We start from the raw sequence: 107,092 nt of genomic DNA on the forward strand, positions 1-107,092 counted from the left end.
GCATTGAATTTGTAGAAGAAGCCGAGAAGAAAGTTCATATTATTCAGCAGAATATGAAAGCGGCCCAATCACGTCAGAAAAGCTATGCAGACAAAAGAAGGAGACCCCTTGCGTTTGAAGTTGGTGACTATGTTTATCTGAAAGTCACGCCAATGAAGAAGAAAAAGTTTGGAATCCGAAGAAAGCTTGCCGTGAGATTCGTAGGACCATACAAGATCTTGGAACAAAGAGGTCTGGTAGCCTACAAGTTAGAGTTACCTGAGACAATGAGTACCGTTTTCCCAGTTTTCCATGTATCACATCTCAAGAAATGTTTGCGTGTTCCGGAGGAAAGAACAGAACCTCGAGGTATCCAACTCAAATCAGATTTGGTGTATCGTGAGCAACCAATCCGGGTGTTAGACATGAAGGAACGTGCTACTCAGAATAGTGTGGTGAAAACATACAAGATACAGTGGGATCATCATGATGAGGGAGATGCAACTTGGGAAACAGGAGAGTGTCTACAAAAAGGTTATGAAGAATTTTATAACAAATGGTTCATAACCCAAATCTCGGGACGAGATTTTTATAAGGGGGGAGGGCTGTAACACCCCGGTGTTATGCCTGCATTTAGGCACTGCAAATCATGCATATCATGCATCATCAAGCATCCAAATCATACATGCTTAATCATGTGAATAACAATTGAAACATTGCTTTGAAACATCTGAAACATGTGTGAAACCTGAATGTTGCATACACCTGTTTAAGAATTGTTTTGCCCTGAATTTTTCTTGCTAGGTTAGTAAAACATGTTTGGCTACTATTGTAAATCATCTAGCAATGTTTAGTTCAATTTTTGGAGCAATGTTTGTATTCAAATTAATTCAAAATTTGGCTTCAAAAATAAATTCCCAAAATTAGGGTTTTGAGCTAAACGTGGACTTTGATCTTACACTTCAAAATCTAGAAAGAATTTGGCTGTGGTCATAAAAGCAAAGTTGTAGAGAATTAAATTTTAGACAACTTTCATTTTTGGTACATTTTCAAAAGAGGTCATTTTCTTGCTCAAAATAATATTTGAAAGATGGCATTTAAAAATTCCTTGAAAATATATTTGGAAAAAAAGATTTTTTCTCCTTCGCGGGCCGCCGCCTTGCTTCTGGCCCGCCTGCCGAAGCCGGCCCAACATCCAGCCAGCCTCCCGCACGCCTCGCCTCGGCCTAGCCCAGCGCCGCGCTGGCCTGCCTCCGCGCGCCTGCTCGCTGTCGCGCCGCGCCGCGCGCCCGACCGCGATAGAGCTCGCCCGCCACGTGGCGGCCATGCGCCGTCGACGCCGCCGCGCGTCGTAGCCGGCCTACGCCCGCGCCCACGCGCCCGCCTACACCTACTGGTGCCCGTGCGCTCGCTCACTCCTGCCCGCGCTGCCTTCCCTCTCCTCCAGAGCCGAGAGCCCCAAGCTTTGTCCCTCGCCGCGCCTACGCACCCGCCGGCGCAATTCGCCGCGGCTCCTCCACCTCGGCCGGAAATCGCGCGCCCGCAGCTCCGCCTCGCCCTCCTTCAAGTCGCGCTCACGCTTGCGCCGCCTTCCGAGCTCAGGTTGAGCCTCCCCGAGCCTCGCCACCGACGGCCATGGCGCCGCCGTGCTCGGCCGCCATGGAAGTCGACTTCCTTCTCTTCTCCAGCCCCGCCTAGCTACCCTACCACACTCGCCGTCTTCTCGCGCATCACGTGTGCTCGCCAGCTCGCCCTGCCATGGCTAGAGATGGCCGCTGGCCTCGTGGCCGAGCCGCGCCGCCGCGCCAGCGCAAGCACCGGCGAGGCACTCTGCCTCAGCCAGCCAGGCCGACCAGGCCGAGCGGCAGTGGGCTGACGCCCTGCTGGGCCGTCTTCCCCTCCCTTGCGCTCGGGCCGCGCAGGCCAAAAACGGCCGTGGGCCAGCTGATTTCCAGCGGGCTGGCCCAGTAACGTTCAAATGAATTGTTTTCCATTTATTCTTTATTATTTGAAATCTGAAATGGTTTGAAAAATGTTTGGGTACTCAAGTTTGCTCCAAATTTGTTGAAACAAAATTTTCTAGGTTCCTTATCATCAGATCTACTTGGGAAAAATTGTGCATGTCATTTTTGAGATACTTTGTTGTAGAATTTATTTAATCATGAATATTGCTGATAACTTGAAAAATATGTAGAAAAATCTATAGTCTGCAGAAAAATATGGTTCTAAGTTTGTTAATCTTCTTATGTCATGTATTTCCTAGGAAAAATATGTTTCATGCATGTGCTGTGGGAAAATTTTTAGGTGTAGTTCAAGTACCTGTAATAGCTGATTTTTGTTATTTTAGCTAGAGAGCAAATTTTGTATAAAACATGCATGTGACAATTTTTGTACAGTCATTATATGCTATGAAGAACCTAGGAAAAATATTAATTCTGTTGTTTGACACTTTTCACAGTTCAAAGTATTTTTATGTACAAAATCATGCCATAGCTTGTGATTTTTGTGTAGGCTAATCCACTCATTCAAACACCATGAAAATCTGATGGTAGTCTAATTAGAGTAGTACCATGCTACTGTAATTTTCTCAGATTTTTATAAGCACCAGAAATATAGATTGCTGTTGTAGCCCTAATTTAAAAGGAAATAAAATAATCATCTTTAATACAAGATTAGTTAATAATAATAGTTTTGGTGTATCTTTGAAGCATTTGATAAGGTGTGTTGACTTAAACATATTAGTAGTAGAAGAGAATGCAGTAGATAACATGTGCTTGTAGTATAATTTCTTGGATGATGTTGACTACCTTGCATTTAAACATATCCATTGCATTCATCTCCTTCGATGCACCGTTTGCATAATCACTTACGCGCATTGCATCATACAGGATCGCAAACCGAGAACCCAGTCATCATACCCGAGGAGCCCGAGGAGCAGTTCGAGGTGCAGCCGCAGGAAGTGCCAGAAGCCGACGAGGAGGACGTTGAGGAACTTCCGGAGTGCCCCGATCACCGTCCAAGCTCCTTCGAGAGAGGCAAGCCCCGGAGCATTTTTCTCCCGGTTTGCAATTATTTAATTAAATGCTTTACTTTAATTGATGCATTATGTTCAGGAGTTGTTTGCAACCGTTGCTGCATTATACCTTGTTTACCTTTGTTATACTATATCCTTATTACCCTGGTATCCGCAGTCGAGTCAATGCTTAGCTGGCTTAGACCGGTAGAAGTCGGGTGATTCCTTGTCACCTGCGAGCTATAGGTGGTTACCTGGATCTGCTTGGATGACTATGAAGTCATGGTATAACTAAGTGTTAAATGAAGTTGAGACCGGACGGAGACTTGCAGAGTTTTGGACTGTAGTGCTTTCCGTCTGTGTCGATTAAGGACCGACCGTTGTTGGGCCTCGAGTCATGTTGAACGCATGCCTTACATTTAGCTGGCCGGATAAAGTACCTTCCAACCATGAAGCTGGGAGATTTTTCGGGCCGAGTAGATTGCCCGCAACGCACTGTACCGGAGCAGGTGTGGTAGGACACGGGGGCGGGATGATAAGACCAAAGTGCAGTCGGTCGGCCCCCGGGTACATGTGGTTCCTGGCAAACTCGAGATTCCTGGAAAGTTGACTCGGTGATCAACATCTCACTTTAGCGGGTGAGTGAGGTTTGTGTAAGGAATAAATCACCAGCTGGTTAGGAATCGATTCGAATCGCCATCGCTCCTGGATAGTGAGCACTTGACTTGAGTTACTTCATCGTAGTAAATGTTATGGAACACTTAGACAGTTATAATGAATATGACAGTATGGAAGTTGTTTAATGATCATTGGTTATCATTATCTGCTTAATCACATGTTTACTCTAGTATAGGTGCAAATCTAGTCGACAGGTTAATAATAATTAACTTGGCAATAATGCTTTTCGAAAGGTTCTTGAAATGCTAAAAATGCTTCTTTTTGTAAATGAGTCAGCTACCCTACTATAAAGCCCTTCATAATCCTTGGTGTCACTTATTTTCGGTTATGTCGGGTAAGTCTAGCTGAGTACCTTCTCGTACTCAGGGTTTTATTTCCCACTTGTTGCAGATGGGCAGATGTATTACGGCTACTGTATCAACTGCCTTTATCCTGTGATGGGTGATGCTTAGGACCATGGGCATGGTCATTCCTTATGTCTCATCTGATGCTTTTGTTGGAGATGATCATTCGCTGGCACTATATTTAAACTCCGCGTGAGTGTGTGTGTGGTTTGAACAAATGACTTCCGCTACTTTTATTCGAACTGGTTTGTAATAACTATGTTGAAACTCTGATGTATCTGAGATTGTGAACTTTTATGTAATATGTGACGGTGACCACTAAACTTATTACGATCTTGGCTAGAATGGAAGTTGGTTTGAAATCCTTCGTGATTTCACGGACTACCGGGTTATACGGGCTTAAGTTTGCTAAATCGTCTGCTCTGGCGGATGATTTTCTTACTTAATTTCGTATAATTGGTCGGTTCTGTTATAGGCTCCCCCACAAACTTAAACTTCTACCTTCACTAAACTACTTATATTTTGCAAGCTATTAGACCGGCCTGGCGGCATATGCTGTCGGAGCGACCGACGGGGGCGCAGGCTGCTCACTCCCCAGCGGCATGACATTCAGCTCACTCGAGGCTAGGGTGATGTTCACCTCCAACCCAGGCTCCACGCCGTCTATAGACTAGGCAGCGTCTTCCCCGCGCATGCTTCTGGCCATATCTTCACGGTGAACGTCCATCACCCACTGGGCAGAGACTTGCTCTGCCACCGACCTTGTGTGCGGCAGCAGGCCCTCCTCGATCGACTAGATGTCCTCCATGCTCAAGCCTTCAGCATACCCGCTGCAGATGGCAGCGAAGTCCAAGTTTGGATGGTGCGTCGCCACCGAAGTCAGCACCCCCGACCCCCCTTAGAATAGCCTGCTCCTTATAAGGTCCCGAACCGCATCTGGAACCTCCGCCAGTTGGACCGTGGGCGCGCTAGTACTGGGCGCCGACCCGAAGACGTCTGAAATGATAAGCTGGGCAATGTTACAGATCTGGTCCAGATCCCCCTCGAGAGCACGTCGCTTTTTATGGGACTTGGCCAGTTCCTCCGCATTCCGACTGAGGGTCGCCTCGATCATCTCTAGGTCCTGCTCTAGTGTCTTCACCATTCCACCCAGCTCTGAGAGAAGAGCAACAAGCTCAGAAACAGGCTGAAGGAAAAAAACCAACAACGAAGAATAGAAAAAGCACGTATTGACACGAAAGTTCTCAAGGATGGAGAGATCCTCTGCCTACCGGGCCGCCTGCTTGCACAGCCGGGCACTCGCGTCCTCTGTCCCCATCACCCGGCCTTGGAGCACGAGCACCTCCTAGTCCGCCTCCGACCGGGCCTTCCGCTCTACCTCCAGGGCCTTCCGTGCCAACTCCAGGGTGTTCTGCGCCGACACCAAAGTGGCCCGCTCCGGCTCAAGGGCCGCCAAGGACTCTCGCAACGCCGCCTCGGTGTTCGCCAAGGATGTGCACAACCCCGCCTCGGTCTCCACCTGATGGGCCTTCACCGCCTTGAGCCCTTGCTCGGCGATAGTCGCCCGCTCAGCTGCATGCTGCCCCTCCGCCCATGCCATGGTCACCTCGCTCGCTCAGTCCTAGGACTCGCAACGGGCGGACGCTAGCTAACGCTCGAGCTCGGCCATCCGGGCATGCTCCGTTCGGAGAAAGCAGGACTTGCGGGACGATGTCCCCTTCTGTCTCTATGAAAAATAAACATGCTAAGGCAACCAACAAAAGATTCAGAGGTCAAAGACAAGTTCACGAAACTCACCTCCACAGCCAGTTGCAGGTCAACCTCAATTAATTGCTGAGCGAACTTAACCTGCTCCTAGGCGTCTCCAAGCTTCGTGGATAGATTGGCGAGTTAAGACACCGCGGCGTGCCCCTGCTCCCTGAGGATGTCCCAGAGCTGACACTCCTGGGAATCCCAGAGGATGAACCACGCCTTCGCCGGGTCCTTAGGGTAGGGCCATTCTAGGTCACCCTTCGGTAGGCCACCTGAGGGCCCAGCCTTCGACCGGACCACCGCCAGCTCCCGCGACAACACCGGCGGCTCCGCTGTATCATCCGCCTCATCATCGGACGGGATGTCCACCACCTCAGTTACGTGGACCGCCACTGGACGTTCTGATACCGTCCCGACCGTGCTCTCCCCTAGCGCCTTCAGCTCTGACCATGCGGGTGAGCCGTGCGGCCCTCCGCCCGATGAGGCAGGGAGCTCTGTCCCCCTCTCCTCTTCCGCCGCGACCGGTGGAGGAGGGGCCATGAGGGTTACTTCCGACGTAGCCCCCGCCATCGGCACCGGAATCACTGCCAATGTCGATGCCACCGTCGTCGCTATGGCAGCAACCGCCCTCGAAAGGGAAGGGCTCGCCGCTGCCATCCTGCTCCCCCCACCGCTCATCGCAACACGCTGTAGGTTGGGCCTCTATGCCTCCCGCACAGGAATTGGGGCGATGCTCAACCCCGTCATCCCTCAGCCACTGACAGAGGGCGCAGGTAAATCACACTCCGGAGAAAAACTCAACGACAAAAGATTGGAAAGAAACAAAAGAGAACATATCGGGTGGTGAGCGGTACGACTCTAAAGGCAAGACCCAGTGTCGACGGGCCTGTAGGGCATGGCCACACTCAGGCGGTGACCCGCGCCCCCTCACTTTGGCCGAGGGCGGAGTCGTCCCAACCAGTTCCTTCCCGACCTACGGGTCGCCCCGGCCCTCGGCTCGGGACTCCCCGACCACAGCAGGGGGCGGGGCATCCTCCAGCCACGAGTCATGCGATGCACGGGCGCTAGTCTGCTCCTCAAGCCACCTGGCTTGCTCGACCGCGTCCACGATAGGTGGGGCCACCCCCGGCTGTGAGTCACGCGTCGTCGTCGGTCCCGACGACGCACAAGTGCCAGTCCGCTCCCCGGACCGCCCGACTTGCTCGGCCGTGTCCGCCACAGGCGGCGACGGGACCAACGACGCCGCCAAAGGGCGCGGTGACCGCGTCCGCTTTGCTGCCTGTTCATTGACAGCGTCTGCGCTCATTGCGCGCTTCCTCGGCGCGGAAGCCGTTGGGCGCCGCGTGGCCTCTTGCTCATCACCGGCAGATGTCGATGAAGGGTCGCGACGCTCTGCCGAGGTCACAACAACCTCCTGACTTCCCTCCTCATTAGAGAAAACCATGTCGTCCACATCCATGGGGTCCTTCGACTCAAGCTTGGCTCGACGTCGCTCTTCCTCTCCCCGGCCTTCACGCGCCAGGCAACCTCCTTCTCCTTCTTGTGCTTCCGTTGGGTGACCTCGGCCTTCTTCTTCTTCCTAGCGTCCGCCGCCTCCTTCTGAGCGGCCTGCTTGGCCACACCCTCCAGACCCTTGGGAAGATGCGGCTAGGACTTGTAACTTCCAAGCCCCTACGAAACATGTGACTCCCAATCAAAAAAGAAAAATACCCATAGGAAAAGTAGAGGAAGACATGCGGGCTAAAGAGAAGGGAGCATACCAAGGTGGACACGATCGAGGAGTTGAAAGGCATGGGCCTCCCTTCGACCCTCTCTCTAGGCTTCAGCTGCAGCACCCGGCCAACGCGACTCCAGACCTCATCGTCCGGTAGATCCTCTGGTGACGCGCGGTCTGGGTCCGACGGGCCGCTGTATAGCCACATCGACCGCGTCCTCTCCGCCAATGGCGTGACCCGGCGATGGTACATGGTGTGGAACACCCGCACCCCATTAAGGCTGTGCTTTATGAGCTTCCAGAGCTCCTCCTCGATGACCCCCACCTTATGCTTCTCCTTTTTGGCACAACCCCACGTCCAACTATCCTGCTTCTCCGGCCTCCCACCGGTGAATGCCGAGAACGGCGTCGCCGCTGGATTCCTGATGTAGAACCACTCCCCATGCCACCCATGGTTGGAGTCGTAGGGGAGGTACACGGGATACGAGTCTCCCATGCCCGGTTTTCTCTACAGGGCGAAACCCCCCACCGGCACGACCTCGGCCGGGTCCCCCACCGTCAAGGATCTCGGGAAGAAGAGCCGCCGGAAGAAATCCACGTGCGGCTCCATCCCAAGGAAAGCCTCGCAAACGATGACGAAATTGGCGATGTGCAGCACCCCCGTCGGGTTAAGATGCTGCAGCTCCAGACCCCACTCGTTGAGGAGGCCACGCAGGAACCAGTGCGCGGGGTATCCCAGCCCGCGCTCATGGAAGGTAAGGAAGGAAACCACCTCATCGGGCCGAGGTTGCGAGGACTCCTCCCGCTCGGGAACCCTCCAGTGCGCCACCTCCTTCGGCGGCAGAAATCCCTTCGCAACAAAGGCCTTCAACACTGACTCCCTCATGGTGGATGACTTACAGTCCGACATTTCGCTCTGGGATCACAGAAGGATCGGTGAGTTCTTCTTCTTCCCCCTCGCTCTCTCCCCTTTCTTTCCTATTGCTCTCAGGAACGCTCTCGGCAAGAAGGAAGAGGAAAGACGGCGGCAGATGAGGAACAGGCAAAAGAATGGGTCGAAAACCCTTTCCCTCTCCTACTTAAGGAAAAGGGAACATCGGTTAGGGAAGGGGGCACCGATCAGGAGAAGGCAAAACGGTGGAGCAAGGAACTCTCTCTCTCTTTCCCATTTAATGCAGATAAGACGCACCCTGACCGATGAAATGTGCCCTGCCCAATGGAACGGCTCCTGATCAGATGGGATGTGGTCTGGGCTGGGCCCACCACTACCGCACGACCAACCACTACCGCACACTGGGCATGAAAACTGAAGCGCCACCGCACGCGGGCAACACCTCGTTTCCCCAGGCCAGGCCTCGAGAAACCCAAACAAAATCTCCGCCGGGGGAGATCATCGGGCCTCCTGAGTCGATCGAATCACTCAGGATAGATACCAAGAGACAGGTAAGGAAGCAAAGGGGCGCCCCATGTAGGCCATACCGACTCCGTCATGAACGATGAGCACGGGTCCCGATCGAACATTTCCGACTGAAGCTCTCCGAACCCCGTCACTCAGGTGATCAAGGTGAGCATGTGTTCATTAAGACAAAAACTGTTCACACAAGGGCTTACCCATGATTGACGAGCGTAGGTCCCGGTCGGACATTTTCGACTGAAGCTCTCCGAACCCCGTCACTCAAGCCATCAAGGTGAGCACTACCAACCCCCTTTATTTCCTTACAATCATTTCATACATCCATACGCGCATTCATTCCATACGCCTGAACCACCCGGACGATTCAGGCCCTGAACCACCCGGGGGCTCAGGAACTAAGCATCGCACGTGTAGCGAAATGTATCACAATGTTCCGTGTTGCATCACAAAGCGGCGGTTGCCTCATTCGACATGAGCAACCAATAGAGCCAGGGGAGAAAAATGTAGATGAGCCCCGTGTGGCCCTCACTCGGTCAGGTAGACCGGGTCATCTCAACCTTCTTGTTCGATCCTGAACCTCTCGCTAAACCCACAAAATCTCCATCGAGGGGAGGCCGTTAGGCCACCCGGGTCGGTCTCTAGAATGACCCAGGCATCTGTCGGGTTGCAGGTAAAGGAGTAGTGGAATGTCACAAGAGGGCTATGCCGACCCCGTCACGAATGACGGACCTGGATTCCACTCGATCACACCCGTTAGCAAACTCACCGAGCACGTCACTTGAGCCCGAGCGATTGGGACAAGCGACAAAACTCAGCCCCTCCGGTTGTGAGGAACCGAGGATGGGGTAACGCATAACACTCACACCGACCCCTACTAAGGCCCAACAGGGCTCGGGGGCTCAAGACAAAAAAGCCTAGGACTATGACCCCGAACTCGCCCCTTCCGACTGCGCTCCAAAAACCTGGGTTTGCGACCTCGATCTCGCCCCATCCGGCTACGCTTTCGACTGCACTCCAAAAACCTAGGTTTGCGACCCCAATCTCGTCTCATCTGGCTATGCTTCTGACTATGCTCCAAAAAACCTAGGTTTGCGACCCCGATCTCGCCCCATCCAGCTACGCTTCCGACTATGCTCCAAACATCCAGGTCTGCGACCCTGATCTTTCCCCATGACTCTGACTCGCTCGATCCCATGGCACGCATCGACGCTAGCATCAGTGAGCTCTGTCTCGTCCAAGACTGACTCCCTCGCTCGATCCCACGGCGCGTATCGACGCCAGCATTAGTGAGCTCTGTCTCATCTAAGACTGACTCCCTCGCTCAATCCCACGGCGCGCATCGATGCCAGGATCAGTGAGCTCTGTCTCGTCCAAAACACGACTCCGACTCACTCGATCCCACGGTGCGCATCGACGCCAGCATCAGTGAGCTCTATCTCATCCAAGACTGACTCCCTCGCTCGATCCCACGGCGCACATCGATGCCAGGATCAGTGAGCTCTATCTCGTCCAAAACACGACTCTGACTCGCTCGATCCCACGACGCGCATCGACGCTAGCATTAGTGAGCTCTGTCTCATCCAAGACTGACTCCCTCGCTCGATCCCATGGCGCGTATCGACGCCAGGATCAGTGAGCTCTGTCTCATCCAAAACTGACTCCCTCGCTCGATCCCACGACGCACATCGACGTCAGGATCAGTGAGCTCTGTCTCGTCCAAAACTAACTGCCTCACCCGATCCCATGGCGCGCATCGACGTCAAGATCAGTGAGCCCTATCTCATCCAGAACTAACTGCCTCACTCGATCCCACGGCGCGCATCAATGCTAGGATCAGTGAGCTCTGTCTCGTCCAAAACTGACTACCTCACCCGATCCCATGGCGCGCATCGACGCTAGGATCAGTGAGCCCTGTCTCATCCAGAACTAACTGCCTCACCCGATCCCACGGCGTGCATCGACGCCAGGATCAGTAAAGCTCTGTCTCGTCCAAAACCCTTGACTGACTCCCTCGCTCGATCCACAGCGCGCACCGACGTCAGGATCCACAAGCTCCCTCTCACCCAATCTCTCAAAACAACTAAAAACCACCTCGGCTGCACAACGACGCCTTGGTCGACAAAATTCCGTCTAAAAACAAAAAAACTCCCCCACTGACAACACAGGAAACCCCCCAGACGGTTCTGCCCGAACCGCCCGGGGTCTCGGGGGCTACACCCGCAGGTGCGCTCGCGCGCACCCGCTGGCAAGACAAAAATCCCCAGACGATTCTACCCGAATCACCCGGGGTCTCGGGGGCTCCTGTCGGGTTCATAAACCCGGGGCCCCTCGAGGACCGGCTTCTACGCCAAGGCTCGGCCTAAGAGTCTAAAACGACAGGCCAGAAGGACGACCCAGTCACCAACCGAAAGGTCTGGCTGAAGAGGAACAACGCCCGCTCATCGGCTACTTTGGCCTACCTCTCCGATCGGAGCATTCGCTTCGGTTCCAGCCGCCTCCGGACAGCCTCTCTGATCGGAAGGCCTTGCCCAAAACACTACTTCCGACTCCGACCCCGCGTCTCCAACCTGGGTTCGCAGGAACCCTGCTCACCGCTCTTCTCCGACCGGCGCACTCAGAGCCGACTGGAGCCATCCGACCGGGGACGCCCGCTCGATGAGAACCAGAAGACGTGCGGAGAAAAGCAAGACAAGGCTCACAAGTCAAAATCACTGTACCAGGGACCATACCCTGCACGGAACAGTGCTCTGCAGCCACCATGACATAAACAGTATTGTAGGCGCCGGCATCTCCCTCTACAGTATTGTAGGGGCCACTAAAACTCACATACGGTAAGGCCCCCACGTGCCTCTGGGCATCGATAACGGTATGGGCGCTAGGATTTATCGTACCGGGTAAACATAGCGAGACTCCTCATATGCTTCTAGGCATCAAACAATATTTGCAGGTACTGACGTCCACCATCCCTGAAAAAGGCAGCGCGACCTCCCGTATGCATATGACATTCAACAGTGACATCAATAGTGTTGTAGGCGCCTACTATTCTCTTGTACCCACCGACATGGACAACAAGGCTCGGTAGGCGTGGGCAACAAAGCTCGGTAGCATACGTACCCTCACGCTCTCACTTGTAAAGCCATCCCCTTTATCTATAAAAGGGGACACACCCCCTCCAACAAAGGAAGAACCCTTCTTGAAGATAACAAGCACCGATCAAGTTCACTAGCTCACGACCACAGAACCGTCGGGTTCAGACTCCAAGCACACGCTTGAACACTTAGCTCATAGCGTAGCTCCTGTCGCTCTTGGCCCATCCGACCAGAGCCGACCGGACCTCCTGTACACCCCTTCTTCCTCCTTCTCGTTTGCAACCCCACTGCAAACTTCGAGCACCTGGGCTCAGGAATAAAGTCACTGACCGACCAAACTAGAAGTAGGGCACGTTGTCTGAACCAGTATAAATCCTATGTCATTGAGTGCTAGGCCACCTCCGATCACAACGTACGACAAAACTACAAATATTCACTAGTTGGTCACTTTCTGCACCGACAATTAGCTAGTAATATCATTTTTCGACCACAAGTATTTCATTGTCATCTACAAAGTTTGTACTTCAAACTTTATTTAAGTATCACATACATGTTCTATTGCATTTTTGCTTAATAAAAATTGATTTTAAACCATAAGTGATATAACATGACTATCGAATTAACTTTCGTTTCGCATTTCCGTTGATCGTTTCGAGTTATAGAAATTGATCTACACACTCTATTACATGCATTAACACATAAACATGATGCTCATGACATGTTTTAGTAAATGATTTATGATGTAACACCGAGAGTGTTACATGTACATAACAAAAGCTACATATCTAGAAAGCCAAACTGACTTATAATTTGAAACAGAGACAACAGTAGTATTTTATTTGTTCCAAAAATGATATTCTAATTTAAATCAAGTCAATTTTTTATGTTGACTGAATTTATAGAAACTATATCAACATTTATATATGTATTATATTAATCAAATGATATGTACTCCGTATTTTGTCATAACTATTTGTATTTCTTCGTATAGATGAGGTTAAATTTAAAACGATCTGCATTTTTGAAACGAGAATTATATTCGTTTTGTAAGCTGACTATACTCCAAACAAGAGCCAAGAGGGCGCACTCAACCACATAGGACAAAATCAAAGCAATTCACCGTTCCCGTTCGTCCATTCTCGCGGGCGGGCACGGGACAGGATGCGCGGCGGCGGCGCTAGCTAACGGCGAGTCGGAGCCAATGCCCCGTGGGCCTGCTTCGCTGGGCACGTGGGTGGGGCCCGGGACGGCAGCGGCTGGTGGGCCCCAGCCTCCCTGTTTCTTCGGCTCTTGGCGAGAATGTCAACGGGGCCTTTTTGAGTTTTGAACTTTTGATCACGGCCGGCGGATGGACGTGATCGACCTCATTTTCAGCTGTGCAGCCTGCACAGCGGATGGGGTTATTTGAGTACTTTTCTAAAAAATAATTAACATCCATCGGCCTTCGAGCGGTTGACATTCTACAATACTTCTACTACTTTGTCCTTTTTTTTTATTCACACAAAAAAAAGCTTTGTCTTTTTTCCCATCATCACTATTACCCCACATTAGTACTACCTGTAGTAGTATAATTGCCTGGTTCATCTCTTGCGCCAAACTTTTTTTTTCAAGGAAATGGAAATATATAAAAAACAATGTCTATTCTTGAACAAATCAAATTTTATAATTGTTTTAAGATATTTTTAAATTTAAACGAATTTATAGAAAAGAACACCAAAATCTATGAAACTAATCAGTATTATTAGATACAACATAAAATATTTTCTAGGAGCATGTTCATTCGGTGTTAGAAGAGCACAATAGTATGAGTGAGTAACTAGCTTTAAGACAACTTTTTTGAATGATGCTAACTTTTAGCACATACTAGCTCATAAGATAAATAATCCCATATCGCTCCCATAATTTTGAAATGTGTACGAGACTAGCTCTTAATTAAGACATAGCTTATCTCTCTCTTTTTTAATTAAAATATGAAACAATATGGTTAGAGCTGGCTCATAAGACTATTGAAACTGCTCCAAATATTTGCGTGGACAGAGAAGAAGAATCAAGAGAAAAAAAAAACTAATAAAAAGAGAAAAGCAAGGGTGAAAGAAAAACAACGAGCCTCCCTCCCTATCGATACATTATTACTGTGTCAGCTTCACTTTATTTCTGTTGTCACCACCGGACCACTTGCTAGCACCAGGATGTCTGATCTGGGCGCTAGCGTCCGGACGCTGCCCACACAAGGCGTGAACGAGCGCCTAGCGCATTGGGCTTGCGAGGGAGCGCATCAGCAGTGAGCCCATGCCACCTCGGGCGTTGCCCACGCTGCCCTAGACGTCGTCCGCACCGCCCGACGCTTCCCACTCGCATCCTATGTGTAATACCCGATCTACTTTTGAAATATCTAGATGCAATAGTTGCAACATACAAAAAAAAGACAGATGAAACACTTAAAACAAGCGTCCGAAACACTTGCGAAAACGTCTAAAAAACATTTGAAAATCATTGCAAACATATGAAACATCCAGATAAAATATTTGGAAACACACGTATGAAACACCTAAAAACACTTTAATCATATGCTTGCAGCATTCATGTATATGTAACATCCAGATCTACTTTTGCAATACTCACATAAAAACACTTGCAACATTCATATGGAACAAATAAAACCTTTGGAACATACGTGCACAACCATTGCAACATGTGCAACATCCCGATCTACTTTTGCAACATTGCTGCTTGGACGAATAGAGACTCGTCGACGCGGAGCTCGAAGCCACGAGTGGTGCGGAGGTCTCCGGTGTGGAGCTCGACGGTGGCACAGACCTCGACAGGGGTAGGAGCAGACAGATGCAACATGTCCGCAATGGGAAGCGCGAGTCCGGGAGCTTGCTAGCGAGCACCTAGCCACGTCGGGCTCACCGTCCGTGGCGCGGGCAGACGGCGGGTGCACGAGCGGGGGCGGCGCAGGCGAGGGCAGGGTTCGTCCCACGAGCAGAGCAAGCGGCGACGCGGGACGGGGACGACGTGGGTGAGTGCAGGGCCCGTCCGTCCGGACGGACACACTATAAGGAGCGTTTCCGCCAAAATTACAATAAGTACTGTTTAAGCTTTTGTGGCCGCAACCAACAATCGGAAAAGTGGGACAAACGAGCGAGCTGATGGATCCGCCACCAAGGCAGTGAGTCAAAAGTATTGGCTCAAACTGAGTTTTCTGAAGCGACGAGCATTATCATAATCAAATTATAACAAGATCAATTTTAGCATTTGTAGATCTGTTTAGGTGACATTCAGTTGTTTTGGCCCCCTCCTAGCAATTGAATTTTTCCCATGCACTTATACTGTCTTTTAGCTATTTTACCATGCTTTATTACTATATTTACAACGATTTCTTCTGTGTAATTCATTGGATAGAGCGATGTAATTTTGGGATAACACAACTTTTATGCCAAAATTTTCAGAAAAAATTATAAATTATTTCTATGGATTACAGACCAGAGAAATATATGTCAAATTATTCGCAAATAGTGGACGGGAGGGGGCCACGCCGGCGCTGGGGGCGGCGGTGGAGGGAGCAGTGGCCGGTGTTGGGGGGCGAGGCGGAGGGCCGGCCTGGGGGGCGACGACGAACGGCCAGTCGGGGCACGGCGGTGGAGTTAGGACGGTGCTAGGGGAGATGGCGGACGACCGACTTGGGGGTGGCGAGGGAGGGAGGGCCAGTGCCAGGGGGAGGGGGCGGCGAAGGGAGGGCTGGTGCCGGGAGGGAGGGCGTGGCGGCGAAAGGAGCCCGCGACGTCCACCTCGGGAGCCAGGCGAGCCGAACCGGACAGTACCGAAAGCGCCACGTGCCAGATCAGACAGTCCCAAATTCGGCTGTTTCTGTTGCGCAACATTTGAGGCCCAGTAGGAAAGCTCCCACGCACGGCCTGCCAAAGGCTCGAATTCCGCGAGACGTCAGCAGGCCGTGGGGAAAAAATATCAACCACCAATCGTGGCCCGTTGGCGTGATCCACCCACCCACCCGTCCGTCCACTCCAAAGTGCTCGTCGCAAAAGCAGTGGCAGTGTGACACGCGATTCCTTCTCGGCTGCTTCTGCTCGTGCTTGCTCCCCCCACACGTCCGTCCGCCGCGGCTCCACCACCTCACGTCCAGTCCTCCACTCCCCCGATCCCGAGCGGACCCTGCCGGGGAGGGAGAGAGGGCCACCCGCGACCGCGATGGCCGACGCGTACTGGAGGTACGCGGCCGCCGACCCGCGCCAGCAGCAGCAGCCGCAGCCGCCCTCCGCCGGCGGGGGCGTCGCGCACCCGGGCATGGGCGGCGGCGCACCGCAGATAGCCCCCGCCGTGGGGCAGCAGCAGCCCATGAAGCGACCCCGCCCCGCCGACTTCTCAGGTCCGGCCGCCCCTCCCCTCCCCTCCCCCGCCCGCCCTCGATCCGATGATGATCCGCGCGGTTGCTGGCCTGCCTGCCCGCTCGATCTGCCCGTTCCCGCCGGCGCTTAGGGTTTTAGCGGCTCGCAAGCCGCGCCGCACGTCACGGCAATGCGCTGGTTCCGTTTAATTGTTTGTTCCCGCCCGCCCTGTACCGCCTAATGCGGTCTCGTTGTTTTCGCTCGACCTGCTTCTGTCAGCGGAGGTGTGGGCGCTGATGCGTCGAGGTGGTGCCGTCTGCGCTGACTCTCTGCCGAAAGTAGGGGCCAGGGAAACGTCAGGCTTCTGTCTTGAAATTCGGTGCCACGGAGCTGCGGGACTAGATCCAAAATGGTTACTTGCAGGATCTGTCGCGATCGCTTCAGTACCACTGATGGGTGTCCTGGGGTTTTGTCAGATTTAGGATGCACCTAAAACCCACTCGTAGATCTAGGACGCACCAAAAACCCACTTGTAGATTCAGGATGCACCTAAAACCCACTCGTAGATTCACATATGCAGTTTAGGTGCTAAATGATTTAAGGTGCAGTGTGCGGATGTTCGATCCATTTGTCTACTGCAAGTTGCGTGAGCAAACTCTGGTCACTCACAGCGTGTTTGGTTTGCATCACCGAACCATTCCTTCCATGGCGTATGCTGCTGTTTGGTTTACGCTGTGGAATCACTTGTCCGTCACGGAGTTGTTCCACGTAGACTCCCATTGGCTATTCCCAAGGAAGAGACACATTCCTCAAAAAAAAGTCAGATGACTCCATGCCTCACCGACCCACAAGTGGCTGGGGATGGGTATCCAAACCAAACAGGCTGTTAGATTGTCTGTTTATGCTTAAGTAGGTTAAATCATACTGCAACGTGCTGGCATGTACAGACCAAAACTGCAGTACCGTGGAACAAAAGTTCTTTCTGTCACACTGGCTTTACTACCTCTGGAGTCTGGAGCTAATGTAGTCCTAAGACTCTGTGTCACCTTGTAACCAATAAAAAGCATGAGCTAATGTCCGAGACTGTGGGACAACTTGTAATCGAGGAAAGTGATTGCAACACGAACAACTCTAGACCGTACTATCGTTGATAACTTAGCTGTATATAGGTGTTCCACAAAAATCAGGCTAAATATGATATTCATGCTGATGGTATGTATTGGGTTTTAAATTCTGCTGGAAAGAAATGGAAGGAATCTAAGGCAAATTTGAAGAAGCGGTATTTTGATGATAAATTAACAGATGAGCAACTGAAGAAAAAGTATGGCGATAGAGTTAATGACAGTGATTGGGAGTATCTCATAACTCATTGGATGTGTCCTGATTTTGAAGTAAGGCTTGTTGATATTAAAATCTTATTATATGCTTGTGAAACTTGTATACATCTATTTGTGCATAATCTAATAATTTCTCACTTAGGTTCGCACGGAAATTGCCAAAGCGAATCATGCTAAGTTGGCCATACATCAGGCACCAAGAGCTTTGCTCGTTCTAGACATGAATTGGTATAGTTATCTTTTTTCACTATCTTACATAGGTATTTTCTAAAACACTTGTAGGGTCATGAGCTAGGACGCCCCCCTCGACGAGATGAAGTATATATCGAAACTCATACAAAAAAAAGTGGTGTTCCAACACAGAATGCAGAACCAATCATTGTAAGTTTTCATGCATTTTTTGCTGAATTGTGGTAGTTAATTACACCTCAAACATTAGTACCTCAAAATTAAAATTAGATAACTGTTAGTATACTAAGCTTTTCTTTGCATAGTTGATTACACCTCAAACATGTGAACCTGTCACTGTTGGTAGAATTGCAATGGTAGGATCAGTCACACGGTTCCCTGGTGATTTTGTGATTCAGGCTATTATTGCGAGCGTCACTCAAGTCAGAGTAGATGGGCTGTCTTGTCTAGCTTTCCTGTCCTTGCTTCGAATTGCTTGGCTGCTGCTTCAGTTGCTGTACTTCCTTGGTCTGGGTTTGTCAGTTATAGGTTGCATGATCATGTCGACTGCGATTGTGCACGATTTGCGCACGGAATTACTTGTTGCGCGTTGAATTTTGTACTTGTTCTTGCAGTCTTGCTTGACAGCGAACTGGGTACAAAATCACGAATAGGGAGTACATAGTACAGGGTACATAACTTGTTTCATTTCAGCACGGGTGTGCCATCAGTGAACTTTTCTCTTGCAACCACATTGCAAAGTGCGTGTGCTAACTGATTGGTTGAGTGAGTGCACATTTAAATCTTCAGTTGTTCCCTTGTCGATGAATATGCCTATTGACAGCTGATCTTACCTTTTCATGACAATGTAAGAGTGTGAAATAACGTAGTTATCTAAAGATTTCTGTCCTTCTATGAATATAATATGCATTAGTAACATCAGCCTCATTGTCTATATATTTCAGTTGCTACTGTATGTCCTTACCTTCTTGATGTTTCAGGTTGAGGGAGGCCTTGGAGGTGTACATGATGCTGTCACCAGGAAGCCAACAGATGACATTTTGCGTTTGATAGAGATGAGGCATTTTGTAGTGAATATAGTTAGATTGTGCAAGCATACATATGACTTATGCCTGCCATTTGACCTAGCTGGGTTATATGTGTGCTTTTCCTTTTGTAATGATGACCTGTCATGGATCAAGATGATAGAACTTGATGTATTGCTAAATGTTGGCTTAAATAAAGACTTGAGAGATACCTTTATCAGATAATGTGCTTGATGAGTGTTGTGGGCAGCTATGGTTTACATATGTATGTGATTGATGAATAATGTGACATGTTATGGATGTTTATTAGGTTTGAAATCTGGTTAATATGAAATTAATAATATTATACATAATTGTGTCAGTTCATAGCGACTGATTATTGGTTGCTAAAAAGTTTGATATCATCGAACCATTGGTCGCTAAAACATGTAACAAATCATCGGTCGCTATAGACTTATAGCGATGTCACTTACAACGACTTATACATCGGTCGCTATAAAGTTTGGTCGCTATAACGACTTATAGCGACCTATTTGGAGTCGCTACAGATTGGTTGTGGTATAGTGACAGTGAAGCAGCCCTACGAGCCCGACGACGACCACATCGGCCTCAACATCGGGAGCATCCAGTCCAACGTCATCACCCCGACGACTTCCTGGCAGAGGTAGACATCATCAACCGCCTACGGCACCGGAACGTCGTGCCACTTGTCGGTATTCTTAATTAATTCAGTTAGGCAAAGACCGATCGTCTTTACAATTCATTATCATCACCGTTTTAATATAAGCACTAGCTAGTACATACAAGATTATATATACTAGCAGAGTTGGACGCTACAGATGCGCTGAGGAGGCAGGGATGATTCTCTCCTTGTCGAGGGATCTTATCATACCAAATTTTTGTCTTCGCCTTTATAGATTTATTCAAACGGTGTCACCGTCGATGGCAGACTCTAGCGAAAATTATAGGTAGGGTGGACCACTAGATACATTTCTATACGCTAAACTTAACTCATTACTTCCTCTCTCCTGTAACATAGTGCATTGTAGGAATTTTATGACATATTAAGAGAGAACATAAAAGACACATGTACCCTCATTTTATTTCCTAATCAAACGCTATCATCAACATGATTAATGATGATTGGTTGATAAATGGAAAGTATTTGAATGCAAAACTGGTTCATGTCCTCTGGAATGTATTATATTTAAGGAAATGCTAGAATGCACTATATTACAAGCGTATGTTTCGGTTGAAGCACATACGTATGTGTATACCATATTTCTATTGCTATCGCATATGAACGTTAATTTGGTAAGTAAATAATATATACAAAAATTGAAGATGGGTACTCTTGTTAAAAAGCACATGAGAAGAATTTTTTGTTCCATAGTCTATATATATAATGCACCATACATCAAATTAACGATCCAAATACAAAATGATATATAACCTGTAATCACCATAATGTTTAGATACAGTAGTCACACCTTGTGTTCGTTTTCTGTACACATTTTCTACGACAAGCCAACAACAAATGAACTATTTAAGTACTATTAGTATTGGACAAATCAAAATCACCGCAAGAAGCAACCTATATTCTTGTACTTCTTTGGTCTTTGCAACTGATGAAGTGGACGATCCTGTCATTTGGCAACGTGTAGTGCCAGCAGTCCAGACTAGCACTTAATTGGTCCTGTTCGGCTTACTCTATATTTGGCTTGTTCGGTTTCTTTTTTTAGCCGAAACAGTATTTTTCTTTCACAACAATTCAGCCGGAACAATGTTTTTCAGCCAGTTTCAGTCAAGTTTCAAACCAACGAACAGGTAACATGTCGGAACTATGAATGCTTCGTGACCGTGCTTTTTTTTTTGTTGACAATCTCGTGACCGTGTTTGTGGTTGATGTGGAATTTGTGAACGTTGACTTGACCTTGCGCTATTCACTATTGGGCCACAGTATTTTAGGAATTTTAAGATAAATTAAGAAGAACATAAAAGACGCATGTGCCCTTATTTTATTTCCTATTCAGACGCTATTATCAAAGTGATTAATTATGATTGATTGATAAATGGAAAGTATTTAATGCAAAACTAGTTTGTTTTTTCTCTAGAATGTATTATATTTGAGAACAAATTTTAAATGTTAGAATACACTATACTATAGGACGGAGGGAGTATACGATATATATACTATTTGTTTAACCAATGATATAAATAGTAATTTGTACTACTATGTATATATTTCTGCGCCTACGCGTGCTTTATTTACTTATTTTTATGACTGAATATATTATTTAGGTTGGTGTTACCAAAAAGGGGAGCTCCTCCTTATCTATGAGTACATGCCTAACGGCAGTCTCGACCAGCACCTTTCTATAAAGGTAATGAGCAAGCAATAGATTATTTACATATTTATCATCATTACGATATGAGTGATATAAAAATTACTATGTCAGTGACTTATATGTCAGTGATACAGTGTAAGATGTCATATGTAATAATGGTAAATATGTAAATACCCCGCAAGCAATCATAGGATGGAGCAGGCGCTACAACATGGTGCTCCACTACGTCCACCGTCTCGCTTGCTCCTATAAGCCATGGCTTATCAGCCAACGAATAATATTTTTCTTTTACACCAAACCATCTAACAATACTTTCAGTCATGGCTTATAAGCCCAACAAAACCCAGAACAGGGCATGAGCACGAGCGCATGGTGCTCCGCCGCGACATCAAGGCCAGCAACGTCATGCTCGACTCCAGCTTCCGCGGCCGCCATGGCGATTTTGGCCTCGCACGCATCGTGGGCTTCAACAAGGACTCGTACACGGATCTGGGCGTCGCCGGCACCGGGGGCTTCATCGCGCCAGAGTACTCAGTTTGCCACAAGGCCACGCGCAAGACCGATGTGTACGCTTTCGGAGTGCTGGTCCTTGAGATCGTCACCGGCCGGCGTGCGCTCGGCGGCGGCCAGCAGCGCCATGGAACGACGACGTTCCTGCTCCTCGCCGACTGGGTTTGGAAGCTTCACCAGGAGGGCAGGGTGGTGGTGGATGGCGAGTTCGATCCGGACGACGCCGTTCGGCTGCTGCTCCTTGGGTTGGCGTGCTGCAATCCGAACCCGTCGAAGCGGCCGTGGTGGTGCAGGTCGTCGCCAAGTCGGTGAAGCCACTGGATGTGCCACTCGCCAAGCCTACATTCGTGTGGCCACCGGTAGGAGGGATTCAGTTGGAGCTTGACGATGAGTGATGATGTTGATAGTGAATTCTTCGAAGCAGATTGGGAGGACACGTCAAGCGGCCATGGCCTGGCGATGAGCGCCCCGTCAGAGATCATTAAATCAACAGGAACAAGCAGGCAGCTGCATGTGTTGTTCAGTCTAGGAAATGTAGATCTGCTGACGAGTGTTACGTATAGTTGTTTGTGCAATATATTTCACTACTACTCACCGCAACTGACAATCTTTTCTGATCTGTCTATCTACGAGTATTATTCCTGTTAATAGTTTAGCTACTTCATCAAACCGCAGCTGCAGACAATCTTTTGAAATCTATTTTATATCAAATACGTACAAAATATATATTGATATTGATATTGATATAGGAATCGCTATATATCACGTCATATATACGTATCTATCTAATAAGCACTAAAAAAACGTATTTAAGTCATCTCTCCCGGCAGTTGATGAAGCAGATTAGACCTCCCCATCCGCGACGTCGCCCGCAGGCTACGGACGATTGCGAGCGCCTGAGCCAGAACGGGGAGCAGCCAGCCACCTGTGTTCCGTTTAGGCTTCCTCCTCCACGGATCCACCTGTGTTCGGAATTCGGGTGCGTGGCGGCGCGCGGAAAGCTCTGAATCCGGGCGCGACTTGCCTGCCTTCAACCAAAGCGCTCCTTTTTGTCTTTCTGCCGCTGTAGACGCGCCATACGTAGCCGCCGTCGCCTGTCCGCAATCCCTGCCCCGCCGCCGCCAAATCGCCACAGCCGGGCGGGTCCCTTCCTCAAGCCGGCGTCAGCTTTCCTCCGCCCGGCGGTGCCGTTCTAAAATCCGCTGGACCCCGTATTTCCGTCCCCCACCTCCGACGGTGACTCCATGCACCCTCTCGCTCTCCTCCGTGTTCTTCCTCTGCTCTGCTAGTTTCTTCACAGTGCCTTGCTCTTGCTCTGTTTGATGCTCTGCTCACACTAGTTGATGCTCTAGCGCTCCCCTAGTACGTTTTAACTTTCTGGACCTTCTTCATAGTTCATAGAGTCAGTAAATGCTTCAACATGTACATTGGCTTTTATTTTTAAGGGGCTGCTACTTGGTAAAGTAAGCAACTTTATTCCCAGTTCATTGGGGAATTATTGTATGGGCTCCTACCATTGGCTATTGTTATGTTATTTCAGAAGATGCATAGGTTACAAATCATTGCATTTGCCCCATACGTTGTTTCTTTACACCTGATTGAAGAGAAAACATAAGTGCACAGTCCAACATTGAATTATTTCAGCCGTCGGCCTTTTGTTATACTATACTAGATTATCACCTAGTTGCCCAAGATGTCCAAAGGTAACCAAACTTCTATACAGGTGTACCTACAGTAAAACAATTGTTTTGTGGAGTACCCTGCTTGAATAGGCCTACATGTCATTTGCTTTGTTTATACGACTTCCCACTTCTGTTATCGTAATATTAGATTACATTACATCTAAACATAGAACCTCTCCTTATTCATCACTAGAATGGGGAACACTCTGACTCTCATGCTTGGAAGAACTACAATGGAACACTGCCATGCAAAACAAATCTGCCAAGACAGAGCAACAGATGATCGATTTCAACGTTGTAGGCCTCTGATTCTGAGAGCTATATCAGAACACATCCGTTCTAAATTAAACCTTAAAGATGGGCCAGCAGACTGCAAATTTCAACTGTGGAGTATTCTCCTTTGCAGTGCAATTTCAGAACACGCCCATCGTAAATCAACCTATGAAAAGGGTGCAGCGAACAATCAATTGTATGCTGTTCTGATCACGGTTCTTGTATCTTATTGCGTCCATCATGAACAAATTAACAAAAAGGACATAGCAAGTGATCCATTTGAAAACCTTCCAGAGGTATGCTAATGTTCAATTCTCATGGTTTCTCTGGTTTGCATATTACATTGTTAAATTTGTGTGCTACTCTTTATCTAAAAAAAAGCCTGTGTGCTACTATGATATTGTTTCTTCCGCAGGACATCCGATGTACAATCTTATCAAAGTTATCTCTGAAAGAGGTTGTAAGAACTAGTGCTCTTTCAAGGAAATGGAAACGCTCATGGACAGTCTGTCCCAAGCCGAGATTTGATGGGACTACAATACGTAGCAAGAGTATGCGTGGGAAACAACAATATATCCAAAAGTTCATCAGTAATACTAATGCAGTCTTGGCACAATGCCATGGCACAGTGGTAGAAGAGCTTGCGGTAAAAATTGATTTTGACTCCATGCTGGTAGAACATCTAAATAACTGGATTAGTTTTGCTGTATCATCATGGACAAAGTCCCTAGCTTTTGATTTGACACCAGAAAAATTTCGCGGCCGTGTCGATCGGTACAGATTTCCATTTGAACTTTTAGACATTGGATGTATATACCGTTTGCAGCAATTTCAACTCAGCTTTGGATATATCCAGCCACCAATGAAATTCAGTGGTTTCATGAACCTTAAAAAGCTTGATCTGCACCTGGTGCATGTTAGTGGACAAGATCTTGAAATCTTCTTGTCAAAGTGTCGTAACCTGGAGTGGTTGAGTATTATTAGATGCCATCTCAGTGATGAACTAAAGGTTAATGGTCCACTTCCACACCTGCTATACTTGAACGTTGCAGGTTGCGAGATAACAAGCATAGCAATACATGCTGCGAAACTCACACATTTTGTGTACGATGGATGCCCAGTGTCTATTGACCTCAATAAATCTTCAAAACTGAAAACTGCAGACGTGTCTATCTATATAGTAGCTCTTGAGCAAGTTTTCACCGAACTTGCTAATGTGCTTATAAATGTGGAGAATCTGACCCTTGATACTTCCTGTAAACCACCAGAGGTTTGTTGTTCTACACTTTTAGATATGATTTATTGTTTCTCCTTTTCACCGTGATGTTTGATTTACTGTCTTGCAGCTACCCTGTCTAATAGATCACCGATGCAAGTTTTCTCACCTGAAGTTCTTAAAATTGGTGTTATTCTTTAGTGAAGATGTTGGCACCCTTTCTTTGATCTCCTTCCTAAGGTCTGCTCCTTTCATTGAAAAGCTCGAGATGCGTGTAAGTGCTCTGGTTTCCTCTAATGTATATGTGACTATTATTCCTTGGCACCGCCATATAATGTATTTGTACTATACTACTAATTCATATTACCGAAGTAGCTATTTCAAGCATCAGCCATTAAGGATTCATCTCTTGTCCCTTCTCCATATCCTAATTTCAAATAGTCAATAAATTGGATGCATTTTAGAGACTTTCCTATAGCAGACACATGTCTTCAATGAGCATTCTCTCCATCTATGCTTGATAGAAAGCGCTTTATATTCCTCTGAATCCAATATGCCGACACCAAATATTGATCAGTCAACGTTTTTGTGTGATGGGGATGAATGACTACTGGTATAGAATCCGTCAATAATATCAACAGAAAGGTTACAGCAGATACCAAGTATATCCCAACAGGTTTTACTGAAGGTGCAGGAGAGAGCTGATTGATGCAGATGGACTGTAGATTTGTTTACTCTTCTTGGGGTTTAAATGCACCATCCTTGCTTGAAATTAACTATTGTGTCTTGAAAGAGAGAGAAAACCATTCTATTGGTTTGTTCAATAGATTTTTTTTCAGTGGCTAAAATTTTAATTGGGTAACATAATTTAAAAAAAAACTCGACCATAGAGGGGAAGACACCCTCTGGTGCATTCTAATAAGAAGCTGTACCAGGATTCGAATACGGACCGGAAAGGGGAGACCCCCGAGCACACTGCTCTAACGTTATAACTCCCAAGCACACTGCTGTAACTAGTAAAATCATTAACAAGGTGTATATCAGCATTCATCGGCTTTCTCAGGATGAAATGTTTTATTTCTCTCCATCACGTCCTCTTATTTATTGTTTTTCCCTTTGTGGGGGTATTAACCCCTATACCCTTACGGCTATGCTTGGGCCGGCCCGGATCAGGGGGTCTGGCCCACTAGAAGACGACGCGTGGCCTGACCAATCCGTTCGGAATCCCGCGCAAAGGCAGATTTGGAGGTCAAGCAAGATCCTGGTCGGTTAGAATAGGAATCCTTATCCGACCACCTATGGCAATTGTAATTGACTAGGATTAGTTTCCAGATCTGTAACCCTGCCCCCCAGACTATATAAGGCGGGCAGGGGACTTCTCTAAAAAATATCTCTCATTGACATACAACAATACAATCAGACGCATGACGTAGGTATTACGCCCTTACGGCGGCCGAACCTGGATAAAATCTTGTGTTTGTCTTGCGTCACCATCTTGTTTGTAGCTTGCGCATCTGTCTGCCGATAATCTACTACCTTGGGCATACCCCTAGGTAGACTGTCGACCATATTTCGTCGACAGTGACGCGCCAGGTAGGGGGTGTGCGTACTGCTCTCCAGGCGAACAAGATGGTCATCATCCCCGGTTTCATGGCTATGCCGAACGGCCTCACGTTCACCATCGGCCAGATCACCTGGACCACCGGCTCCGACGACTTCACCACCATGACCCCGGAGGAGGTGTGGATTCAATCTGCACCGACCACTGCTTCACCTGCATCGGCTACGGCTTTGACCACGGAGGATCTGGCTCCGACCACAGTGGATCTGGCTCCGACCACGGTGGATCTGGCTCCGACCACGTCAGCGTCGTCTTCAGCCATGCCGACAACCCATCGTCCGCTTCCTTGCTACAAAAAGATGCAGATCGACAACACCGACTTGCTCGACTCCATCGATCGGGTCGGCACCAAACTTGCCAAAACCCTGGCTCTGGTAAGTTCGATTCAAAGTCAACCTAATGAGCAGGTAACTACAACCCACAACGGATCTACCCGACCAGCTCAGGCCAATCGTCCTGCACGACTCGGTACGGATCTCGTGGTCACATCTACTCCTGAAGGGCGCTCCGTTCGTTGCTGGCCAACCCCTGCGACGGGTCTCTGGCTCTCCGAGTACGAATCCTCGATGGAGAACCACCAGGTCCAGCCCTACGACCTGCGCAACTTCGTCAACATGGTCCAAATTGAGGATTATCAAGAAGGATCGGTCCACACAGTTCAAGAGGGTGGCTCAAGCTCCTCGTCTGGCATCGCATCTAATGCCTCCATTCACACCGAGCTCCAGCATCATGCCGATGAAGGCGTTGAATACGATCTGGATATCCCAGACCACGCCCCAGGATTCCTGCGATTCCCATCCTTCCTACCAAGGCGAGGAGACTTGATCAATGTTGTCAGTAATGACGAACCACCGGCAGTCGACGAAACAGAACAAGAAAGGCTAGCACACGAAGCACGCAATATTGACCGGTTTAATCGCCGACAAATTGAAGCCGAGGCAGAAGAGGAGGCCCGACGCATAAGGGTCCAGCCACACGACCTTAACAATGCCTTTGACAGGGTGGGGGACAAGCAGGTCTTCAGGACTCCAAGCGCCAATGTAGCTGTTGCTATGGCGACAATGCAACGACTACCCAACACCCTGGAAACATAGGCAGTTCGTGATGTTATACAAGCTTACCTGACGGCCGCCATGGCCTAGATCGCAGAGATTGTAAATCAAGCTCGGGCTCCATCCGTCTCAGTCGAATCAAGCCATAGCCGCCAGTACTCAAGTCGCTCACAGCCACCCAACCAACGTGGCTCACGCAACAACGACCCATCAGACAACCGTCAAGGCATAAACAGTGGCCATGATGGTGGTCGGGACGACAACCATCGTCAGGATGATAACCGCCGCGACTTTCGGGACGACAACCGCCGAGACAACTGCGATAATCGCCACAATAACCACGGTCGCAGGGTTAATCAGGATGGCAACCGAGATCGCCGTGATGGCAATAACGATCTCCGCCATTACCTCGGAGGACGCGATCTGCGCGATCGCATCAACCAAAGAGCCAATGATCGTGCATCCCACAAAAGCTATCGCCGTATGGAATATGATACTGCCCATGGCCCTCTGGGGTTGAAGCAGTTTACTCTGCACCTTCGCCAAGTCATATGGCCCAAGAACTTCAAGCTCGAAAAACTTTAGAAGTATGACGGCAAGGAGAACCCCGAATTATGGGTCATGCTCTATGAAACTGCGTGCAGATCAGCCATGGCTGATGAGCACGTCATGTCTAACTACTTCCCAATCGCTGTCGGCCATGCAGGTCACCAATGGCTGGTCAGCTTGCCGGCGAACTACTTTGATTCTTGGCAAGAGCTCAAGCAAGCTTTCATCGACAACTTCATTACTACTTGCGAGCAACCCAGCAACAAATATGATCCGCAGCGGATTCGAGACCGGAAAGATGAGCCATTACGCGAGTACGTCCAGCGTTTCTCAGAGATGCGCATCAAGGTCCTGTCAATCTCCGACAATGAGGCAATCGAGGCTTTCATCACTGGTCCCCGCTTCCATGATGCCCTATGGGACAAGCTCCTTCGCAAGAGACCTGAATCAGTCACAGCGCTCCTGGCCACTGCCAAGAATATATGCGGATGCCGACGATGCTAAAAAGATAATCATCGAAGAAGCAGCAAGGGTTCCACGCTCCGACCACCCCCCACACCGCGACGACTACCACGACAACCATGGTCGGAACGACAATTTTGATCGCCACAACCAGCGCAACGACCCCCGAGACCACCGCGACCAGCGTAATCAACGGTGTAATCGCCGTGACGATTACAGGGGTAAGCGTGCTCGGGAAGACGACGGCGAGGTCAACACCGTTAAGAAAGGTGGTGGACGTCGCAACTACGAAGAAGATTACACCAAAGCATTGAAAGGACCCTGCTAGCTCCACCCCAAGTCAAACCATGCCATGGAGAATTGTCGCGTTCTCAAGTCTATCTACACGCATCAATAGGCTCCGGATTCGTCCGACAAGCCTAACGACGCAGGGGAATAGCGCAACAAAGACAACGATGATGACGACGCAGATCCCCGTCACAAGTACGTCAAGCCAACCGATCGCGTCCACACCATCATTGGAGGCAAAGTGTCCATTGAGACCAAACGAGAACGCAAGCTGCTTGCCCGCACCTGCTTGAACGTGGCCAACACCGACAACCTTGTCGCCGATCCACGGCTCCCTCCTTGGTCTCACCGTGAGATCTCCTTCAGCAGAAAGGACCAATGCGTTGCAATACCTGAGCCAGGACGTTTTCCCCTGGTCCTCGATCCTTGTATCAACAAGGTTCAATTCGACAGAGTGCTGATTGATGGCGGCAGTTCCATTGATATACTGTTCAAGAATAGTCTGCCAGCCCTGAAGATAACCTAGGCGGATCTCAAACCATACGAGGCATAGTTCTGGAGTGTCCTCCCCGGACAGAGCTCTACACCTCTTGGGCAGATCACGCTACCTATGTAGTTTGGTACCCCGGACCACTTCCGCACCGACTACGTCAACTTTGTGGTCGCTGACTTCGACGACACCTACCATGTTATTCTTTGTCGACCATCGCTCACCAAATTTATGACCATACCTCACTACAGGTATTTGGTGCTCAAGATGCCTACCGAGAAAGGGGTTCTAACTCTTAGGGGCAACGTATACGCAGCTTATACCTATGAGGACGACATCTTCAAAATAGCAGAGGCTCATGACCTCTCTATTCGCATGGCTGAGACCATGCTTGACGCCAAGAAGACCTTAGCCGACCACCTGGAGATCCCAGAGCTCGAGGCTCCATGCAAGAACATCAAGTCCAAGGAGCACAAGGCGATCCAGCTGGTCGATGGTGATCCCAGCAAAATGGCCCTTATCGGGGCCAACCTGGATCCTAAATAGGAAGACGCGCTCGTCAGGTTCTTGAGGAGCAACATGAGTGTGTTTGCATGGAAACCTACCGACATGCCTGGTGTACCTCAGAACTTGATCGAGCACTCCTTGAATGTCAACGGCAAGGCCAAACCTATCAAGCAGAAGCTACGACGGTTCGCTCACGACAAGAAGAAGGCGATTAGGGTAGAAGTTACATGGCTTTTGGCAGCCAGATTTATCAAAGAAGTGTATTATCCGGAGTGGTTAGCCAACCCGATTCTTGTACGCAAAAAGAATAATGAATGAAGAATGTGCGTTGATTACACTGATCTCAACAAACACTGCCCTAAAGACCCCTTTGGCTTACCTCGCATAGACGAGGTTGTAGATTCAACCGCCGGTTGCGAGCTGCTTTCCTTTCTCGATTGCTACTCTGGTTATCACCAGATCGCTCTGAAAAAGGACGACCAGATCAAGACATCCTTCATCATGCCTTTTGGCGCTTACTACTACACAACCATGTCGTTCGGACTCAAGAACGCAGGGGCTACCTACCAACGCACCATACAGGCCTGCCTCAAAGACGAGATAAAAGACGACCTTGTCGAGGCTTATGTTGATGACGTAGTTGTCAAAACCAAGGAAGCATGTACCCTTGTTGACAACCTTGAACGCACCTTTGCAGCCCTTAATACATTCCAATGGAAATTAAACCCAAAGAAGTGCATCTTTGGTGTTCCTTCTGGTATACTGCTTGGCAACGTCGTCAGTCACGACAGCATACGCCCTAACCCGGAGAAAGTTAAAGCTATCTTGGACATGAAGCCGCCCAAAAAGGTGAAGGATGTTTAGAAGCTTACCGGATGCATGGCTGCCCTCAGTCGTTTCATATCAAGATTAGGCGAAAAGGATTACCGTTTTTTAAGCTACTCAAAGCATCCAAGAAGTTTGAGTGGTCGGAGGAAGCAGAAGCTGCCTTCACACAGCTGAAACAATACCTTACATCACCTCCGGTCCTCAGTGCTCCTAGAGAAGATGAAACTCTCCTACTTTACATTGCGACACCTAATCGGGTGGTCTCCACTGCCATGGTGGTCGAGCGCGACGAGCCCAGCCACATCTACAAGGTACAGCGACCAATTTATTTCATCAGTGAGGTACTCAATGAATCCAAGACCAGGTACCCACAGGTCCAGAAACTAATCTATGCCATATTGATAACATCCCGAAAGTTGAAACATTACTTCGACGGATATCGGGTGGTGGTCATGACCGAGTATCCTCTGGGAGACATCATTCGCAACAAGGATGCGAATGGGCGCATCATCAAATGGGAAATGGAGCTATGCCCTTTCTCCTTGGAATTTGCAAGCCGTACTACAATCAAGTCTCAGGCACTTGTCGATTTCATCGTCGAGTGGACAGACTTAAGCACACCTACCTCTTAGGGCTCGATGAGTATTGGAAGATGTACTTCGATGGCTCTCTCAACATTGACGGCATAGGAGCAGGAGTCCTTTTCGTGTCGCCATCCAAGGAGAAGCTCTGATACGTCCTCAGAATCTATTTCCCGGCGTCTAATAACGCCGTCGAGTACGAAGCATGCCTGCATGGTCTACGCATTGCAGTCGAGCTCGGCGTCAAATGTCTCTATGTCTATGGAGACTCAGCCCTGGTTGTCAGCCAACTCAACAAGGACTGGGATACGACTAGCGAAAAGATGGATGCATACTGTAAATCGATCAGAAAGCTAGAAAGCAAGTTCTATGGCATCGAGTACACACATGTGGTCTGGGACAAAAATCAAGCAGCAGATGCGCTGTCAAAGTTAGGATTATCCCGAGCTACAGTCCCACATGGCGTATTCATTCAAGACCTGCTCACGCCTTCCATCGAAGAGGAAGATCCCACGGTTGACAAGCCTATAGACCAGCTTTTGGTGGCTATGGTTCCGGCGTCAAACACCATCGAACCACCTCCAACCACTAAGGAGCCTGACTAGAGAGTACCTTTCATCAAGTACCTGACAGATGGTAGCGGTTACACTGATCGGATAGAAAACGAACGCCTGATGCGTCGCAGTAAGCAGTATCTGCTCGTTGATGGCAAATTGTGGCGCAAGAACGCAAAGGAGAAAATCTTGATGAAGTGTATAACCCAAGAGGATGGCGAACATCTTCTGGACCAAATCCACTCTGGCTCCTGTGGCAACCACACGGCCTCGAGAACACTGGTTGGTAAGGCTTTCCGAGCAGGGTTCTATTGGCCGTCCACCATAGCCGATGCAGAGAAGCTAGTCCGCTATTGTGAGGGTTGTCAGTTCTTTGCCAAAAGAATCCACGTACTAGCACACGAGATTTAGACAATACCGGCCTCTTGGCCCTTTGCATGCTGGGGACTGGATATGATCGGCCCCTTCAAACTGGTTCCTAGGAAATTTACATGTGTCTTTGTGCTGGTCGACAAATTTTCTAAGTGGATAGAGTACATGCCTCTAGTACAGGCATCTTCAGAAAAGGCTATCACGTTCATTGACCAGGTCATCCACTGCTTTGGCATACCCAACAGCATCATCATTGATCTGGGTACTCAGTTCACCGGGAACGCTTTTTGGGACTTCTGCGATGAAAGAAGCATAGTAGTAAAATATGTCTCGGTGGCGCACCCTAGAGCTAATGGACAGGTCGAGAGGGCAAATGGTATGATCTTGGACGCACATAAGAAGAGGATGTACAGAGAAAATGACAAAGCTCCCGGAAGATGGCTCAAAGAGTTACCAGCCATGGTCTGGGGCCTCAGAACCTAGCCCAGTCGCAATACCAGTGTATCACCATACTTTATGGTTTACGGTGCTAAAGCAGTGCTCCCAGCAGATATAGCCTTCAGATCAGCACGGGTAGAGAACTTCGACGAAGACAAGGCCAATGAAGCACGGGAGCTAGAAGTGAATAGTGTAGAAGAGAAGCGGCTCGATTCTTGCGTACGTACAGCCAAATACCTTGCTGTTTTGCGCAGGTACTACAACAAGAACGTTAAGGAGCGGTTCTTTGTGGTTGGGGACCTGGTCCTGAAGTGGAAGACGAATCAGGCTGGTGTCCACAAACTCGCAACTCCATGGGAAGGGCCCTTCATGATCAAGGAAGTTACACGACCAACGTCTTATAGGTTAGCTCACCTGGACGGTACGGACGTACCCAATTCATGGCACATTGACAAGCTTAGGCGTTTCTATGCTTAACTACTAAGATATGTACTCCTCTTGTACTTTTGATTTAATTCAATAAAGCTATTATGATTTCTCTGACCACTCTAATGTGTCACTTTGAAGTCTATTGTTATCCTAACTCAACCAGTCAAAACCGACCACCATTTCTTCCTGGGTTTTTGGAGTAGGCCCTGTCTCTGGTTCTTCCCAATGCGTGCATGGGATCTGCTCTCTACGCTAGGGGTGATCGGCAGGTCCCCTCTGGTTTGACTTGTCTGCGTCTACATGTGCATAGGCTACGCACCTCACACTCCGACCATAGGACAAACCGGGGCCATACAAACCTGTCAGGATGACGTGTCGACTAAACTGGTACAACTAAACAGAATGCTAACATGTTCTCACTTAGTTACACCAACATGAGATCCAAGCTTAAATATGTTTTCCACAAAACAAACAAGCTTATGCTGATATATAGTTATGTTATTACAAGCTTGCCTGAAAAGGTCTAAGTTTACAATAACACAACTACATCTTCTTCTACAGCTATAGCCTATACTATTGGCTGGTTGGGTCACGCGGCACCTGCTGCTCGTTGGGCCTGACATCATGCTCGAGTCCCAGGGACTCTTGTACTGGTCGAGCTTAAGGAGATGGCCCCACTAATGCCTGGCTGATCGAGACTACAGGCTTCGCCGGTTGGCTCAAAACTGATAACGTTTCCAGCTGACTTGTTGATGGCATACCCTGTATAGGTGCTATCCCGCCTCCACATAGGTTAATGTCACCAATTTTTTTTTGAAGACAAGTCCAGCTAGGTCATCCGAAGCTCCTCAGCCTTGTCTGGATCTAGGTATCCAGCCTCCAGGCGCTTGAGATCGATCAAGGGGTAGTAAGCACGTACCATGCTTAGCACATGTGCGCCTGTGTACTCACCCGCCTCCTTCACAAACTCTTGGAACCATCCCCATGCCTTTCGGCATCTATCGACCAGTCCGAGCTACGGCGTCCATGTCACGTCCTCTGTAAGTGTTGGGTCGATAAGGCTGAGGACCGACAAAATGCCCGTTGCCACCTCCTGGCACCGGTCTTTCCATGTGTCCCAATCCTCGGTGATCTCTTGGCACCGTGCCTTCTAGCCGTCACGATCTTTCATCACGGCTTCCATATGCTTCTTGGCATTGACTTTTAAAACTGCAAACCGCACAAGCCATTAAAATGTCATACCACGACAAGATAAAGCGGGCAACAAAAGTGAGCAAAGGGGCTTGGAAAACTTACTTTTCAGTTCCTCTTTCATCTTGGTCGTGTGGTCCCAGAGCTGCAACTGGTCGTGCGCCAGTTTTCTATTATCCTCCTTCAGGCGATCACACTCCACGACCGCACGATTGTTCTCCTCTCAGAGACGGACCACTTCGGCTTCTAAGCCTGCACTACAGCTGTTACTACCAACAACGCAACAACACTTGTCATGCACTCGTTATGATAAAGTGACTACTTACTTGTTCTTTCTTGCTCTTTGTTACTGAGTTGGATGACCAGGTTTTGGTTCTGGGACTCTTGCTCCGTCCTCTCACGGTTGGTGGTTTCAAGTTGGTGGCGCAAGCGTTCCACTTCCGCCGTCAGCTCTTTATATCTTGCAGTGATCCCCTCGATCTGGTCAAAGCATTTCTTACGATACCTTGCGGTCTTCATTAAGTCCTATGTGCAAAAAGCTAAGTAAGAAAGTTTGACTACACAGCAAGATCAGGTGATGAAGCAAAACATACCTGGACCTCCGTCACCAGTCGTTTCGCCGCTCGTTCAACCTTCTTGGTCTCTTTGACCTCTGGGATTTCCTCATGAACAACCCATTGGTCATTTCGCTAGCGCGACACATATACATGTTGTCGCTTGTCCTGTGGATGACCCAGGACCTCTTCTACTTCGTCCTCTTTGGCCTCCTCTTCTAGTATCGGTGCTGGTCCAGAGTTGGCAGCTTCTGTGATCACTATGGCCTTTCCACAGGCTGCAGCATCGACAAATGTGCTCTGTGCTATCACCTCCGGCCGCTGCTCCTCGATCTGTTCTGTTACTCTTGGTGCTGAGGTGTTGCCCTCAGCAGGATTGGTGCTCGGAGCACTTGTGCTTGGCTCGGCTCTTCCCTCGACCACCTACTTGGGGACTGTTGTCTGGCTGCTTGTGTGCTCAGGCTCCGGCGGACCTTCTGCTATGGTTTCCTCCATGGCCGGCTGCTAGGCAGTCTTCTCTGAAATTGCTAGTGGAGCCATGCTGATCCTGGCTAGTTGGTCCGGATTTTCGGTGGACGCCAACCTAGTATATCCAAGATAAGTTCAGAAGGCAACCGTAATCAATATAAATTGCAAGCTTACATCAAGGTTACAAATACTTACATCTTGGAAGCACGGAATGATGTGGCGAAGGCGCGTCTCTTCGGCCGTGCTTGCTCCATGTGCTGTGCGGGTGACACCTGGTCTCGCTCTACATCTAGCACCGACGCTGGGGCTTGGTGCTCGACCCCTCTGCCACTTGTCCTCTACGCTGCAGTGGTCGGCGATGTGGGTCCCACCAGCACGGAGGAGCCACCTTGCTCTGTTGGCTCCAATTGCCTCCTCCTCTTTCGAGGAACGAGTCAAAGGATGTCTGCATCCTCTCCCTCCTCTGTGTCATTGTTCGATAGAGTAAAGATCGCCTGATGACGCTTGCTGGCCGCCGGCCGCTTACCAGCAGCTTTGGCCGCTGCCTCCTCTCCAACTTCGAGCATGGCCCAGTCAACGTCTTTGACCCCGGTGCTGGTCTGGGCGGTTGGGTCGGCAACTTGTGGCCCATCTACACCAGGGGGTGGCGACACAAACATTATTGCTCTATCCCAACCATTAATATGGGAAACAAATAGGAGTGAACACAGTAAGTTTCTATTACAATATAAGACTACCGGTACAAGACAAGATGAGTTACCTTTGGGGGAGGTCGGGCGAGCTTAAAAGCGTGCTCGATGTCGCTCAATCTGGCGTAATTTGGATCAGCTAAGTTAAATAGCTCTCCAATTCTGGCTCTGACTTCGATCTTGTCAAGCGCCTCCTGCCTCGTCCTCGTTGGGTCTGCGCTGCCTTGGTACTCGTAGCCGGGATGTACCCTCCTCTGGCAGGGCTGGATCCTTTGGCTAATGAAGTTCCCGACCACGCTAGGACCATCTAGTTTCTTCCATGGGATCATCCCAAGTATTTCTAGAATCTGTTCTAGGCGCTCAGGCTTCTTCGACCAGCTAGTCCTCTTCTCCAGAATGAACCCCACGTCGCACAGTGTGATCGTGTTCGACTCTTCGCGGATGTAGAACCACTTCTTGTACCAGTCGTCAAGCGACGTGTTCCATGGGCAGTGCAGGTACTGGGCCTTCATCCCGTCACGAAGGTTGAGGTACACACCTCCGACTATCTTTGAGCCGCCGCTTCCTTTCTTCTGTAGATAGAAAAGATGGCGAAAGAAGTCAAAATGGGGCTAGAAGCCACCATATGCTTCGCAAAGATGAATGAAGGTGGAGACAAGGAGAATCGAGTTGGGATGCAGATTGCAAATCCCAATCTCGTAGTATAGACAGAGGCCCTGAAGGAAAGGGTGCACTGGAACCCCAAAACCCCGCTTAAAGAAGTCTTCAAAAACCACTATCTCACCTAGTTGTGGATCGAGGTACCCTTCGCCCTCCGGCGCACGCCATCCTATGAGTTCCTTGTTATGGAGTACTCCCATGATGACGAGGTCTTCAATGGTCTGCTCGTTGCTTCTCGATTTCCACCACTCCTTCGCCATGACTCCTGCTTTCTTCTGTGCGTCACTTTTCGCCATGGATCTGGCCTTGCTGATGAACGAGGAAACGGGGGAGGATTGATTGGTGGTGATTTTGGAGGAGCTAGGGTTGGCAAGAGGAAGAAGGCTGCAGCTGCGAATGGTAATGGGGTTCAGTAAAAAGTAACTTACCAATTCTATACTGTATTTAACCAAGATTTCTACCATTTCGTCTGCCCGAGATTCTTGGGAGACGTGTGCACACGCCATAGACGGTTGTTCTCACAACCTTGAGATCTATGCCAATATATGCGTCACTTTGTTATCAGCGTATGCGCCTCTTCGTTACCAGTGTGAGAGGGCCCACGCTGACACACCTACTTACAAGTGCCACGTAACTATTTGCTTGAAAAGACAAGGCAGTATGACATGCTGTCCCGTCTACTTTTTTGACTAGACATGTCAGATTGGATTTGACAGGGCAAGTAATTACATAAATACAAAAGATAATAGATCAAGTGGTATTTGGTTCTTCGCCGCACCTCTCGTGCTCAGGGACTGCTCGGGGACTGCCCAGACCACTACCGTGCTCAGGGACTGTCCAGACCACTACTATGCTCGGGGACAGATTAGACCACTATCATGCTCGGGGACTGCTCAGTCCACTACCGTGCCCAGAGACTGCTCCGACCACTACCATGCTCAAGGATTTTTCTAACCAATATTGTGCTTAGGAACTATTCCGACCACTGCTCGGAGACCGCTCTCCTCAGCTACATGTGATTTGTACTCACATACAGTCGAGAGGCATTTATTTAGACCTTGCTACAAGGCTTATACTTCGCCTTCCAGCAAGCTTGGGGACTACATCGGTACGATGCACCTACCGGTGCATCTCGTATTGCTTGCACGACGATTGGATTCTTAACTTCAGTAGAAATTCTTTTTAGACCCTAGCACCACATGCCTATGTCACCTACTACTAGGCTCGGGGACTAAGTGGGCACATTTCACCTTGCGGTGAATGTGCTTATTTTATCGACCCATACGCTATGACTGTTCGCCAAAACTACTATTGTCCAAGGGTCACTTACATTTCTTTTTAGAAATATAAGTGGGCACACTTGATAAGGAAAGAAATCTTTTTCCTTTTTTCTTTAGAGCACCATGCATTCTTCGGACAACCGGAATCTTCGGCTATAATCATGGTCTACTGCTTTCTGTTCTGACCAGAATGCTGGCACATTTAATTGGTCAATGTTTCAACCAGTTGGAGATGACATGAAGACGGATCGCATTAGTCGAAGGAGATCGAACGACATGTCGCAGCATAATACATGGTGCTCGAGGACTAGCTGTGGGGGTATTAACCCCTATATCCTTACGGCTATGCTTGGGCCAGCCCGGATTAGGGGGTCTGGCCCACTAGAAGACAACGCGTGGCCCAGCCAATCCGTTCGGAATCCCACGCAAGGAATCAAGGCAGATTTGGAGGTCAAGTAAGATCCTGGTCAGTTAGAATAGGAATCCTTATTCGGCCACCTATGACAATTGTAATTGACTAGGATTAGTTTCTAGATCTGTAACCCTGCCCCCTGGACTATATAAGGTGCGTAGGGGACCCCTCTAAAAAACATCTCTCATTGACATACATCAATACAATCAGACGTGGGACGTAGGTATTACGCCCTTATGGCGGCCGAACCTGGATAAAATCTTGTGTTTGTCTTGCGTCACCATCTTGTTTGTAGCTTGCGCATCTGTCTGCCGTTAATCTACTACCTTGGGCATACCCCTAGGTAGACTGCCGACTATATTTCGTCGACACCCTTTAAACTACTGCCTTTGATTTTTGGGTACATAAAGAGCTCTTGTTAAGCTTCCAAAATGTCTTAATTTTGTTATTCCAACTTACAGTTTAGCATATTTGCCCCTTTATATGTGGGAGATGAACCGATCACGAGATTTCCGCAGTGTCCACACAATTATCTCAAAGACCTATTCATTACTGGATTTGAAGGATCTAGTGGCTAGCTTGAATTCCTTTTGTACATGGTGGAAAATGCTCCTGCATTGGAGATTTTAACTATAGATAGGTTGGATATAATAGTGAAGCAAAGGCGGTGGGAAGACGGTGAAAATGAAGGAGATCAAGCGGCTTCAATTCATAGAGTAGCCATAAGATCTACTGAAGGAAAGATTTCACCCATGTGTTGTATAAGATTGCTTTAATGGTAGTTGAAAGCTCTAGTTTGGTTTTGGTTAATTGATGAAACCCTAAGTGCTAACCTAGTTTATCAAGATGATTATGAGATAGGTAGCACTACTCCAAGTGATGAAGCAATGACGAAGATCATGACAATGGTGATAGCATGATGATGATCAAATGCTTGAACTTGGAAAAGAAGAAAGAGAAAAACAAAAGGCTCAAGGCAAAGGTATAAAATGTAGGAGCCATTTTGTTTTAGTGATCAAGACACTTAGTGAGTGTGATCACATTTAGGATTGATAGCCGTACTATTAAGAGGGGTGAAACTCGTATCGGAATGCGGTTATCAAAGTGCCACTAGATGCTCTAACTCATTGTATATGCATTTAGGATCTAGTGGAGTGCTAACACCCTTGATAATATTTGTGAAAATATGCTAACACATGTGCACAAGGTGTTTGCACATGTGCACAAGGTGCTAACACATTCGGCGCTTTTGGAAAAATGAAATTTCTATTTTCTATTGCGTCGGATGCAAAATTCTTGGTGGTTGGCACATTTGAGCAAGGGTGAAAGAAGTTAGAGTTGAAATGGAGTTGGTCAAAATGATGCTGGCGTTGGTCTACTGACCGGACGCTGGGTCACTCAGCGACCGGACGCTGAAAGGCTGCGTCCGGTCTAGCTGTCAGACGGCACAGTGGCTAGGGTTGAGCACCGGACGCTGGCTGCGTCCGGTCAAGGTGGACCGGACGCGTCCGGTCGAAAAAACATGCCTCGGGGAGCTTACTGGAAACGACCGGACGCTGGGGCTTCAGCGTCCGGTCAGTTTTGACCGGAACGTCCGGTCAGCTTTGTAGTCGTTGAAATCTGACGAACAACGTTTGAAGCTGGTGATGCGTGGCGTCCATCGGGCGACCGGACGCTGAGGGCCAGCGTCTGGTCGGTATGACCGGAGCGTCCGGTCAGAGCGTGTTTTGCCCAGTGAAGGGGTACAATGGCTCTATTTGATGGGGGCTCTATTTATAGCCCCATGGCCGGCTCAAGGGATAACTCTTGCACATTTTTATTGAGATAGCAACCTTATGAGCTTAGCCAAAGCCCTTCCACTCATCTCCATCATTGATCCATCATCATTGTGAGATTGGGAGAGAATCCAAGTGCATTGCTTGAGTGATTGCATCTAGTGGCACTTGGTATTCGTGTTGCGCTATGGATTTCGCTTGTTTCTCTTGGTGGTTGCCACCACCTAGACGGTTGGAGCAGCGGTGAAGGATCGGCACGAGTTGGTGATTGTTCGTGGCCGCCTTCGGTGATTGTGAGGGGAGTTGTACCTTCCCCGGCGGAGCACCGAAAGGTAACTCTAGTAAATTGCTCGTGTCATTGAGTTACCTCACTTGTGGGTTGGTTCTTGCGGTGTCAAATCATGTGGACGAGGTTTGTGAAACACCTCTTAGCCGCCGAACCACCAAGTGTTGGTCGACACAACGGGGACGTAGCGTGTTGGCAAGCACGTGAACCTCAGGAGAAAATCGATTGTCTCTCTTCTTTGTCATTCTCCCGGTGATTGGCTATATATTCATCTTGTGATTGGTTCATCCTCTACACTTCGGTATAATCACTCTACTCACTCATTTACATTCTTGCAAACTAGTTGATACAAGCTCTTTAGTGTAATTAGAATTGAGAGCTTGCTTTATTATTTACATTCATCTAGTTGAGCTCTTTAGAGTAGCAAGGTTGAGAGCTCTTAGTGAGTAATTACATAGCTAGTTTGTGTGCCTAAGTATTCATTGCAACTAGAATTGTTGGATAGGTGGCTTGTAACCCTTGTAGAGCTAGAGCAAGTTTACATTACGCTATTTGTCATACTAATCAAATTGCTCTAGTTGATTTGTAGATTTTTAAATAGGCTATTCACCCCCCCTCTAGCCATATTAGGACCTTTCAGTAGTGTAACACGCCTGATGATCCCCAACTACCCAACTACTGTAGGATCGAATGGGGCCAATCTGAGGGGTTGGGCGACGGCGGCGTGCTGTGTGGCCACCCGGCTGAGGGTGGCTGGCGGCGGCTTGGCTGCTATGGTCGGCAGCCTGGCAGGGAGGGGCGGTGGCCTAGCTAGAGAAGGTGGCGGCGACTGGGAAGAGAAGAGAAGGGCGGCGCAGGGAGAGAAGGGGAAGGGAGAAGGGATACAGGGATTAACCCTAAACTTGCTTAGTTTCTCATTAAGCGTCTCCCTCATATATATAAGGGGGGTTACAATCACTAATGGGCCTGGCCGAATAGCCTAACTATCTATTAAGGCTAAATTATAACAAATCAGCCTATTGCCCTTTACTTGCCACTAACTGTAGACTTAGGATGTTGACTCCTCCTAGTGTAGGTCTTGCCGATCATGACATCTCTCTCTGCCTGAAGAATTAGCTCGTCCTCGAGCTGAAATTCTAGGTAGACTTCCCGAAACAGCTCAGCATCTTCCCATGATGATTTGGCTACTGGCTGGTTCTTCCATTTGATCAATATTTGTAGTTGGCCTTGGTAGATTCTAGATTTCGACATGAGTTCTGGTTCTAGAATAGTTATGCCTTCATGCAGGGTTGGCAATTGTGCTGGTTCTGTTGGTGGTGGGCCGTTGTGTTTCTTAAGCATGTTGACATGGAAGGCATTATGAATTCGAGTGTCGGCAGGTAGGTTGAGGCGGTAAGCAACAGAGTTGATGCACTCGCTGATCTGAAATGGCCCAAAATATTTAGGGGCTAACTACCCTTTCTGTATTGTGGCTATTGCTACTGCTGATCGAGTCATCAGTTTGAGCCATACCCAATCGCCTATGTTGAACTACCGGTCAGTATGCTTCTGATCATAGTGCTTGCTTTAGTAATTGGAGGCAGAGTTTGGTTTGTTCTAGAAATCTGTCACGTCAGGAGATCGTCAACTGATTGTATTATAGCATCACCTGGGCTGTACAATTTCAATTGTGGAGGATGTCTTCCATAACCAGTTTGAACGGTGTTGTTTTGATGGATTGGTGGTATGCTGTATTATAACAGAACTCCGCCCAAGGAAGCCATCGTATCTCATCTTTGGGTTTGTCACTGGTTAAGCATCTAAGATACATAGTAATAATTTTGTTGACTGCCTCCAATTGACCATCAGATTGTGGGTGGTAGGCTAATGTCATCTGCAATTTCACTCCTGACAACTGAAAGAGTTCTGTCCACAACCTGCTAGTGAATACCACATCTCTATCGCTGACAATTGAGTGGGGGCAATCCATGGAGTAGAACTATCTCTGAGAAGAAGGTGTGAGCTACTGTGGTTGCTGAATATGGATGGGCCAAGGGGATGAAGTGAGCATATTTGGATAGACGATCCACCACTGTTAGGATGACCGATTTACCTCTCCCACCTTTGGTAATGCCTCAATAAAGTCCATGGATATATCTTCCCAAATTTGTTCTGGTATTGGCAGTGGTTGTAATAATCCAGCTAGAGGAAGATGTTTCGTCTTGTTGCGCTGGCACATCATACAATTACTGACGAATTGTTGGATAGTCTGTTTCGCTTTGGGAGTGTGCAAAGTCAGTTTGAATCTATGGAGTGTTTTCTCTGATCCTTCGTGAGTAGCATCATGAATAGCGTGAAGTATATCGTGAAGAATTGGAGAGGATGCTGGAACATGTACTCGCCTTTTATAAAGAATGAGTCCGTCCTGCAGTTTTCAAGATGGAGAGAGTCCTTTGCTGATGGCAGCAACATTTTTTGTGGCCTCGTCATTGGTGGATACTTCTTCTTTGAGTTGGTTGAATATTGGAAATTGGATCTCTGATAATGACATTAGTGATGCTGCAATCTCTTTCTGGGATAAAGCATCGGCCACTATATTGTGTCTGCCCGGTTTATATTCAAAGAGAAATCATATCCTAATAACTTACTGACTCATTGATGTTGTGGGATTGTTGATAGTCGTTGGTCTAGGATGTACTTTAAGATGTAATGATTTGACCTAATTATAAATGTACGGGCCCAAAGGTAGGGTCTCCAATGCTTAACTGTTGTGACTAGACCAATTAATTCTCTTTCATAAGCTGCTAATTTAGCATGTCGTGGAGCAATCATGCGACTGATGAAAGCGGTCGGTCCTGCTTCCTGATGTAGCACAACACCAAATCCCACCGAAGAGGCATCACATTCGACAATAAATGGTTTATTAAAATCAGGTAGCTGGAGTACCGGTGCTGTAGAGAGAACTATTTCAGTTGCTCAAATGCTGTTGTTGCCAATTCTGTCCACCTGAAACAGTCCTTTCTTAATAGTTGTGTGAGAGGTCTAGCAATGGGGCCAAAATCTTTGATGGATTTTCTGTAGTATCCCGCCAATCCTAAAAATCCCTTGAGCTGTTTCATTGTTGTTGGTTTGGGGACAAGAGGAGATAGCCTGTATTTTATCTGGGTTGACTGCCACTCCCTGGTCTGATATAACATGGCCTAAGTATCCCACCGTTGTTTGGCCAAATGAACATTTAGATTTTTTGAGATATACTGCACTCTTTTGAAGGATTGATAATACCTTTTGTATGTGGTCCACATGTTGGTTCCAGGTTTTGATGTAAATTAAGATATCATCTAAGAAAACTAGGACAAACTTTCGGAGGTAGGTACCCAATATATCATTCATAAGTGTTGGAATATTGTTACACATGTATGGTAGGCTTGTATAGTAAGCTACCGTTGGTGTCTATCACCTCCTGTAATTTAGCCCATTGGCTTATATATATTGGCGCCCCTGGCTGTTGCCCAGTGTGGCCTTTGCCCCCAATCTGATCTTCCCACTCTAACATGGTATCAGCCGCATACCCGATCCTCCGCTTCTGCTGATCGCACGCCCAGGCCACGACTCTTCTTCCTCGCGCCGCCACCCCTCTCCGCGCGTGTTCCCCTCACGACGCGTCCACCCACCCGGTGGCCCGTCCTCCTCTCTCTTGCCATGGTCGACGACGAGATCATGCCCGATCCCACTGTGGCTCTTGCTGCAGCCCTCGCCGCAGTCCTTCCTGCCGTCGCCCCTCCGAATCCTGCTGCCTCTCTCGCCACCATCAATATCAAAACTCACCTCCCCATCACACTGGAACTTCACCCGCCCAATTATCGTGCCTGGCGTGAGCTTTTCACCACCCTCCTCGACAAGTTCGGCGCTGGTCACCACATCGATGGTATGCCGGTGCCTGACCCAGTCACGCCGGTGTGGACGACGATGGATTTCTCTGTCCAATCCCTCCTCTACCCGTCCATCTCTCCGAAGCTGATGAACAAGGTGATGATGCCCGGCGCAAACACCCGCACCATCTGGCTGGCGATCAAGGCACAGTTCCAGAACAACAAGTCGTCGTAGGCCCTTGCGTTGGAAGCGGACTTCCGCAATCTCGCGCAAGGCAACCTTTCCTTCTCCGACTACAGCGAGCGCCTCAAGTCGTACGCCGATGGGCTCGCCGATCTCGGATTCCCCATCAATGAGCCAACTCTGGTCCTCACGCTCATTCGAGGCCTAAGTCCAACTCTTCGTCACATGGGGACCCTCATCAAATCCTGGGATCCCCTGCCGACGTTCAGCACTACGTGCTCCATGCTGGAACTTGAGGAGGTGGACCTCAAGACACCGCAGCCTGGCGAACAAACAGCGCTGGTGGTGGCACCTCAACCACCAGCGCCCTAGCCGCCCGCTTCCCCTTCGGCGCCCCAGCAGTCCTCTTCTACGCCGCGGAACAACAACAAGAACAGGAACAAGAAAAAAATTGCAACAGTGCGCCATCCTCCGGCAGGTCTAGCGCGCCTAGCGGTTTCGGCGGTTTCCGTCCGTTCCTGAACCCCTACACCGGCACCTTCCAGATGTGGCCAATGCAGCCTACCCAGGGCGTGCTTGGTCCACGTCCCAGCGTTCCGCATCAGGCCATGTTCATTGGCACCCCTCCCGGATTCCCAACTTCCAGCGTGCCTGCAGCAGCTGCAACGACGTCCGCCATGAACACCTGGGATCCCACTGCCTTGATCAACACACTGAACTCCATGACCCTGCAGCAACCCGATTGGTTCATGGATTCCGGTGCGTCCTCCCATCTCTCCAACGATCAGGGTATTCTCTCCTCCACTTCTCCTTCCCACACACCCACAAATATTCTTGTCGGCAATGGCTCTTCCATTCTCATCACCGCTCGTGGCAGTGTTGTTTTTCCCTCTCCTACCCAGTAGTTTTCTTTATCCAACGTTTTAGTTTCTCCTCAATTAGTCACCAATCTTATTTCCGTGCACCAGTTTACCATTGACAACCTTGTGTCTATGGAATTTGACCCGTTTGGTTTGTCTGTGAAGGATCTAAAAACTAAGGCGCTGCTCTATCGGTGCAATAGCTCCGGCGATTTGTACCCTTTCTTCACGCCACCCACCTCCACTCGCACCGTGTTGCTGGCTCTTGCAGAAGACATTTGGCATCGTCGCCTTGGCCATCCAAGCGCCAAAGTTCTCTCTCAATTGAAGTCAGCCAACGCCATCTCTATCGCCCCAGATAAAACACCTGCCACTCCTTGTCATGAGTGTCAGTTAGGAAAACATTTTTGTTTGCCGTTTTCTACATCTTTAACGCGCACTCAGCGCCCTTTTGAGATTATTCATTGTGATTTGTGGACTTCTCCGGTTCCTAGTGTGTCCGGCAATAAATATTATTTGGCGTGTTTAGATGATTTCACTCATTATCTCTGGACATTTCCCTTGAAACTAAAATCTGACACTTTTTCCACTATTCATGATTTTCACACCTACGTGTTAACACATTTTCAGTGTCATATCAGTTTCTTCCAATGCGATAATGGTCGTGAATTTGATAACCACGCTGCTCGCTCATTTTTTCTTTCCCAGGGAATTCGGTTCCGACTCTCTTGCCCGCACACTTCACCACAAAATGGAAAAGCTAAGCGTGTCATCCACTCAATCAACAATATTCTTCGAACATTGTTGATTCAAGCCAGTCTTCCTCCCGCCTTCTAGGCCGATGCCTTACACACAGCCACCCACCTCTTTAACCTCCACCCCACAAAAGTCCTCAAAAATCTCACTCCACACCAGGCTTTGTTCGACTCCAAGCCGTCCTATTCCCACCTCCGGGCTTTTGGATGTCGCTGTTATCCCAACCTATCGACTACCACTCCTCACAAACTTGCGCCACGATCCACCGAGTGCATCTTTCTCGGCTACCCCTCCGATCACAAGGGCTACCGTTGTCTTGTCTCAAGTCTAACAAAATTATCATGTCCCGGCATGTCGTGTTCGACGAGCTCACATTTCCTTATGCCGCTCGTACTAGCACCCTTGCCTCTTCGTATTCATTTTTGGATGACTTTGCAGATGATGATACAGTGCTCCCTGGTTGTAACACCCCTGGTGTTACGAGTTTATTTAGCACCGCGATTTAGGCCTAAGAAAAATTTTCGAAACGAGTTTTTCGGGTTTTTAATTTAAAACGTACTTGCTGCGACAAGTGAATCCCGTGTGACTTAGTTTCGTGGACTCAAATCAACGCTCAAGATAAATTACGCAGTGTGTAGAAATATTTAGGAATGTCCGACGACGATTCTAGAGAATGTTTTGTTCGGTTAGATTAAGCATGAAAATTAACTTTTATAAATAAAATAAAATCCATTAATAAATAGAACGATACATATAAACTCACGGGTTTATTTTGTTAAGCACGAACTGACGAGAAAGAGAGCGCAACAGCTTCATTTATTTTTTCGGCGTGCACCATACTCGCCTGGAATCCAACACGGTTCACTGCGTCCGGCACCGTCTTGCATGTCGGGCACTGTCCCCGGAGTCTTACGAAGCACACAGGCCACGCAGAAAACACTGCGGCGACGTGGAAAACACTGTAGCATCGTAGAAACACTGTTCATCCGAAAAAGCCACGGTCGTGCGCAGCATCGCTTTGTTACCTTTAAGCAAGCTAGTTAGCCGCTAACCTTACGACGCGTCGCTGTCGCGCCTTCGCGTCGCCTGCCATTAAAAGGTTATGCCGAGCCGTTCTGCTCCACTGCTCACTTGCTTCTCTCAAATCAAGTTTCTCTGTTCTTGTCTGTGAAAGTTGCGTCTATCAATTTCTCCCGAGCTGCAATAATCAGCTGAGGTAGCTAATCTGCAATTGATCTTCTTATTCTCTAATGTTTCCTTGACCTGTGGTCTCCTTCCCCATTAATTCTTTGACCTGCATGAATGAATCAGCACCTCACCACCAAGCATGTTTAGCCCAAAGCACACTCTAGTCCTGATGTGCTCGTCAAGTCCAAAGACCACTCAATGTCCATCATTTGAATTAATGCACTCATGACCAAAGACCCACTCCAAGTTCATCATGTGAAATCCAATTCACATGACTAGCTAGCCAAATGCCAGCTCCACCTCCAGCCCCGCATCTCCTGCCTATAAAGGACGCGCCAAGCCTGTCGAGCCATCCCACTCCGCCGCTCACCATCTTACTCTCTAAATTGAGTTTCTCTGTTCTTGCCTGGGAAGGCTACGCTCTGTTGATCTCCTTCCTCGAGCTACAATAGACCAAGGTAGATAGTCCCCATACATCCCCTACCTCCTTTCTACCTCCCCATGCCCTTAGATTTGGATGTCATGGCCAGAATCGCCATCAGGCGAAAGTCCAGCAGCTGTCCATGGTGGACGAGCTGAGGAGCACAAACACTCGGTGCTCTCTGTGTCTCTCTCGAAGAATCCTAGCCGTATACCCGCTCTGCTCTTTGTTTAAGTCCACAGCAGCAGCTTGTCCTATGCCATGTGCTAGTAGCAAAGCCGAGAACCAACTCAGCTCCTATACACTTAAAGTCAAGAGTCATGAGCCATTAATCCACTCCACCCATTTCTTTATTCCTTTTCCCTTTCTAATAACCTGCGGCAGCTCGTGGCCACTAATCACGTTTCATTTTCTCTCCTCGTGATTAATTAGCAGCCACCTTGCACAATTAATATCTCCACTATGCTAACTCTGATTCCATCACTTCTTCTTCCTAAATTCATCTAAAATCGAAACCCACCTATCCATAAAAGTTTCATAATTTTTGGAACGCAGTTGAATTTATGTGAATATTTATTTGGGTCTGTTTGCCGAGTACCGCGAGTTCGACGCCGTCGGAGGGACGTCGATGGATCGTGGAGTCATCGGGAGTTGCTGGAGAAATGGTATTTTTGGAAGCGTGGTTGGATTTCTAAGAATTTTGGCTGCCGTTGATTATTTACATCTATGCATTTGCATCAATACATATCATAATAGGAACAACGGTGGATCGATGGTATCAACTGGAGTAGATGAAAGATGATGTTATGGTGATCATACCACGAAGATGGAATGCTAACTTTTGGTTATATTTTACCCAGGCAAGCCCTGGTGCATAACCCCTACTTTCTGTAGTTTAAATTATATTTGTGCATTAAGTTTTGAGGAGTTGATTGAAACCCACTTGCATATACATATCTTTATCCTATGAGTCTTACTAGTATGATAGGATCGTGTAGATTGCTATGCTATAGGACTCCGGTAGAAGTCGAGTGATTGCCTGTCACTCGCGAGAGATAGGAAATATATTACTGTATTACTATCACTTGGAATACATAAAATGGTGGAAATGAAAATGGTGACCGGGCAGGGATGTGGTTTGGGTATTGGTGGGTGTAAGAAGTTGTGTCGCCGTGGAGGCGGGTCATAGCTTGGTTACACCGTTTTCCCTGTCTGGTCGGTTAAGGACCGATCGTTGCATATGACTCTAGGCAGGTCACAGACTTATTATCCCGAGCACATACTTGTGTATGGGCGCTAGGAAGACTTATTGCTCTCTTGTCGTGGATCCGGCTCTTTCTGGACCGACTGTTAGGGTTTTATTTTGGTGGAGGAGGTCCTTGCACCGCACTGAGTCCGGGACTCAGGGGCGGGGGCTTGGAGTCCCAGTTTGGATGGGACCTGGACACCCAGGATAGGAGAGTGATGGGTTGGTCCTGCTTGTGCCTTGGGTACAAGCGGGGCGTGTGTTTTCGGGGTACCCAGCTGGGGGCATTGATTCACGAATCACCGGGAAATCTGGTACGACTTGTCTACGGTTTAGCATCGTAGTAAGAACTGAAGATGAAAGATGAAAGATGGAAAAGGAAATCGGATTGCTTACCACCTGCTTGAAAGTAGCACAGGTGCTTACATAGAATGGTTAGTTAATGAACCAATGCAGCTATTAATAAAAATCGAATATAAGGACGCACGCTTAGTAATGCTTCCTGTAAATGCAACCCACAAGCCAGATAGCCTTGCATATCTTTAGAGTCTTTTCTTTTCTCCTGTCGGGTAAGTCTTGCTGAGTACAATTGAGTACTCAGGGTTTTATTCCCCTGTTGCAGGTGATAGGTTGATGCTAGAGCTGACCCTTGTGTGTGGATTCCTCCTGGTGGGCTCAGCGAGGATTCCTTTACGTCGCGATCGTAGTTTTTATTTATAACTCTCACCAAATGTTTTTATAAATGAAAGTTTCATAATCTGTTGTAGTAGTTTATATATCAATACTTCATCATATCATTAATAGATGTTTATTTCCACTATAATTCTGATCACATATTTAAATTCCGCTGTACATTAAATTATGTATAACTCTGATAATATGATTATATTCCGCTGTTATACAATAACTATTATACTCTGATGTTGTACTAAAAGGGATGTATGAAATGGTTAAGAATGATGTAAGCTTTGTTCTCTCATTTGTGATCCTGATGGCAAAAATATGGATTTTCAGGTTCTCCCCTAGGGTGTGCCCGACGGAACCGAGTAATTTAGTGTTCTCCCTCGAGTGCTTAGTGTCTAATGGAAGACAAGCACTCCTGTGAGGCATTAGATTAGGTGGTTCTGCCACACTGGTGCTCCTACGCCTCTGCCCGGCGTGCTCGGCTCACTGCCGGCAGGAGGACCTGCCCCATCGCCCGGCACACCTGGATCCACGGCGCCACACGGGCCTGCCCCATCGCCTGACACGACCGAACCAGCGCCATCCTCGTCGCAAGCTACTACAAGAGTGCCGGCGTCGCTGACTAGGCCAGCCCCGATGCACAGCGTGCCCGGTTCAACGTCAACGTCGCATGCCACGTGCGGCCCCTCCACGCACGGCACTGCTGGTGCGGGCACCTCTTCATTGGCGCCAAACGACTACAGCACCAGGCCACCTATAACAGCTATCTATACTCGCCGTCCATGTCCTGTGGAACTCTCCATCGACTAGCGCGATCCCGCGCCAGCACCACCTGCTCCTCAGCAGGCCTCTCGTGCATCTGCTCCTGCGCCGATTCTCGTCTCTCAGCGGTCTTCAGAAGCTCAGAAGGTACCCATTCCACCTATCTCCAATGACCATCCAATGGTTACTCAGGCCAAGAGTGGGTTCCGCACTCCAGCCACTTTTCAGGTTGCCCGACCATCACCCATTCCAGCATCCTACAAGCAAGCTCTTGCTGATCCTAATTGGAAGAATGCAATGGTTGAAGAGTTCAATGCTCTCATGGCTAACAGGACTTGGGATTTAGTGCCTGCCCCACCCAATGCCAACATTGTTACTGGGAAGTGGATTTATCGCTAAAAGCTTAAGTCTGATGGGTCACTGGATCGTTATAAAGCCCGTTGGGTGCTCCGTGGTTTCTCTTAGCAACTAGGTGTCGATTTTGAGGAGACCTTTAATCCAGTGGTGAAACCTGCTACAATTCACACTATTCTTTGTCTGGCAATCAGTAGCAACTGGTCTATTCATCAACTGGATGTGAAGAATGCCTTCTTAAATGGTACTCTGGACGAGACAGTTTACTCTCAGCAGCCATCCGGGTTCATTGATCCAACCTTTCCACAACATGTTTGCAAGTTGAACAAGTCACTGTATGGACTTAAACAAGCCCCACGCGCTTGGTATACTCGCTTCTAGTCTTTCATACTCTCTACTGGATTTTGTAGTTCCAGATGTGACACCTCCTTGTTCATCCGCAAGTCTGGCAATGACATTATGTACTTGCTACTGTATGTGGACGACATCATTCTGACGGCCTCCTCCTCGGCACTGCTTCAGCAGATCATTGCCTCCCTTCAACAGGAATTTGCTATGTCCGATCTTGGTGAACTTCAATATTTCCTTAGCGTCACTGCATCCCAGAATACCTCTGGTTTGCTGTTGACTCAAGATAAGTATGCCTTGGAGCTTCTTACCCGTGCCAAGATGCAGCACTGCAACCCCTGTGCCACTCCCATTGAAGTGAGCCCCAAGCTACCTGCAGAGGCGGGTCCTCCAGTCGCCGATGCCTCCCTCTATCGCAGTCTAGCTGGTGGTCTTTAGTACCTTACTCTTACACGGCCTGACATCGCTCACGCCGTCCAATAGATCTGCTTGCACATGCATGATCCGAGGGAGGAACACTTCTCTCTTCTGAAGTGCATTCTTCGCTACATCAAAGGCACTATCAAGTATGGTCTTCAGATCACTCGCAGCTCCTCTCATGATCTACTCCTTTACTCCGATGCAGACTGGGCGGGCTGTTCGATACTAGGCGCTCTACCTCCGGCTTCTGTGCCTTTATTGGCGATAATCTGGTGTCCTGGTCTTCCAAACGGCAACGGATAGTCTCTCGTTTGAGTGCTGAAGCTGAATATCGCGGCGTTGCTAATGCTATGGCCGAAGCATGTTGGCTCCGCCAGCTTCTTGCTGAACTTCATCGCCCATTGTCTAAGGCTACGGTGGTTTACTGTGACAACATTAGTGCTGTATACCTCTCCACCAACCCGGTTCAACATCAGCGCACCAAGCACGTGGAAATTGATTTGCACTTTGTGCGTGATCGTGTTGCTCTCAGGGAAGTTCATGTTCTACATGTTCCAACAACACTTCAATATGCGAACATCTTCACAAAAGGACTGCCTACTGCTGTCTTCCAGTCCTTCCGATCCAGCCTCAACGTCCGATCCTCTCCCGGTTGATACTGCGGGGGGCTGTTGGAATATTGTTACACATGTATGGTAGGCTTGTATAGTAAGCTATTATTGGTGTCTATCACATCCTGTAATTCAGCCCATTGGCTTATATATAATGGCGCCCCTGGCTGTTGCCCAGTGTGGCCTTTGCCCCCAATCTGATCTTCCCACTCTAACAATAAGTGCTTGGAACGTAGAAGGGGCATTGCACAAACCGAATGGCATAACTAGGAATTCAAAGTGGTCATGATGGGTTTGGAAAGCTGTTTTCTCAATATCATCTGGATGCATGTGTACCTGGTGATACCCGGAGCATAGGTCTAATTTAGTGAAGAATTTGGCTCCTTCCAATTCATCGAGTAACTCATCAATGATCGGTATTGGGAATTTATCCTTGAGGGTGTTGTCATTGAGTGCTCGGTAGTCCACGCAAAAACGTCATGATCCATCTTGTTTTTTGACGAGTAGTACTGGTGATGAAAATAGAGAGGTGTTGTACCTTATGATGCCATGTGCCAACATATCCTGGCACCGTTTCTCTAAGTCAGCTTTTTGGAGGTGCGGGTAGCGATAAGGTCTAACAACTATGGGTTTAGTGGGATCCTTCATATGAATTCCGTGATCATATCGATGTTGGGGTGGTAGCCCTTGAGGATCCCGAAAGAGATGTGAGAAACTAGTCAGTAGTGCCTCCACTGTTGCTGTAGGACTGAGTGTGTGAAGCCGTGGTTGATCAGGGCGCAGTTTGCCCAAACTGGTCCAGATGATTTGACGTCCATGGCGCCAAAATTTCATTGTGAGGTTGTTGAAATCCCATATGATTGGACCAAGTGAACTCAGCCAATTGATGCCAAGCACGAAGTCATACCCTCCCAATTTGATGCTGTAGCAATCAATATTGAAGATTTCAGTGTCAATCTGCACTCTGAGATTATTGTATATGCCCACATTAGAAATGCGGTCTCTGTTTGCTACTGTCGCTGATAGGGAATTTGGTGCTCTTGTCCGTGGCAGCTGAAGGTCATCTGCTGTGTCAGAGTCAATGAAATTATATGTAGACCCTGAATCCAGTAGTGCTAGGAAGTCACGGCCGTTGAAGGAAATCTGTACCTGCATAGTCTGGCTGGTCGTGATCCCTGTGACGGCGTTGAGTGATATCCGAATGACGTGGCTTTCATTGCAAGGAATGTGAGAATTCTTTTTGTTTGTCCGATATATAAAATTTACGGGCCATTGCTATCGCTGATTCCAGATCAGGTGGTTGCTGAAGTTGTATGTCTATTTGCAATGTTGATGTCAGTCCCGCTATATAAAGCATAACTTGCTGAGCGCTAGACAACCCTGTTACCTTGGTTACCGTGAGGAGGAATTGATTTGTGTAGTCATCCAATTCTCCTGTCTGATGGGTTGAAGTAAGGTCGTTGAGGTGGTTGTGGTGTATTGGTGGGCCAAAGCGCCTGTCAATGGCCTGAGAAAATTGAGGCCACGTTGGATGCCCTATTTCCTATTTCCTTCTAATGAACCAAGTTAGGGCGTTGCCATGCAGATGAAACGCCACTAGCTGCATTCGTTCCTCCTCCTTGGTATTCTGGGCAGTAAAAAATTTGTTGCATTTGTACAACCATTGTGAAGGTTCATCGTTCCTGTTGTATTCAGGGAATGATAATTCGTGGGAGTTTGATGATCGCCTCGGCTGTTGTTGATCTGCTTTCTGGAAATCCTTGTTGAGCTGGGATTGGAGGGGTGCCTCTAGTGAAGTGGTCTGCACGATGTTGGTCGGCTCTGGGCGGTGAAGTGGATTCGGGTCCGGTGGAGGGTGGCACATATTTCTGTTCTTCCTCCTGATTGGAGAATTTTTTTTGAATATTTTTTCTAAACGATCAGTGATATCGCTGGTGCTCTCCATGGAGTTGATCACGATGTGGCTCTGAATAGCAGATGTAACACGCCTGATGATCTCCAACTGCTACAGGATCGGATGGGGGCTGATCTGAGGGGTTGGGCAACGGCTGCGTGCTGTGTGGCCGCCCGGCTGAGGGTGGCCGTCGGCTAGGTTGCTGTGGTTGGCAGCCTGGCAGGGAGGGGCGGTGGCCTAGCTGGAGAAGGTGGCGGCGGCTGGGAAGAGAAGAGAAGGGCGGCGCAAGGAGAGAAGGGGAAGGGAGAAGGGATAAAGTGATTGACCCTAAACTTGCTTAGTTTCTCATTAAGCGTTTCTCTCGTGTGTATATATAAAGGGGTTGCAATCACTAATGGGCATGGCCCAATAGCCTAACTATCTGTTAAGGCTAAATTATAACAAATCGGCCTATTGCCCTTTACTAGCCACTAACTGTAGACTTAGGATGTTGCCTCCTCCTGGTGTAGGTCTTGCCGATCATGGCAGGTAGATGAGCGGCTTGTATGCATGTAGCAGTATAAGCCGATCTATGATAGCTTTTGTACAGTTGATTTTTGTGTATCCAATCCAGGTGAACAATCGGAAGCAACTTGTTGAATTGCATTTGTGCCCTTGATTTACTATACTAGTTCATATATCTTAGAATTTAAGAGTTAAGACTGGTTGAAATAGCCCCTTGATTTATGGCATGATTCATTAGCTTATTCTACGCATAATGGTTCAGCTTACTCCTGCTTACTTGTGCTGTTCCTGGTTTTCCTTAAACCTGCTTGGTTGCTTAAAGGGTCCGGCTGTCTGGGCTCAACAGTTAGTGCTCACTAGTATGTATTTAATTAAAGCTTAGTCTACTCGTGGCTTGTTTCAGCTTATTTTAACTTATTCTCTCTCACAAAACACTATTAAATCATTCAGAACCATCCAAAACCCACTGTTGAGGGCACCAGCCAAACACAGTGTAGATTTCTAGTTAAGTAAGCACATCTCTTGCAATGTAAAAAAAAGGCACATCTCGCCGTTTCAGGGCTTTGTGTCATCGTGTGGCCAAGGATCGGCCGTCGGTGACTATGCATGCCGATGGGCTGATCTTTCAGCCGGTTCCGTTGACGGGCCTCCAATGTCGCTTGGCAGAGAATTCAGTGAGAAATGTGACTGGTTATGCTCAATAATTCCCATAGTTTCACTGCATTTCAGACCCGGACAATGGTGATTGCAATCTCACTATAACACAGATAGATCACTAATAGAGATAACAGAACGATTCAAGACCCAGGTCATAATGCATTCCGATTAATTCAAATATCCGACATCAGAATACCATTTATCAAGAGCAATACCATTCATCAACAACAACAGACTAAGAGCAACCGTTTTCCCACCTGACAAATGTTCAGATGAATGAAAACCATATAGTTGTTTGATTCCATTTCCTTCTAACTCGGAACGGCTTTGCTACGGTACCCCCAATAATTATAGGCCGTTCATTGACAGTGGCGGACCCAGGATTTGAAACCAGGGTAGTCCTAATAAAAAATTTTCATGTGCAACACAACAAAATTCAAAGAAAAAGTGATGACTAGTGAGTAAAGATTGAATAGCCATTTTAAGTTCCAAAGAAGTGGTGCCAGGAACATGTTACTAGTCCCATCCTAATCCAACGTTGTTTTTTTCACTTGGTTTCCCCGTCTGCAGACGAATCAAGCAGAGCTTGCACAGGCCAGGGTGCCAGGCCAAGCGTTGCCACCGGCCCACCGTGCCTCTGCGTGGGGCGTGGGGACGACGCCTGCCTGAGGGCCGGAGCACGCGGCACCTCTGGCCGCCTTGTGTAACGTGGGCTTGTTTCAGTTTTTATTGGGCCAGATTTTGTATAGGCTAAAAGATTGAAAACGCTGAGTACTAAATAAACTTTGGGCTAGATTCCAGGGTAGTCCTGGGCCTATCTGGAATACCCTTTGGGCCCGCCACTGTTCATTGATTTCGATAGGACAGTCCCGATGAATTATTACCTCTTAGAGGTATAATAGATGAAATATATATTTATTTATTCTTTATTTTATAAAATAGGATAAATAAGGAAAGTTTTAGATAAAAAATCTTTTTTCTAGATTTGATTGATGCATGCGTGATCTTTGACCGATATGCTAAATCTTTTTTATTTTATAACTTTTACTTGATATATTTTGATTACCATATGATTTTGTATGTGTTAGGATTTGCATGTGTACGTGATTAGCGTGTGTGGTTAGCCTGTGTAGCGTGTGTGTACGCGGCTAGCCTGGTTAGTCTGGTTAGCGTGTGTGTGGTGAGCGTGTGTCTACACGTGGTTAGCCTGGTTAGCGTGTGTGTATACAAAGTAATATGAATTATTATATGTTGAAATAGATTTAATATAAAAACATATTTTATAGTTATTCGATGATACTTACTCAACGTCACAAGTATAAGTTTGATCAAGTTTGAATTTATTTGACTCCCCAAGAAGTGACAATATTTTTTCTTGACCAAGAGAAATCAAATATGTGTGAAATCGAATTCGGATAGCACCATTTAATCGATTTTAATTCGAATTCATATGAAAATTATCATTGCAATAGGCCCAAGATAAAGTCTCAAATTTTCGGCACGTCTCAAATTCATACGAAAATTATCAAATTTGCGCGCACCGAGAGGGAAACAATCACTTCCGTATCTGCTGCGTGATTAGTCCGTGATTAACTGATTAGGGGGGAATCGGCATGCATCAGCCTGTTCGTTTCGGCTGTATTGCTCGTATCTGTCTTATAATCTATGGTTTGAATAATATTTTTCTCTCACACCAAACCAGCCAGCAGTACTTTCAGCCATGGTTTATAAGCCAATCCAGCCGAAACGAATAGGCTGCATGTCCTTAAAGGAAGTTTCCTCCCGTCATTAGGGGGATGGTCGGGTTTTATTTCATTTTCCTAGATTTTTTAATTTATTAAGTACTTTATAAAATATGAAAAATCAATGACTAAGATTGATTTGAAATATTACTTCCTCAGAGGTAAAGTTTGTACCATAGCATTGCCCAACTCAGAATAGAGATTACAGGTTACAAATATCTAAACAGATATGGTGAAAGAATGGCAAGTAAAAAATAATAATATGATGTATTGTAACTGGAGACATCCATATACGCTGTGAGCTTCCCTGCCAACATCTACAACTCCTTTGCTTCTTCTACATTATGCAGCTAACTTTTGCAGGAAAGACTCAGCAGCCAAAAGAATAAAGAATTACAACTACTAACAATTGAATCTTTCATTCTATCACCTATAGAAACAAAGCTACAAATCTTTCTTTCTCCTTTGTTTTTTTTTTTGTTCTTCTGAATGTATAAAAGAATTGTCAGACTGTATAATGAACTAACGAATGATCACTAACAGCAAAAGAACCACTGAAAAACCCTGTTCTTTTTCTTCTTCACTTAACCTTGTGTGTCTTCCCCCCATTCAGCTTTGCTGAGAATGGGATGCTGTGGTGGACACGGACGCAGACACCGTGCTGCCTCCGCCACCTGCATCACTGACCGGCGTCCACGCGGACACGGTGTACATGGCCTGGTCCATCCACCGGAGCGTGAGCCCCTCGCCGTCGCCCTGCGCCTGCACGCTGTAGTTGCCAGGCGCGAACATCCTCGCGATCATGCGGCCCTGCATCGCCTCCCTGTCGCCGATGCCGGCGCTCTGGAACCCGCCTTCCTGCATGCGCCGCCGCCACCCGGCGAAGGTCTCGTGCCGCTCGAAGCGGTCCCCGGCCTCGAACGCCACCGCGTTGCGGATCTCCCGCGCGAACATCTCCTCCGCCTTGGCCCTCGCGGGGCTCGTGTCCGCCAGCCCCGCCGCGTCCACGGCGTCGAACGCCGCGGCGTAGTACCGCAGCGCGCGCGCGAACCGCGCCTCCCAGCGCCCGGAGTTGAGGGCGTCCTCGTGCTCGCCCAGGAGGAGGATGGCGGCGCCCGTGCTGCGCGCGAGCCCGAGGAAGTCGGCGATCGTGGCCCCCGTCTCGTCGCGGAGCAGGCGGTGCGCGGCGAGGACGCAGTTCACGGCGACGCACTCGCCGCGCTTGACGTGGAGCATCCACAGGCGGACGTCCTCGAGGCGGTCCACCACGGCGTGGAACTCGAACGCGAGCCCGAGCGCGGCGGCCACGCACCGCAGCCGCGCGCCGGTCTCCTGCAGCTCCTGCCTCGACTCACCGACGCCGGTGATCCGGACGTGCGCGGGGGGAACCGCGCGCGTGGCGAGGCTCTGGAGGAGGCCCGGCCACTGGAGCCCCTGCTTGATGTCGAAGTCGATGACGTGGACGCGGTCGTGGCCGTCGAACGAGCGGAGCACCCGCTCGTTGAGGGTGAAGTGCAGGAAACGCGGGATCGGGGTGACGGCGTTGAGCACCCGCAGCGCCGTGGCGTCGTCGTCCTCGGCGACGGCGCCGTCAGTGAGCTCGCGCGGCGGGGCAACGTCGAACAAGTGCGGCCACATGCGCACCACGCGCAGCGCCAGCGCCTCGGCGAAGTAGGCGGCCATGCGGTGCATCGGCGTGGGCCCCGCGGGGGAGGCCATCTCGCCTAGCCGCGCCAGGTAGTAGTTGGCGGCGTCGTGGTTGCAGGCGGCGAGGGAGTCGGCGCAGGCGGTGAGCGCGACGACCAGCTCCATGGCCTCCACCCGCGCCGCCGGGGCGCCGTTATGCGCGTGGAGCTGCTCCAGCCGGACCTCCGACGAGCCGCCGTCCGTGCCGCCCGACGAGGCCGGCGTGTTGGACGGCGACTTGCTGAACTCCTCCTTCTTGGCCGCGGCCAGCGACGGGCCCGCGGCGGCGGACATGCCGTGGGGGAAAGCCGCGGCGCTCGGCACCAGGAAGACCTTCTCTTCCTCGGCTTCCTCTCCGTCCCCGGACCCCGCCGTTTGCACTGTCCCTGCAATGGATCGATGGAACCATACCTCATCTCCGTCCCCGCCCATCCTCGTCCGCTTGGCGCGAACGACGGGGGCGCCGTACTCCTCGCCCGCGTCCTCCTCATGGGCCCGCTTAACGGCCCTGCTCCTCTTCCAGACAGCGCCGGAGCCATTGCCGCCGGGCTCCGGCTTGGCGCCCCAGGACACGGCCTGCGTGACCGGCGGCGCCGGGTGGGCGCGGAAGGAGCAGGTGGCGGCGCCGCCGTTCCTGGCGTCGGCCGCCGCGACGCGCGGCGCGGCGCCGGCGCCGGGGCCGTCGCCGCGGTTGGTCGCCCTCTTGGAGAAGCCGCAGGGGAGGATGTCGAATCGCTGCGCGGTGCTCATCTGATGCCTCGACGACGAGAAGGAGCAACCAGCCAACATCCCGGAGACGCGGCCGGACGCGGTGTGGCAAGAAGAGACCTACTCTCCTCCTCTGCTCTGCTCTGCCCTCCTCTGTGGCTTCGTCTTCGTCGTCTTGTTCGTGGATCTCCTCCTCTCTGACGATTCACTCCTCACTCCCTTTCACTGATCTCCTCACTGTCTCTCTGTGGGCTACGGCTAGATGATCTTTCTTTCCTTGTTTCTTTGTGAGGTGAGTTGCTGCTGTATATGAATGAATGAACGAATCGATGTACAAACGAAAGAGGAGAGCTCGTTCTAAAACCAGAGGATCTTGTTTCTCGGAAGAAAGAATTTGGTCAGTTACTTTGTTTTTTGGGTAGAAAAGAACAAATCAATGTCTATGACTATGAGAGATGGGTATGTGTATGTTAATGCTGTATATGCAGGAAAGAATGGGGATCAGTGGTACAAAAGAATCAAAGAATGTAGTATAGGAAGAAGAAACTGCCTAAAACATCTAGAAAAACCGGGCGGAAATGCCGGGGCGGCTCACCCTCTGCAGCAGAGCCCGCGCGGCGGCGGCGACGGCGGAACCCAGCCAGCTGCGAGCAGCGAACCCCAGCGCCTCCATTGCCCAAACGAAAAAAACAAGAAATCTTTTCCGAGAAACCAGGAATCAGGGGATGATGAAGATGATCTAACTAACAATGCAACATTGGATGCGATGCAATGGCGATGGAGATCGAGATGGGGATGCAATGCGTGTTCCTATTCCTAATGGATGATCCTCCTACAGCTACTGATCCTCTTGCCTCATCATGAGCACTCTGTGGCTCTCTTCCTCTCCCACTTGTTCGCTCTCGGACCTCTCTCTCTCTCTCTGGTGGAAGGGGGAGGGTGGGAAGGGAGAAGAAAGCCCCGGGCCAGGGGGAGCGAAACGGCCGTTCTGGCAGGTGGCGAATCCCGAGACGCTGCCTGCGCCGTCGGATCCGGACCGGACGGCTGTGCTGCGCGTGCAGGGTGGTCCAGGATGTGACCGTTGTGGGGGAGTGCCTGCCCCGGCCTGTGGTCAATGTGACCGTTGCCTCTGACGCCGTGTGGAGAGGCGTGAGGCCGTGAGTGTTTCAGGTGCGCGGCACGTGACGACCGGCTCGCCGCCCCCGTTCCTTGTTACCGTTGGGGCTCCACCCCCACACGCCGTCCACGTGGACAGCCGCGCGGGGCCCACGTGATCCGGCAGGGCCTGGCAGTGGGGCCACGCCACACGGACGGGGCGGGTGGGATGCGGCCGTTGTCGCCTGGGAAAACGACGAGACAGCAGTGAATGGGCCGGTGGGTCGCCACCTCCTTTTCTCCACGTGGGATGCTGACGCGGCGGGATGCACGCGTGTCGCGTGCCTGTGTTGTCTTGAATGCGATACTTGAGTTTGCATTTAGGGAAGCCAGTTGGAATATTTACGTGGTCGGTTTGGTACAGCCCCGCCTTGCTAATCACAACTATAACGCCGAAACGCAGCACTGTTTCCCTCTGTAGGCTTTACATTCCAAATCCCATGATCTGCTAGTACTAATGATATTGGTCCTGTTCTGGTGGTGGTATTTCGGTTGATTCAATAGTGTTGTAGTGAGAGAGAATAAACCGAAATAAGAACAAGTCAGCTGAAAAGTAGATGAGCAGAACATGGTGATTATTACCTCTCAAGTCTCAACCTTTTTTGCTTTATATTTACTATTGTCCCCTTTGGATTGATTGGTCAGGGATTCGTAGAATGCAGTATCTCATATTATCTATGTTTATTTGGATCTTCAGATTTGTAGACAGTAAAATGCATGCATTTGCTATCTATTAACTTAGAGCATTTCCAATAGTTAAAAAAAAACAATTGTTAAATTAATGAGTTTTCTAAGTGGCTCAAAAAAGTTGGAAACATATTTGCAGGGTGGCTCTAGCTGTTTTTAAAATCTCGCTCCTAAAAGATAGAAGACATTTTGCAGCGAGAATCTCAGACTACTTCTAAATCACCCAACTATTTTATATATTTTTTCTCTTATACATTTGCATTGGGAATCATATCCTTACTCCTTAGTACTCTTCCCCACATCCTCCCATATCTAGATTTGCCAATTGATACACACGTGTATATTTCCATGCCATTGGATCGATTTTCCCAAGTGTGAAAGATTATGAGTTGCTGGAGAGCAGTTTTTTTAAACCTTGCAAAAAATTCAAGATTGGGAGTGGGTTTTACAAACTCTTAGAGACGCTCTTAGAAGGTGTTGTCACCTAGGTCCATCAACTATGAAAGTATAAATATATATGAGTTTCTAATCTTCTTATTAAATTGTTCATTGCAGGTCCGTCAGGATCTCCTGCCTCTCAAGTTGATTACCTAACTAGATAGTCTTCCATTGACTATCATTTGTTAGATAATGAACCTAATTGGTCATCCTAGTACACTACCCATATAGTAAACTAAACCAATCTTCATCTAGGATCAAGTGGACAGAAAGGATTATTACAACCCATAACAGGTTCACATCACATTAAAAGGAGTACTTAAGTTTATAACAAGTTGTTCCACACTTAGTTCATTACACCAACATCACAAAGTATGAGTGGAAGTCTTTTAGCGAAAGCAACATAAGTTTTTTTAATACAACAAATGGGTGTGCCATTCTCCATGCATTCTACGTCAACAAAGGCAGTTTCTACCAATCCTGGTCGTTAGAGGACGGCTTGTAGAAAAAGCCATAGGTTAGAGCGGGGGTACCTGCAAAGCTCAGCAATTATAGGGTGAGTACTCAAATATACTCAACATGACTTACCCAATATAAATACGAGGATAATGCATTTTGTTTGTTAGCAAAGATTGCATTTGGTTTTGCATAAAAGCTTTTTATACATGAATGAAAAAATGTGATCTTAACAACTAGCAAGCGAAGCATGGTGAAGTAAATTCAAGCAATCATAGGAAATGGCTATAACACGCCATCCAAAAATCTATTTACAGTCCGGCTCCTTATGTGGAACGGGCCCATATACGCATAGTATAGCATCTCTCTTACACTTTTGTTCTTTCTTCGTGTAAAAGGCTTAACCAAAAAGGTACTACGTTTGAGATGACAAGGACTATGAGTTGGTCCAAACCTATTGAAACAATAATAAATTGGGACTAATTCTACCAGAATACGACACATGGGCTACAATGGGCTGAAACCAGAACATTAGTGGGCCAAGGTATTACAATGGCATGCTCTCCTTACTCGATGGTCATGCTGATCAACCAAATTGTTCATGCATCATGTCACTCCATAAATGGCACTCACTACACTGAAAAAGGCACCCACTACAAACTGTCTATTTAACTAGACATTTTGCTCTCTCGAGATTGCACTACCATGTAGCCCTTTATGCGTGTTTGACATGTTTTGTTGCCTTCCATCATGATGTGGGATTAGATGAAACTCTGCATACAGTCATGTCTCTTAGCTATAATTCAGTATTTTCATAGGCTCTCAAAAGAAAGTTATTATGAGCTGAGATTTTAGAGAAAACTGAAAATTAGTGCTGCCTATCAGATGGAGGATTGGTAAATGATGTGGGTAGTGGTGTAAAGCACAAGGACCGCACTGTTTTTGTCAGGATTACCTAGAATGGTGGGGTGTTTTGCTGAATGATCCATGAGAAGCGTCACGCGTCCATCATCATTGCCGTTTGAGGTAGCAAGAACAAGGAAACTCACAATGATGGCCTGCATATTTGTATCCCTACACTATTTTACCTCGATCATACATAATATTCAGTTTGCTTCTGTCATCCCACTTTCTAATTCGTGTGGACTTACAAAACATTTTTTTTTGAGAACGTGCTTAGCATGTGTTCCATTAAGAAGAAGTCAAGAGAGATACAACTCCCAGGTACCACACGAAACATTTAAATTGAAATGGGAACCTTAGACGTGCTCTGTTTCACGTGACAATGTTTTTGCTAATCTACTAAATCTAGATTATAGCTATTGTGGGAGAGTGGGAGCAACGCTTATGCTAGTGGCTACGGTGCTAAATGACCACAATGGTAAAGACAGTACAACTGAGCAAGTGAGCATCACACTTGTTGTATTGGACTTACAACCGAAAATCTCGTCCTTAGTTTACGGAATCATTTCCCCTAAAGTATTCTTCCATGCTCTTCATACTCGATGACCATGCTGGTCAGCTGCATGCTCATGAATTATATATGTCACTCACGACTAATGAATGCTAGCTAGTTTCTCTACTTTCTCCTCCCGCGTTTCAATTCAGCACTGCATGAACGACGACGTCCCGTGGTCATCTACTCATCTGGCAGCCGAAACACTACCGGGAAAACGTCCTTTGCCGAGATCCTATATTTTTGCCGAGAGCAAAAACGCGGGCTCTCGGCAAATAAAACGTTTGCCGAGAGCGGCTCTCGGCAAACATCGGTTGTCGGCAAGTGACAGGATCGCCGTGGGCCTGCATCTCGGCAAGCAACAGCTCTCGGCGAAGTGGGCCGTTTTGCCGAGAGCCGCGCTCAGCAAAAAATGCCCGTCGGCAAAACGGTCCTTTGCCGTAGGCCGCGCTCTCGGCAAAATAAGGCTCTCGGCAAAACATTGCCGCGGGCCCATAGCCGTATCCTGCCCTGACGGCGTCACCGCTTTGCCGAGAGCCCCTCCGTTACTACTCTCGGCAAACCTCTTTGCCGAGAGCTGCTCTCGGCAAAAATTTGCTGAGAGCCCCTCCCAGGCTCTCGGCAAATGTGATTTCTATATTTCATGTGTATGTGTTTCTCTTCTCCTAACTCTCTCCAATTAAATAATTTTTTCTTTCATATGCTCCAAACTTTTTTCTCTACAGACATACTACAGGTTGTACTCAATATTAAAATTTTGTGTATTTTTGTAATTATTTGCTATATATAATTAATTAATTGCATTTCTATGAGTTTTTTTAATCGATTAAAATTTGAACAGCGATTGATTTAAACACGGGAAAAAATTAAGTAGAAAATAATATTCATGCTATTTATGCATTATTGAGGGCAAATAACATCTTGTTGACGTTTTTTTCACCTTTTATTTTACGAATCGAAGACCACGAACATATGTCGCCCAACGATTTAAAAATTCTTAAAAAAGGAAATGAAGTTGGAAAATTGTGATATTTGCAATGAAGTCATGGTTCACACTTGGAGGCTGTGGTAAAAAATTGAAAATGTTTCGCACAAGTGGTTGCGTATGATTCTTATAATCTGAGACATCTCCGAATAAGTTTCATAAAGTTGAGAAGGAGTCATTAGGATTTTCAAACAATGTCACGGTCGAATTAGTTTTGGAGTTCCAAACTTTTTGTATAGCCATTAGAGAGCATAAGTTGTAACACGGCAAAAATTCGTATTTTTTCGGAGCCGTTTGTTGTTTATTAATTTTTTTTTGGATTTGATTTGCCGAGAGCTTCAGGGGATTGCTCTCGGCAAAGACTCTTTGCCGAGAGCAACTAGTCCCGCTCTCGGCGTAGATTTCTTTTTTTTTTACCTGGCCTGGATCAATTGTTTGCCGAGAGCTGGCTCTCGGCGAAGAGGTTTGCCGAGAACTACTCTCGGCAAATAATAATTTTTATTTTTTTATATTTTTTTGTGCAGTTAGCTAGTTAAAAAATTCGAACCGAATTTGAAAAAAAATAACTTTACCGAGAGCCGGATCTGGGGGCTCTCGGCAAAGGGGGAAGGTTTGCCGAGAGCCTCCCAGATCTGGCTCTCGGCAAAGTGGCTTCACCACTTAAACGTTTCGGCGCAGCCCCGCAAGCTGCGTGAACCGTTTCGGCCGTAGCCCCGCCGCCGCCGCAGCCCGCCACGCCCAGCCGCGCGTGCTGCCGCCGCCGCTCCGCCCGAGCCAGCCCGCCCCATCCTGCTCCGTGCCTCCGTCACGCCAGGAGTCAAGGTCGCTGCCGCCGCCGCCGCACGCCAGGCGCTCGCGTCTTCATCGTACCCTTCGTCAGGTCTTCGTCGGCCACCCAACAGGTATGCCCACCCCTTTCTCTTCCCTTTATGCTTTGTTAATTTGTATTCGGATCGAATCTAATTTCATTTCAGCATGCGGTTCTGCATCCATTGATCTGCTTTGATTTGAATGTCGTATGCTATGTATATAAAATGCAATTAAATTTAAATAACTATCATTATTATTAGAGGTAACTGTGAGGGTAAGATCTTTTGCTGCATGTCGTTTGCTTGACAGTAATGTAGTGTGGTTTTAAGCTCAGACATTTTGTTTATCTCAGATGTTTAAACTCAGATGACAGTTTCTCATATGTTTAAGCTCAGGCGAGAGTTACTAGTAGTTTCTTTTTCTTCCGTACTGATGATTCTTGGCTGCTATGGGCTGGTGATTGATATGGAATGATGAAACAGCTACTGAGCTGGCACCTGTGATGAAACATCTAAAGAATTTAATTAAAACTTCTTCCTCGTGCACAGTTGCAATGTATCATGTAATAGTACTTTGTTTTCTTGTCAAATAAACTAAGTTATCTCCGTGAGCAAAAAGAGGCTAACTGGATTATAATGTTAAAAATAGAAATATCCGAATTTGTATTTCTTAAAAGGAGAATTCCTGCATTTACTAAATTACTGTGCATCCTAAATCCATTTGTCACATTGTTTGCTATAGACAAGCAAAGTGTCTGAAAATTATTTGCTGGTTGAAATGATGAGAAGGCAAAATAGGATTAACAGGGAATGTATTGCTTGTGAATTCAAACATGTACTGTTCCACGAGAAGCGAACTTGATTGAAATGATGCACAAACATATTTGCCAATTCCCTTTGTGCCACCAGATATGGCAGTGGAAATTGTGTAAGCTTTCTGGTCGAAGTCATACAATTTTCTAAGCTTGATAGTGTTTCTGAATGCTGAGAACGAAAAAATGATGGAACTGAATGAGATGGGAAAGATAAGTTTCTTATCAGCTTGATAGTAGTAGTTGTAGTAGTTAGAGTAGTAGTAGTTGATAATTAAGCTGCATGTGGTTCCTTGATATATATGTGGTTGTCGGCCATCGTGCCGTGGTTTTCTTTCAGGTTTGGAAACCTCACCGTTCAGGGGAGATGCTGCCGAATTTTTGAGTTGACGTTATTTTGCTTCTTTCTTTCTTTTTGCAGGAGCCGAGTCGGAGTACCCCGGTGTCCCCAGGTCTGCCCGCACCGCGTCGCCTCGCCACTGCACCGACCCACCACGGCCCCGCTAGCCTGACTTCACCGCCACCTAAGGTATAACCGCTCTTTCTTTGTCCTGGTCATGTATCTCCACGTAACCCAGTTAGGTGTCTCCCGTTCGAAAGAGATACGGTTAGAAATATGCAGATCTTTGCATATCAATAACCGTATCTGTTTCGAATTGTCCACGTTTTTTGGACAGCCCGAGGATGCGCAGATGGTGTTAGTTTCCATGGTCTGCTCCGATCCGAGACAGAGTTTCGACAATACCTTCCTGTTGTTCTCCGGATACACGATCTCCCTGTCGGGACGTGTATTTGGAGAACAGCGGGGAGGTGCTGCCGAAATTCTGTTTCGGATAGGACCAGACCATGGGAACTAACACCATCTACGCATCCTCGGGTGGGATTAGGACCTATCCTTACCTATGCATGGTAGGAACGACGTGTAGATGCAAGTCCATGGTTATATTTATTACTTAGTGATATATATGTTAGAGGATGGATGACTGTGAGTGGATGTACTCGGGCCGCTGGAGTGCCCATGAGATTACCAGAGAATGGGTCGACAAGACCGAGGCTTTCATCAAGCAAGTATTTGACCAGGCTCCCAGAGCGCATGCCGTTTTTTGTCCCTGCATCAACTGTAAGAACAGAAAGAGGCAGACAAAGGAGGTGATGACTTCACATCTGGCTAGGCATGGATTTACGAAAAACTATACCCAGTGGACCCACCACGGTGAAGCCGATCGTGTGAGAGAGGAGGTGGTGAGACCACGTGTCGAGGATTACAATGCTGATGCCGGGGTAGCAGCTTGGTTAGATGACTTTCACGAAGCACACTTCGCTGATGGACGTAGGCAGCAGGAGGAGGAGGAGCCAGAGGCAAGCGCAAAGGCGTATTACGACATGTTGTCTACAGCAGGGAAACCCCTTCATGGCCACACACATATTTCAAAGCTTGATGGCATTTCACGCTTAATGGCCTTAAAGTCCCAGTTCAACCTCAGTCGAGAGAACTTTGATGAAATGTTGACAGTTATTGGCTCCATCCTTCCGACCAGTCACCTTCTGCCATAGAACATGTACGAATCGCAGAAGGTCCTTCGTGCACTTAAGATGCCGTATGAGCAGATACATGCTTGTCCGAAGGGTTGCGTCCTCTTTAGAAAAAGCACACGCGGATGCAAAGTACTGTCCAAAGTGTAAATCCTCTAGGTATCTGGAGGTAAACTCTGGTGATGGTGAGAAGAGGCAGAGTCCGTACCCCGTGAAAATCCTACGGTACCTTCCATTCATACCGAGGATCCAACGGTTATTCATGACAGAGGAGTCCGCGAAACAGATGATATGGCACAAAAATGGAAAAAGATACAGTCCTGAGAAGATGGTACATCCAGCCGATGGTGAAGCATGGCATCACTTTGATAACATTCATCGTAACAAAAGTGGGGAGGCACGTAATGTGCGTGTTGCACTGGCAACAGATGGGTTCAATCCTTATGGAATGATGGCTGCCCCATACACTTGTTGGCCCGTGTTTGTTATCCCTCTCAATCTCCCCCCGGCGTCTCCTTCCAACGACAGAATGTGTTCTTGTCGTTGATAATTCCAGAACACCCTAGGAATAACATGGGTGTGTTCATGGAGCCTTTGTTCGATGAACTGGTCCATGCTTGGGACCATGGTGTATGGACATACGATCGAGCTACAAAGACAAACTTCAACATGCATGTTTGGTATCAATACTCCATGCATGACTTCCTAGCATATGGGATATTCAGCGCTTGGTGTGTTCACGGGAAGTTTCCATGCCCCTTGTGCAAGGCAGCTCTGCAGTTCAATTGGCTACAGAAGGGCAGCAAATATTCCGTGTTCGACAAACATCAACAATTCCTCCCTGCTGAGCATCCATTCAGACGAGACATCAAGAACTTTACTAAAGGTGTCATGGTTACAGACCCCGCACCACAGCTGATGACCAGTGCCAAGGTTCATGATCAGATAGATGCTCTTCGGATCAATGAAAAAGATGGTAGGTTCGTGGGATATGGTGAGGAGCATATGTGGACTCATAAGTCGCCCTTGTTGATGCTCCCCTATTATAACGACCTTCTTCTTCCACACAACATTGATGTAATGCACACCGAGAAGAATGTTGCCGAGGCGCTTTGGGCAACGATCATGGACATTAAGGATAAGATGAAGGACAATGTAAAGGCGAGACTGGACCTGGCAACGATATGTGATAGACCAAAGCAACACATGCAACCTCCTAGAAGTGGCAAGAAATGGACAAGGCCTAAGGCCGATTACAGATTGAAACCGGAACAAAAGAGAGAAGTATTAGAATGGTTCAAAACAATAATGTTCCCTGATGGGTATGCAACGAATCTGAGGAGGGGAGTGAACTTATCTACCTTGCGAATCAACGGCCTGAAGAGTCATGACTATCACATATGGATTGAGTGTCTTCTTCCGGCGATGCTCCGAGGCTATGTCCCTGAGCATGTGTGGAAGACGCTAGCCGAGTTGAGCTATTTCTTCCGCCAGCTTTGTGCCAAGGAGTTATCTCATAGCGTGGTTGCAGAATTGGAAAAAATAGCACCTGTGTTGCTCTGTAAGTTGGAGATGATCTTTCCACCCAGCTTCTTCAACCCGATGCAGCATTTGATTCTGCACCTCCCGTATGAGGCACGAATGGGGGGGCCCGTGCAGGCCCGTTGGTGCTATCCAATCAAGAGATGTCTAAAGGTTCTTCGGAAGAAATGCAGAAACAAATGCAAAATCGAGGCTTCCATGGCGGAGGCATTCGTTCTAGAGGAGGTTACTAACTTCACACAAGCATACTATGGTGACAAGCTTCCTAGCGTGCATAATCGACCCCCTCATTACAATGCTGGTGAAAATGAATCAAAACTCAGCCTTTTCCAAGGGCAACTTGGAAGTGCGAGTGATGCGACCTCATTGTTGTTGAAAAACAAAGATTGGCTCACAATCATTATATATGTGTTCACCAATCTTACCGAAATGGAGCCGTACATGCAGTAAGTGGCTTCTTGCACGAACTTGTTAATTAAATATGCCGTCAACATTCTGCATCCAACCTCCTTGTTTCTCGTTGTTACAGGGAGTTTATTAATGAGAACTAGCATCTATCAAGGGAACCTACCCCGCAAGAACGTGACACCATTCTTCATCAGGGTGCGGGAAATGGAATCTCCGATTTTATTTCTTGGTTCAAACAAAAGGTACTATGCAATTTAGCTCGTTCGCCGATTCACATTCCTAGTTGCTTGTACATTCCAATTTAACGATCTATCCTCCTTGACCTTGCAGAGCCAAACCGATTTGACTATGAATCTAGAGTTGAGACAGGTTGCCAATGGCTTTGAACATAGGGTCAAGTCATTTTCTGGTTATGATGTGAATGGATACCGATTTCACACAACAAGACACGAGCAGAGCCGGCCCAATTGAAGAACCACAAATTCCAGAGTTTTTACTGGCGGCCTTGATGGGGCCGAGTATTATGGAAGAATTAAAGAAATATACGAACTTAGGTTTCGTGGTCGCAAACCTCTTAACCTTGTCGTATTCAAATGCCATTGGTTTGATCCTCAAGAAACGAGACGAAGTCCTTCCCTTGGGCTAGTAGAAATTCGACAGGATTCGGTCTATGGCGGAAAGGATGTCTATATTGTGGCTCAACAGGCCACACAAGTTTATTATCTCCCCTACTCGTGCCAAAGGGACCCTCGTCTTCAGGGTTGGGATATTGTGCACAAGGTATCGCCGCACGGTAAAGCACCTTCCCCAAACGCCGAAGACTACAACTTCAACCCAAACACATATGATGGAGAGTTCTATCAAGAAAAGGGCCTACAAGGGACTTTTGAGATTGACTTAACCGGAGCTATGGAAATGGAAGTAGACAATGAAATGGATGTTGATGTGGACGAGGGGGATGAGGTGGAAAATGCGAAGGACTTGGCGTTACTTGAAGGATTACATATTGGCAATGGCAATGATGACATAGTTGCTCCTTTGGAAAGTGTTGAACATTTCGACATGGCTAATAGTGATAATGAGAGCTATGATCCAGCTAATCCCGATGGGGATGATTATTTCTAATACATGTAATATTATGTTATTTTTAATTATGCTTTATTTATTTTGCATCTCTTTATAATAATGTCTTGTTTATGATCCATCTAATCCGATCTTATTGTTTATGTCTTGTAGGTGATTGTGCAAAGATGGCGGGCCGCAGAGCTTTGTGGGCGGTCAGGTCGCTTTACGACACGGGGGGCAGTACACCAGGGCCCTCAGGTGAAGCTAGGGGGTCGGCACCACCTCAGGGGAGGAGGAGGAGGGCGGCCGGGAGGAGGCCTAGGGCGCCACCGCCTCAGCCTGCAGCAGCAGTAGCACCAGAGCCCGAGGAGGAGCGGGAGGAAGAGCAGGTGGACGAGCAGGCTCAGCAGGGAGAGGACGAGTTGGAGGCCGAGCAGGAGGCCAAGCAGCTGGACGAGCAGGAGGAGCGGGAGGATGAGCAGGAGGCCGAGGCAGGAGGTTCCAGTTCCACCGGAACCTCGGGTGTCTACCAACGAGGTCCGGCGAGCCTACCTGAGCGGCCGATACCTGAGGCTCTACGCCCGGTCATTCGACCCGTTGGGCAAAAGTATGTAACTTTTACATTTTTTCGCTCCTACATATGATAGAATCACAATGGAAACTAACAGTTTTTTCTTAATTACTTACGCAGGTCTTGGAAGGTCATGGTCCTAGGTGCTCACAAAAGGTTGCCCAATGGCATCCTGGGTCTTCTCTGCAGGGAACACTTCCCAGGCTTGGTTCGCTACGCCGAAGCTCTGGAGCCGGCCTACACGTACGAGCACTACATCGCCGCCCCTGATGCGGAGGACGAGACGGGCCGCACGTACGAAAGCGTGGCGGAGCGGGTTATGTGCGAGTTTTGGGTAAGTCTTCCTCCCACTACTTTGCTCAATACATTGCATTCGCTAGAGTTTCTTGAACCGGTGTATTGATACATCTTTTCTATATGCAGGACTTCTTCAAATGCGCCGAGGGCTATGAGGCGAGGGCGGCCAAGGCGTCGGCCAAATCTTTTAGATGTCGCATCTCAGACATGCATTACGAGGCGCAGCTCCAGGCCATCATCGATTACTATGCCGTCTACGAGCATCGGAAGGTAAAGAAAGAAGATGCAAGATTAATGCATCTGACCAAAGAGCAGTACCTGAAGGTAAATATACAACATTAATATTGATTTCTTCTGAGATTGGGTAGGCTTGAATTGTTCTTATATCTGTCAATGTACTTGATGTCGTACAGGTGCCTCCTAGCTGGTGCGCCAATAAAACGCGGGCCTGGCAGATGATGGTCGACAGGTGGGTGAGTGGCAATTGGGCGAATAACCACACCATCCTCCGGGAACGACGTTTGCTGATGCCAGGTGTATCACACCACCAGGGCAACCTTAACATCCACGAATTTGGGGCTAGATGGGTACGTGACTTGGTGTAGCTTCATTTATTCTTTCAGACGTTTATTCCTGCATGATTTATAATCGTCTTGTTGTTTTTCTCACAGTCGGCTGCACATCAAAACCAGCCATGCGGAGAGCTCAAGTCATGGGTTCTGGCCCACAAGGGCAAGGCGACAGACAACATCAACTGGAACCCAGACGACCCAGCCGAGTCGTTCACCAACGAGAGCATCCCCGAGCGCATCAGTCAGTACACCGAGGCGGCAAGGGGAGTCCATGGGGCAGACTGGGATCCGCACACCGCGGACATTGACGGCGACATCGTCATGAGGGTGGGAGGAGGCAAGAAGCATGGGCGGTACCTCATCGGCAACAGCACGCTCAACCCGCACACCACTCCCACTCTCTCACAGGTCCGGACAAGCAGCACGAGCGGTAGCGTGCCCATACGCCCAAGGCAGGACACTTCGACGCATCGTGTGGCAGCACTACAGGTTACTTCTGTTTTATTCGTCGTTCATTGGTTTTACATTCCTCGAAATTGCTTTTAACAATGCGGTGAAAAATTATAGGCCCAGGTGCATGCGCTCGAGGAGCATAAGGCTAGGGTGGAGGAAGAGCGACAGAGGGAGCGGGAGGCTGAGCGACAGAGGTGGGAGGCCGAGAGGGCGAGGTTTGACACCTTGGCTCAGTACGTGGCAAATCTTGGCGTCACGATGGGTCGTCCAGCGCCACTAGAGCTGTTCGCTCCTCCACCGCCTTAGCCATACCCACCTTACTCATACGTGAGTTCAACTTCTCTAACAAAAGCTCTTTACTGTGCATGTCGGCTATCATGTCGTTGATATGTGATGGGAGGCCTTCGTGCCGGTGATATATATGTGTGCCGGCCATCGTGCCGTTGATATGTGGTGGGCGGCCATCGTGCCGTTGGTTTTCTTGCAGGTTTTGGAAACCCCACCGTGCAGGGGAGGTGCTGCCGAAATTTTGATGTGTCTAGGCTTAGATTACAATTTTATACCTAGTTCTGCAAATTTTGACTTGTCTACGCTTAGATTACAATTATATGCCTTAGTATTACTATAATTACTAATTTTTCTTCTCCTTTGTGCAGAATCAATCGGCGGGTTCGAATGATGTGCCTGAGCAGCCGTCGTCGGGAGGGTCGTGGCACCAACCGTATCCACAACTTCCGCCGCATCAGCAGCCACCGGGAGGGTCGGGGTACCAGCCGTATCCACACCGTCCGCCGCAGCAGCAGCCGCCGTCGGGAGGGTGGGAGCCTTGGGAGTGAGCCTGTTGTTCTTCATCATGTATTAGCACTTTGTGACATGAACTTGTGTGAGATGAACTTAGCACTTTGAGATGGACATGTGTTGTTGGATTTGAGATGTTTAGATGGATTATAATGTGAGACATGTGATGTGGATGACATATTTGTGATATATGTGATGTGGATGATGTGTTATATTTGTGAAATGTGTCGTTGAAGCTGGAAATATAAACAAAAATAAAAAAAAAAGCTCTCTGGACTCTTTGCCGAGAGCCTGGCTCTCGGCAAATATGCCTCTTTGCCGAGAGCCTAGCTCTCGGCAAATCTTCCTCTTTGCCGAGAGCTTGGTGGTCGGCTCTCGGCAAACCTTTTTTTTTGAAAACCACCTCGGCCGCAAATCTTTTTTTTTACAATTCTTTGCCGACAGTCGCTCTCGGCAAAGAAGTTCTTGGCCGACACTCGCTCTCGGCAAAGAAGCTGTCACACCGTTACCTGTCGCCTGGCCGTTACTAGGGCGCGCCAGTTTGCCGAGAGCTAGAGTTTGCCGAGAGCCTTGCCATTACTCTCGGTAAATGTTTTGCCAAGAGGGGCTCTCGGTAAAAAATCCTTTGCCGGTAGATGTTTTGCCAAAGGCTCTTTGCCGAGAGCTCCTCTCGACAAATAGTTTGCCGAGCGTCAGATCGTCTTTGCTGAGAGCATTGGGCTCTCGGCAAAGGCCGGGAGTCCGGTAGTGAAAGCGCGCTGTCCTATTCTTCCCGGCACCACGTGAGCTATGAGAGTCGTCGTTACAGCGGGCCGGGTCCCAGAGATGTTAGCACTAATCTTCACTTGCATGTCATTATCTTGCATATAGCAGGATCGAAGTTTTGGTAGTCATGCATTTTATTTTATTAGTCTTCATGCATGATCCAGTTTGTGGCTCGGCGTCATTAGTTGTGGTTGACGTCATTAGTCATGGCATGCATTGAGTTACTCACATGCGCGTAGAGTCAGCTAGTAGTTTGTGCTAGTGTGCCATTAGCGAATAATTAAGGCGAGAAGCTAGCATCTGCATGCAAGGCCACGACGTGGAGGCGGTGTGGCTCGTGGTCTCAGCTGGTGGAGCCCTTTTGGAAGACGTACGCGTGAACAAACAAGTGGACGGTTGGTGGAGCGCATGGCTTAGGCACCCGCAATCGCATAGGCTAGTTACTAGCTCACTTTTTCAATATTGTTAACTTTTAGCATATAGCTTCTAGCATGAATAGCTTTTCACGTGATCTTAGAATGTGGGTATATATGAGCTTAATTCTTAATCAAGAGCTAATTTCTCTCTTACTTCTATTAAAATATGAAAAAACACTTAGAGCTAGCTTATGAGTCAGTCATTGTGCCCTCATGATCCGGGCGAGTTGTTGCTTGCCGTGGACTATCAGCTGGGCTTTAAAAGCCTTGTACTCTTTTGCTTCTCTAGTTGTGAGTTTATCACTACTACACAATTTAATTTTGTAGCAACACCTCTATTGTTGAGTTTATCACTACGACCCCCATGTATAGTATACCTCTTACACTTCCGTCTTCGCTTTGTGGAGAAGTGTTTGGAACCATAGTTAAGGATTATGGGTTGACCCAAACATATTTAAACAATCAAACTGGGACTAATTCCATCCGAATAGACATATAAGTCACAATGGGATCAAACCAGAGCATAAATGAGTTGAGGTATTACAGTGTCATGCTCTCCTTACTCAATGGTCATGCTGATCAACCATATTGTTCATGCATCATGTCACTCCATAAGTGGTACTCACTACACCACTCCCAAAGAAAGGTAGTCACTACAAACTGTCTATTTAACCAGATATTTTTGTGGCAGAACCGCCTAATCTAATAATCTCCTAAGAGTACTTGTCTTCCATTAGACACTAAATACCCAAGAGAGTGCACCAAACTATGAAGTTCTGTCGAGCACACCCTAAGGGAGAACTCAAAAATGCACATTTTTCCATCAGGATCATAAATGACAGGATAAAGCTTACAATATTTTTAGCCATTTCTTACATCACTTAATACAATAGAGGAATTATACACAAGACAATTGCATCAGCAGAATTAAACATGTGATCAGAGTTTCAGCGGAAAAGAAAGTTATTTAATGACAAGTTTAAACCTCATCACGGTGAACACTTATGTACATGAGGTAATGACAAATGGTAGGTCTTTTCATTGTAAAACATTTTTGTGAAAGCTACAAATAACTCTAGGTCCACAACATAAAGGAAACCCTCGCTGAGCCCACCAGGAGGGTTTCGTACACAAGTGTTAGCTCAACCGTTCCTGTCACCTGCAATAGGGTAGAACAAATCCTGAGTACTCAATTGTACTCTGCAAGACTTACCCGACAGGAGGAAGTAAAAGACTCCAAGGATATGCAAGGCTGTCTAGCTCGTGGGTTATTGCATCTGCAGAAGCATTACTAAACATGTATCCTTATATTCAAACTTTTATTAGTAGTCATTATTAGTTCATTAACTAACTATTCTATGTAAGCACCTATGCTACTTTCAAGCATGTGGTAGCAATCAAAATTATTTTATCACCTTCCATGTTCCAGTTCTTACTACGGTGCTAGACCAAAGCCAAGTCGGTACCATTTACAGAAACAGCGATTCGTGAATCATTGTATCCCAGCTAGGTACCATGAAACACACGCCTCGCTTGTACCCTAGGCACAAACGAGACCAACCCATTTGTAAGGAAAATGGACCCTTGGCCCGTTTACTTTGGATTTTGGTGTTTGATGACTAACACAACCAAATTGGACTAATGAATTTGCAAGTGTTTGTTTTGTAGTTCAATAGGGTGTGAGACGTAACTTGGACGAAGGTGACGTGATGATCCGATGATCAACACCTCAAGCAAGACCTTAGGAGCACAAGAGAAGACCCAAGATATCAAGCAAAGTCCAAGCATGAAGATAGGAACCAAGCCGTACACAAGATCACGAAGAAACGAGCTCACAGAAGTGACCGGACGCTGGAAGAAAGTGACCGGACGCTCCGATCAAGAGGCTCGGCAACAGGGCGAGCGGATGCTGGCGGCTAACCGACCGAACGTAGGACAACAGCGTCCGATCGAATACAGAGAGGTTCCAGAGCGGCGAAACTGCGACTGGACGCTGGCAGCGTCCGATCAGTTGATCGCGGCTCCAATGGTCGAGACGACCGGACGCGTCCGGTCAGGACGAGTTCAGCGTCCGGTCAGTAGCAGAAAAGCGGGATTTCATCCCCAACGGCTACTTTCTCAATGGGGCTTATAAATATAACCCCCAACCGGCCAAATGAGAAGTGTGGAGCTAAGGAAACATACCAAGGGTGTTGATACACCATTTTAGTGATCTCCACTTGCATAGTGCTTAGTGTTTCATCAGGTGATTAGCGTAGGTGCTTTGCGAAGTGCTTAGGTTGATTAGACCACCGCTTATGCGCTTGCTCTAGGTTTAGGCCTAGTGTTTAGTGAGGTTTGCATACCTCTTACCACCTGGTACTTGCGAGCACCATTGTTGTACATTAGAGGGGCTTGAAGTCTTGTGAGATCACACCAACCGTGTTTGTGGTGTGGCCGCCACCGTGTATTGGAGGGAACAAGGCCCGCGGCGTTTTGGCCGGAAGCTTGATAGTGAAGACGCGGGGAGCATCCGGGAGAGGCTTGCCGGAAGGCACGTCGGAGACCCACTTGCACGTGGGGAAGGTCCGAGGCTATCCACGGAGTTACCCGACCGGGAGCTTGGCCCTTGCAAGGGATTCCTTGCGAGGGGCTCCAACGAGGACTAGGGGGAAGCTTGCGCGCTTCTCGATACCTCGGTAAAAATACCGGAGTCGTCGATGGGAGTTTGCATATCTCTATCTTGCTATTTAGCTTCCGCATTTATATTGATTACTTTACTACGTTTGCGGTAGAGATAGCAACACACTAGCAAAACCGTAGTTGCACATTTAGATAGTTTATCTTTTGCATAGGTTTTGCTAAGGTTAAAAAAAGAGGCCATAGTTTAGAGTTAGAATTTTTAAGTTGCCTAATTCACCCCCCCCCCCCCTCTTAGGCATCACGGTCCGTTCAATTGGTATCAAAGCCGGTTGGCTCAATTTGGACCTTTGGCTTAACCGCCGTTGAGCCGACGCTATTTAGAGTGGTTGGGATGGATACCGCTAGGCCTCCGCACTTTGACGGCACTAACTTCCCGTACTATAAAGCTAGAATGGCTTGTCACCTTGAGGCGGTTGATTTGGGTGTATGGAGAGTCACTCGTGATGGGATGAAACCCATCAAGAATCCCGAAAAACCCACAAAGAGTGATGAAAAAGAAATGCAATTCAATGCTAGAGGTAAAAATTGCTTGTTTGAATCACTTAGTATGGATGTTTTTAACCAAGTATTCACTTTAAAACGGCACATGAAATTTGGTTAAAACTCCAAGAGCTCCATGATGGCACAAGCAATGTCCGTGAGCAAAAACATTGTCTAGCAAAGCAAAACTATGATTCCTTTACTATGAATGATGATGAGCTTGTTCGTGATATGTATTCTCATTTGAATCTAATTATCAATGAGCTCCATTCTATAGGATTATTAAAGCTAGATGATGCGGACATCGTGAGGAAGATCATCTCTGTACTACCACAAAAGAAATATGCAAGCATCATCACCATCCTTCACAACATGGAGGACTTGAGCAACATGACCCCGGGCATAGTCATTGGCAAGTTAGTGGCATTTGAAATGTCACGTAAGATGGGTCAAGAAGAAGCCTCTTCATCAAGCAAAGACAAGGCTCTCGCATGTAGCGAGAAAAAGAGGATGAAGGGCAAGCAAGTTGAGACAATCTCAAGCTCAAGCTCCTCAAGTGAAGATGAAGAAGAAGATGACAATGATGATGATGATGATGAAGATTCAAGTGATGATGATCAATCTTCCTCCTCCACCTTCAACCTTGATAAAGAATCAATCAAACTTATCAACAAGGTGGAGAAGATGATCCAAAGGCTAAATGTCAAGGGTGTGCCCATCCAAATCCAAGATTTCATTTTCACAAATCAAAGAAATGAGCAAATAAAGAGAGGATGCTATGGATGCGGCGAGTTGGGGCACTTTGTGGAAGTTTGTCCAAACAAGCCCACACCCAAGACAAAGAAGGCATGCAAAAATCAAGCTCTCACGTCAATAAGGTCATGGGATGATTATTCAAGTGAAGAAGAACCCCATCACAAGAGGCGAGGCCGCAAGCACTCATCATCAAGCTCTTCTCGTGTGTGCCTTATGGCATGAGGTAACAAAAGCTCTTCCTCTAGTGAGAGTGATAGTGATGATGATATGCCTTCTTATCATGAAATTGTGCAAGAAAATCTTAATTATGCTAAAGCTTGCATTAGTCAACAAAAGAAGCTCAAAAGTTTAAAAGAAAAGCTAGATAGTTCACAAAAAGCATACAAAACCTTGCTAGAACAATATGAGAACTTTGCTAATCTCAATGTTGAACTATCTACTAAAATTAAGAAACTTGAGGCTAGTGCAACAACAAATGCATGCACAATCAATGATGAGCAACTTGTAAAGAAAAATGAAAAATTAAAAGAAAAGTTAGCTAGCTCACAAGAAGCATATAATAGTTTGCTTGCTAAAATGGAAACCATATGCAAACATTGTGATGAGCTAACTAATAAAGTTGCCAATCTTGAAGCCGTTAGCACAACCCCCACCAAGGCATCTAAAAAGAAAAGTTCTATCTTTAACTTGTCTAAAAAGGATGCCTCTACTTCTTGTAATGATTTTTGTTTAGACTCACCTTTGTGCAACCAAGTTTGTGTTGAGAAAGTTGTTGTAGATACATGCACACAAGAGGTTGCAAAGGAGAATGAGCAACTCAAGCAAGAAGTAGCTCGCCTCACCAAGGACTTGACTCAAGTAAAAGGCAAGGCAAAGCAAACCCAACTTCATCAAGATAACACCATCAAGGGAGTGAAGAAGCTTGATGAAGGACAAATTGTGGTTTGTTACGTGTGCCACAAGGAAGGTCACAAGTCCTATGAGTGCAAGGTGAAGAATGGGGGAGGAGCAAAGAAGAAAGAGAAAAAGCAAACAAGCAAGCTCTCCAACACCTACACCAACAAGGTGGACAAGAAGGCCTCCACACCTTATCTCTTGAAGAAGAAGAAAAATGACAAGGTGGTGGCCATCAAGGTGAACAAGCAAGCCAACAATGGGGTCAAACGCTTTTGGGTGCCAAAGGAAATTATTTTCAACATGAAAAGCACCAAGAAGGTTTGGATCCCGAAAGGGAAGTGAGAAGTCCAATGGACTTCGGGGAATTTAGAGACTTGGCAAAGTATGGGTGCATTTCATAGGGTGCATCATGATGGACAAAATCATTGCCAAGTGAGTTAGTGAATACTATGGACCCAAATTTCCCTTCCCATGTTAGGTAACTAGATGTTATTACTTTTTAATTGGTACATCTTGCAATTAGATTTTCCTACAAATTGATATCTTAAGCATCTAGTTACTCTTCATGCCTAGGTTTGCATTTGCATGCTTATATCTTTTGTCATGCATACACTAGGTATATCTTATGGTAGGCTTGCTCGGTCTCTTTTTTAATCCTTGGAGCAAACCTACATGGTTCAAAATTATTTAGGAGCAGGGCACATAGCTTGTCTTACTATTGTTTATCTAATATATGCCAAAGTCCAAATTGTAGATAATCTCTCCCGAATATCTATTTTGAAAATGATTCTCACATTCATGAGATGTCATCTTTCAAGTGGTATTTTTTATTCTAAAAATCAATGTGCATGATTTCTACAAAGTATTCTACATTTGTGTGCACATATTTAGGGGGAGTAATTCTACAACTTGGATGCTTTGAGACTAACACTTTTTCAAATGGTATCAATTTTTCAAACCTATCACATGTGTAGTAGTCTCATTGTAAGAAAATTGGAGTCCCCAGAGTTAAGCATCATTCTTCAATTGGCATCATCATATTGATTTCATTTCATATTTATATGCTTTCTCCATGCATTATATAGATTAAACTCTCTTGTGCAATAAATTGCTAATTATGCATATGCTTTGCTTTCTACCATATGTATGCATACATTTAGGGGGAGCTTAGTCTATATAATGTGAGAGTCAAATTTTGTGATCCATTTCACTCTATACACAAAGGATCATGAAATTTGACCCTCCCTTGTGCTACTAATATCTTCCTTTTCGGTGTTTGATGCCAAAGGGGGAGAATTTGAAGGACCAAAGGCAAGCATCAAGTTGATGTCTACAAGTGGTAATAGTCCGAGAAAGGGAGGAAAGTGGATTATGGATTAGTCTAAGTAATGGTAAAATTTGTAGGAATCCATAATGCCACATGGGGATTTTTTGCAAGGGCAAGATAACCTTTCATTTAGTTTTAATTAGTATCTTACAATTGATTTCATTTGGTATCCCTTAATATCATATATGATTTCAATTGGTATCTTTAAGTATCAAAGAAACTTGCCCTTTGCATTGCATCCTAGCAAGTAGGTAGTTTTTAACTTCCAAATTCTTATTATTTGCTTGCTTTGGTCGTGTTGGCATCAATCACCAAAAAGGGGGAGATTGTAAGGAAAATGGACCTTTGGCCCATTTACTTTGGATTTTGGTGTTTGATGACTAACACAACCAAATTGGACTAATGAATTTGCAAGTGTTTGTTTTGTAGTTCAATAGGGTGCGAGACGTAACTTGGACGAAGGCGACGTGATGATCCGATGATCAACACCTCAAGCAAGACCTTAGGAGCACAAGAGAAGACCCAAGATATTAAGCAAAGTCTAAGCATGAAGATAGGAACTAAGCCGTACAAAAGACCACGAAGAAACGAGCTCACATAAATGACCGGATGCTGGACCAGACGCTGGAAGAAAGTGACCGGACGCTCCGATCAAGAGGCTCGGCAACAGGGCGACCGGACGCTGGAGCGGACGCTGGTGGCTAACCGACCGGACGTAGGACAACAGCATCCGATCAAGTATAGAGAGGTTCCAGAGCGGTGAAACTACGACCGGACGCTGGCAGCGTCCAATTAGTTGATCGCGGCTCCAACGGTCGGACAACCGGACGCGTCCGGTCAGGATGAGTGCAGTGTCCGGTCAGTAGCAGAAAAGCGGGATTTTGTCCCCAACGGCTACTTTCTCAATGGGGCTTATCAATACAACCCCCAACCGGCCAAATGAGAAGTGTGGAGCTAAGGAAATATACCAAGGGTGTTGATACACCATTTTAGTGATCTCCACTTGCATAGTGCTTAGTGTTTCATCAGGTGATTAACGTAGGTGCTTTGCGATGTGCTTAGGTTGATTAGACCACCGCTTATGTGCTTGCTCTAAGTTTAGGCCTAGTGTTTAGTGAGGTTTGCATACCTCTTACCACCCAGTGCTTGCGAGCACCATTGTTGTACATCGGAGGGGCTTGAAGTCTTGCGAGATCACACCAACCGCGTTTGTGGTGTGGCCGCCACCGTGTATTGGAGGGAACAAGGCCCACGGCGTTTTGGCCAGAAGCTTGATAGTGAAGACGGCGGGGAGCATCCGGGAGAGGCTTGTCGGAAGGCACGTCAGAGACCCACTTGCACGTGGGGAAGGCCCAAGGCTATCCACGGAGTTACCCAACCAGGAGCTTGGCCCTTGCGAGGGATTCCTTGCGAGGGGCTCCAACAAGGACTAGGGGGAAGCTTGCGCGCTTCTCGATACCTCAGTAAAAATACCGGAGTCGTCGACGGGAGTTTGCATATCTCTATCTTGCTATTTAGCTTCCGCATTTACATTGATTACTTTACTACGTTTGCGGTAGAGATAGCAACACACTAGCAAAACCGTAGTTGCACATTTAGATAGTTTATCTTTTGCATAGGTTTTGCTAAGGTTAGAAAAAGATGCCATAGTTTAGAGTTAGAATTTTTAAGTTGCCTAATTCACCCCCCTCTTAGGCATCACAGTCCGTTCACCATTTCACTCCTGTCACGGGGTTCAGGTCCCCGTCCAAACTTGGACTCCAAGCCTCCAACACCTGAGACCCAGTCTCAGTATGGTGCTTAGACCTCCACCTAGTACCCACCCTAAAAGTCAGTCCGGAAAGAGCCAGAACCCATGACAAGAGAGTAACAAGTCTTCCCACTCCCATAAGCAAGTATGTGCTCAGGATAATAAGTCTGTGACCTGACTACTATCCACAGCAACAGACGGTCCTCAATCAACTTAGGCGAGACAAATGTAATAGGAGCCTCGCTCAGTTGCCTAACCAAGTTCAAATCCAATGTACAATCCCGCCCGGTCTCCAATTATCATCCATATATATTCCATGTGATAGTAATATGATAATAACAACAATAATATCTTTCCTATCTCTTGCGAGTGACAGGTAATCACTCGACTTCTACCAGGGTCCTATAGCATAGCAGCTACACGATCCTGCCGTACTAGTAAGACTCATAGGATAAGGATATATATATGCAAGTGGGTTTCATTCAACTCCTTAAAACTTAATGCACAAACATAAAATAAAGTGCAGAATAATAGGGGTTATGCACCAGAGGTTGCCTAGGTAAGATATAACTAAAAGTTAGTATTCCGTTGTGGTGACACAATCATCAAGGCACCATCTTTTCTGCTACTCCAGATGACTCCGTGATCCATCGTCGTTCCTATTATATACGTGGATGCAACGCAGAGACATAATTACCAACGGCAACCGCAACTCTTAAAGTACGTTGATGCCTCTCAAGCTAACGAGCTAGCCCTAATAGCTAACGTACTAGGCTATGTGTCCATGTTGTCGAATAAGACGTTTTACCCGACAAGCGTTTTAGTTCTAAAATCTCAGGGTGTTTCTTTATTTCATTTCATTGATTTAATTTATATTCGAACAAGGGCTCCTTAGTTATCTTAGCAAACAAATTATTATGGAGCTACAAAAGTTTCAGCGAGCACCTCATAATATTAGGAATTTACTATGAAATTTCCAGAATTAACACTTGCACTGATTAATCATAAAAATTCCTACAAGTTTATATTTTAACAATATTACGCATCTTAATTTAATTAGATAACTCCTGAAAGTACTATGAAACTATGTGAACAAGGCATACTAGTAGATGGATCAGGATTTTAGGAACCTAGTAAAATTCATTTCACAATTTTTTGTCAACTACATAAATTTATATGGAATTTATGAGTTTGCCTCACAAACTAAATTAAAAAATGTTTTAGAAAAAGGGAGAACCAGTGGCCACAATTCAGCCCAACAGCCCGTGTGGGGCGTGATCGCGCGTCAGTAGGCCAGCCCAACTTGCCCGCTATGCAAGCGCGTCCATGCATTTTGCAAAAGAGTCCCCGACTTATTAGATTACTACGCTACGATTCCAAGCACTATTGCACTAGAGATACGTTTTACATCGAGCACCCCCAAAAACCCTACCTTCTCACTGAGTTGGTCCCCGACGCCCTGTGCACGACGGCACGGCTCTGGCCGGCATAGCACGGCCACGTCGGCCTACCGAGGGCCAAAAATACGCATCCATCGGGACGACGTCGACCCACAGACCAACGCACAATGGTGGGAGGCGGCGGAAGGTCCAACGGTGTACTACCCAACCCTAGCCTCAATGACGGTGGATCCGTTCGGCGGCGCGAGCATTCCGGCGAGCCTACGTCCTCACGGAAAGGTAGAGATGGCGGGGAAGCATCAGTAGCTCACCGTGGTGCACGCTATAGTGATGATTGAAGCAAGGGAGGGCCGAGGAGGTCTGGCCACATGCGCCCGGGCATAGCGACGATGCCTCGAGCCGGACACCAATGCGTCACCCCATCGCCGATGAGTTCCCTGGGTAAAATAGTGCAAGCACCGGACAGAGGAAGTCAAGACGAGTTTGAGGGTACAAGCCATTGAACTACTACCAATCCTACGGGCCTTACCTCCCAACCTACCGACTCGGTGGCGCACCTGACCGACGGCAAGCAAAATGCCAAATTGCTGGTTGATAGTGATTGACCGGCGGCGCACCCTCTTTATAGTGCGGCATATCCTAAACTCAAGATCAAAAGAATATAACCATTTTAACCACTTGAGTCTTCATATGCCACTTCTTCTCAATATCACTTCATAAGGGGTTGCAATCAACTTTGTCTCCTCTCTTTGAGCAAACACAGCTTGAGCATGTGACTTGAACCATTTCAACACATGTGAGTTTAATCCATGGCTTCAAGTCACTTCCACTAATGATTTGATCCTCAACACAATATGACTCATGGCTCAATTAGTACCTCGACTCAATGCAAGTACTCTCTTCTTCACCTTAGCCATGGTAACTCGGTCTCCAAGCCATTGCTTGCCCTTCACCTTCGCTTCCTTGCTATCTTCACCCTATCAAGTTATACTTAAGTAACATCATATTAAGCATCTATTAAAAAACTATTTCTTCAATATTGTGATCCTTGCTTGAATATCTTCTTGATATGAATGTTGAGATCAATCAAGCTTCAGTTTACAACAATACACAACTTTGGCCTTTATTTGAACATTATGTGGAATATCATCAGGTTTGCCTTCTCGTTGAACCTATATACACTTCTAATTCCACAGTCCACAAGTGTATGTAATAAACTCATTTTTCTGTTCAATACTCAGCAAACTTGTTAGACCTTTAATGGTGTTGTCATTCAATTCACCAAAACCCACTAAAGGGATAGATGCACTTACACATTATGAATTGCATAACTCATGAATAATTTGGCCAATTAGGTTGATTATTATATTAGTAATATGGGTGCATGCCATTTTCATGAAACATAGTCACGCTCTTAATGAAATATTTGCATGTCATGTTCTTGAAGACGAACGATTCAGTTAAGTATTTCAATTCTCTTGATCATGCTAGTCAGTTGCATGCTCATGAATGGTGTCACTAACGACTAATGAATGCTACTCTCTGCGCTTTAATTATAGATTAGAATGGATCCACATCCACACGACGAGAGACATAGAGGGGCATCGTTTTGCCTCTTGGCCATGTTTCGGAAGTCGGTAATGCTTTAGTCAAGGCATCCGTCCGTCCGGACGCTTGCTTGCTGGGCCTGCGGACTGGCCCAAACAACCTGCCAGTGGCAAATGCGCACACGTGGCCCTGTCTCTATCACGCACCGCTCCTCCCTCGTAGCCTCACAGTACGTCTTTCCTCCCTCATAGCCACGTAGTATGTCTGATTTGTACATCACGCACGCTGCTCTGGTGCTCCCCTCGACGAGCGAGATGCGGGGGCCGACGCCCATGAAGACAACGAGCCACCCACTGTGGGTGGGGCTGGGGGCAGCCACGTGGGTGCAGGTCGTGGGTGGCACCAGCTCCACGTTTGCACTCTACTCGCACGCGCTCAAGGTCTCACTCGGCGCCCACCAAAACCGCCTCGCGCTGCTCGGGGTCGTCTGTGACGTCGGCGAGAACCACGGCCTCCCAAGGGTGCTCTACAACTGGCTCTACCCCGCGCTGCTCCTCCTAATCAATGCTGGCGCGTGCCTCCTTGGGTATGGCACCATGTGGCTCCTCATCATCGGCGTTGAGCTCTGCAACGACGAGCCTCCATTAGTCCAAGCAGCAAGGTGACGTTGCGCTGAAAGCGCATGTTGCAAGCATATGTTTCAAGTGTTTCAGATGTTTCAGAGATATGTTGCAAGTGTTTTAATATTGATGTTGCAAAAGTAGATCGGGATGTTGCACACATTGCAATAGGCTATACACGTATGTTTCAAGTGTTTGTTCTAAATGTTTCATCTATTTCAAACGGATGTTGCAAGTGTTTCATTTGAATGTTATAAAATTATATCGGGATGTTGCATATATATGCAGGTGTTTTGGGTCTTTTCATGCGTATGTTGTAAGTGTTTTCATCTTGATGTTTGCATATGTTTGCAATAGCTACACACGTGTTTTCAAGTTTTTTCAGATGTTTTGCAAGTGTTTTATATGTAAGTGTTTTAGCTGTTTCAGATGTATGTTGCAAGTGTTTCATCTCGATGTTGCAAAAGTAGATCGGGTGTTGCCCATGTTGCAATGCGTGTGAGAAGCGGAGGGGTACGAGTGGTCCCTACGCGCCATCTGACGGCGCGTGGCCCGAGTGGACGCACGAACTGCAGGCTCAGACTGGATCATGCTGGCTCGAGCGCGGGAAACTGAGTGCAGCGAGGACGTCCGGCTCACGGGTACCTAATAACGGCCATGCCAGTTAATGGGACATTGTTCTGGCTGAAATGCTGTGAGAAAAAAACATTGTTCCAATTAAAAAAAAAGTCGAAAGCTGGATTTAAAGCAGGTCGAACGGGCCGATGGCAAGTTCAACACTACGTACCTAATAACGGCTATGTCAGTTAATGGGACATTGTTGCTCACGAGTAGTATTTTATATCTATCCCTGCCAGCTTTTTGCCGTGTTTAGTTCGCCAGATTCGGCGCCGCCCGATTGACTGTAGCAACACTGTAGCTACAGTGTTGTTTTGTTTTTATTTGGTAATAATTGTCCAATTGTTGACTAATTAGGCTCAAAACGTTCGTCTCGCAAAGTACAACCAAACTGTGCAATTAGTTTTTGATTTCGTCAATATATAGTACTCCATGCATGTACCGCAAGTTTGATGTGACGGGGAATCTTCTTTTTGCATAGTGCCAAATTCTGGATTTTGGAGGCAACTAAACATGGCCTTTGTTTTATCGGTATTTTTCGGTCGGTAAACCAGCAACGGACTGTATTGTCAGTCTTGGTCTGAAGGAAGCGAGAGGTATCTCGGTCAACTGGTGAAGCGACGTGTCAAGCGAGGAGCTCATCAGTCTGACTTGATGGACAGTGCTGGATTGCGAGAATGCGTTCCTGGATCTGAATTAACCAAGACAGAGTTCAAAGCACAAATGGGAATGGCAGGCAGCAACTGATTCACTTCACACAAGCATGGCGTCATGGCGACAAATTAAATGTGGGTCGATGGAAGATTGGGAGAATTGAAGCTTCCCTACAAAGCGAATGCGAATCTATCATCCATCAATCATCATCGTTGTTGACTGTCGTTCAAGAAACATCATGCATGTTTTCAGTCGTCGTTGAGGTCGATCTTCACCGTGTCCAAGCCTCGTTCCCCTCTGGCGAACCTCTCGAACAGCAAAGCTTTGGGAACGATGGGCACGTCGTACCAGACGCCGCTGCCGTCGTTGAGTTTCTGCACCTGGAGCCCGCTGACGGCGTCGTCGATGAGGACGACGGTGATCACCGAGGCGTCGGAGTGGGGTTTCAGGCCGAAGACGAGGTCCGGCTCGGGGTATCGCGGGTAGTAGTTGAACCTGGCGTGCGTCATGGCGACACCCTCGCTCATCATGCCGACGAAGCGGCCCTCGTGCAGGCCCAGCAGCCTGGCGAGGCTGGTGAGCACGACGCCGGCGATCTCCCAGCACCTGGCGGTGTACTCGCGCAGGACGTCGCAGAAGGCAGGAGGCTGCGCCGGCCAGAGGCTCCGGATGATCCGGGACTCCGGCTCCACCGTCAGGTAGAGCCTGTCGCACCAGTCCAGGACCTGGTCCTCCGACAGCACCATGTCGTTGCCGTACCCTTCGAACCTGAACTCCTCGCCGTTCGTCAGGTTGGAGTACTTCTGCTTCTCGTCGAGCGGGAGATTGAAGAATCCCCTTGTCACTCCCATAATCTCGGCGAGAAATTCTGGATCCATCCCATGCCCGACTGCCTGGACAGAGACACAGAGTCTGAGCTTGGTCGGACTGTGGAAACAAGAAGAAAAGAGAGCTTTAATTTATTATTACCAGGAAGAGGCCCCAATTCTGCAGGGCGGAAAAGAGCTTAGCTTGGCGGCCTCGTCGTCGGCGCCGTCGTTTGCGGACAGCCGGCTGAGGTCAACGATGGGAAGGGCTCGGGCATGGTGGCAGCGGCTACGGTGGGACGATCTTGCTCGCCGACCACGTATCGGCTCGGTGGCTCCTGCACGCCGGCGGCCAGCTCCTGAATGATCGGCGGTATCTTCCATGGTTGGTCGTCGGCCATGGTTGCTTTGCTTGCTTGCTAGTGGACAATAGACTACTAGAGTCGTCAGTCGTCAGTCGTCACCTACCGTGTCCGTGTCCATAAATCCATTACCTCGATTTTGCTGGGTTTTTTTTTTTGGCGGATAAGGCGCGATTTTGCTGGGTTTTTTTTTGGCGGATAAGCCGCAACCCGTCGCGCGCGACCCCAGGCACCAGCTACGCGAGCGACCTCTAGACACACACCGCTGTGCCCAAACACACGTGAAACTCAGACACGCATGAGATCCCACTTCCGACCAGCATGCTACTACACTGACGTCAGTCTGACGCAAAACAAAAAAGCAAAGCATTTTTTTTTTCAATTGCTATAACTTTTGAATGTCGTGTCCGTCTGCACCTCAGTTGCATATGTTTCGATAAATTTTATTTTAATAGCAATTTATATGTAAATATATGCTAGGAGATTTATCAAAGAAGTTACTACCATGAAATGCTAAAGTTGCTACTCAAAAAATATACTGAAGTTATTACATAGTATACACTTCGATTGTTACCATGTGAATATACTAAAATTTTTGTATTATTTACATAAAGGTACTAACCCGTAAAGAGAGTAACGGACCAAAATAAGACAAGCTGCAATCTGAAGGGGCAAATTATGAAAATAAACATTGCATAAGCTGCTAATTAAAGGGACAAGTTATTATAAAACATATTATAAAAAGTTAGGATACATGACTTGCTGCCAACTAGGGGCATTTATTAAAAAAAATGAGGATAGCAATACACAACGAGACAAGTTACAGCCTTGGGGCAAATTATTAGAACACGCATTGCATAAGCTATTAACTAGAGGGGCAAGTTATTATAAAACCCACTATATAAGCTAGAAAACATGACTAGCTGAAAATTGGTGGGACATTTATTAAAACGACAAGAGTACCGACCCAAAATAAGATAAGCTACACCCTAAGGGACTAATTATTAGATGATGAAGTATTGCATAAGGTGTCAACTTATAGGGTAAATTATTATACAACTAATATGTAGGATTTAGGAATGCATTCGAACCTAAAAGGGTGACCGAGAACTGGAAACTAAAAACATTAAAAAAATATGACTGAAAACTAGGACTAAAACTGAAATTTTTTTGGCTGAAAACTGAAACTGGGGGGCAAATTCTTTTGTGGCAATGCCCAGTTCGCGTGCCCTTAAACTTGCCTTGATCCGCTTCTTTTTTCATCCGGAACAATATTTTCCTCTCACAAATTCCTCCAGAATTCTTCCAAACCATCCAAATTCTTTCAGAACCATATCATCCGAACGGGGCCTAATAATGGCTACCCTTTTGTAACAACTTATACATTGTAGGGTGAGACAACTAATGGCCATATTCGCTTCTCTTATAATTCGTCTTTTTTAGCTTATTTTTTCAGTCGAAACAGTATTTTTCTCTCACAACAAATCAGCCGGAACAGTGTTTTGGGTTATTTTTTCAGCGAAGCGAACAGAGCTAATATGCAGGATTTAGGAAGACATTCGAACCTAAAAGACTGATTGAAATATGAAACTAAAAAACAGAAAAAAAAAAACTAGACTGAAAACTAAAACTAAAAAAATTAAAAAAAACATTACTGAAAACTAACTAAAAAAAACTAAAAAATAACCTGACCCAAAACTGAAATTGGGGGACAATTTCTTTTGTGTCAACTTATGTGTACAATGGCTACTTTTTTATAACAACTTATACATGGTAGGTGAGTCAACTAATACGCTGGATTTAGAAAGACATTCAAACTTAAAAAGGTCACTGAAATCTGAAACTAAAAAAATAAAAAAAACACAAGACTGAAAAATGAAATCATAACTTATTAAACTGAAAGGAAAAATGAAACAAAAAAACAAAGACTGAAAGAAATAATGAAAAAATGAAAATCATGTCTCAGTAAACTGAAAGGGTGACTGAAAAAATACATGCTCTGATATAAATACAAATATAAAGTATATAAGTGGCATGAAAAAAAAACCCAGCATTGATGCAAACGTTGCTGGTCGCTCCTTAGCTCGTGGCCTCTCGTTAGCAGACAGCAGTGCACTGATACGCTGCCTCCACTCCTTGGTAGTTGGACCAAGCTCAGCACTACTAGTATACTACATCGTATACATACGGGGCACCTGATGGCCCGGAGGCCCAGGAAGGCCGCCCTGCTCGCCCGTCCGCCCCAAGGGCCGGGCCTGTTGCGCGCTAGTCGCGTAGAGCGACCGGAAGCGCAATAGACTTAGCCTTTTTTTTAAGTGGAATTTTCTGTTTTTAATTAACTGGCAGTCTGGCACTTAGCGCTTGATCAAAGCCCACCACTGCCGAAGCTGGGCTTCGTTGGTCAGCCCGATAATTGGGCCCAAAGTGTAGTTGCCCGGTAATTAGGCCCGAAGCTTTTGTCAGTGTTTGGTAGACTCTAACCTCACCTTCAGAACATAACATTTTTGTACTGGATTGATTGCAGCTTGTTTAGGAGTTACTTTGTGCACATTCGCAGCTTACCTGTTGTGTTTCACATGTCAAAGCTCATGGTTTTTGCAGCTTACTTTGTGTTCCACACGTTCAGTAATTTGTTGGTATTATCGATAGGCACATCGCTAGCACCAACCATTAAAAAACAGTGTCATTTCTTTTAGAATAATTTTAGCAAAATACCGTTGTAAGTCAAGAACTTGAACTCAGTTCTACAAATTCCACAATAAGTAATCTAACAAACTGAGATACCCTCGGTTCGCATTTTATCCATAAGTTTAAAAAAACGTTGTTCTGTGTCGTTCAGTCATAAAACTGGTTCTAGCTTTCACACGGTGTTACGAAAAAGGTTTCTATATGCCCACACATTGCAAGATGCTGCCTGAACGTTGTTCCTCTGAGGGACCAAGGTTGCCTCGACACCGGCGAGTAAGAATCAAATGCTTAGCTTGAGCTTCTGGCGCATAAATGGCCAGCCTTTCCATCTTTCAGGCATTCAGATATGCCAAAGGTTCACGAAATAGAATGTTCAGGAACGACGGCAAAGAGCGAATAAGCTGGTGCTCGCTTTGCTTCAAGGGCGAGCGAAGGCTAAAGGAGAGTTGCATTGAGGAGGCGAGCATCTCTCATCTTTGCAGCTAGATAAGATAGCCCACCTATAAGTAAACCACGCATATCGCATAGACGCAGGTGCACTGCTGCAGACGTGCATCTATCGTCACCTCATAGGCGTATGTCACAGACTGATCAGGAGGAGATCGAGAGAGTGGTGAAGACGAAGCAGCAGCTGCAAGGAGAGCGGCGCCATGGCGGAGACAGCGCTTGGCATGGCTACCACACTGGTGGGCAGCGCGCTCGGCGTCGCCTTGTCAGCGGCAAGGGAGAAGATGGGCCTACTGCTCGGGGTGCAGGACGATATCCGGTACTTCCTCCACTAATATATATAGGAAAAAATCTACTTAACCCCCCACCTATCATACTTGGTCTACTTCACCCCTCAACTATTAAACCGTCTGTTTTACCCTCTGAACTATTTAAAACCGTCTGTTTTACCCCCTGGGCGGTTTTTCAACGGCGGTTTTGCTACAGTAAATCATAGAAAAATCATAAAATGAAAATTCTAATTTTATTGGACTCCACATGAGTAGATCTACATAGTGAATATATAATACAGTATGCTTTAGTACAATTTTTTTTTTAGCTTTAGATTAATTGGAAAATCCAATTTTGTCTGTAATTAATTAGAATTTATCTATAACTAAGTTATACATAGTCCAATGAGTACAAAATTTTTACTATAGTTCAAGCATACAATAATTAGCGTACCATAAAAATTTCACCACAATTGGACCATAGAAGCTACAGTTATGAATTATTCCAATTAATTACAGACAAAATTAGATTTTCCAATTAATCTAAGGCTACAGTAAAAATTTTATACTAAAGTATACTGTATTATATATTCACTATGTAGATCTACTCATGTGGAGTCCAATAAAATTAGATTTTTCATTTTATGATTTTTCTATGATTTACTGTGATTTTTCAAAAATTCACCAAAAATAAATTAAAAAAAAAGAAAAATCAAAACCATAGGTACTGTAGCAACACACCGTTACTGTAGCAAACCGCCACTGAAAAACCGCCCAGGGGGTAAAACAAACGGTTTTATATAGTTCAGGGGGTAAAACAGACGGTTTCATAGTTATGGGTGAAGTAGACCAAGTATGATAGGTGGGGGTTAAGTAGACTTTTCCAATATATATAGGAAAAAGTCTACTTAACCCCCCACCTTTCATACATGGTCTACTTCACCCCCCAACTATGAAACCGTCTGTTTTACCTCCTGAATTTTCCAAAATCGTCTATTTTACCCCCCGGACGGTTTTTTGACAGCGGATTACTACAGTAACAGCGGGTTTGCTGCATTAACGTTGTGTTTGCTACAGTGATGGTGGGTTTGAATTTTCTTTTTTTCGGTGAATCTTTGAAAAATCACAGTAAATCATAGAAAAATTATAAAATAAAAAATCTAATTTTGTTGGACTCCACATGAGTAGATCTACATAGTGAATATATAATACGATATGCTTTAGTACAAAATTTTTACTGTAGCCTTAGATTAATTGGAAAATCTAATTTTGTCTGTAATTAATTGGAATAATTCATAGCTGCAGCTTATATGGTTCAATTGTGGTGAAATTTTTATGGTACACTAATTATTGTATGCTTGAACTATAGTAAAAATTTCGTACTCATTAGACTATGTATAATTTAGTTATAGATAAATTCTAATTAATTACGGACAAAATTGGATTTTTCAATTAATCTAAAGCTACAAAAAAAATTTGTACTAAAGCATATCGTATTATATATTCACTGTGTAGATCTACTCACGTGGAGTCCAATAAAATTAGATTTTTTATTTTATGATTTTCTATGATTTACTATGATTTTTAAAAAATTCACCAAAAATAAATAAATAAAAATCAAAACCACCGGCACTGCAGCAAACCCACCGTTGCTGTAGCAGACCCGCTGTTACTGTAGCAAACCCGCCGCTGAAAACCGCCCAGGGGTAAAATAGACAGTTTTAGAAAGTTCGGGAGTAAAACAGACGGTTTCATAGTTGGAGGGTGAAGTAGAACAAGTATGAAAGGTGGGGGGTTAAGTAGACTTTTTTCAATATATATATCTCCTTTTGTTCTCCGTAGCATTAAGAGGTACACGTGTACGTATAAGATTCAAAATTCATAATTTTGGCAGGCAATTAATATCAAGAAATTTGTAGATTTGGGATAAAACTGAAGCTGTACAACTGGATTATTTAATTTGAAGCGTGTACCTATAAGATTCAAAATTCATAATTTTGGCAGGCAATTAATATCAAGAAATTTGTAGATTTGGGATAAAACTGAAGCTGTACAACTGGATTATTTAATTTGAAATTGTTTTCCTATATGTTATAGAGGGTATTTTAGTAATTGAGGGTATCACATCTGCCTAAACCTTCTCCGCATGCATGCAGTATACATTATACGCCACCAAGCCTTCGGAAATCAGCTAGCTCGGCATGCATGCATAAATTGGAGGCTGCCATATTTGTTTGCTATAAGAGACCCAGCGATCACTAATAGTTGTGTCACGTATGTTCCCGTTTCACGGTCGTTTTTTCGCCAACGAGTCTTCGCTTGCGTTTCGTGTCCAAGCAGCCCTTCATGAAATTAATCTCTCATGTACCACATTGTATGTAGCACCATCATATATGTCACATTATAAAATGTTACACACTAACTGTGCACATTAGCACCATCATATATGTCACATTAAAAAATGTTACTCTAACTATGCACATTAGCACCATTATTGCCCTGTTCGCTTGGTTTATAAGCCGTACTTTTTCAGCCAACGAACAATATTTTTCTCTCACAACAAATTAGCCAATAGTATTTTCAGTCATGGCTTATCAGCCAAGCAAACATGGCACATATATGTCACATTAAAAAATGTTACACACTAACTATGCACATTAGCACCATTGTATCAGTCACATAAAAAAGTCACATTAAAAAAACTGCAAAATATTTGCCTAATCCTATTTTTGCCCTTGAATGACAATAGTAAAATGACCGATTTACCCTTATTCGGAAATAAAATATAAAATGAAAAATAGATCTTGCCCCACATATTTTTAGTACTGGTCCCATCTAATTTGGTACTATCCTCACCTATTTGGTATCTCCAGGTACTTTCAGTTGAGCACCTTCTATTTTTTCACCGTCCGATCTCATCCAATGGATGACCCATTTTTTTCCATCCATTGTAAAATTTCTCAATGTAACATCTAGTTTCAGTTTAAACTACACCAAGTTAATTATGCATACATTTAATTTGAAATGAATAGAGTACCTACTACTCCCTCTGTCCCACAAAGAATGTCATTCTTACTTCCCGACAAGTCAAACAATCTCAATTTTGATCAAATACAAAAAACAATAATATTTATAGTGCATAAATAGTATCGTTAGATGATTCGCTGAATATATTTTTATAATAAACTTATTTGGAGATACAAATGTTGCTACTATTTTTTATAAATCTAGTTAATCTTAAAAAAATAACCAGCATGAACTCCATAGCGTCATTCTTTATGGATGGAGTATGTGTTTTTTACTCGTTTTAAGTTCTTCATTTTGCATGATGATATTTCTATGTAATCTTGAAGTCCTTTCTTTTTTATTTTTTACATCTTCCCATGTAGTAAAGAGGCCCTACGTGAGTGAAGTATAATGTCACCTATATTTGTAAATTCATGTCTACGGTATCAACAAGATTAAAATAAAACAAAGAATTCAAAGTATTAAGATATATGAAGATGATAGTTTTACATATTTTAGCAAGTAGTAGCAACATCAACATATGCTCTTGGACAATCAAACAATTTGAGGAGACATGAGTGTTAAAAGTTTGAGCCTACAACTATTAAGACATAGCCAGCTTTGCTCCCTATCATCTGTTTACATTCAAACTTAACATCTATGCTTTAGAAGCCAGCCGCAGCGGCTGCTTTTGAGCACTTGTGTCCGCAGACCAGCCGAAAGTAGGAGCAGACCAGCCGAGAGTGGAGCAGCCGAACGAGCTGACTTGTCCTGGTAAAAAAACTCAATCCACGGTGGCTAGAGCCCCTGGGTGTTCCGGCTTAAGAAGAAGATTTTCTCATGCAAATTAAGAAAACCCCCGAATCCCTGCTCCACCCTTACACAGCGGCACCGCATCCCCATGAGATGAGCTGGCCATGGAATCTGGAATGAGGGAGTTTTTCCCCCTCCGGTCGTTGGTTGAAGCCACGAGAGTGAGTACCTCAGGACTCGAACTCTGACCAGCCCGAAGGGGAGGTACTGAGCCTGCACTGACCACTCGATCAGATTTTAATTTTCAGTTGTTATGAATGATTGCTAATGTGTACAAATCTGTTATAGAGGATGGATTAAAAAATTCTTTTTCTAACAAAATATGAAAAATTAATATATGCTTATCGCTCTCTGCATGCACGCATATGTGGAATGTGTGGTGCCAAGAATCATGCATGCTTTGAGTTAGTTTTTTATTTACTTATAATAGTACAAGTAAGTAGCTAGAATCATATATGGAGTAATCTATGTTATTTTTAATAATAATGGAGGTAGATAATTTAGATGGAGAACTTTAGAGGGTTATTTGAAGTTATTTAATAATTGCCGAGGAAGTAGGCAGTTTAGATGCAATTTTATAGAATCTTTTATATTATTTTAATAATGATATAGATGAATAATTTAGATACCAATTTAGATGCAAGTGGTACGTAATTTGGATGTAGACTTAAAGGTTATTTTAGGTTTAGTTTCATAACGAGAGATGCAGATAATTTAGAAGCATACTAGATCCAATGTCTATTATTTCTGATATTGATGAGTCTAAATGTGTGTTTCTCTCCTTTTCACTATCAGAAACAAGGTTCTTGCCGAGTGCAAGAATGTTTGCCGAGTGCATTATATTGGGCACTCGGCAAAGAAACTCTTTACCTAGTGCTTGAAAAAAAACACTTGGCAAAAAATGAAAAAAAAAATACTCAGCAAAGTTTGGCACTCGGCAAACCAGAAAAAAAAACACTTGGTAAAAGCTAGGCACTCGACAAAGAACCGTCATGTGGACAACCGTTAGTCCGTGTGTCGTCCGTTAGTACGTTTGTCGAGTGTCCGTTAGTGGAAACACTCGGCAAACAAATACATTCGATAAAGAAATATGTTTGCCGAGTGTAATTATTTGACACTCGGTAAAGAAATATGTTTGCCGAGTGTATTTGTTTAGCACTCGGCAAAGAAACAAGGTTGCCGAGTGTAATTATTTGGCACTCGGCAAAGAAACAAGGTTGCCGAGTGTAATTATTTGGCACTCAACAAAGAAATATGTTTGTCGAGTGTATTTATTTGGCACTCGGCAAATAAACAAGTTTTTTTTCTCTTCTGACCTTGAAACTTTTTCTACTCTCCACATATTTCTGCTGAGTCAAACCAGGGCATATTTGCCGAGTGTCAGGGCTGGGGCACTCGGCAAACATGGCTGCTTTGCCGAGTATCAAATCCTGGACACTCGGCAAACACGTCGTGACTGTCTCCGCGCCATCACGTTACTTTTTTTGCCGAGCGTCGGTTTCAGCTCTCGGCTAAAAAACACTCGGCAAAGAGACGGTTGCCGGCACTGTAGATGTCGTGCGCTGTTTACCGAGTGTTTTTTGGGCTTTGGTGTTTACACTTTCTGGGATTCATATCTTTTTCCCCTTGGCACCTCACGTGAGGATTAACTTTGAAGCAGAAAAAGGAGTCTCTAGTAATAGTATGATATTCACATAGGGGCATTGATTTTTGAAAGAAACCTTTCATATGGACTAGTTTGAAATATCTATTTTATTTTATTAATCCAAAATCCAAAATATGGTATAAGTGTGACTGTAGCCTTAGGCCCTTAGCTTAGCGCATCCGAAATGTATAGTAGACCTAGAGAGACCTTAGGGCCAATGACATGGCTCCACACTACTCATGCATTTTGACGCTCAAGCTCGTTCACGTCGCTGCACGCATGTGGGCTCACATTTTATCTTTTTTTTTTTAAGAAACTGATAATTGGCGGGCACAATAGTCATATTTAAATTGAGTCAATCTCTTGCCAATTTGGCATAAAGAATTAATACTTTATTCTACTAGCATTTTATAGACCTTGAAATTTATTTCATTCAAGGTAGGGTCAAGCTCAATTAAAACAAAAAAAAATAGCTAACTCATTATCATTGGTATGAGCACCTGCACAATAAATTATGTGTCCTGTTACAACACACGAATATGTCTATCTATCTATCTATCTATTTTAATAGTAAAGAGTAAAAATTTCTTGCGTTCCTCACTTTCTCCCCCTCCTTTCCTCTCTCTCTCTCACTCTTCTTGCTTTGATTTTTAGAGCTGCAAATTTTCGTCAACACCACACCACTCATGTCACCCGCCACCCAAGTTCATTTATGTCGTGACGCACATGTGGTAAAAGGTGATATCCGAATCCAATTCCATGTGAATGCGAACCCAATCCGTTTCCATCCCTACCCCTCACGTGTCCTTTCCCGGTGGCTCCTATCCACATCCGTCGGCGACGACAGCGAGAACAAGCTGTGCCGGAGGGCGGACTGGCGGAGGCGTGCGTGATTCAGATTCTGGTGGGGGTGGGCTGAGCAGAAACAAGCGGATAGCGCCAAGCGCCGTGGCATCACCCCGGCGGCCGACACATCCCGGTGTCCTTGACGGTTGCTGCGGCGGCATTGCCTAGTCGCATACCGGCATCCTCCGCAGCCAGTGGGCACCGACTACGCCTCTGCGTGGGAGTCGCCGCCTTCGCCTCGTTCTAGGCGTGGGGGTTGAGGTGAACTTTTTTTAATCCTTCAGGCGGATCCTCAAGTTGTCTGGTTTTTTTTGCTAAAGTCGTCATCTGTTGCGTATGTGGTTGCCTCTAGGAGTCAGGGCCCCTTTGGCAGAGCTTTAGCACTGGAAAAAGTGAATATGGATCTGAGATTTAGCTGGATCCACTTGTGGAGCAGGGATTGTCAAAGTGTTTGATACAGCTCCACCTCCATCTCTATTGCACTTCCATCTAGACCCCACGCGTTAGGGGCATAATGAAAAATGCAAAAAAAAACATGGTGTTTTCTTCTTCGTCCGACCTCGCGCGTCCTCGACCAGGGGCGGAGCTCGTGGCCGCTGCCGGCACTCATGGCTAGGCGCGGCTTTTGGGGTGGGCGTGGCCAGCTGGGGGTGGTGTGGCTGCTAGCCAGGGGCGGGCGCGCGGCTAGCCGGAGGGTGAGGTTGTGGGCTTAAAACCTCCTTATTTATCAAATAGACACACCATTTTAATGAACTCGTGGTTCATTTTTTTTTTTTTGACCACATAATATTAGTGGTCTTACAGGTATAGCGTCAGTGCGTCCCGTTGCTGGACGTGGTCATCACATCGTATATATACTAACTAGTTCATTTTTATGTCCGGACATAATAAATATTTTTTTGGGAATTGCCAACATATTATTCAAATTCCTAGGAGCATATTGACCTTATATCTGGTGGAATATATTACAAGAGAAAGAAAAATTATATTCAAAATAAATGGGGTGCATACTTATTTATCCTTTTTGTTGTAGGTTCATCAGCGATGAGCTAAAGATGATGCAAGCCTTCCTCAGGGCAGCTGACAGGGCACGTGAGAACATTGGGGTGCTAAAGGCGTATTTGGAGCTGATCCGCGACTTGGCCTATGACATTGAGGACAGCCTAGAGGAGTTCATGGTCTTCGTCAAGCACAAGCAACTTCTCAGCTTGCGAGAGCGCCATCGCATTGCTGTTCAGATAAAGACTCTCAAACTAAGAGTCCAGGAGCTGAGCCAAAGGAATAAGAGGTACAATGCCACCAATCTCACACCATCCACCTCCAGTAATGTGATAGGTGACACAGAGTTCACCCGGAATTTCACGGCTTTAAATGTTGAGGAATCCCAGCTTGTTGGTTTGGATGAGCCGAAGAAGAAACTGATGGAATTAATAGGCAAATTGAAGGAGCCCAAGGAACATGAAACCTCCAATGCTGGTCCAAGAGTGGTATCCCTTGATGGGATGGGCGGCCTCGGCAAGACAGCTCTCGCCAAGAAGGTGTTTGATAGCAAGGATCTTAGTGACATGTTTGGCACCCGTGCTTGGATCAAAGTGCCACAGTCATTTGACCAAAAAGAGATTTTTAAGGAGATGATGAAGCAACTCTTTGGAATTGAGTCATTGAAGAGGCTCTTCAAAGATCATCAAGGGCAGGAGGTAACGGAGGCAATTCTTGCTGAGTACATATCCAGAAGACTTCAGGAAACAAGGTACCTTATTGTTTTGGATGATGTTTGGACCATTGATGCATGGAACCGCATTAAGGTTACTTTTCCATATAGTGGTAAGGATGGTAGTTGTGTGGTAGTGACTACAAGGAATCATACATTAGCTGAATACTGTATTAGTCACCCATCACACATCCACCAACCTGAATTCCTAGGGAAAGAAGAGGCTAGAACCTTGTTTCTAAAAAAGACAAAGAGAAGTCTTGATGACCTAGAGAAAGGTGACAAAACCAAAGGAATAGTTGAAAAAATATTGCACAAATGTGGTGGACTACCACTTGCTATTCTGACAATTGGAGCCCTACTTGCCAATAAGGACACAGAGGAGTGGGAGAGTATATACAAGCAACTCCCCTGGGATCTTGCAACTGATCCAAGCCTTGATGCGCTAAGGCGAGTGGTTAGCCTTAGTTACAACCACCTCCCTTGGCATCTCAAGCCTTGCTTTCTGCATCTTAGTATCTTTCCTGAAGATTTTGAGATTGAAAGAAAACACCTAGTGAATAGGTGGGTAGCTGAAGGGTTGGTAGCAGATGACACAAGTACAAGAACACTTGAAGAAGTTGCTGAAAATTACTTCTATGAGCTCATCAGCCGGTGCATGATTCAACCATCTAAGTTAGATAATATGGGGAAGGTGAAAACATGCAGAATTCATGACATTGTGCATGATATTGCGGTGTCAATCTCTAAGCAGGAGAACTATGCATTCATACATGGAGAACACACCTCCAACATAGCAACAAGAGTTGGTATCCGGCATCTGTCATGTGTTGCTTGCAGGAAACTGAACATTGACATGGATTTAAGCTGTGTCCGGTCTTTAACTGTGTTCAGTGAGCCTCCGGAGCTAACATCCTTACAGTCGAAATTCAAGAAGTTAAGGATTCTGGATCTAAAAAATGCTTCATTTCTGGCAAGCCAACAAGATATAAAATACATAGGGTTGTTGGTACACTTGAAGTACTTGCATTTTCCATTGGATTCAAATATTTATACACTTCCAAGGTCTATAGGCAATCTGCTAGGCTTACAGACTCTTGACATACGAAAATCAAAAGTTGCAACCCTACCAACAGAAATCACTAAGCTCCATAACCTTCGCAGGCTGCAATGTAGCAAGAGTGACAATTCTTCAAGTTCATCTGGTATTAAGTTGCCCAGAGGAGTGGGAAAATTAAAAGAGCTACAAGTATTAGAGAAAGTTGATATCAAACGAACAAGCCGGAAAGCAATCCAAGAGCTAGGGGAACTAACTCAGCTGAGGAAGATAGTTGTGAGAGGGAGAGGGGCCTCAAAGAAAAAATGCAAGGCCTTCTGTAAGGCTGTGCCAAAACTGTCCTCCCTCCGTTCCCTCAATGTGAGTACTAAGGAGATCTACTCAGAAATAGCTGAGGTGTTGGATATGTTGGTTTTTTTTACATCCCCTCTCCCCTCTCTTGAGCGTCTCAAATTGACGGGGCGTCTTCAGAAGATACCCACTTGGGTTGGTAAATGTGAGAAGTTGGTGGAGATTGACTTAAAATATTGTCAGCTCAAGGAATTGGAGGCCTTGGCTGAACTGCCCAACCTGGTGCGACTTCGTCTTAAGAAAAATGCACTCAATGCAGAGAATTTAGTGTTCTGCAAGCATGGATTCCCAAAGCTCAGGATCTTACTCATACTGTCTCATACTGAAATGGCACTGAGGGAGGTGACCTTTGAGCAGAGCACCTCGCCTAACATGGAAACAATAAACATCGTGAGTTGCAATTTGACAACAGGGATCAATGGTATCAACCACCTTCCAAAGCTCAAGAAGATTTCTATTCGGTACGGTTGTTTGGGGAAGCAAGATATGCTACGGAAGGAAGTGGAGAATCACACGAATCGCCCTGTGCTGCAAATGTTGGAGGTTTCCAGGGAGATCTATATTCAGTCTTGATCTGCCTCCACGTCACCATCTTCCCCATTGTCATTGGCAATTCACGTCAGCACAGCCCAGCTCCTGCACGTCATCATTATCATCCTCCCTTTGTAAACTCCACTCTGTTCATTGGGCATGTGGACTGCTTTATTATCAATTTGTATCACTGTACCTTGTGCTTGGTTACTCTTTGTGTGTGTAATAATAATCTGGACAGCAGACTTGTTGTATATATTCCACTGGATGTTTGCCCAAATTAATAATGCAAAAGCCATATAACTACTACTATGATGTCTCGAGCAACTTCTGTTGATTCCGATCGGAAAGAGGCCCTTGTTTACAAGTAGAAGCACAAGCGGGTGAAAACCGGCTTGCTGGAGTGCCGGTGGCTTTTACCTTTAGGCTCATTGAACTGCCATCCAGTCTCTGTGCGTGAGTTTTAAAATCTAAATATTTCACTAGTGGTAATTTAGTGGACACAACTTTCCCGGGCAGCCGGTCGCCTGCCCTCTAGGTTTAAGTGGATCAAATTCGAAAGCTGGAGATTCCGAGTGAGCCATCAGATGATTTTTTTTAGCCACATGGCCATGTAGGCCAGCACTGGCATTACAGCAGCAGGAAGAGCAAGGGCGCCGACAAGGTCTCGACCTGGGTGGAAAATGTTCTGGCGGGATGTTGCTAAAAGAACGGACCACCTACACCTACTAATTAACTTAGACCAAGTTTTTATTCTCACTTTGAGTAAAAAATTTCAAACCAAAGTTAATTCTCTTATAGAGCTCAGGCTTTTAAGTTGGTTCGTTTTCCCGTTAACTTCCAGTATGGGACTAAAGCCCTGTGTTATAGTGGCATCTGATACAGTAACCGCAACTAGAGCTACAGTACTCGGTCATTTGGCCCAACCCATAAGACCGGCCCAGCTTAGCCCATTTAGCGGGGTCTCACACGGAACCAACCATGAGCTTGCACAGCTGTAACAGACAGAGTTATCTACACAAGGACAGGGTGTAACAGGGCAGCTCGATCATGAGCTTGCACAGCCGGCGAAAAGGATAAGGCACAACCATCTTGTGTTTTTATTCTGCAGCTTGTGTATATCATATTATTGCGCTCGATTGTAAATTTGTTTAATAAAAGGCTCTCTTTGTCGACATACCCTTGTCTAAAGTTCAACCACTACCTTTTTTATTTTATTTTATTTTATTTTTTGCAAATTACACAAGACCTGACCGACCATCGACCACGTTGCAACTATTCAATCCCTCTTAAACTCACAAATTATTTCTAGAAAAATCAAGCTTGTATTTCGTATACTTAGCAAGATCAAACAAGAGCAACCCTCCATGCTTAGCCCTAATAAATAAATAAAAAGAAGGCAAAATAAGCCAAGAATAAACAAAGCTTAACCACATGATTAAGGGGGCTAATGACGCTGCTCCTTTCCTTGACCGGTGGCTGTTGCACCAAATGCAGCTCGAAATGGCGAGGCGCAAAGGTTTTGACTCCCTCATCATCCTTGGAGCTTGGTGTCTTTGGAAGGAGTGTAACAAGAGGGTTTTCCATGGGGCTGCCCGCACGCCCGTTGATGTTGCTACCGTGATTGAGGAGGAGGTGGATCGATGGTCACAGGCGGGGTACGGCCACCTGGCCGCATTGTGGGCGCCCAGGGTCCTTGGTTGATCTTCGCCGGTCGGAAATGTCGCAAAATTTGTTCTTATGTAATAGTTTCTAGAGCCTCCGCTGCTTCTGTTGCAGGGTTAACTTTGTTCGGCCGTAGTGTGCCGCTCGCATTCTAGGCCGACCGGCATTTACCTATGTAACAACTCATTTTCCTTCTTAATGATATACATGCAGAGCATGGTCACGAAAAAAAGCTTAACCATGTGAACTGATTCTTTCAGTTTACAGGACTTTTGTCTATTCCCTCTTTATTAATGTCTTTTACCTCTCCTGTCCATGTGACCTACCCGTTTCGCCCTCGATAACACGATTAACAATTTGCAGACCATCATCTATTGCATAACAAATGGCTAAAAGCTTGTCCCCGCCATGGCTCATGCTGCATCTGCACACACAACAAGTTGCAAACTTGCACAACGTTCAAAACACGAGCACGAGCACAAGTTCAGAGCACCACTCCCCCCTGCCCCCTCCTCTCGCTCTCCCTCTCTACACTGTGCTGGTGGCGAATGCCGCGAGCTCCGGGGACCTGACCTTGCCGCCGGCGACTCTGCTTAGCCGCCGCCACCGCCGACGTGGGTGAGTGTCTTCCTAGCCAATCTATTCTTTGGAGGCCGGGATACGGCAGTTTCGAGGCCGTCCCGAGCGAGACGCGCGCCGATCTGCGCGGCATCTCGCCCAATCGTGTTCACCGGCGCTTGACTGGTTTTGCATTGCTGGTGCTCTGTTCTACTTCCTCGATGCAGAGGCGTGCAAACGCAAAATGAGAGGACAGCATCTTATGGACGTATGTTGCATACTGATCAGCATCTTATTCAGTTTGCAGGCGTGCTTTGTTCTCATCCATCTTTGCAGTTAGTCCACCTCTGATAACTAATCGTAGTGATTAGTTATGTACTAATTACCACGCATACAGTTGCACTGCTGCACACTTGCATCGACCATCATCTCATAGGCGTATGCTGTGTACTGATCAGGAGGAGAGAGTGGTGAAGACTGAAGCAGCAGCTGCAGGGGGAGCAGCGCCGCCATGGCGGAGACGGCGCTGGGCATGGCCACCACACTGGTGGGCAGCGCGCTCCGCGTCGCCTCGTCAGCGGCAAGGGAGGAGATGGGCCTGCTGCTTGGGGTGCACGACGATATCTGGTACTTCCTCTACTACTGTCGCCTGGTAACGGAGGTTTTTCTGTCTACATCTACTACTGTCGCCTGGTAACGGAGGTTTTTCTGTCTACAAAAAGTCATTTAGAGGCGGCTTAGTAAATTCACATCTGAAAATGGTTCTGAGCCGGCCAGCTCGCATGTATTTTAGAGGCCTCTGAGTGGCAATTTAGCCCGTCTCTAAAAATATGTGTAGCATAATAAACTCTTAATTTTTTTCAAATCAAATAGGATGAAAATAAACTTTATATCAAAGTTGTAGTACTCCAAGACTTTTCCATTTGAAATCATTGAAGCCACAAAAATTTTGTCTAAATTTTTCATAATTTAGAATTCAATATTTTAAAATTTTTCAAATGATTTCAGATAGAGAAATGACTAAAACCATAGTTGTAATACTTGGAGCAATCTGCAACTTTACAGCTGGCAACTTTTTCATTTAAAATCATTTAGTACATATAAAATCTGATTTAAGTTTTCAGAATTTGAAATTAACCTTTTTCAGCTTTTCAAAGTACCTTGGATGGAGAAACAGCCTAAACTAAAATTGTAGTACTCGAAGATATATGAAACTTTGTAGTTGATGACTTTTCCATTTAAAAAAAACAATTAGGGCCTAGAAATTCTGTTTTAATATTAATGATTTAAAATTTTTAAATTTTCAAACAACTTTGGATGACACCAATAGGCGCTTTGTGCGGAGAAAAGGACATTTATAGGATGGCTAGGGTTCGTGAGAGAAAGACACGGGACTTCAACCAAGTTAAGTGCATTAAGGATGAAAGAGAGCATCTCTTGGTGAAGGAGGATGAGATCCGACATCGATGGCAAGAGTATTTTGATAAATTGTTCAATGGTGACAATATGGACACAACCTTTCAATTGGATGACTCTTTTGATGACACCAATAGGCGCTTTGTGCGGAGAATCCAAGAATCTGAGGTCAGAGAGGCGTTGAAAAGGATGAAAGGAGGTAAAGCGATGGGACCGGATGGTATCCCATTCGAGGTGTGGAGATGCCTCGGGGACATAGCTGTAGTATGGTTAACCAAGCTGTTCAACCATATTTTTCGATCGAACAAGATGTCTGATGAGTGGAGGAGAAGTATATTGGTACCGATCTACAAGAATAAAGGGGATATTCAAAGTTGTACAAATTACCGGGGAATTAAGTTGATGAGCCATACTATGAAGCTATGGGAGAGAGTTATCGAGCATCGCTTGAGAGCAATAACGCGGGTCTCTATGAACCAATTTGGTTTCATGCCCGGAAGGTCAACCATGGAAGCCATTTTCTTAATAAGACAAGTTATGGAGCGGTATAGGGAGAAGAAGAAGGACCTACACATGGTTTTTATTGACTTGGAGAAGGCTTATGATAAAATACCAAGGAATGTTATGTGGTGGGCTTTGGACAAACATAAAGTCCCAACAAAGTACGTCGGGCTCATTAAGGACATGTACAGCAATGTTGTGACTAGAGTTCGAACAAGTGATGGAGACACGGATGACTTCCCGATTAGGATAGGACTACATCAAGGGTCAGCTTTGAGCCCTTATTTGTTTGCTTTAGTGATGGATGAGGTCACAAGGGACATACAAGGGGACATCCCTTGGTGTATGCTTTTCGCGGACGATGTAGTGCTAGTTGATGAAAGCCGGACAGGAGTGAATCAGAAACTGGAGTTATGGCGGGAGACTTTGGAGTCCAAAGGTTTTAGACTTAGTAGAACTAAAACTGAGTATATGAGATGTGACTTCGGCACTACTACTCGGGAGGAGGAAGATGTTAGTTTGGAAGGTCAAGTAGTGCCTAGGAAGGATACCTTTCGATATTTAGGATCAATGCTACAGAGGGACGGGGATATTGATGAAGATGTTAGCCATAGAATCAAAGCAGGGTGGATGAAGTGGCGGCAAGCGTCTGGTGTCCTATGTGACAAAAGGGTACCACAGAAGCTAAAAGGCAAGTTTTATAGGACGGCGATTAGACCTGCTACGTTGTATGGTGCAGAATGTTGGCCTACGAAAAGACGACATATTCAACAGCTAAGTGTCGCGGAAATGCGTATGTTGCGTTGGATTTGCGGTCATACAAGAAGGGATCGAGTTCGGAACGATGATATACGTGAGAGATTAGGGGTAGCGCCAATTGAAGAAAAGCTTGTCCAACACCGGTTGAGATGGTTTGGACATGTGCAACGGAGACCTCCAGATGCACCGGTGCGTAGTGGAATCCTAAGTCAGGATAGTAACGTGAAGAGAGGCAGAGGAAGACCGAAGTTGACTTGGGTAGAGGCAATAAAAGGAGACTTGAAAGGATGGAATATACCCAAAGACTTAGCCTTAGATAGGAGTGCTTGGAAGACAGTTATTCACGTGCCTGAACCTTGATTGCTTCTGTTGGGTTTCAACTCTAGCCTACCCCAACTTGTTTGGGACTTAAAGGCTTTGTTGTTGTTGTTGTTGTTGTTGTT

At 46.6% G+C, this 107,092-nt stretch overlaps 5 protein-coding genes and 2 pseudogenes across 7 annotated transcripts; 5 read left to right on the forward strand and 2 right to left on the reverse strand.

Annotated features, from left to right (window-relative positions):
* The first annotated feature begins 16,037 nt into the window (after positions 1-16,037).
* Positions 16,038-19,123, forward strand: LOC136528265 (uncharacterized). Of its 3 annotated transcripts, none has more exons than XR_010777035.1 (5): positions 16,038-16,370; positions 17,632-17,720; positions 17,809-17,894; positions 17,949-18,047; positions 18,836-19,123. XR_010777035.1 is itself a non-coding variant. In XM_066521194.1 (5 exons), exons 1-5 carry the CDS (start codon positions 16,193-16,195, stop codon positions 19,103-19,105), a joined length of 687 nt encoding a protein of 228 aa, XP_066377291.1. In that variant the 5' UTR covers positions 16,038-16,192; the 3' UTR covers positions 19,106-19,123. The 3 variants fall into 3 exon arrangements, 1 of the variants encoding a protein (XP_066377291.1); XM_066521194.1 differs by having other exon boundaries at positions 17,809-17,859; XR_010777036.1 differs by lacking the exons at positions 17,632-17,720; positions 17,809-17,894.
* A 2,474-nt stretch (positions 19,124-21,597) lies between these two features.
* LOC136525518 (probable L-type lectin-domain containing receptor kinase S.7) lies at positions 21,598-22,050 on the forward strand. Its single transcript, XM_066518479.1, has one exon. It carries the CDS (start codon positions 21,598-21,600, stop codon positions 22,048-22,050), a length of 453 nt encoding a protein of 150 aa, XP_066374576.1.
* Positions 22,051-22,651: 601 nt separating this feature from the next.
* On the forward strand, positions 22,652-49,611 carry LOC136529871 (F-box/LRR-repeat protein At3g26922-like). Its single transcript, XM_066522924.1, has 5 exons — positions 22,652-22,974; positions 23,614-23,989; positions 24,109-24,963; positions 25,040-25,183; positions 49,521-49,611. Exons 2-5 carry the CDS (start codon positions 23,615-23,617, stop codon positions 49,530-49,532), a joined length of 1,386 nt encoding a protein of 461 aa, XP_066379021.1. The 5' UTR covers positions 22,652-22,974; position 23,614; the 3' UTR covers positions 49,533-49,611.
* Positions 49,612-57,153: 7,542 nt separating this feature from the next.
* LOC136528942 (protein DWARF AND LOW-TILLERING-like) lies at positions 57,154-60,168 on the reverse strand. Its single transcript, XM_066521951.1, has one exon. It carries the CDS (start codon positions 59,347-59,349, stop codon positions 57,484-57,486), a length of 1,866 nt encoding a protein of 621 aa, XP_066378048.1. The 5' UTR covers positions 59,350-60,168; the 3' UTR covers positions 57,154-57,483.
* Positions 60,169-87,280: 27,112 nt separating this feature from the next.
* Positions 87,281-88,471, reverse strand: LOC136529405 (protein SRG1-like; annotated as a pseudogene).
* Positions 88,472-91,677: 3,206 nt separating this feature from the next.
* On the forward strand, positions 91,678-101,792 carry LOC136525520 (disease resistance protein RPM1-like). Its single transcript, XM_066518480.1, has 2 exons — positions 91,678-91,840; positions 99,134-101,792. Exons 1-2 carry the CDS (start codon positions 91,725-91,727, stop codon positions 101,790-101,792), a joined length of 2,775 nt encoding a protein of 924 aa, XP_066374577.1. The 5' UTR covers positions 91,678-91,724.
* Positions 101,793-103,814: 2,022 nt separating this feature from the next.
* The window catches only part of LOC136525521 (disease resistance protein RPM1-like), a 7,904-nt pseudogene continuing 4,626 nt past the window's right edge, over positions 103,815-107,092 (forward strand).

Source organism: Miscanthus floridulus, chromosome 19 (genome assembly GCF_019320115.1).
Source record: "Miscanthus floridulus cultivar M001 chromosome 19, ASM1932011v1, whole genome shotgun sequence".
NCBI classification, from domain to species: domain Eukaryota; kingdom Viridiplantae; phylum Streptophyta; class Magnoliopsida; order Poales; family Poaceae; genus Miscanthus; species Miscanthus floridulus.

Excerpts from the sequence above, each read along its gene's own strand:
- LOC136528265 (XM_066521194.1), top strand. The coding sequence starts at position 16,193 with ATGGCCGACGCGTACTGGAGGTACGCGGCCGCCGACCCGCGCCAGCAG. Across the intron at positions 16,371-17,631 it reads CCGCCCCGCCGACTTCTCAG|ATGAGCAACTGAAGAAAAAG; the intron begins GTCCGGCCGCCC and ends ATAAATTAACAG. Across the intron at positions 17,860-17,948 it reads CTAAGTTGGCCATACATCAG|GGTCATGAGCTAGGACGCCC; the intron begins GCACCAAGAGCT and ends AAACACTTGTAG.
- LOC136525518 (XM_066518479.1), top strand. The coding sequence starts at position 21,598 with ATGGTGCTCCGCCGCGACATCAAGGCCAGCAACGTCATGCTCGACTCC.
- LOC136529871 (XM_066522924.1), top strand. The coding sequence starts at position 23,615 with ATGGGGAACACTCTGACTCTCATGCTTGGAAGAACTACAATGGAACAC. Across the intron at positions 23,990-24,108 it reads CATTTGAAAACCTTCCAGAG|GACATCCGATGTACAATCTT; the intron begins GTATGCTAATGT and ends TTTCTTCCGCAG. Across the intron at positions 24,964-25,039 it reads CTTCCTGTAAACCACCAGAG|CTACCCTGTCTAATAGATCA; the intron begins GTTTGTTGTTCT and ends ACTGTCTTGCAG.
- LOC136528942 (XM_066521951.1), bottom strand. The coding sequence starts at position 59,349 with ATGTTGGCTGGTTGCTCCTTCTCGTCGTCGAGGCATCAGATGAGCACC.
- LOC136525520 (XM_066518480.1), top strand. The coding sequence starts at position 91,725 with ATGGCGGAGACAGCGCTTGGCATGGCTACCACACTGGTGGGCAGCGCG. Across the intron at positions 91,841-99,133 it reads GGGGTGCAGGACGATATCCG|GTTCATCAGCGATGAGCTAA; the intron begins GTACTTCCTCCA and ends TTTTTGTTGTAG.